Genomic DNA, 144,179 nt, shown 5'->3' on the forward strand with positions numbered 1-144,179 from the left:
CTCACAAGACTAAATATAATATTTCACTCTGTTCTGCTTAAAAGGGACCACTCACCAGGTCAAACGTATTCAGTTTTTGCTGATTTTCTTTCCATTCCCAGAGAATACTGCGAGCAATGCCCCCTTAGTATAGATCATAAAAATTAAGACATAAATATGAAGAACAGTATGACAAAAATTTAAAAAATAAATAATGGAATACTGAGGGGAGCAAAGGAAATAAAAGAAGAGCAAAAACAGACCACTTTTCACCTGGACACAGGTCCTCTTCAATCAGGAAAAGAGATCCTGAATAGAACGATGTATCACTTTAGTTTACTGGGAGCTGTATAAGGCCGGGGACACACACAACGTATAAAAAAACGGTCCGTTTTTGACGGACGAGAATCGCACAAATTTTTACAAAACAGTCATCCGAGTGCAGTGCGAGGATGCGATTTTCTCGCATCAAATGATCCGTTTGACATCCGTGTGACATCCGTATGGCTTCCGTATGGCGAGAATTTCTCGCAGGCTTGCAAAATGGACATATAACGGTTTTTCCACCTGAAAAAATTTAAATCATCACCAAGAACATTATTTAATGGCCCTAAACACAGGTGCCACCCACCAATCTATGCAGTAGAGTCCCTGCTTGTGTTGATGCACTTCGGATTGATGAGCAACATGTCTGATCGACTGACTTTCAACACCACAGAGCGTGTGCTTTTCAACTGGGTACTTTCCCAACGTTTTGGCCAGCCATACCCAGTTATTGTAGATCCGAGGAGGCGGAGACGGATGTGGGTACATCCACTTATCAAACAATGTATCAATAAAGGCCATTTCAGCCGTCTGTATGCTGCTCTGAGGACTAATCCGGACAAGTTCTTCAACTATTGTCGGATGAAGATTCAAACCTTTGACATTTTGTTGGAGATTTTGCGTCCAGGGATCACGAAGAAGGACACCAGGATGCGCAAATCTATTTCAGCTGAGGAGCGCCTTATCCTTACCTTGCGGTATGCCTTAATACTAATTGACCCAATATGTTACTCATTTTTTTGTCGATACCCCTTATTCAAATTATATACTTAAATGGTTAATTAACTTCAACATAATTTTTACTTATTTTCTTAATGTAATTTTTTTAAAAGATCAAAGCCATAGCTTTTTTTTTTTTTTAAATTTAAAAAAGTGTTTGATTGCCCCATATCACCCTGTATTGTGTTAATTTTATCTTTGATAAAAATATTATTTTGTCTTTTAGCTTCCTTGCCACTGGCCTATCATATGCGGCCCTGCATTTAGAGTTTTTATTGGGCAAATCTACAATTTCTGGGATTGTGCGGGATACATGCACGGAAATCTGGAGAAGACTCCATCAAGAGGTGATGCCTGAACCAAAAATTGCAGACTGGTTACGTATTGCTCAAGGATTTCAGGACACATGCCAGTTTCCGCACTGTATTGGGGCTCTTGACGGAAAGCACATCCGTGTGCGTAAGCCGCCAGGTTCAGGGACCCAATTCTATAATTATAAACAGTTTTTCTCTGTAGTGCTGTTGGCCCTAGTCGACAGCAACTACAGGTTTATAATTGTAGATATTGGGGCCTATGGGAGAACTGGAGACTCTAGAGTCTTCAGTTCTTCCATTATGGGTCGGCGGCTGCGCAACAATGAATTGGATCTCCCACCCCCAAGTCACATACCAGGTGCTAATTTGGATGCGGTGCCTTACATGATGGTAGCAGATGAGGCCTTTCAATTATCAAGGAACGTCATGAGACCCTATCCACGGAGAGGCCTGGACTACCGGCGCAGAATCTTTAATTTGCGTCTTTCCCGTGCCCGCCGTCTGGTCGAGTGTTCATTTGGCATTCTCAGTGCAAAATGGCGGGTCCTTCAGTCTGCAATCCAACTGAGTGAAGGCAATGTAAATGGTGTGATAAAAGCATGTCTTGTTCTTCACAACTTTACAAGAGACCATGATTGCCCATCATCTGCTGCAGATGACATTGATTATGCAAATACTGTCTTGACAACTACACGTGTTCGTCCTTCACGTCGTCAGCCCTCTGGCCTAAAAGTTCGTGATGTTTTAACCAATTTTTTTGTGTCACCAGAGGGATCTACGGTTTGGCAAGACAATGCTGTTTTGCCTTAATTTTTGATTAGATTCTAAGTTAATAAATCACATAATTTCCTTCAGAAATTGGTGTAATATGTATCTGATGATGAAAAGATGTAAGTGTGTAAAGCTGACAAATCATGTATGTAGCTGGACCAAGACATAAGACTCTGTTTTCAGAACAAATTTTTACTGCTCTGCGCATATATATATGCATTCCCAAAACATATTTCAATTTTCATATGTAATTTAAACAAAACAAACAACACAGCTTTACATGCCATGGTCACAAAAAACTAAGGCCAACAAAAGGCCAAAATGACAGGCAAAATCTAACATCCAAAACATTACAGGTTATGGTAGGTTGGGGGTGGTGATGGTGATGGCGGGTGTCCAGCATGTGCGGAACTTGGCCTGGGTGGTTGACCAACCACTCTGTCTACCTGTGTTATTGCAGATAGAAATTGCGGGTGTTGCTGCAAGCTGCGATCATGTGTATGACCTAACACTTGATGTGGAGGGTAGAAGGGCATCAAGTCCTGGCTACTGGCTTGACCCATTTGTTCCGAACCCCCAATATGACCATGTCGAGCAGACACATATTGGGACCAGCCTCCAAACATGTGTCTGTTCAAGTGGTCAAATTGGGGATGTGCTGCAAAATCATAAATACCCCTGTTTTGGCCTTGTTGTGTGGTTTGTGCAGGCTGTGGAGCTATAGGTTGCGGGGGTGGTGCTGACACAGTTTGTGATTGGTCCTGTGGAAGGTCTTGCACCGCCAGAAGGTTGGTAGATGACATTTGACACCGTTCAAGATAATTAAAGATATTAGTCGGGTTGTTTGGGGGTGTTGCCGCATCTAGCAAAATTTGGATGCAACCTCTGGTCCGCAGCCTGAGCGAGCGGGGAATGGGACGTAAATAGCGGGCAAGACTGCGGAAGTAAGCTTCCTCCCCATCATCATTGGCAGCTCGGGACAAATAGTCCAACACCCCGGTATCAACTTGCCTCCTGGTGCCAATGTTCAAAGCCACCCTTCTGCGACGACCACGGTTTGGTCTGGTAGTAGGCTGTGGTGATGTATCCAGAGCCAATGTTGGACTGCTGCTCTGGCCTCCTTCATCAACCTCAGGATTTGCCTCCTGTGGAGCGGTAGACGCTGCTGCTGGTTGTGGTGGTGGGGGAGGGTGGTTGCTGCCTGTTGCTTGCCCAGATGGTCCAGCCAATTCTGCATCTTCAGCAACAGGGTCAATCAGCAACTCAGAGTCAGATCCAGTCTCTCTTTCAGTCAGATTTGACTCTGTTCTGTATTTCACAAAACATTATTTATATTAAAAAATACATACATATTCACATCATAAAATGTGTTAAATATTTGTACACATGCATGCACTTACGGTCGTAGCTCCATCACCGGGGCAAGAAAATTTAGGCGGTCATAATAAAGGTATTTCCTTTTTTGGGGGGCTGCATCACCACTCCGCCCATGAACTTGACGCTCACGCCGGTATTGGTCCCGGCAACTCCGCCAGCGTCTATTTACATCATTGACTGCAAATATACAAAACATTTGAGATAAATATCACACACAGTTACAGGCTTTGCAAAAACACATGGGCTAGGGGGACATAAAATTCCTTTGGCCCTATATTAACGGACTATAGCTAAATTAATTTAAAGCCATATTTGTGTCTCTTGGGAATGTTTTGGCATCTTCAACCAAGAGCATGGATGATTTACTAACATCATAAGCAAAACACATATGATGCTTTCAGGCTTGCATGAAAAAAAAAAACATTTGAAGAATGGTACTTCCATATTTCTTGCTGAACCTCTTGAGGTCGCTCATCAAAATCGGGGAACATGTGGCGACATATTGCCCTCCATGCTGCGTCTTTACGTGCACGGTCTGCATAATGTGCGTCGCGTTGGTCCCATAATTCGGGCCTATCATGGACCAGAGCAATGAGCATCTCCACATTAATATGCCTGGCCATGCTGCTACTACAGAACACTCCGTGGAGGCGTGCTTCCTGGTTTGCAATCCAGCGTGGGCCTGAAATTAGCATTCCAAAGCTTCCTGATAATGGATGATTCAATTTCCTGTCACCTGGAGAAGTCTTCCGTATTTCTCGCAATGCACACGCATGGTCCGTATGTAATCCGATGTTTTCTCGCACCCATAGACTTTCATTGGCGAGTCTCGCCCGAGATACGCTGACAATCGCAGCATGCTGCGATTTCACTCGGATCCTGAATACGGCCGAGAAAATATCGGATGATGGGAGCTGCCCCATAGATTAACATTGGGGCGAGTGCTATGCGATTTTTTATCACATTGCACTCGTCCGTATTACGGTCTAGTGTGACCCCGGCCTTATGCAGGGCCTGAGACTCGGATTCCAGCGATGTGTCACTTATTAGGCTGTTTGCTGCTCTTGCAATTAAATCAATGTTTTATCAGCAGGAGATTAACACTACAGAACTAGGTCTTGTTCCCCCTAGCCAACTGTTGTGTGTGACCCACCCCCACCACAAACTAGCAGCTTCTTGCTAATATACAATGTATACAGAAAGCAGCCAATCGATGGTATAAGCAGGGCTATACAGGGATCAGCATTCAGAGATCTGCTACGTCTGTAACAGAGAAAACATTGTATGAAAATAACAGCATGCTCTCAGATTACATAGCAAAGACCTAGTGACAGATTCTTTTTTAGAACTTTGCAGAATATGATTGTTTACATACCGTTTCCCTCTTGCAAGAGACCACCCATAAGGAACCAAATATACAGAATCTTAGGGTATGTGCCCACGATCAGAAAGAGCAGCTCGCCTGCGCTGCGTTCTACATTAGAAGCACAGTGGATGGGATTTATAGAAACCCCATGCTCACTATGCTTCTATGTACCGCTGGGCAAAATCTCCCACGGCGTGGGTTTACTAACCTCAGTATGTCAATTATCTAGCGTCTCCGCTGCGTAGTCTCACCCATAGCCAGTCATTAGATGCGTTAAATCTGTACGGCTCACTGAACACATGCCGATTTAACTCTGCGATTAAAAAGCAGCAAAAATACGCTATTTCCTGATCAGGGGTGCACATAGCCTTAATGTGCAGGATGAGAAAGCAGCTTATTCTGGGACTATTGTCTTATATGTAGGAAGTGGCTACACTGGGAAAATATTTGGTGCACAAATCTGCAGCAATTTCTTTGATACTACAGCAAAAGTTGATACATTCAAGGCAAGATGTGGAAATATTCAACCTTGTTAACTGTTACTTATGTGACCCGGCTCAAAAGTGGTAGATGGGGCTTTTTTATAGTGGGGATTTAGTGGTGACAGAAAGCCCCTTTATACATGGCACAGTCATATCCAGGAACGTATGATTCTGTAGGTCTGATAATACCCTTCATTTCAGATCCAGATGAACCTGTGTGTAAATGAAATTGGCGACATGTGGAAGCACTGTAAACCCACAGAAGATTGTAGAGACCCCATCACTGCTTTGTACAACAAAGGTTGTGCACAACCTTAAAGGGAAGGTGTCAGCATGGTTTTGCTTTGTAGTATAAGAGCAGCATGATATAGGGGAAGAGACCCTTATTCCAGGAACGTATCACTGCTTCAATAAAATCAGTGTTTTACCAGCAGATGATCAACACAGGACTAGGCATCTTTGTGCTGCATAATGAGCTGCTCTGTGTAACCCCGCCCACACCACCGATAGGCAGCTCTCTGTCAATGTGTAGTGTACATAGAAAGCTGTCAATCATGGGCGCGGGTGTGTTATACGGAGTTCAGATACGCAGCAAAGAAAAAGTGATTGCATCACAATGACAACATGAAGACCCACAAGTGACACATTGCTGGAATCAGGGTATCTGTCCCTACACCATACTGTTCTCAGATTGTATAGCAAATACCTGATGACAGATTACCTTGAATAGGAATCCTTGTGTTCTTCAACCCACTCTTAGGTTAGGTGCACGCTGTGTCCGGCATTTATGCTACAGAATACTTTTACCGGCATAAACTGTAACCTTCCCATAGGACCCCGTTTACTTCCATCTGGCAGGTATTCATCTGCACACATTTTTTTACAGTATAGAAAGGTGCAGCAGACTGCATTCCTATACAGAGGGACACTGTAAAGAAAGACGTACCATTCGGTATGTGTGGGGTTTTTTCCACAACAGATCCCTATGGTGCCTACTGGGTGCATTCTTGAGTGTATGTGCCTGATAAGGATGGCTTGGTGCTGAGTGTGTATAGATCTCCCAAGGCTACTCAGAACGGGTCAGGGACTGAAACTGTCTGGTATCCACATTCCTTTACACTTCAGGAGTCAGTATGAAAAATGCTTCACACGGAGACGGGATCATCTGTACAGTTTATTAGATATTAATTCACAAGATAGAAAATAGGTCATGCGTTATGGTTTTGCACCTGCTAAAAAAAAATAATACCTAAAGTAGGAGGAATGTGTTACTACATAACTTACTATATAACAAGTCAAGTCTTGCCAGGTTTAACCCTTTCGCTTCTGCTAAGACAATGGCAGGAAGAGAGCGTAACCTTTTAAGAGGAATTAAATAATGTGCAAACGAGAGGCCTAAAGAGTAACCGACTTTTACATTTAAGGAGTCCCAGATCGTGCTCTGTAAGGCAAAAAGAAAACCCATCAGGATATTGCCTGTTCCTAAGAAAGCTAATCTAGTACAATCCAGCGGAAAAGTAAGGACCTGAATGTCTCGTATCTGGAATCACAGCCTCGGAGCCGGAATAGGATTTCTAGTTCTCTCCAGGTCCAATTGAAGGAGCACAATACACAGATGTTTCAGCACAGAAGAGTGGGACAAGCCACCAGTGAGCTCTGCCTGTGGCAGCTCTGAGATTTATCCCCATTTTCACCCAGATTGTTATTAATGCTCCCTCATAAGGGGGGGACACGTTGCTTGAGATAGATATGTCAGGAGATTTCTCACAAGAGTTCAGACTTTGCTCAGAGCATTGTTTAAGTGCCTGTGGCAAAAACCACCATTGTACTAAAACAGGATAAGGCCGAGCCATACATTGTTTAATGGCGTTAAACTGAGACAATCAAATATAATTAAAGGCACTGGTTGGTTAACAGCAATTACCTGACAATGGCATGTGTACATCCTTGTCGGGGGTGACAAACAGAACTGACTTTACTGAAGGCACTTGAGAGCAGGTACCATTAATCCTTGAGCCTCTGCTTCAGTCTGCCTGGAAAGAAAACCAGTATCGTACCTTACATACAACAAGGTGGTCTAGGAAACCCCCGTCAGCGATCAGCGAGCACATCATAATACGCAGAATTAGAAGACGAAAATGCTGTGAGCGCAACACTGAGGGTTAGCAATAATGATGCAGTCAGTGCAAGTACAACCAGCGGAGAGAAAAGTGAAAGTTCCTGCCAGAAAAACCTTTCTCAGGAGCACAGGCCCTTTTGCACTTATGTTATGTGCTGAATGCGATTACCAAACACGCGAGTATAAAAAACACTTAAACAAGGTAAATGGCTACAAATAAGCAAAGATAGAAAAGGAGACGGAAGCCAACGATGGCCGGACATGTTTCATTGCGTTCGGAGCCCAGCTGTCAAAACTTCATCTGGGGTGGGATCCGCTTCATGGTGCTCCGAGACCCTGTTTAGAGACAAGGGGAAAAACAGCAATTACAGCAGGAACTAGTAAAATCTGTTTGAGACTTAAAGGGAACCTGTCGGCAGGATTCTGCACAGTAACCTACAGACACTGTCAGGTCGGCGCCGTTATACTGATTAAAATGATACCTTGGTTGATGAAAACCATCTTGTGGTTGTTTTTAATCTTTAGTTTCAGTTTTTAGTTAATGATCTGCTCGTGCTGTGGGGCGGCCTGTGGGGGGTCTTCATGTGGTGCTCTGATTATATATTCATAATGCAATTGAAGTGTAGACTTCCAAATATATTGAGCGAGGTTGTGCCCACTAGAAGGGCTCTGGCCATGAGTATGCATATCGCATATTTGACCGATGTTTCTGGCGCAGACACTGACGAATCCTCACAGCATACAGTGCAAACACATTCCACCTCCTGATATGCGTCACTTCCGGTGGCGCAGGCTGTATGGTGAAGAGCATTTGCGTTCCACTGATAACTATATTTCACCTCCAGTGACGCGACTAGGGGTAGCAGGAGTCTCCCACCTGGGATCATTTCTGGTAAGAAACCTTCCTCCACCATCAGGAAGTGTGACTAAGGCTAAGACACTATATATTGCCTTATAATTTTCCTTGTATTTTTGATGTATTACCTCATGATTCTCACCTGAATTTTTATATCTGTATGACACTCGGATGTCCTGATTATTATTATTGGGTTCTTAGAGATATTTTGATAATACAAATAAAAGTTATTTTTAACCCCTTTACCCCCAAGGGTGGTTTGCATGTTAATGACCAATGGGCCAATTTTTACAATTCTGACCACTGTCCCTTTATGAGGTTATAACTCTGGAACGCTTCAACGGATCCCGGTGATTCTGACATTGTTTTCTCGTGACATATTGTACTTCATGTTAGTGGTAAAATTTTCTTGACATTACTTGCGTTTATTTGGGAGAAAAAAAAACCTAAAATTTGGCGAAAATTTCGCAATTTTCCAACTTTGACTTTTCATGCCCTTAAATCACAGAGATAGGTCACACAAAATACTTAATAAATAACATTTCCCACATGTCTACTTTACATCAGCACAATTTTGGAACCAAAATTTTTTTTTTGTTAGGGAGTTATAAGGGTTAAAATTTGACCAGCAATCTCTCATTTTTACACCATTTTTTTTTTTTTAGGGACCACATCACATTTGAGGTCACTTTTAGGGGTTTATGATATTAAATACCTAAGTGTGACACCATTCTAAAAACTACACCCCTCAAGGTGCTCAAAATCACATTCAAGAAGTTTATTTACCCTTCTGGTGTTTCACAGGAATTTTTGGAATGTTTAAAAAAAAAATAAAAAAAATGAACATTAACTTTTTCACAAAAATTTAATTCAGCTCCAATTTGTTTTATTTTACCAAGGGTAACAGGAGAAATTGGACCCCAAAAGTTGTGCAATTTGTCCTGAGTACGCCAATACCCCATATGTGGGGGTAAACCACTGTTTGGGCACATAGCAGAGCTCAGAAGGGAAGGAGCACCGTTTGACTACTTTTCAATACAAAATTGACTGGAATTGAGATAGGAAGCCATGTCGCGTTTGGAGAGCCCCTGATGTGCCTAAACAGTGAAACCCCCCACAAGTGACCATTTTGGAAAGTAGACCCCCTAAGGAACTTATCTAGATGTGTTGTGAGAACTTTGAACCCCCAAGTGTTTCATTACAGTTTATAATACAGAGCCGTGAAAATAAAAAATCCTTTTTTTCCACAAAAATGATTTTTTTAGACCCCAGTTTTTTTTATTTTCCCAAGGGTAACAGGAGAAATTGGACCCCAAAAGTTGTTGTCCAATTTGTCCCGAGTACGCTGATACCCCAATATGTGGGGGGGAAACCACCGTTTGGGTGCATGGCAGAGCTCGGAAGGGAAGGAGTGCTGTTTGGAATGCAGACTTAGAATGGTCAGCGGGTGTCACGTTGCGTTTGCAGAGCCCCTGATGTACCTAAACTAGACCCCCCAAGGAACTTAACTAGATGTGTTGTGAGAAGTCCTAGTGGGTGGCCCTCTTTTGGCAGGTTTGTTGTGGTACCATGTTCTTTCCACTTGATTATAATGGTGCCCAGGCGGGGATCATCAGTGATTTGGATACATTTTTTTTTAAATAAATCGATCTCTGACTTGTACTTCTCAACAACTTTGTCCTTAACTTGTTTGGAGATCTCCTTGGTCTTCAAGGTGTTGTTTAGTTAGTGGTGCCTCTTGCTTAATGGTGTTGCAGGTTCTGTGGCCTTTCAGAAAAGGATGTGTATATACTGACAGACATGTGACTCTTAGATTGCACACATGTGCACTTCCTTTCACCAAGCATGTGAATTATGAAGGTAATTGTTTGCACCAGAAATTTTTAGGGTCTTCATAGCAAAAGGTGAATACATATGCACATGCTAATTTTTAGTTATAGGCATAAATTAAGTTTATAGGACCAAATATTTTTCTCACTTCACCAACTTAGACTATTTAGTGCTGGTGCCTCACACAAATCGGCTTACAAAAATATTTAAAAACACACTGACAAAATGTGGAAAAAGCCAAGGGAAGTGAATACTTTCACAAGCCACTGTACTCTCATGAAGTCTTATCATTATGGTAGAATTCGATACTGAAACACCTACTTCCTGGAGAATGTTCTTCAGTTTGGTAAATGCTGTGAAGGGGTTTTTCTACAAAAAATTCATCCACCCCAGTTGTCTTCCATGGAAGTCCTGGCCCTTTTGAGTGCCCAAGCTCACCAATGTACTTTTTTTTTCTCCCTAGAATGCACCAAACTTGATTTAGCCACTCCTAACATTTCTGCTTTCTGATGGATTTCTACTTTTTTCAGCCTAATATGATGGTCTGTTTCTCTTCCATTGAGAGCTCCTTTGACCGCATGTTGTGGGTTCACATCAACAACCTACCAAATGCCACACCTGTAATCAACTTCAAGCCTTTTTTCGGCTTAATTGATGGATTAATGAGGGAATAGGCCATTAAAAAGCTTTTGAAATTACTGTCCAATTACTTTTGGTTCCCATAAAAAGAGGCACCTACATATTAAAAGCTCTTAAACCTTTACTCCAATTAAGACGTGAATAACCTCAGAGTAAAGCCAAGAGTCTGCACTTTAAGCCCACATTGATTATATAACCATCTTGAATATGTTTTGGTAAACAACTAAATTGCCAAAACTTGTGTCACTGCCCAAATATTTCTGGACCCAAGATATAATATATTTACAGTGTATTAATATACTTCCCTATCACAGTCTTCTCTTGCATCCAGCGTTGTTCTGCTCGTCTACTGAGTGACGTGATGGCAATGCAGACTATCCAGATCACCCTCTGCTCTATGTGAGCCAGAAGTCCCTTCAGGCTACATTCACACAACCGTGTTTAAACACATTCCTGTGTCATCAGTGTTTTTCACGGATGGCTGAATAAATTAGAGTTCCTCCTGTCCTCTGCAATGTTAAATTCGGACAGTAACTGGATACCATCTGTACATGTTTTTCAAAGACCCAGACTTGTAATGGCACTTTTCATCTGTGATACTGGGAAAAAATGTGCAAGGACAGTCAGTGACAAAACATAGACATGTGAATGGCACCATAGATTATAATGGGTACATGCTGTGTCCGTGAAAAAAAGTATGGATGCAACACAGACATGTGAATGAGACATTGCAATCGAAGGCTCTGAAGGTTTGTTCTGATGCCACTTCTGGGTCACACAGAGCGCAGTCTGAAGAGCAGTAACTTCAGTCAAAAGAGGAGCGGCATGGTGCTAGATACCGAAGATGGCGATAAGTGAGAATATTAACACCCTGAATCTACAGTACATACATACAGGTCCTTCTCAAAAAATTAGCATATAGTGTTAAATTTCATTATTTACCATAATGTAATGATTACAATTAAACTTTCATATATTATAGATTCATTATCCACCAACTGAAATTTGTCAGGTCTTTTATTGTTTTAATACTGATGATTTTGGCATACAACTCCTGATAACCCAAAAAACCTGTCTCAATAAATTAGCATATTTCACCCATCCAATCAAATAAAAGTGTTTTTTAATAACAAACAAAAAAACCATCAAATAATAATGTTCAGTTATGCACTCAATACTTGGTCGGGAATCCTTTTGCAGAAATGACTGCTTCAATGCGGCGTGGCATGGAGGCAATCAGCCTGTGACACTGCTGAGATGTTATGGAGGCCCAGGATGCTTCAATAGCGGCCTTAAGCTCATCCAGAGTGTTGGGTCTTGCGTCTCTCAACTTTCTCTTCACAATATCCCACAGATTCTCTATGGGGTTCAGGTCAGGAGAGTTGGCAGGCCAATTGAGCACAGTAATACCATGGTCAGTAAACCATTTACCAGTGGTTTTGGCACTGTGAGCAGGTGCCAGGTCGTGCTGAAAAATGAAATCTTCATCTCCATAAAGCATTTCAGCCGATGGAAGCATGAAGTGCTCCACAATCTCCTGATAGCTAGCTGCATTGACCCTGCCCTTGATGAAACACAGTGGACCAACACCAGCAGCTGACATGGCACCCCACACCATCACTGACTGTGGGTACTTGACACTGGACTTCAGGCATTTTGGCATTTCCTTCTCCCCAGTCTTCCTCCAGACTCTGGCACCTTGATTTCCGAATGACATGCAAAATTTGCTTTCATCAGAAAAAAGTACTTGGGACCACTTAGCAACAGTCCAGTGCTGCTTCTCTGTAGCCCAGGTCAGGCGCCTCTGCCGCTGTTTATGGTTCAAAAGTGGCTTTACCTGGGGAATGCGGCACCTGTAGCCCATTTCCTGCACACGCCTGTGCACGGTGGCTCTGGATGTTTCCACACCAGACTCAGTCCACTGCTTCCTCAGGTTCCCCAAGGTCTGGAATCGGTCCTTCTCCACAATCTTCCTCAGGGTCCGGTATCCTCTTCTCGTTGTACAGCGTCTTCTGCCACATTGTTTCCTTCCAACAGACTTACCATTGAGGTGCCTTGATACAGCACTCTGGGAACAGCCTATTTGTTGAGAAATTTCTTTCTGGGTCTTACCCTCTTGCTTGAGGGTGTCAATGATGGCCTTCATGTGTTTAGAGTTAATTAGTTGATTCAGAAGATTAGGGTAATAGGTCGTTTAGAGAACTTTTTCTTGATATGCTAATTTATTGAGACAGGTTTTTTGGGTTATCAGGAGTTGTATGCCAAAATCATCAGTATTAAAACAATAAAAGACCTGACAAATTTCAGTTGGTGGATAATGAATCTATAATATATGAAAGTTTAATTGTAATCATTACATTATGGTAAATAATGAAATTTAACACTATATGCTAATTTTTTGAGAAGGACCTGTATACACACAGGTTGGGGGGGGTGGGGGTGGGGTTATGGTTGGGCGTCTTTAAAGGGACTCTGTCATCCCTTCCAGCCATTAGAAACTAAAAGAGCCACCTTGTGCAGCAGTAATGCAGCATTCTGACATGGTGGCTCTTTTAGTTATTGGTGCAGTCAAAGCTGAAATAAAGCGTTTTATAATTTCGCAAAAATACCTGTCTTTAGTCGTGGAGGCAGGTCTTAACCCCCCTGCTGCAAACGCCACACTTCCGTCACTCAAAGCTTATTCGGCGCCGGGCGCCGCCCCCTCCGTGCTGTTTTCCAATCAAATCCGGCGCCTGCGCTGTTTAGTTCTGCCAGGGGCAGGTGCAGTGAGCACTGCCCGTCTGACCTCAGATGCAGTCTCGCAGACTGCGCCTGTGCGGCCACCCTGCTTGTGAATCCCAACCCCGCACTGTGCATAATGCATAACACACTGCGGGGCTGAAATTCACAAGCTGGGTGGCCGCACAGGCGCAGTCTGCGAGACTGCATCTGAGGTCAGACGGGCAGCGCTCACTGCCCCGGGCAGAACAAAACAGCGCAGGCGCCGGATTAGATTGGAAAACAGCGCAGAGGGGGGGGGGTCGCCCGGGGCCGAAGAAGCTTTGAGTGACTGAAGTGTGGCGTTTGCAGCAAGGGGGTTAAGACCTGCCTCCAGGGCTAAAGACGGGTATTTTTGCGAAATTATAAAACACTTTATTTTGGCTTTGACTGCACCAATAACTAAAAGAGCCACCATGTCAGAATGCAGCATTACTACCGCACAAGGTGGCTCTTTTAGTTTCTAACGGTTGGAGGGGGTGACAGAGTCCCTTTAAGTATCACTATATAAGACAAAAGAAATTAACTTTCCATGATGAGTTTTTGACACTGCATTTTCTGCCCAGTGAAAATTCCCAACATTCTACAATTCCACCAAGGTGGATGGGATTTATAGAAGTTTCATGGTTACTGTGCTCCATTTACTCATTTTTACACAGAGAGAACTGACCTGCAGTGCGTGTTTGAAAGCTGCAACATGCAAATCTCCCTTGTGGGTATGCTAAAACTTATATGCAAATTTTCCCCATAGAATTGTTTTAGATGTGGAAAATGCACAGGTAAAAGATATATACGTGTTTACTGTTACTGCATTCCGAAGAGACAATTTGCATATTTAAATTTCCCAGCGGATAATTGCATGGCCTATAAGCCTCCTTATCCTGGCATGTCACTCTCCATAAGGAGAAACGTTACTCTCATAGACACCAGTCAGAGGCCTCTCATAGAGCCAAATAAGATCCTATGCTTTGCACTGAGGAGGGGGTAACATCCCGAAACAAGTCTGCTAGTTGAGATTCTGGTCCGACTTTTATCCTAACTCATATGGCAAGGTTCGTTGAAGGGTCGACGTTGACTTCTAGAATTGCTACTTCCAATAGGTGGCACTAGCGTTCTAGTCCTCTTGCTCACGGAAGAGGCAATTTGCAGCGAAAACAAACTTAAAATATATGTAATCTGAACATGACTGTTCTGAACACGGCATATCAAAAAGACAAAAAATACGCAGCGTCAAAACCGCAATAAAATAAATGTAAAAAAAAAAGCAATGAAAAAACAGAAAATCTAATTTACCTACTAAGTGCAGACATGCTGCCAAAAATCTGCAAAATAAAAAAAAAAATTAAAATCACCAAATACTCATTGTGGGCACATCGCTTAATGTGTTTAGAAGAGAAAAACTCACAGTCTGGAATCTGACTCCTGACTCATCCCGGACAGCTGTGTGCTCTCCCCAGACTAATCTACCTTCTGCAGCACAAACAGCTGTCTGTAGACCAATGCAGGGTTAAAATCTGGTGAGGGGCTGATGAACTAACCTGTTATGTCTATATTCACTTACCACAGCAGGGTCACTTATTCGTCTGAGAGCAGCAGGGGGTACAGCTGTGCACACTGTCAGTGCAGTGGCGGTGTGCGATCACACAAGTACTCAGCACTACACCAGGTCTCAAGGAATGCACATACTTCAGATACTCCGCGTAATCCATGCAGGGCTTTGTGATTAAATGAGAAGACTGATCCATGTCTTTGTAATGGTTAAGTCAATATTTGGGTTACATTTGTAACACAAATCAGGCAGTAAAAAAAACGTGCACATGTTCATGGGAGTCTTGTATTAGGTAGTTAATTGGACAACCCGTACTACGAAGATGGATCAGGATGGAACCAAATTTAAATCTTTGAAAGTTTGGCAAACTTCTAAATGTTCCACTTCCATTTTCAGTTAAAAAAGCAAACAAATTATTGGAATGTATGCGGTATATTGCAAAGGGTGGAGAACCTCAGGACTGCGGGCCATTTACGGCCCCTGGGCAGCATCCTGGGGACCGCAGTGCTTGGGCCGGCTGCTGTATTGGCCCCTTAAATTTCTTCTTGCTCTGTGTGCGCACACGGTGGTCATTACTGAGCGCCAAGGCACGTGCAGTGAAAGTTACGTCCGTACACCGGTGCCAGGGTCAGGATGTACTTTGTGGGTGGAGTTAGCGCACAACTTGTACGTCCACCGAAGGAGGGTACAAATAGCCAAATGGCTCTTAGCAGAAAGAAAAGATTCCTCATCTCTGGTTTACATGGAACTGACCGGCGGCATGATACGACCGTTGGTCAGTAAACTTTTACAGATCAGCAGTCGTTTAATAGCCTGATTCTACAGGCAGACGATGTGCACGGAGCATTCTGTAATGGCATTTGTAAGAACGCTTGTTCACAATTATCTTTCAGTGTAAACGCGGCTTTCGTCTTCCCTCTCCCATCTATGCTGACTGCAGTAGTCCTGCTCATATTTCTGATTGCTACACTAATGCCTCCACCCTGTGCCAGTCATTGCACTGGTTGCCCAACTACTACAGAATACAAGAAACTTATCGCACTCCCCAGCAAAACTCTCCACAGTTCTGTGCCACCCTACATCATTTCTGTCTATCACGCTACCAGTGTTCTCTGCTCTGCTAAGACTAACACCCTCTATAATCCCAATCTCACACTTCTGGACTGAAGACTTCTTTTGTGCTGCACCAGTTTTCTAGAATGCACACCAGTCTAATTCCCAGAATCCACAGTTTGAAGCGTGTCCCCAAACACATCTTTGCAGGCAGGCTCACCCCATCACCTCACTAATCTAGCTGTTCTCAGTTCTCCCTTCCCATATCTTCCTCTGTTTCCAAACACACCATGCACTCAGTAGCACTTCGTATCAGAACAGATACAGGTACTGGCTGGTGACAGGCTCAAGCAGGTTTATACGTATAGAATACGTTTATATGGAGCTTTTTTCATCAGTGTCTTGTTTGTGTTTCTAAAAAACTAGAACAATTTATTTTTACATATTTAGATGTGCAGATCCTTCTCGGTTTTCACCAGCCGTTTTCCCATCACACCCAAAAATGTCAGCGCTCCCTAGTCCACTGAGTAAACACCAAAGCGTCCAACTTCACTGCCACACACCACATCAGCGTGCTCAGTAATGGTGTTGCAGGCTAGTAACCGGCAGATCTGCTCCTTATTACAGCTTGGTGGTAAAGGACATAGAACGGTTTGTATTTGGCTGCAGGAAGAGATCTCTTAATGGTGGAAAATAAAAAAAAAGGAGGGAACAGTGAAAGCTGCTGAAGGACAATCGGGGACTTGTACGTCCATTTATTCAAGCCAAGGTTCTACTTTCATATAAATCCTATTTATAACTTTGTTTTCATTTACTAAATTTAAGGCCCCGGGAGCTGCCAAGTGATGGTTTGCAGACAGGATCTACAAAACTAGGAAGTTACAGGATTTTCCATGTACGAAAGGAAAAACTTGAAAAACACAGAAAAAAAAGTATTTATGCACATTTTATTGAAACTGCCCGATTTTATAGTTAATGAACATGCTTTTAAAGGAATTGTCAAGTTTCACGGTAAAACGGCGCAAAAACATGACCTGCTTTAAAAAAATAAATAAATCTGACTTAATGCACACTTTGGAACCATTAACCCTTTGCCTTAGTTTTCCTTTTATCTTACACAATTTTGCTGCATTTACTATGTAACACAGTAACATAGTTAGTAAGGCCGAAAAAAGACATTTGTCCATCCAGTTCAGCCTATATTCCATCATAATAAATCCCCAGATCTACGTCCTTCTACAGAACCTAATAATTGTATGATACAATATTGTTCTGCTCCACGAAGACATCCAGGCCTCTCTTGAACCCCTTGACTGAGTTCGCCATCACCACCTCCTCAGGCATAGTAAACATAGTAAAGCATAGTAAAATGTGAAACTAATAAGAACAATGTATAAATAAAGAAAGCAGCATTATGTACCTACTGCCACTCCAGTACAGCATCTCCACTGCTCTCTGATGGTCCAGGTTGACATGAGAGAAACGGTCACCCCAATCATGGTGTCAAGTGGGACGCGGAAGTGGCAGTAGGTACGTAATGCCGACTGTTATTCTCAAGATCAAGCCATTTTTTTTCTTTATTGAAAGATTCCACAAAATAAGATAAACATATGGCAACATAGCATAGTCAAAATAAGGCTACTTTCACACTAGCGTCGGGCTCGACCTGTCGCAGTGCGTCAGGCTGAGGTTACCGACGCTAGCATTGTTTGCGCCGCACAACGGGTGCAGCGGATGCAGATTTTCATCGCATCCGCTGCCCCATTGTGAGGTGCGGGGCGGAGGGGGAGGAGTACCGGCCGCGCATGCGCGGTCAGAAAAAAACGTTACATGTAGCGTTTTTTGCTCCCGACGGTCCGCCACAACACGGCGCAACCATCGCACGACGATTGCGACGTGTGGCAATGCGTCGCTAATGTTAATCTATGGGGCAAAAACGACGCATTGCGACGTATTGCAAAAAACGCTAGTGTGAAAGTAGCCTAATCCGTATATATCAACGTTCACATTGACATAGATATCACATCATACCTTCAATAATAAAGTATAGAAACAAACAAATAAAACATAACCTTCAGTGTAATATATTCTACCAGGCATTGCACTTCTTAATCAACAGTCTTTCTAAAGTTTTTAAACACGTACCAGGTCAGGTTATAGTAGACATATGTTATTAATCCTACACAAAACATCACTTTCATGGTCTAGAATGGATATACACATCAGGGATTATACCGCAAGACTGAAGAGACCATAGAGCCAGGTGCGTCAATGGCCAATTGCTCCACCTTTCCCAAACCTTCTGAAATTTCTGGGGACATCGTCTGTTTCTGTATAATATGTTTTCATAAGGAATTATGTCATTCACTAGTTTCTTCCAATGGCTAATCGAAGGAGATTCCCCCCCCCCCCCCCCCCCATCCACCTCAACGCTACCGCTTTCCTAGCCATAAATAGAACTTCCCGAAGAAATAGTCCATCATGGTGGACCCACATCTCCTCATCCACAGCACCCAGGATGCACAGCTCCGTATTAAGATCAAACCATTTTTAATGGACAAGCCCTTTAACAATTCTTGTTCACATTTTGCAATCTGTCCTGTATCTTGCTAATTAGGAGAAGCCTGGGTGGCTTGCAATGTCACCATCATGCACACTCATGAGCTGAAAGGGCGGCTCTATGGTATCTTCTGAAGTCATTAATAGACAGCTGTCTACCATATGTGCAGTCTTCAGATGAACTAAACCTCACATGACCCCAAGACAGATGCTCGGCTGCTCGATGAGTAGAGTTCTTCTTCATGAATAAATGAGAATTTGGGGGTAATACGCTTTCACCTTTCGTGGACTGGTAAGCAGTTATTTGTTTGTGACGGTAATTTTCCCAAAATCACAAACCGCAACCTAGATCCCAAAAATCCAACAGTGGAACTTTTTCATACAATTCCAACATCTTTGTTGGCCACAAAAGGTGTCCAGATGTTGAATTCTAGATGGCAAGTGTACAAAGAATGGAGATGCTCTGCAATACACCCAACTCATTTCTATTACAAACAAGGCATACAGAAAATATTTTTGACAATCCAAGACCGATCTGTCAGTGTTGGATTCAGCAGTGTCGGGGTGATTGGGCCTCACACATGCTTAGGATGAAACCAGCAGTGCCAAACACCGGCATGGAAACGTCTGATGTCTGGTAGATGTCATTTATGGGTCATTGATGAAACACAAACTAGTCAAATTATTTTCTTGATATATTGTTCTAGGCATATGAGTGATTTGATACAGAGCTCCATTCCTTCTTCACGGCTTGATTTAAAAAAATCCCGGTTTGTATTTGCCGATACAGCAGCACCCCAAAAAGGTATGCATCTGCCTCCTAGTAACTTCACTTGGCTGTCTCCAGGGGCCGCCACAGAATCCATTAGACGTGACAGAGAAAGGGGTGGGGGGCATTTTTCTTGATCTCTGGCCCATAACCTCTTCCCAACCAGGCCCATTTCTATTTGTGTGCTTTGGGTATTTTTTTCCTACCTTTGTTCCAAGAGTCATAACTTAGCTTAGTTTTTAGTGGAAGGAGTTGTACTTTTAACCAACCCCCATTCATCTTGCCATATAATATACTGAAAATGGGGGAAAAATTGCAAGAAGTGTGAAATGGCGGGAAAAAAAAAGAGAAAAAAAAAATGCAATTCTGTCCTGTATTCAGCGTATTACTTTTACAACATTTGTGTTGCAAGAACAACCAGGCAAAATTATTCTCTAAGTCAGTACAATTACAGCTTGTATAGTTTTTTTTTTTTTAATTTAACAGGGAATCTATCAGCTAAATTTCACAAATCAGAATTGACATGTAAAAGACTAGATCTGAGGCTTCTGTCACTCCAGCTCTATTCCCCACCCAATGCCGCTGCCTCCTCCTGCTTGAAAGCTTCTCAAGCCGATAGCTGCTACTACGCAGGAGCCGCCAGTGCCATCTTGGAAGAGGACATTTTTTTTTCTCTAGCAAGATGGCGTCGCCGGCTCCTGCGCAGTAGCTGCTATCGGATCACCTCCATATACACCAATAGCTGCTGATGCACAGGTACGGCCGGCATCATTTTTGAAATGGAGTTTTGTTTTTGTTTTTTAAGATAAATATTCATTATGTAAAATAGGGTCAGGTCACGGAGGAATCAATGAACGGTCAGAAGCCATGGTGAGTACCTAATCCGAGCACCACATGAAGACCCTCCACAGGCCATCCCAGGGCACGGGCATATCATTAACTGAAAACTGAAAATAATGATTAAACAACAACCACAAGACGGATTTCATCAACCCAGGTGTCATTTTAAATCAGTATAACGGCGCCAACCTGACACTGTCTGATGGTTCACTGTGCACAATCCTCCTACAGGTTCGCTTTAACTGTGCTAAATCATTTTACATTTTGATGTATCGAACTTTTGCAGCTATGGTGGTACTCATTTTTTGCCAATTTCAATTTTTTATTTTTTTTATTTTAGAGACCAGTCTAGTCTCCATTCCAGGTCAGTAGGTCCCCAGCAGCCATGGTAACCCATCGTCACACTGCAATCGCGTCAGAGGAGGGAGTGGTGGGAGAGGAGATGAGCATCGGAATCGCGCCACTTATATACCTCTGTAAATCTCTGTCAGGGGTATTAACTAGCAGCGATTGGAGCCAGATTTGATCGATGCTTTTGGAAGCAGGTGCTGTATCTTGATTAGTGTAGAGGTAACATAGGCGCTCTGCTACTGAAATTTAGGTGCATGCAAGTTCTATCAAGTGGTGAGGGTCACAGTGGTCAGACGTGTATCAGCTATTATGCAGATATGCGATAAATGTTCTTTCTGGAACAACCCCTTTAATGGTCTGCAATGCACTATTGATGCATGACATTATGTTATATGCTGCAAATAAGATCCAGTAAAATAGAAATATTCATAAAAGATGAGAGGTGATGTGATAAGGATTCAGTCAATAATAATGATGAGCGAGTATGCTAGGATAAGGTGTTATGTGAGCATGCTCGCTTATCACTAGTAGATAATCTGAAAAACGTAATCTGAAAACTAGTGGGGTTGTCCACTAGCCAGACAGCCCCTTTTTAGACGAAATAGACCCTCTTCTAAAAATAAATAAAACAACAGATACTCATCTCCTGAATCAGCGCCATTCCAGTGATGTCAGAACCGTGCCTCCACAACTTTGGATGTAGGGGCTCATGTGGCACTTTTTTGCTGTTGCGCTCTCACTTTAGTTTGCCTGACATTTGTCCTAGAGAAGAGACTCCTCAGGAGCCCAATGGTGACCACGGATTAGCTGCAGGGCTAACATGGTGTAACAATGTTACTGAACCCCCGGCAGACTCAGACAAAGTTGGAACGGCATCGTTGCTGAAGCCGAATATGATATTTGCTTCATAGGGGTGGTCTACCTCATTTTAAAAGGGGCTGTCCAGGCAGTGGTTAACCCTGTTAAGATGCATTAACATGCAGACCGTTTTACTCCAGCTGACTAGAATTTTATTACACAGGGTCAGAGACACACATGTTGTTCTACTGCGCTACATATGGAAAGATGGGGGTGTAGCGGATTATTTCCGCCATGGAATGTGCGCTCCAGAAACAAGGTCACGGAGGAGAAAATCAAAACAACAACATGGCAAAATCCAACAAATCAGAAGGAGAGGTTTACGCTTTCACTACGAGAAAAGTTATAGCACAAGCGCACGAAGCAGGGCCCTTGTACTGGTGTAGAACTGCGGAATGAAAGCCAGACATCTCTACTGGAATAGGAGGTCTGTCTGGAATGGAGAAACTGGGAACGTTACAAGAAAACAGCCCTAGATCCAGTCAGCGGAAGGTATACGGAGACTGTTCGTCTTTAGAGGAGGCTTCATGCATACATATATAGTAAGGCTTACCTAAAAGGGGCAGCTCACTCATCTCCGGGACCTTTCATCCTCATCTGAGCCTGCATTTGTGCGATCATCTCTTGCATTCTCCGCAGCTAGAAAATAAAGACAAAAGAAGAATCTAGTGAGCAATATTAAAAGAACTTCAATAAGTCAAGTACCAATGAAATGTGGATTCAGTAACCCAGGAAATGAGTGCATTCAGTGTCATGGGGAATGGAGCACTATAACACTTCGTGGAAAGACCATAAAATAAAGCATTAATATAGGACATCAAATAGTAATATAGTCACGGCTGTTTTACCTACAAAATGCTCACATTTTTAATGAAGAAATGAAAAATCTAAACTGTCTCATGGAGTTTTCCTGCTCTTTTTTTTTTTTTAAAGTGTTTATTTTAATCGCAGTCTGGCGGCCAATTCCCTTGCCCTAGTTACCAAGTGAATTTCCATTAGCTGGGTACAGTCAGGAAACGTGCCCACCACCACTCCTCCCCCATAAAGGTTCTGCTTGCAATGGACAAACGCCAACAAAGCTGAGACTAGAGTGCTAAGATCCAAGTTCTTAAGGAGGGAGGAGATCTGCCATGTACACATTAATATAGTTAGTAGAAAAGTCAACCATTTACCATGAAAGTAATAAAATAAAAGATCCGACATCCACGTTACAGAATATTAAAAAGCGAAACACAATAAAACTCCAATTAATGATATTCTGGAGATTCCATTGGTATTAGATTTACAAAATACTGATTTCACTACTTAAACCATGAGTTCACTTATTTTACAACGTATTAATATGTATGTGCACAGTATGTAAAATCACTGACAAACAATATTTAGGGGTAATGACAAAATTGCAATGTTGTCTTGAATAAACATATGGGTACATTATTATGTTGTGCCAATGTAACCATCTTTTAATTTGCCACTTCTTGTACATATCACCCCCTAAGGATGACCCTCCAATTGTTAATTACCCTCCAGGAGCCATTGGAACTGGCTTCTAGTTTCAGTGGCCCTGGTTAACTCTGCGTACTGCCGTCCGTCTCTCTCGGCCGTTCTCCTGCCAGAATAGCTGTGCCGTGTCTAGAACAGAGCTTCTAGTGTAAGACAGTATGTTATGGAAAGGGGTTCAGCCTCCTTAAATATAGTGCAGAGCTCATACCAGGAAGCAGCAGTGTACATGTGTGCTGGGGACGAAGAAGAACGATGACAGGAGGGGGCTGGGATTAGTTTAGCTTTGTTTGTTACCTGCTGCTGAGTTCAATGATATAAAACTGCCAATTCTGCTCTATTGATACATACTGCAGAAGATTATCTTTTATCATATGCATCAGTGGAGCAGTATTTCTAATTTCACAAATCTTACGCGTGTCCAGTAGGTGAAACACACAGCTCTACATTGCTGTGGAGGAGTGCAGGACAGATGAACTCTGCTAGAAGCATCTAATGATGTCAGCATACACTGCAGCTATATTGATGTAGATGGCAGAAGATAAATTGGGGCAGGCAGGGTACTGTACTGGAGCGTACAGTGTGCAGAAGCATAATGTGAACTCTACACTTTGATTAGCTGGATGATATCTCCGAAATGGGGCTAGTCAGGAGTGCACGAGATAAGGAGGGGGCTGCAGCACTTAAAGAGAGTGTTGCAGGAAAATGTGGTTTTAACAAATAAGAATAGGATGGTCCATTCAGCCATGTGAAGCTAAATGCACAAAGGGGCAGAAAGAGATGCAAAAAGGAGACAAAAAAGTACAAAGAAGACACTTTATGTTGAACTTAGTTTGTATATTAAGAATAAGTATACATTTACTGTGCTTTGTGAAAAATATTGTGACGCTGGGAAGAACCCTTCAATGTAAGTCTTTTCTTATGATGCAGTATTCAGGGATCTGCATTAATATTTACAGCAGATCTACCATTTGTAGTCATTTGCATCCCACCAAGGACAACATCTGCAAGGAGTTTGTATGTTCTCCCCGTGTTTGCGTGGGTTTCCTCCGCGTTCTCCGGTTTCCTCCCACATTCCAAAGACATACTGATAGGGATTCTAGATTGTGAGCCAAACTGTAAAGCGCTGCGGAATAGGTTAGCGCGATATAAAAATAAAGATTATTATTACTATTATTTGCAGGAACATTTTGCTGTCTGCACTTTTACACAGAAACGAAGCTGGAGGTTACACTGTACAGATATAAAGCCACTTCAGTCAGTCTGGACCAGGATAGAAAGGGAAAGGATGAATCTGAGAAATAAGGAGGAGCCCTCGTCTGACAGGATGTTCCCACGATGTTTGCTGCTGCACTGGTTTAAAAATATCTTCTGCCTGGACAATGACATGGGGAGAAGGACGGGGCAGAACTGCTGGCCAACAATAACATGTAGTGGATTCCAGTCTGAGTGCGGACCAGTGAGCAGTCACTGACGCGACTATGTGAGCTCAACCACAACTACTAAGCCAGTCAGTGCAAAGCAACCGCAGCCATTGTGTGCACTGGAATCCTAGCTCAATACACACGGCTGGACATGCACATGACCCAACAAAAGCACAATCTGCCAGCAAGAGTAAAAGGTTTGCTATTGTCTGACGGGAGAAAGCACTACACAAACAAAGCCTAAAGTTCAATACCGTGCACAAAAATAATGTCATACCATCTAACTACAACCAAAAGGGCTGAAGCAATGGGACCAACAGAGTTCTGATTAGAGTAGGTGAAAATCTAACTCAGCAGCGCAAGATCCCTGTCCACTAGGCAGCAGCAGACCACTTCTACAAGTTGCAGCCCACCTTACTACGCATATCTGATGATTTTTTACAGAAATAACCACCCCCTACCACGAAAAAAAAAAGGTCACGCAACAGTACAAATTCAAGGAACTTTGTAACATTTTATCAGATATCGGCTTCTTTCTCCACTTATATGACACCACTTCTCCTCCCCCTACTGAACTAGTCGCTCTAAAAACAAACAAAAAACCCTCAAATCCATTTTGCACAAGACAATACGAAGACAGAGTGAGGTGTCAGGACACATTGCACACTGAAAACTATTAACTGGGAAAGTGGCGAGAAGAATGAGAAATAGAGTGAGAAAACAAGCAGTGAAACAGAGATTGTACTTCAGTTTCTTTTCGCTTATCCCAGAGAAGGATTCACAGATACGCTTCTCAGTTCGTATGAATAATTTCACCCATACTACAGCTGATTCTTTCTGTTTGTTACACAGAAAGGAGAGCAGGAATGCTTCTACTTGTGCTGTTTATAGGAGACATCATAGCAGCTAGTGTCCTCTCACCAGCTCAGAGAAAAATGCAGATTAGAGACCGAGGTTGCAAAGGAAAAACTGGTTTTGGCTATGTATCTCTAGCTGAAAATTGCTTTGTATTCATCTTTAACTTTACCCCTTTTAGAGATCATTTAACCTCCAACTGCTTTGAACAGTTGACCCCTGGTCAGAATTACTGTTATTGTGAACAGTCAATAACAGTAATGCTGAGCAGAGGAGCCCAGGCTTTTACATGCCATTGTATCTCATGAAGACAACACTTGCACATTTGCTCACTCAGGACACTCTTTAAAAAACAGAGGCAATGTAATACAGTGTTACTCAAACTGCAGCTGTCCAGCTGTTGCAAAACTATAACTCCCATCTACATACATCTGTCCAATGCATACTGTGAGTTGTAAATTTGCAACATTTGGTGAACATTGCAATTCCCGAAAGGGGAGAAGCCTTGCCAAGCTCAGCTGGCTGGGGGCACAATGAGCAAGAGCTGCGACTTGCAGCAACTGACCAGCCTCACTCCATTTAGAGAGGGGAGGGGGCGGTTTACTTACAAACAACAACCCCTTTTACGCGTACAATTAAGTAATGGAGACCTACACAAATCCTAAAGCCATCTGTCTGCGCAACTTGTACAAGGATCAATCATGAAACAGCAGAGATACTGCTTTACTATCGACTCTGCACTGCATACCTTTCAGTGTGTTTTATGCCCAACAGTGAAAGATAGGGCACAGTTACGGATTTGTTGTAAGACACTGCTGTCATCAATATTATCCATTCTCATCCTAATTCCAGACTGGTATCACAGCACCCCCTTGTGGGCAAATGCCATAATAAAAGGATCAATTGATCACACAATAACAAAACTAGCAATTATGCTAAATGCTTTGGGGGGCTTTAATCAGTAAGCAGGTTCTGCCCCCTCCATTACAATGAGAAATAAGGGGGAGACAAACGAACATAGGGTGATATAGAAAGGTACAGATGAGAAAGGAGCTATGGAGTTGCTCACCTGAAAAGGGTCATGACTGTTACAACTCCAAAATTTACCTATGAATATTACATCTGCTCCAGTTCTCTTGCGCTATGAAGTTTGCTTTTGAAAAAGCGCTCTAAGCGAGTATGAAACATAAAAATAATAACTAAGACATTACTCTTCCATTCTGGAACTGCATCGTTTCTACAGCGGGGTGGTCTAATCAAACATCAATCTCCTTTTTCTACCTCTCCATTAGGCTGTGTGCGTCTTTGGTGCATTTTTTCCGTGCGGAAATGGGCCAGAAACGCTAGAGAATCCTTATGACAGCTAATTCAATGAGAATCGTGAAGCCTTGTGCACATTATCAGTAATTTTTCCTTGAGTATTTGCAGTGCGTTTTTTTCTGCAGCATATCAAATCTTTGTGCGGATTTTTAGCGTTTTTCACCCACTGACTTCAATTGAGTCAGACAAATCTGCAGCAAAAAACGCAGTTATAAAAATGCTTGTGGATTTGCACGAGTAACACCGGCAGCTCTGATGGGGGGGAATGTTACCGCCGGTAAGATTGTTACTGTCGGTCAGAGTGCTGCGGGTACACGCTGTGAGATGTCAGCGTGGCCCCGCAGAGGAACTCTTGACTAGCGGTAAAAAGTTTACCACTGGTCACAGGCGTCGGATGATAAGAGACTACTACTCCCATCAGGCTATGTCTGCTGTCACTTATAACAGTGATAGCAGGTGCCGCTGATGGGAGAAGTAGAAAAAAAAAACTTGTAAAATTATTAAATACATCTGCAAATAAACACAATTTACTCCCCTAACATCCAATCCTCGATGCCCATGTCTCCTGTAAACAATCAAAAATAATAAACAACCATAAACTATCCAGTCTGCCTTTGTCCACATAATTTTGAGTGTCCCAAGGCGATCTCACTTGTAGAACATTTACATCGGGAGATGTGACTGCTTTAACCGGCCGCCGACTACAGACTGACAGGAGCGTCATCGCTCCCACAGTGTATAGCGCTGAGCTAGTGAGAGTTCACATGAGTTCATCAGCTGATGAGCTCCGGTGTCTGTGTATAGCCAGATGTCATTGAGAGCAGTAACTGATGTGACGGCTCTCTAAGTCATCAGGATCATAGTGGGACATTATGGATTATCTTATTGGCGGACATGTGAGGAATATTGTTTATTATTTTAATTCTGTTACAGGAGACCATGGCTTCAGTGGATTGAGTGAGGATGCAAGTATCGTTTAATTTAGATTCAATAAAGGAGTCTCATCATTTCACATAAAGGACTTTATTCTGGGTGTGTGGTTTGTTTATAATATTACTATGAGGTTAGTATTGGGGACGACTCTCCATTACGAACCTCTGTGCTTGATGTCACCTGACAATACAAAGGTGACATCAACCCCAATACTATCACCCCACTTGTCACTGCACCAGGGCAAGTGGGCAGAGCGAAGCTAAGTGCCAGAATTGGTGCATCTTATGTATGTGCTTTTTCTGGGGTTGAGATTATGTTTTTAGTCTGGGAGGGGACCAGTATCCATGGCCCCTTCCTAAGCTATTAATATCAGACCGCAGCTGTCTGACTAGCTGTTTTTTTTCTGGGGCCCCCGTGTAAGCTAGCCAGTAAAGGCTAAGCAAACAGCTGTGATCTGATATTAATAGCCTGGGAACCTTTATGGCAATTGGCTCCTTCCCAGATTATTAACATCAGCCCTGAGCGTTTCCTTTGCTGGTTATGAAAATTACACGGAAGCCCAAGGATTTTATTATTTTTTTTTTTTACAAAAAATGGAAAAAACAAAAACAAAACCGGTATCGCAGCGAATGCTGATTTTTGCCAGTTGCCGTTTGGCTATAGTCTATGTAGCATCATTCTGTTAATCCTCCTACAGAGGCTCTTCACAATGTGTGCGTGTTTATTTAACTCTTTACTTACCGGTATAGTAATGAGGGTGTTTGGCTAATACCTCTTCATTACTAAACCTAGGGCTTGGTGTCATGGACAACTGCTGACACTAAGCCTTAATACCATTACCCTAATGCCACTGCATCAGAATGAAAAAGAAGGTGTTGAACCAGGAAATTACATCACAATACTTTCTTAATATCTTTACTTAGCGCTAAAAACAATACATTGCTGTACGTACAAAAACAGGATTTTTGGTTGCTTACCGTAAAATCTGTTTCTTGGAGCCTCCATTGGGGGACACAGGAACCATGGGTGTATGCTGCTGCCACAAGGAGGCTGACACTATGCACAAAAAAAAGTTAGCTCCTCCTCTGCAGTGTACACCCCACCGACTGGCATTATACTCTTCAGTTAGTGAGAAAGCAGTAGGAGATAAATAACAAGGTTGAAAACCATAACCACAAACTTGAGAACTGTAAACGTGAGAACAGTCAGAGAACATAAAACAACAGGAACTGAGAAACATTGGGAGGGAGCTGTGTCCCCCAATGGAGGCTCCAAGAAACAGATTTTACGGTAAGCAACCAAAAATCCCGTTTTCTTTATCGCCTCTCATTGGGGGACACAGGAACCATGGGACGTCCCAAAGCAGTCCCAAGGGCGGGAAAAACAGACTTCCATCAGGTCAAAGGACTCACCACTGCCGCCTGTAAGATCCTTCTGCCTAGGCTGGCGTCCGCCAAAGCGTAGGTATGGACCTTGTAAAATTTGGCGAACGTGTGGATGGAAGACCAAGTTGCCGCTTTGTAAAGCTGTAGGGTGGAAGCCCTGTGGCGCACCGCCCAGGTGGCGCCGACTGCCCGGGTAGAGTGAGCCTTGATCCCAGGAGGGGGCACTCTGTTCTTAACCCGGTAAGCCTCCAGAATTGCCGTTCTGATCCAGCGAGCCAATAGTCGCCTTAGAAGCCGGTTGGCCTCTGCGCGGGCCATCAGTAATGACGAAAAAAGAATCAGTCTTCCGGAAAGTGGACGTTCTATCCAGGTAGATCCTCACTGCCCTGACGAGGTCCAGCTTATTCAACGATCGCTCCAAAGGATGAGTCGGAGCTGGACAAAAGGAAGGTAGAACGATGTCCTCGTTGAGGTGGAAACCACCTTAGGAAGAAAGGAAGGCGGAGGACTGAGGACCACCTTGTCCTGGTGGATGACCAAGAACGGAGGACGGCAAGATAGAGCCGGCAACTCGGAAATGCGGCGGATAGAAGTGATGGCCACAAGAAAGGCCACATTCCAAGATAGGACTGACAGGGGAATCTCCCTGAGGGGCTCATAGGGGGAACCCTCAGAACGTCCAGTACCAGGTTTAAATCCCATGAATCCACAGGGGCCCTGTACGGAGGAACAGCGTGGGCCACTCCTTGAAGAAAGGTCTTAACCTGTGGTCGGGAAGCTAAAGTGTTCTGAAAAAGGATGGAAAGCGCAGAGACCTGGCCCTTCAGGGAACTAAGAGTCAGGCCTGAATCCAGTCCTGCCTGAAGGAAGGCCAAAATGGAAGGCAAGGAAAAGGACATAGGTGAAACGCGGTTGGACTCGCACCAACGGAAGTAAGCCTTCCAGGTACGATAGTAGATCCTGGAAGACGAAGGCTTCCGAGCCTGAATCATGGTGTGAATCACCCGGTCCGAAAGGCCGGACGCTCTTAGAACTGTGGTCTCAACAGCCACGCCGTTAAACTGAGCGACCGAGAATTCGGGTGGCAGATCGGACCCTGGGACAGCAGATCGGGCCTGTCTGGAAGGCGCCAGGGAGCATCCGCGAGAAGATTGACGAGCTCCGCGAACCAAGCTCTTCTGGGCCAATCCGGGGCGATCAGAATGACCGGCACCCCTTTCACTTTGATCTTTTTCAACAGATTGGGAAGTAATGGAAGGGGTGGGAACAGGTAGGGCAGCATGAACTGTGACCAAGGAATGGCCAGAGCGTCGACGCCCACTGCAAGAGGATCGCGAGACCTGGAGACGAACTGCGGAACCTTCCTGTTCATTCGAGACGCCGTGAGATCCACATCCGGAGTCCCCCATCGAAGACAAATCTGATGGAAGACCTCCGGATGCAAGGACCATTCCCCTGCCGCGAGGCCCTCGCGGCTGAGGAAATCGGCGGCCCAATTGTCCACGCCGGGGATATGCACCGCGGATATCACCGGAACCGTTGCCTCTGCCCAAAGGAGGATCTTGGATACCTCGGCAAGGGCCAAGGAGCTCCGAGTCCCCCCCTGATGGTTGACGTATGCCACAGCCGTGGCGTTGTCCGTCTGGATCCGGATAGGTAGGCCCCTGAGAATCCTTTCCCAGTGGCGGAGGGACAGAAAGATGGCCCGAATCTCTAGGACATTGATCGGCAGAGTTGACTCCTGAACAGTAAGGTGGCGAAAAACCGCACCCCAGCCGAGCAGGCTGGCGTCCGTCGTCACCACTTGCCAGTGAACTGGAAGGAAAGACCTGCCCTGGGAGATGAGAGGTGACGTCACCCACCAGTTGAGAGACCGTTTGACCCGAGAAGAGAGTCGGATCGGACGATCCAGGGAGAAGACAGACCTGTCCCACTGAGACAAAATGGCTTGCTGAAGGGGTCGCGAATGAAATTGGGTGATTGGAATCGCTTCTAAGGTTGCTACCATCCTCCCCAGAACCTTCATGGCCGATCGGAGGGAGGCCAAGGACCCTGCAGCAAGCGTATGTCCCGACAAAGAGTGGACCTCTTGTGTTTGGGAAGGAAGACTTTGGTCTGACGAGTGTCGAAGAGCATGCCGAGAAAGATGATGCGCTGAGAAGGGATAAGGCAGGACTTCTTCCGGTTGACCAGCCACCCGAAACGGGCTAGGGTGTCGAGAACAATGGACAGACTTTCGTGAGAATGAGAAAAGGAAGGAGCGACGGTCTGAAAATGTTCCTGGAGCACCGCAAAGCGCAGGAATCGATGATGTCCGGGGAATATCGGGACATGAAGGTAGGCGTCCTGAATATCTATGGAACACAGAAATTCTTGAAGCTCCATGGAAGCAATTACTGAACGAAGGGATTCCATCCTGAAGTGTCTCAGACGAACTCTCCTGTTCAGCAATTTGAGGTCCAGAATGGGGCGAACCTTGCAGTCTTTTTTCGGTACCACAAAAAGGTTTGAGTAGAAACCTGTGAAGCGTTCTTTTTCTGGGACGGGGACGAATACCCCGGCTTTGAGAAGAGAAGCGATGGCTGCGAAGAAACCCGGAAGTAGAGCAGGATCTCTTGGAGGTCGGGATTCAAAAAAACGATCCCGGGGTCGTGAAACAAACCATCTTGTATCCCCAGGATACAACTTCCCTGACCCATGCGTCCTCTACTGAGGAGATCCAGACATCCCTGAAGAAGAGAAGACGGCCGCCCAACCTGGGAGGTGGACTGGGGTCTTGCCGAGAGTCATGCCGAGGTGGAGTTTGACGCAGCGAAGTGGCCGAAATGGCCGTCTAGGAGGAGGGCGACGAGGTTTAGCCTGGGGAAGAAGAGAACTTGTACCCCCGGTGGCGTCCTTAATGATTTGGTCCAGCTTGGAACCAAAGAGGCGTGAGCCTTGAAAGGGCAGACTGGTAAGGGACCTCTTGGAGGATAAGTCCGCCTGCCAGGCCTTGAGCCAAACGGTCCGGTGGATGGCAACAGCATTGCTTGACGCCTGAGCCGCACAAGACGCGGCATCCAGAGAGGCGGAGACCAAGTATTCCCCTGCGTGGGAAATCTGGTTGGCAAGCTCCACCAGCTGTGCGGGCGGCGCCCAGTCCAGGATACCTCGACGGAGTTCTTTGGCCCATTTGGAAATGGATTTCGAAACCCAAGTGGAAGCAAAGGCTGGGCATAGAGCGGCTGCAGCTGCTTCAAAAGCTGACTTCGCAAAGGATTCTATAACTCGATCGTTAGAATCATTCAGAGATGCTCCGCCAGACAGCGGAAGCACCATGTTAGTGGACAGCCTGGAAACAGGGGGATCCACAGAGGGAGAAGCTGTCCAATTGGCGGTAAGTTCTGGAGAAAAGGGATATAACACACCAAGGCGTTTTCCCCTCTGAAAACGTCTGGTCGGGTTCTCTCTTTCTCTGGTCATGATTTCCTCGAATTCAGGATGAGGAGCGAAAAACTTGGAAAGAGGCTTAGCCCGTCTAAACGAAACCGCCTGATCTGCGGGTTCCGTAGAGGGATCCTTGATACCGCAGGTTTGATTTATAGCCCCAATGAGATTCTGGACCATATCCCTCATGGTGGCGATTTGGTTAGAATCCAGCTTCGAAATATCCTCCGAGGGCGCATCGGAGAATGCCTCGCCAGACTCAGGGGAGGAGGATCGGGAGGACGCCGACCGCAGAGGAGGGCCGTGTGGCGAGATGGAGCGGGAAGAGGACTCAGACCGTCGTTCCTGTCTGGACCTTTTGCGGCTTAGCATGGAGGGCTCGGACGGGGGGTTCCTGCGACCCGCTGGCTACTGCGGGAGTCTACAGGGGTAATCGGTCCAGCACGGACACCAGAGTTTGAGACACCTGTGTTAGATCGGCCACTGATTGTGACAGAGAGGAAGCCCAGCCTGGGATGGGGGTATCACTCTCTGGCGGATTGGCCGGGGGATCCTGGGCGGTGGGAACAATCGGGCTGCTGCAGGCCTGACAGAGCAGAGAGGACTGGCCTGAGGGAAGTTTGCTGTTACAGGACGAACATGCAAAGTACTTGACTAAGGCAGAAGAGGAAGAAGTAGGGGGACGAGAGAAGCCCCCTTTAGAGGTAGACATAATGAAAAAGGGGTCCCTGAAGAAAATGCCAGAGGGATAGGGGACAGGGGCGCAGAGGGGGGTGTCAGTCTGCAGTGCAGCTACTCACGGCCGATGAGAAGGCGGACCGGCTTGCGGTGTGGATCTCTGGAGAGAGAGGAAGCCCAGCCTGTAAAACTCCTGCTGCAATCTGCAGATGGTGACCGGCGAACGGATCCCAGGTGAAGGAGGCGCAGAACCGCGGGACCTTCGATAGAACTGTGCCCTCTGAAGTGTGGAGCGCGACTGTGGCGCCGAGCAGCGGCGCAGAGGAAGGGGCGGAGTCAGACTAGATGGCGCCGGTACAAATTGTTGGGCGGGAGAAAGCCCACCCGATGAAGTCGGAAGTGGGCGGAGCGAGGCAAGGGAAGTAGGCCCGGGCTGAAGCCGGGGCCTAAATTAGAGGCCAGCGACCGCCGGAAGAAAAGGGCCACGGCACGCCGCAGTAGAAAAAAACGGCGCGGCAGCATGCCCAGGCTGCCCCGCTGGAAAAGACAGAGCGGCCGCGAGTGAAAAACCCCCCGGCGCCGCAGGGAGAGGCGGAGCAGTAGCTTACAGGGCTGCCGCACCGGAGTAGTGCGGCCCCATTAACCCCGCGGCATCGGAGCACTGCGCCGCAGGGAGAAGCGGCGCGGCAGCCTGTCAGGGCTGTCACGCTGGAGAATGAAGAGCGCATTAAAAGCGCGGCGCTGGGTAGTGCGCCGCAGGCAGAAGCGGCACCATAGCCTGTCAGGGCTGGAACCGCGGCGTCGCATGGGATAGGAAGCGGCTATGTAGCCTGTAAAGGCCCCGCGCCGGATAGAAGACAGAGGGCCGCAGTGCCGCATGGAGCCACTGCGCGACGCAGCAATCCCAGGCCGAGCCGTTGCATCAGGATGCCAACAACGAACAGGTATTCTAGGAGCCCCTAGCAAGGCCCCCCCTATGAAAGATCTGGGATGGGATGGAATACTCACCTTAAACATCCCACGCCGATACTAACCTGAAAGAGGTATGAGAGGTCCAGGGGGCTGGTGATGGATGTCCTCGTCTCCGCAACCGACAGGCTCTGGTGGGCGAGTGGGTGGGGGACGGAGCCAGGACCGGACTTCTGAGCACGCTTGTGTGCCAGAATCATGGTCCTGCTGAGGGATCTATGAGGATACGGGGTGACAGTACACACCGTACTCATAGTTCGCCTTGTGGGACTACAGGTGTGACTGTTCATTCACCCTGTATCCCTCCGGAAAAACCTGAAAGAAAGCGACGCACGTTGAGGTAGATAAGGGTCTAATGAAAGACCCGTGTCCACCTCCTATTGACACTAAGCTAAAACTGAAGAGTATAATGCCAGTCGGTGGGGTGTACACTGCAGAGGAGGAGCTAACTTTTTTGTGCATAGTGTCAGCCTCCTAGTGGCAGCAGCATACACCATGGTTCCTGTGTTCCCCAATGAGAGGCGATAAAGAAAACACATTAAAAAATGCATACAAAAACACGGCAAAAATTAGCGATTTTGCTACCAAGAGACACAGAAACTTTGCAGAAATTTCTGCAAGCAAATACTCAACGTGTGCACATAGACTAAAAGGAGCTGCAAAGCATGAACACAAATTGCCTCCGGGTGTCATACTGATGTAAAAAAAATAAAATGGACAGGAAAAAAAAAATCATTCATTTTTTCTGGATGGCAAAAAGTAGTGATTTGACATACACTGGTCTGAACTCTTAGGCTATGTGCACACGTCCGGAATTGCGGCGGAAATTTCCACGGCAATTCCACAACTGTGCTGCAGGTAAAACGCATGCGGAATTGGCATGCGTTTTCCCGCTAAACTAGCGTTTTACAAGCGTAATTAGCTTGCAGAATGCTAGCGTTTTCCAAGCGATCTGTAGCATCACTTGGAAAACTGATTGACAGGTTGGTCACACTTGTCAAACATAGTATTTGACAAGTGTGACCAACTTTTTACTATTGATGCTACAAAAGATATAGTGTTAAAAATAATTAAAAAAAAAAATTGTGATATTCTCACCTTCCGGCGTCCCTTACAGCCTTCCCGCTCCTCGCGATGCTTCCGTTCCCAATATTGCCTAGCGGCAATGACCTCAGATGACGTAGCGGTCTCGCGAGACCACTACGTCATAACAGGTCTTTGCGGTAAAGCATCACTGGGAACGGGAGCATCGCGAGGAGCGGGAACGCTGCGATTGACGCCGGAAGGTGAGAATATCATGATTTATTCTTTTAATTCTTTTTTTTTTTTGTTAACAATTATATGGTTCCCAGCGCCTAGAGGAGAGTCTCCTCTCCTCCACCCTGGGTATCAACCGAACATGATCTGGTTAATTCCCGCATGGTGGGCATAGCCACATGCGGAAAGTAAGCGGATCAATGCATTCCTATGTGTGCGGAATCCCCGCGATTTCGCCAAAGGACTGAACATGCTGAATTTTTTTCCAGAATGCGATTCTGCTGCAGAAAAAAGGCAACATGTGCACAAAAATTGCGTATTGCAGTCTAATAATAGGATGCTTAATGTATGCGTTTTTTCGCTTTTTTATAGCGAAAAGCCGCTAAAAAAACCACAAAAAATCCTGAACGTGTGCACACAGCCTTAAGGTTAGGAAGCGAGACAAGACCCAATATGATAACACTTCTGTGTATTTGTTTTTATATAGTGAAACGGAAAATAAAAAAATAAAAAAAATCAAATATAATTTTAAATAAAATAAATTGAAATCAATATAAAAAAAACCCGATTTAGACAATAGGCAATTTTCTGATAGACACATCCAGTTAAAGCACCTGTCAAGAGGTGAACTAGGGGGAATGGTTACATGGCAGTATGATGTCCGTTTTTAAAACTAACCGCACAAGGACCCATATAATTTGGTGGAAATATTTCCACGTTCATTTTTGCTGATCTATGTCTCCCTTCTGAGTGCATGTCCAAATCTTCTCGGGTTTTGTGGATTAAATGTGGTCATTTAATGTGTGAGGCTTCATTAAGAAAGGGCGGTACAAGGCGGCCATCTGTTTTTTAAAGGATCTATTTTTTTGCCGAGACGTTGATGTGGATGAGCCCTAAACCGCACAATCGCAAATGATAATCTGAAGTAATCGGTCACACCTTCTCCGGGGTTCACTCACCTCCGCCTCCTTCTGCTGCAGAATCATGTCTTTATCCAACACCTCCTCTTCCACAGGCCTACAATGACAATAGTGGTGATATGATTTCTGATATTGACAGTATGTTCTCAGCGTGACTTGTTGGAACTGGACAAATGTACACTCACTTTCCAGTGCGTTTTAATCTCTCGGAGCGGAAGTTTTCATAGTGCAGATCCTGAGTGACCTCTTGTAGGTCCTGCATGTGTGTCCTGTGGAGATAAAAACACCGGAGCCTTCAAACCGTGAAGTCGGACCATGAAAACAGAAAGATGATCTATGAATAACGTGTCTGAGCCCACTCAATCTCAATGAAAAAAAACTTCCTACTGAGGGGAACAATTAGACGGTAGGGCCGGGGCCCGGTTCTCAGACGGTGTGAGTTCCTTTGTCAGAACAATATCCTTTTCATGGTAAACATGTAATAAAAGGATGAAGGGAGCACTGTACGTAGGCTGCAGACCACCAGTGTGTATATATGCCCAAGATGTGTTTCTAAGGAAAAATACAATTCCTTTATATTCATTTTTAACACTAGCACAGTGCCAATGTAGCACAGAAATATGAATCCCTGTCCAATCTGCCTCCATATTGGTCAACAACAAAAAGCCACATTCAGCCACTTCTTTCACGTTTGATGACTTTAGGTTTGAGTACAAGGTCAAGAGACTAAAGAACTGGAGGTCATTGATTCCTTCCCCAGAAGACACCACTTATAGTTACAGATAAATCCATCGGGGTTAAAACCGATGATTAGGCCAAAGATCAGGCATAGTCATCTGCTCTGACCCAGAACACCTGGTTAGAAAATCCACTAATACACCCCCTTTAAAGAATTCTACGTAAAAACAAGGAGCCCTTTTTTCCCCCAAAACTTCTCATCTCTTGGCCAGAATGGCTACAAAGAAGAACTCTTGCTCTGTAGGATCTGCTATTCTTCCTTGAATTAGACAACCCACCGATTTGATGTGACTGGGTACTGGTACTGTGCAATTCTTCATTTAACCTGTAGGGGTGCTGCAGGGAAACTGAACACAAATTACACTGATCCCTGATGGGAGACTCTAGTTGTGATCCGCTTATGGTCAAGGAAAGAAATAGTTGTTGATTGTATAGAATCTCTTTAATATAAGATTTCTCGCAACAGATTATATGTACAAAGGACAATATGAATGCTTGGAACAATAAAGCTCTTAAAGGGCCTGCCCTGAATTGTAATACCTATGAGCTAATCTTAAGGTAGGGTATCAATATTAGATAAACGTCAATGTGCTGCAACAAATTTAATATAGATTTAAAGCAGTTGTCTTTAATTTTAATAACAGAGTGATTATTGTTTATAAGATCACATTAACATTTTACGACTGTTTTATTATTCTCCGCACACTTTATAGTGCACAATAGGATTTTTTGGAATCTACGGTTTTCAGTTATTTATGGATCAGACCCCCACAGATGCTGAACTACTGAATTTATGCAATGAACAATAAATCTAAGTACACTTTATTTAACACTTCAATAATTTGATCACTCTATTCACTGAAAAAACAGTGAATGCTCGTACTAAAGTATAAACAACATGCAACAGTAATTCCTACTGGAAATTAACCAGAATAATTGTTGTCACCATACCAGCACATATTGTTTCAAAGGAGAAGAGCAAAGAAAAGAAAACGTCACATAAATATGTTCAATGATCACTGATGTAAGCATCTATATACCGTATTTACCGACAAGCTGAACAGTACTCACGATAACCAGCAGGTGTCACTGTGGTGGAAGCATTTCAATTAATGTTCAAAATCTAGAACTGATGGTTGAGCTTCCATTTAATTAAGAGATTTTCCCACTCAAAAAAGTGATGGCATATCCCACTATTGCAAAATGTTAATGCAAACAGTACTAATTAATAACACCTATCCTTAATGCTGGTTTTACACAGACACCATGGTGCGCACTCAGACTTTAAATGTTGGACGTGTGACACCAACAGATCCCATCCTGTTTAGTCTCCACCAGTTTCCATCACCCAACAAAGCGCACCATGTCGTCAGCATTCTCAAAAACCAGGCTCCTTTATTGCAACGTCCATTCAGAGTGTGGTGAAATTGAGGGGGAAAAACACTAATTCGGACATTGCATTTCGGGAATTGGTTTTACGGCGTACAAAGTGTGGTACATATGACCAGGCAATATGATTCTGCTCATCAGTATGATTGCGGCGATGCCACCTGTCCAGGCTTTTATTATTTAGCGGTGGAAAAAAAAACCCTGAACTGTGCGTCACCGTGTTCCAAGACCCACAACATTTCTCAGTTGTTGGAGCTGTGGGGAGGCTTATTTTCTGCGGGGCAAGATAACGTTTTTAGTCAATACCATTTTGGGATAGATATGACATTTTGACTGTTTCTTGCAGGAATACTGAAAAAAAAAAAATGCTGTAACAATTTTCCCATTTACCAAATGTGTGTATTTTTTTTACATCTTTGTTTTTTAATGTGGGAAAAAAGGGGTGATTTGACCATGTTTTTTAATTTCTTTATTATAATATTCTTTAAAAAGTTTTATTTTTTTGATTTTTTTTTTTAGACTTTTCACTGTATTTATTGGTCTCTTCATGGCGACTTAAACCAGCGATTGTGTGATCGCTTCTACTATGTACAGCTGCATGATGACAGGACAGAGGTCTTCAACAGACTCCTGGCTGAGGTAGCAACACATCAGTGCCGATATGCACACAGAACGATGCTCCTCCATGCCGATGCGCTGTTAATGCCACTGTCAGAGCTTGACAGCAGTATGTAGCAGATTGTCAATCGTGGGTAGAAGGGAGCACAACCCATAGCTGTTAGAGGCAAGTCCTGGCAGCCATTACCTGCCGGGTGAGTGGCGGGCTCACCCCATGAGCCTGCTCCCAAGTTGCACCATACAGGTATGGCCGTTATCGGCAAGCAGTAGTGATGAGCGAGTGTACTCGGGTTTTCCTGAGCACGCTCGGGTGATCTCCGAGTATTTGTTATTGCTCGGAGATTTAGTTTTCATCGCCTCAGTTGCATGATTTACGACTTCCAGATACGCTGAATACATGTGAGGAATGCCTGTTTGTTAGGGAATCCCCACATGTATTCAGCGTATCTGGAAGCCGTAAATTATGCAAGTGAGGCGATGAAAACTATATCTCCGAGCAATAAATACTCGGAGACCACCCGAGCGTGCTCGGGAAAACCCAAGCAACAAGTATACTCGCTCATCACTAGTAAGCAGTTAATAGACTGACCCACCGCCATTTTCTCTGGCATCCAGGGCCATTCTGCTCCTCGAGTCACATAATGGCAATTCTGACTCTCAACATCACACTGCGCTACGTGTGGGACAGAAGTCTCTTTTACCATGTAAGCCTATGGAGGCTCATTCTGACCAGGTGTAGTGGGGAGGGGTCCTCTTTGGGACTCTCTAAAATATCTTTCATTTGAGGAACCAGGAAATGCAACCAGGATTTTAGATCTACCCATATTTCAGAATTTTTCCACCACAGAATCTCTCACCGATCCAGTGAGTAAAAGTTTTTTTATCATTTTGTTTTGTACAGTTTTGCATTTAGTGCATGTCATTTTCTCTCATATTTTTGTCTTTTCTAATTACTATACCTTTTGGATATTAAATGTAAAATGTAATCATTTTCTCCTTGCTCCTCTAAACGTACACACAACATTAACATTAAGAAAGAATATCCTGGCTGTGTTACCCTTTTAGTGCGATAAGTGTAGATATTTGGTGCTAGGAAGCTAGGTGTGCCTGTGTACTAGTGTGTAATCTAGGGTAGGCATCTCGTTGGTCCAAGAAAATGGTGCATCGCGGCAGCAAGAAGTGTGGTGTGCATGCATGGCTGGCTTTGTGGCACGCATGGCTTTAAGCCAACTGTGATACGCAAGTGGACGTGCGAGTGTGAGCAGCAAAGTACCCTTTTACAGTCGCATCCGACTCACATGCGCAGCGAGTGGGCGAGTTTTTGACAAATACATTAACAAAGTCAGCAAATAACATTTAAATGGAATAAGATAGAGACAGGCGCCTTTCTTGTACAGAGCTCTTGTTTACTTTGAAATACAAGGATGTTTTGGAGAAAAACGGTTTAAAAACAAGACGTAATGGGGGTAAAGAATCAAAAACATGGCTCCTGCCGCGATTGATGGGTTTTTCCCCAATACAAAAAATAGGGAGAGACTAGTCAATCAAGCTGAACTGGGAGTGGAGAATCCAAAGCAGAGCCGCACCCTTGACCCTACTCATTCCTGGAAAGGACGAATGACTTTGGGGAAAAAAAAGTGCAGATCGTGTAACTAGCAAAGTAGCAATGCTTGTCGTGCACCAGCTGGCGACTGAATACTTACACCAACATTGTACGGAGCTTCAAGAAGTCATTGTGTTCAGGGTTCTCCACCTCCACAACACCCCACGGGTACAACCGGCCACGGATTTTCTTTCCCTTTACCTCAATTAGTTGATTAGAGCCAATGACAGCAAACGGGATACTGGCCTGTGGGACAGCAAAAAGAGGACAGCAATCAGATGACCAACTATTTTTATGATGGGCAGGGGACAGAGTATGAGAGCTCAATCAGACCAGATGCAAATATTTCCAATGTGTGCCGACATTTAATACATTTTTAGGAAACAAAACTATAAGACAAGTTGAGTGAAATGGTGAATGAGGCCATAAAGTGTACATATGGGACCTCTTCTAGGAATATATTGACCTTTACCCCCAGTTTATTGTATTCCAAGTAGTGAAAGTAATGCTGCCCATGGCGTCAGAGCAAATAACGCTGGATACCGGCGACTGCCCCCAAATCTCTGCCGAGAGATTTATTCTGTGTTTACGCTGGATGTACGGCTTAGCCTTGAGACCATCAAATGCCACGCACCAGTGAAAGCCAAGGCAGCATAATCCTCCCCCGCCCCCATCACTCGAGATTTGATCCTGCTGGTTAGGGCTTATTAAGTGGAGTGATTAGGAATTTCATCCCGCTTTGTGTAGTACAGACCTGGAGCTAGAGTATTACATATTACCCTATGGATAGAAATTCTTCTACTATATGGAATGCACATACGTTTCATTTCTAGGAGATGGAAACAAGACACACAACTGATGGAGCGGATATTCACCCAAAATTATTTTCTTTTAGAGATGAAAGAATAAATCAGTATTGCGCCACAATTTTCCATCACAGTGGTGTATGCATTTTCTAACAAAATACCTTTAACACTCTAGTCTGCTCTTTGAACTCCTCATCCTCATCGGAGTCCGCGTCAGGGAGCTGGTAGATCCGAATTCCATGTTCAGCAATCTCATCTAGGACCTATGATAGGAAATACATTATCAGCTCCTCGGTAACTAAACTAGCAGCAGAAAAGTCGCTCTCAGAAGACTCTCGTCACCCTTTACGGGTGGCATGCTGTCCTTGGCGGGCATAGTAGTGCTGGCACAGGAGGGAGAATTCAGACTGGGAACAGCTGTATAATAGATTATCTTTCCCCAGAATTTGGGAAAAATAATAAGCCATAGTGTGAACTTAATATTTTGCCAAAACTTCAAAAGAGCGTGGGCGTAAGCATTTATTAAAATGGACTCTGTCCCTTCCTCTCTGGGGATGAGGCCTTATGATTATTTTTCTTTGAATATTCTTACAATGAGCATTGCCATGCACATTACATTGATGTAGAAATGTAATAGGAAGAGATCCACTTTCCTCTTCCTGGAGTTCAAAGCTATCATTACTAGCCCCAAACATCTGGCACAAGGAATCCACAGAACCCTGTGGGGGAATAAAAGCATACCAAGCAAAAAGATATATGGTCATCAGGGTTCCATACAGTGGGACAGAACAGAAACAAGGACCCAAAGACTAAAATGATCTTTGGAAGTGGCGAGTAGTATAGAACCATACAGACGAGATACCGGTCAGTAGAAGACCGCCATCTCTCTCGGCTCCCCCATACACATGAGTGCTCAGTGGGGAGATAGGAGAGTAGATTATTTTCCATGAAAAACAGAAGGTATTTTATTATAGGAGGCTGCCATATACATCAAATTGTAATCTAAACCCACCAAAATTGGTGACTTTTGTCAAACCTTCAGTTAGTTCACTATAATCATGGAAAGTCAAGTTTAGGGACACTGGTATGCAATAGAAACATCTCAAGGGGGGCTATCAAGAAATGCCTTGGGTATATGCAAATGATTCTCTAAAAAGTGAAAAAAATGCAGAAGAAAATGTCATAGACGTCTAATATATCTGCAGCCTGTAATGAACAGAATTTATCGACATACCTGTACCCCGTAGTCTTTCTGCATATACATTCTGAGGCCAGACTATGGCACCTGCTTACAGGCGTCTGCCACTGTATGCTCCTGGCATTCTTGGCTTGATCAGCGGTTGACCCCTAGGCCAGCGCCGAGGGCCTGCTGGATGTCCCGCTGGCCTATTAACTATTGCTTATCACCTGCTGTTAGGCTGTATTAAGCACACTTACACATTGTTGTAGTTACTGTTACTTTCTTCAACAACAATAAAAAGGATCAGACTGGTTGAGATCCAGTACAGATCAGATGAGGTCACAAAATCTCTTGAGACTGAAAGTCTTACAAGAAAATAAATTCTGCTTTATTAAAGGAGTTGTGTCATGACTAGAGAATAGAAGCTGGCCTGGTCTGGCTTCTGTAACTTCTAATGATCAGCCTTAAAGGGAACCTGTCACCCCCAAAATCGAAGGTGAGCTAAGCACACCGGCATAAGGGGCTTATCTACAGCATTCTGGAATGCATTCTGTAATGCTGTAGATAAGCCCCAGATGTATCCTGAAAGATGAGAAAAAGAGGTTAGATTATACTCACTCAGGGGCGGTCCGGTCCGATGGGCGTCGCGGTCCGGGGCCTCCCATCTTCATAGGATGACATACTCTTCTTGTCTTCACGCTGCGGCTCCGGCGCAGGCGTACTTTGTTTGCCCTGTTGAGGGCAGAGCAAAGTACTGCAGTGCGCAGGCAACGGGAAAGGTCAGAGACCCGATGCCTGCGCACTGCAGTACTTTGCTCTGCCCTCAACAGGAGCCGCAGCATGAAGACAAAAAGAGGACGTCATTGTAAGAATATAGGAGGCCCCGGACCGGACCGCGACGCCCATCGGACCGCCCCCCCCAGTAGAGTATAATCTAACCTCTTTTTCTCATCTTTCAGGATACATCGGGGGCTTATCAACAACATTACAGAATGCTGTAGATAAGCCCCTGATGCCGGTGGGCTTAGCTCATCTTCGATTTTGGAGGTGCAGGTTCCCTTTAATCGCATGATTAGACCACATCTGGTTACATTTCTGGAGAAAGCTACAATAATTGTGAAATATGGCAGGTTGGCAATGTAAGCCTTGAAGGGCTGGTTATGATAGTGGGACTCAACCTTTCTTACCTTGAGGGACAGATTCAGCTCTGACAGAAGGTCAAGAGCCACATCCAGAACCCCCCTCATAGTGACAGCCTGAGCCACAGGCTGAGGACCCCCTGCTCTATGATTTTGACATTATGATTGGATGAACATATTAAGATGAATTAGGTTTGCGCTATACTGTGATATATGTGACAAATTAAATTAAAGCTGTATTGCGACAACAGTAATACAGTACCAGAACCCCACAGCAGTGCTGAAATTCTGAGCTAAAATCTGACCAAGGATGGCATCAGTATGAAGCTTACAGGTCCTCCCTATGTTTGTGTGGATTTCCTTTTAATTAAGATTGAGAGCCCAGTGGGGACAGGGAGTGATGACAATTCAGCACTGCAGAATATATTGGATCTAAATAAATGAATAGAACAACTAAAAAATATTGAAAGTATGATGCACATTAGACAAAAAAAAAAATCAAGGGGACCTTTCACCTAATTTTTCATGTTGAACTGCACACACGATGTAAAAGGCACTGCAGCAGAATAAAAAGTTGTCTTTTTTTATCTCGCCTCTCCATTGCGAAGATATTAGCATTCAATGTATTTTGCACTTTAAAAAAATCTAAGTCCACATGGGCATTGCCAGAGTAATTTTACTGGGGGTGTGTATTTCTTCCCCTTACTGACGCTGACCAATCATAAGCAGGCAGCAACACACTGGGGAAAGAAGAACACGCCCCCAATAGCATTGACAAACAATCTGCTCTCCTCACTGCAGAGTGATGACGTGCTGGAGCACAACAGCCAGATGCCAACCGGGTATACAGAAGACCAGCATGGCTCGATCAAACGGTTTAGTGGCTGCTGCAGGGTACTGCAGATCAGCTCCAATTCTCTTCTACCTGGTTTACATGTGGCTGCAGCCAAAGCTGATAACAGCCAATCAAGGGAGTGGCTGGTATCCAAACCCACATATCTGATACAAATGACCTATCCTAAGGATAGATCATTGTAAAAGAAAATATTATTAAACGCCCTGTTAATCATAAAAAGGCAGCTTTGCCTCCATCAGTATCAGAGTAAAGCGATAAACTTATTCCATCTGAATTCTGTGCCCAGATGAGGCGCAGATTGGACATAACAGAGCAGGAAGCGATGGCTGCAATGCAAGAAAGCATTAAAGGGAACCGGTCTCCCCCCACCCCCCGGCGTTTATAACTAAAAGAGCCAACTTGTGCAGCACTAATGCTGCATTCTGCCAAGGTGGCTCTTTTAGTTCTTGTTCCTGCCAACACAGAAATAATCTACTATATAATTGTCTAAGGGTCACTTCCGTCTGTCCTTCTGCCTGTCTGTCACGGATATTCATTGGTCGCGGCCTCTGTCTGTCATGGAAATCCAAGTCGCTGATTGGTCACGACAAAACAGCCACGACCAATCAGCGACGGGCACTGTCCGGAAGAAAATGGCAGCTCCTTACTCCCCGCAGTCAGTGCCCGGCGCCCGCATACTCCCCTCCACTCACCGCTCACACAGGGTTAATGCCGGCGGTAACAGACCGCGTTAAGCCGCGGGTAACGCACTCCGTAACCGCTGCTATTAACCCTGTGTCCCCCCAACTTTTTACTATTGATGCTGGGTATGCGGCATCACTAGTAAAAAAAATGTAATGTTAAAAATACCGTATATACTCGAGTATAAGCCGAGATTTTCAGCCCAAAATTTTGGGCTGAAAGTGCCCCTCTCGGCTTATACTCGAGTCACGGTGGGCGTCAGGGTCGGCGGGTGAGGGGGAGAGGGCACTGAGGCATACTCACCTAGTCCCGGCGGTCCTGACGCTCCCTCTGCCCGTCACACGGTCTTCGGTGCTGCAGCTCTTCCCCTGTTCAGCGGTCACGTGGGACCGCTGATTAGAGAAATGAATATGCGGCTCCACCTCCCATAGGGGTGGAGCCGCATATTCATTTCTCTAATCAGCGGTGCCGGTGACCGCTGATAGAGGAAGAGGCTGCGGCACCGAAGACCGTGTGACAGGCAGAGGGATCGGGATGCCGGGAGCAGGTAAGTATGTAATATTCACCTGTCCGCGCTCCACCGTCTTCGCGTCCTCTTCTCTGACTGTTCAGGTCAGAGGGTGCGATGACGCATATAGTGTGCGCCGCCCTCTGCCTGATCAGTCAGTGCAGAGAGACGTCGAGACGGGACGCTGAGGAGCTGCAAGCAGCGAGGTGAGTATGGCATTTTTTTTTTTATTGCAGCAGCAATGGCACAGCTTTATATGGCACAGCTATGGGGCAATAATGAACGGCGCAGAGCACTATATGGCACAGCTATGGGGCAATAATGAACGGTGCAGAGCACTATATGGCACAGCTATGGGGCAATAATGAACGGTGCAGAGCACTATATGGCACAGCTATGGGGCAATAATGAACGGCGCAGAGCACTATATGGCACAGCTATGGGGCAACAATGAACGGTGCAGAGCACTATATGGCACAGCTATGGGGCAATAATGAACGGCGCAGAGCACTATATGGCACATCTATGGGGCAATAATGAACGGTGCAGAGCACTATATGGCACAGCTATGGGGCAACAATGAACGGTGCAGAGCACTATATGGCACAGCTATGGGGCAGTAATGAACGGTGCAGAGCACTATGGCACAGCTATGGGGCAATAATGAACGGTGCAGAGCACTATATGGCACAGCTATGGGGCAATAATGAACGGTGCAGAGCACTATATGGCACAGCTTTCTATGGTACATCTATGGGAAATAATGAACGGTGCAGAGCACTATATGGCACAGCTATGGGGCCATAATGAACAGTATGGAGCATCTATTTTTATTTTTGAAATTCACCGGTAGCTGCTGCATTTTCCACCCTAGGCTTATACACGAGTCAATAAGTTTTCCCAGTTTTTTGTGGCAAAATTAGGGGGGTCGGCTTATACTCGAGTATATACGGTAATTAAAAAACAAAAAACCTGCTATACTCACCCTCCGTAGCCCGCCGAGCCGCATGCGCCTGCCGCCATCTTCCGTTCCTGGCGATGCATTGCGAAATTACCCAGAAGACTTAGCGGTCTCGCGAGACCGCCAAGTCATCTGGGTAATTTCGCAATGCATCCTGTGAACGGAAGATGGCGGTAGCTGTGCGTGTATCGCCGGACCTTCGCTGGATCCCAGGGGTGAGTATATACAGTGGGGCAAAAAAGTATTTAGTCAGTCAGCAATAGTGCAAGTTCCACCACTTAAAAAGATGAGAGGCGTCTGTAATTTACATCGTAGGTAGACCTCAACTATGGGAGACAAACTGAGAAAAAAAAATCCAGAAAATCACATTGTCTGTTTTTTTAACATTTTATTTGCATATTATGGTGGAAAATAAGTATTTGGTCAGAAACAAAATTTCATCTCAATACTTTGTAATATATCCTTTGTTGGCAATGACAGAGGTCAAACGTTTTCTGTAAGTCTTCACAAGGTTGCCACACACTGTTGTTGGTATGTTGGCCCATTCCTCCATGCAGATCTCCTCTAGAGCAGTGATGTTTTTGGCTTTTCGCTTGGCAACACGGACTTTCAACTCCCTCCAAAGGTTTTCTATAGGGTTGAGATCTGGAGACTGGCTAGGCCACTCCAGGACCTTGAAATGCTTCTTACGAAGCCACTCCTTCGTTGCCCTGGCGGTGTGCTTTGGATCATTGTCATGTTGAAAGACCCAGCCACGTTTCATCTTCAATGCCCTTGCTGATGGAAGGAGGTTTGCACTCAAAATCTCACGATACATGGCCCCATTCATTCTTTCATGTACCCGGATCAGTCGTCCTGGCCCCTTTGCAGAGAAACAGCCCCAAAGCATGATGTTTCCACCACCATGCTTTACAGTAGGTATGGTGTTTGATGGATGCAACTCAGTATTCTTTTTCCTCCAAACACAAGTTGTGTTTCTACCAAACAGTTCCAGTTTGGTTTCATCAGACCATAGGACATTCTCCCAAAACTCCTCTGGATCATCCAAATGCTCTCTAGCAAACTTCAGACAGGCCCGGACATGTACTGGCTTAAGCAGTGGGACACGTCTGGCACTGCAGGATCTGAGTCCATGGTGGCGTAGTGTGTTACTTATGGTAGGCCTTGTTACATTGGTCCCAGCTCTCTGCAGTTCATTCACTAGGTCCCCCCGCGTGGCTCTGGGATTTTTGCTCACCGTTCTTGTGATCATTCTGAACCCACGGGGTGGGATTTTGCGTGGAGCCCCAGATCGAGGGAGATTATCAGTGGTCTTGTATGTCTTCCATTTTCTAAATATTGCTCCCACTGTTGATTTCTTCACTCCAAGCTGGTTGGCTATTGCAGATTCAGTCTTCCCAGCCTGGTGCAGGGCTACAATTTTGTTTCTGGTGTCCTTTGACAGCTCTTTGGTCTTCACCATAGTGGAGTTTGGAGTCAGACTGTTTGAGGGTGTGCACAGGTGTCTTTTTATACTGATAACAAGTTTAAACAGGAGCCATTACTACAGGTAATGAGTGGAGGAAAGAGGAGACTCTTTAAGAAGAAGTTACAGGTCTGTGAGAGCCAGAAATCTTGATTGTTTGTTTCTGACCAAATACTTATTTTCCACCATAATATGCAAAAAAAATGATAAAAAAACAGACAATGTGATTTTCTGGATTTTTTTTTCTCAGTTTGTCTCCCATAGTTGAGGTCTACCTATGATGTAAATTACAGACGCCTCTCATCTTTTTAAGTGGTGGAACTTGCACTATTGCTCACTGACTAAATACTTTTTTGCCCCACTGTAACTCTTTTTTATTTTAATTATTTTTTTTAACAGGGATATGGTGCCCACACTGCTGTATACTACGTGGGCTGTGTTAGATACCGCGTGGCTGCTATATACTACATAGGCAGTGTTATATACTACGTGGGCAGTGTTATATACTACGTGGCTGTGCTATATATACTACGTGGGCTATGTTCTATACTGCCTGCTATATACTACGTGGCCACTTATATACTGCGTGGGCAGTGTTATATACTACGTGGCTGCTATATACTGCATGGGCTGTGCTATATATTACGTGGCCAGTGTAATATACTGCGTGGCCTGTGTTATATACCAAGCAAAAGTGTAAATAGCGCACTACCAATACCAAAATAGTACTAGATGCCAATCGGGGTGCAAACAAGCGGCCAAAGACAGAAATCTGAAAACAAAAGAAAAGGAGCCACTCAAGCGAATGCACACCACAAGGCTGATAAAAAATAATATCCAATATATAAACACGGGAATTTTATTAGCAAACCACAACTTCGAAAACATAAAACAATTAAAAACAATGGTACAGATTACACTTGGTCCACATATAGATATAGCATGTATAATACAAATATCTGTGATACAAATCTGCACACCCTTATATATAATGAACAACCAACCCTCTGGCTCATGGAGCTGAATGCATAAAGTGGGACAAAATGCAAACACCTGTGGCGTATGTGACCCAAGATGGAAGGGGACAGACGCCAAAACAGGGTAATAGCCACCTGATAAAACAATTCCAGGGGAAAACCACCAAAATGTAGTGGATAAGGAACTGTTCCACACCAAAAGGCTGAAAAAGACGATAAGGTATGAAGCCTGTGTTATATACTGCGTGGCCACTGTTATATATTGCGTGGCCTGTATTAACGCATTGGGTATTCTACAATATGTATGTATATAGCAGCCACATAGTATACAGCACAGGTCACGTATTTGTCTGCTATATACTACATGGCTCCTATATACTACGTGGCCTGTGCTATATACTATGTGGCTGCTATATGCATATATAAATACATATTCTAGAATACCCGATGCGTTAGAATCGGGCCACCATCTAGTCATTTATATAATTTGTCCCTCATACCTTGAATTTGTCAGGGGGGCAGGTCTCATTTCTCATGGGCGCCGCCTCCTCATTTTCCCGGCCCCTGCACTGTAATCTTTTTTTCTTGGGCATGCGCAGTTACCGCTGCCTGTCCATTGACATCACATGATGTCTTTCTCATTAATAATAATTTTTATAATAATAATTTTAATATATATAGCGCCAACATATTCCGCAGCACTTTACAATTAAGCTTATTGCGCCTGTGTGGACGCGCGGCCCAAGATCCCGCCCCGCAGTCTCTTCTGATTTATTCACACTGCGGGGCTGGGAATCCTGGGCATGCGCAGTACTTATCTACGGCTCCGCCTCTTTCCTACTGTGCAGCGTCATAGAAATCTGACATCTGACGCTGCACAGTAGGAAAGAGGTGGAGCCGCAGATAAGTACTGCGCATGCCCAAGATTCCCAGCCCCGCAGTGTGAATAAATCAGGAGAGACTGCTGGGCAGGATCTCGGGCCGCACGTCCACACAGGCGCAATAAGAAAGACATCATGTGATGTCAGTGGACGGGCAGCGCTAACTGCGCATGCCCAAGAAAAAAAAAAAGAAAAAAAAAAAGATTACAGTACAGGTGCTGGGAAAATGCCTAAACGCTGAGGAGGTGGCGCCCATGAGAAATGAGGAAATAACTGATGGCTGTGGTGCGTCTGTATTAGGGGGGGGGGAAAGACCTGCCCTACTGACAAATTCGAGGTATGAGGGACAAATTATATAAACGATTATTGCAGCGTTGGCAGGGACAAGAACTAAAAGAGCCACCTTGACAGAATGCAGCATTAGTGCTGCACAAGTGGCTCTTTTAGTTACAAACGCCAGGGGAAGGGGAGGGGGAGGGGGTGACCGGTTCCCTTTAAGTGACTCAGAGAAGGAGAACAGATAATTAACAGATATTACCAAAGTGATTGGTATGATGAGTTACGATATATGAAATGGGGTCAAATAGTAGTGAAACCCCCTTTAAGGCTGCCATCAGTAATAAATAAAGATATAAAGAGTAGTAGGAGTATGCCATGGAGCCTTCACAGAGTACATTTAGTCCCAAGTACTGTCAGGGTGAATGGACAGAAAATAATACATGAAAGACAGCTAGCATGAGAACCTTTGCGAATATTCACAGTTGAACACCATGTACCAAAATCCTTCATGTACAATGCCCTGTGATTATATGCTAGATGTCTTCTTTTCTAAACTCCCACACTTTCTGTTAAAACTTCAACCTTGACTCAAAGTGAACATATTCCCACAGAAAGGGGCCTGCAACTTTGTGGCAAGGCTGCTGTTGGGTGATGAGTGTTAAATCAGGAATGCTAAGCATAAGGGTAGATTCACAAGACAAATTTCTCCAAATACGTGAAAAACAGACCAATTATTCGGAGCTCGAATGTGTTCAGTGATATTAGTTTTTCTCATACGTGTGAAAAAGAGTGTTTCTCCATTTTGTTCTGTAAGGGTGCTTTCACATTACGTTCGATGGCCGCGTGGGGGCTTACATCTGAATCCCATGCAAAACAGGATTCGTATGCGTTGACGGAGCCATAGACCATAATGGTGCCTTCAGAATAAATGTGCATCATTTTCAGGTGTACGTCTGAGTGTCCGCCTGCAGTCAGCATACACACTCAAACATAATGCTTGGCAAAGCGCATGTTCACTATGTTGTCACCATTATAGTCTATGGTTCTGTCGGCACATATGTCCGAATCCCATTTATCAGGGGCTTCAGACGCAAGCCCTGACGGGGCCATCAAATGGGTGCCGAAACGCAATATGAAAGCACCCCAAGTCCTTTTAAATTGGACCGCACGCTGATGTTGAGTGAGATCGCACAGATTTTTTTTTCATGTACCTATAGGCCTGCATTGCCAATTTTGATCCAACCCCTCGAATTGTCTATGATTTTTCTCGTGGGCTACTCTGTTGAGGGCCCCAAAAAACAAAAAAAGCACATGTGCACAACCCCATAGAATCATAGGTACAAGTGATATCTGCACAAAAGCTGTTCTACTCTGTATGCACACATGAATTTTTCCTCTCTGAACCCTGTTCACACAGGTTATATACAGATGATCAGGTTTTTAAATACATCAGATAGGGATTGCATACATTAGTTAGGACTGCTCTGATAAGGGTATACCGTGAAGATTGGTAGAGCAGCTTAGTATACATTTTTTGCAAAAAACGTATCAACCAAATACCCTGTTTTTTACATCTTTTACTAGCACTTGCGGATTACTGCGATTTTTTTCCAACTGAGTGTTTTTGGTTTTACTATTCTCTTTTGTGTCTTCAGTTGTCACCATTATAGTCTATGGTTCTGTCAGCACATATGTCCGAATCCCATTTATCAGGGGCTTCAGACGCAAGCCCTGACGGGGCCACCAAATGGGTGCCGAAACGCAATATGAAAGCACCCCAAGTCCTTTTAAATTGGACCGCACGCTGATGTTGAGCGAGTTCGCTCAGATTTTTTTTTCATGTACCTATAGGCCTGCATTGCCAATTTTGATCCAACCCCTCGAATTGTCTATGATTTTTCTCGTGGGCTACTCTGTTGAGGGCCCCAAAAAACAAAAAAAGCACACGTGCACAACCCCATAGAATCATAGGTACAAGTGATACCTGTGAAAACCACTGTTACCACTCCAATGAGAACAGCGGTCGTGTGCACGAGGCCCATCAGTGTAAAGCAGCTCCGATATAGTAGAATGCCCCTATGTATGTAAAGCGTTGTGGCATAATGGTGCTTATTTCAGTGAGGGCATTTTTTTTTTTTAACTGCTTAGCTTCCAGAAAGCAATGCTATTTTCACTGAAAAAACTGCAGCCATAAGCTATGTTCATACACTGCATTTTTCCCAATGGTTTTCCGCTTGTTTTTGCTGCGAAAATCACAGCATTTTTATGACCCTGGACAGCGAATTAGATTTTTGAAGCCCCATGCTGCTTATTTTTTCGTTGCAGATTTGAAGGAGTTTCAAATCTTCAGCAATTCTTTCAGCGGTTTTCACCCATTTTAATGCATTTGAAAAACAAAAAACAAAAACACAATAAATGCATCAAAAACCAGGCAAAAATGTGCATATTTTACGTAGCAAATTTTCCTGCCAATACATGCACATACATGACCCATAGAGTTGCATTGATCTATAAAAATGGACACATAGCTCTGGTTCTTAAGACTCAGAGCATGTCCGTTTTGTGGATCCGACTCGGCCATTAAAGTCTATCAGGATCTGTATAAAATGGAAGGAACTCACTCAGAAGGCAGACTTTATACTTTAGTATAGTATCAAGTATAGTATAGTATAGTGTTGTATCAAAAACATTAAGGAAAAGGACAGATGCAACTAGGATGACACCAAACAAGAAAAAAAAAAAACAACAACAAAAACCCATTTCTCTCAGATATTAACACTCACAAGGACGTATAAATGCAGTCTAAGGTTACTTTCACACTAGCGTTTTTTTAAATCCGTCACAATGCGTCGTTTTGCAGAAAAAACGCATCCTGCAAAAGTGCTTGCAGGATGCGTTTTTTCCCCATACACTTCTATTGACGACGCATTTGCGACGGATTTGCACACTTCGCATCCGTCTTGCGACGAATGCGTCGTGCTTTGGCGGACCGTCGGGAGAAAAAAACCCTACATGTAACGTTTTTTTCTCCCGACGGACCGCTTTTTCCGACCGCGCATGCGCGGCCGGAACTCCGCCCCCACCTCCCCGCACCTTACAATGGGGCAGCGGATGTGCCGGAAAAATGCATCCGCTGCCTCCATTGTGCAATGCAGCAAACACTAGCGTCGGAATCTCTCCCCGACGCATTGCGACGGGGAGATTCCGACGCTAGTGTGAAAGAAGCCTAACCCATTCATAAGAGTACTACAAGGTACACAGTGCCCTCCACGTCATAGATGATCATACACTAACTACAAAGTCCGGCTCAGGAGTCAAAACAAAAAAAGGGAACAAGAGAAATCTGTCGGACGGGTGATTTCCTAGATAACATCCTTGTGCTCAAACAATGGCGGGAAAAATGATTTTTTACAGCAAGCGCCTCTAAAGTTTACAATACAGCTGCACATTAAAAAAAAAACCTGCTGCCAGAGAAAATAAAGTCCGCTTTACTCCGACACCCAAAAACAACATGCTAAGGAACATCGGAAGAGAAGGGGGGATGGGTGCAAAAGGGATGCTACGCTTTCATATGGGAAAGTCGAGAGTAAACTGCGAAGAATAATTACAGAAAAGCCATTTGGACAGGCTCGATACATTTGTAGGACTTGCTGGCCAAACAACGCATTTCCAGCTGTAGTGCCTAAACTTTCAAAAGAAGTATCGCAATATTACCTATTTTTATTTTCCTTTTCTTTTCAAAGTTGCTAATATAATGCTGAACAAGCGAAGATATCAAACTGTAAAACAGCCCCAAGAAAAGGGGAACACAAGGAACTTTAACTGTAGAGTGATCTACATGGGTAACATTACATTAGAGAATGACAGCTTGCACGATGCCCATAGATCAGATTGAAATAGGGTTTTTTTTCTCCATTTGCAGAACTTTGTATCACCGGAGAGTCTCCGGTCCACACAGTCTCTCTGCTATATAATCTTTTTCAAAGGGGTCAAACACCAAAAACATAATTTCCAATATTTTTCTCAAAATGGGAGAATGATCTGGGGATCGTGTTATTTACATTTAGGACCTCGTTGTGTTCTGTGTCGCAGGAGAGGAGCTATAAGATCTTATCAAGGTGGTATAGATGCCCTTCCTTGGCACATGTCATCTTCCTGGCGATTCCAGACACATGTTGGACATGCATAGAAGAAAAAGGAACATATGTCCACATCTGGTGGGATTGCCCGCCTATAAAGAAATTATGGATGTCAATCTTTGATCTCTATAATAAATTATCCATCCGTAGGGTCCAGCACACAGTAAAATTAGCCCTTTTGTCCTTATGTGACTGGTCGATATCCAGGTTTAAGAAGGATCTTCTCAGACACTTCCTCATGGCTGCTAGGAATTTGATTCCTCGGTACTGGAAACAAGAGAAATTTCCCTCACGTTCTGAATTTGTTGCGGAACTTAATGATATTTACAGAATGGAACAGTTGATAAACCAGACCACTGGGGATTCTGAAAAAAATTTACAACACTTGGGCTCCCTGAATAGCATTTAGGGAAACCCCAGAATTACACTCCTGGTTATCTAGATCCTGACCTACCTTTGAAGTGACCTCAGATGCCTGTATATTTTGAACACTGTTCATCTGATCGAACTAACCTCCATGGTCTGGATCCGATTTAAATAATTTACTATTCTTTCCCATTGATAGGTCGTTAACCTTATGCCAGAAATGTAGGTATGATTCTATTAATTAGATTGTTTATGTTGTTATTCTACTTTGCCTATGTATTGGTTATTCACTTTAATAAACACAATTTACAGAAATATTTTTTTTCATATTATAATTTAAATTCATGTATTTGGGACTAGTTTTTGCAATTGATTTCAGTAAACGTTTTGCAGAGTTTAGCTCTTGCAGGCACTTTGTTTGCCTATAAATTAATTAACTTTGATGTTGTTTTAGCTCAAATCAGCAGAGATCAGAAAAAAAAAAAAACATAAGAGCTACAAACTCTCCCATCCGAACAAGGTCACTCCTGGATTCTCAGCTAACTCATTCTGCAGCCAGCAATAAACAACACAGAGGAGACAGCAGACAAACTGTGATATACATTTTCAATGGAACACATTGCAAAATTGATTTTTATCCCCAAAATACATGCATTTACTAAAATATTCTAAAGTCCCTTTAAAGGGCCACTGTCACCCCCCTCCAGCCGTTATAAACTAAAAGAGCCACCTTGTGCAGCAGTAATGCTACATTCTAACAAGGTGGCTCTTTTAGTTTTAGGTTCAAGTATACCCCAAATAAAGCGTTTTTATACTTAGCCACAATTCCTGTCTCTAGCCAGGGAGGCGGGTCCTCACATCCCAGCTCTAACCGCTCCCCTGCCGTCACTCCAATCTTCCTGCGCTTTCGGCGCCGCCCCCTCAGCGCTGTGTACGTTTCAAAACCGGCGCCTGCGCAGTGTACTGCTGTGCTGCGCAGACGCAGTGAGCTCTGGCCGTCTGACATCCCAGCCAGGCTTGCAGACTGCGCGGGCATTGCGGCCAGCCACCTTTGGAATCCCCGCCCCGCATTGTGCATAATGCATAACACAGTGCGGGGCGGGGATTCCAAAGGTGGCTGGCCACAATGCCCGCGCAGTCTGCAAGCCTGGCTGGGATGTCAGACGGCCAGAGCTCACTGCGTCTGCGCAGCACAGCAGTACACTGCGCAGGCGCCGGTTTTGAAACGTACACAGCGCTGAGGGGGCGGCGCCGAAAGCGCAGGAAGATTGGAGTGACGGCAGAGGAGGGGTTAGAGCTGGGATGTGAGGACCCGCCTCCCTGGCTAGAGACAGGAATTGTGGCTAAGTATAAAAACGCTTTATTTGGGGTATACTTGAACCTAAAACTAAAAGAGCCACCTTGTTAGAATGCAGCATTACTGCTGCACAAGGTGGCTCTTTTAGTTTATAACGGCTGGAGGGGGGTGACAGTGGCCCTTTAAAAAGGTGGACAACAACAAAGTCCAGAAATATCTCAGCTTCTATGATTACTATCTCACATCTCCAGTTTACAAACATACACAATTGTATGTTAGCTGCAAATTTATGTTTTAGAAACATTTTTATTTTTCATGAACCTATATACCATTCCAGTTATATAATCAATATGGGCTAAAAAGTGCAGATCAACTTTAATTTGAGGATATTCACATCATAATTAGGCAGCTTTCACACATCAGTTTTTTGCCATCAGTCACAATCAGTCAAACTTTGGAGAGGAAAAAAACAGATCCGTCGCAGATTGTTAAAAACTGATGTTTTTCCGCCGGATCCGACTAGCTGATCCAGCTAATTGGATCCTAAAAAAAAAATAAAAATCCGTCGCCAGATTCCATCAATTGATGGATCCAGGGCCATAGGCTTCCATTCTAGCAAACAGACAGATTCATCAACGGACACAAAAAAAATTACTATGTCCGTTTTCTCCGGCCGCCGGATAAACAATTTTCGTCGGATCCAGCGAAAAACGGATGAACCGTGAGGCCATCCGTCACAATCCGTCCCTAATACAAGTCTATGGAAAAAAAAAAACAGATCCTGCGGCAACTTTGCTGGATCCGTTTTTTTCAAAATTCGCTAGATTGTGACTGATGGCAAAAAACTGATGTATGAAAGCAGCCTTAGAGAAAGGTTTTTGGAATTACAGCTCTTTAATATGTAGGTGCTTCTTTTTAATGGGACTAAAAGTAATTAGTCAATTATCTCAAAGCTCTTTTAATGAGCTGCATGGGCTATTCCCTATAATCCATCACCAATTAGGTAGGTAAACTGTCTGGAGCAGATTCTAGGTGTGGCATTTGCATTTGGAAGCCATTATTGTGAACCCACAACATACTGTCAAAGGAGCTCTCAATGGAAGAAAAACAGACCATCATAAGGCAGAAAAAAAGAAGAAATCTATCAACGTTGTAGCAGAAATGTTAGGAGTGGCCAAATCAGCAGTTTCGTACATTCTAAAAAAAAAAAAAACAGCACTAGTGAGCTGGAGAACTTAAAAAGCCCTGGAAGTCAACAGTGATGGTTGATTGCAGAATCCTTTCCATGATAAAGAAAAACCCATTCATAACATATACCCAAGCAAAAAACACTACACTACAGGGAGTAGGTATTTCAGTATCTAAGTCTCCCATAAACAGAAGACTTTTTGAGAGCAAATACAGAGGGGTTCACCATAAGGTGTAAACCATTAATCAGCCTTAAAAGTAGAAAGGCCAGATTAGACTTTGTCAAACACATCTAAAGAAACTAGCCCAGTTCTGGAAAAGCATTCTTTGGACAGATGAAACGAAGATCGACCTGTATCAGAATAATGGGAGGAAGAAAGTATGGAGAAGGCTTGAAATGGCAAATGCTCCAAAGTACACCACATCCTCTGTAAAACATGGTGGAGGCAGTGTGATGGCATGGGCATGTATGGCTGCCAGTGGCACTGGGTCAATAGTATTTATTGATTATGTGACTAAAGTCAGAAGCAAACGGATGAATTCTGATGTGTAGAGGGCTATAGTCTGCCAGATTCCACCTAATGTAGCAAGGTTGATTGGACGGCGCTTCACAAAACATATGGACTATGACCCAAAACATACTGGCAATTACGTTTGAGCTCCAGAAATGAGGAGGCTTTGTAAAAAAATAGTTGCAATTTCTTAACGTTTCACAGGATAATTTTGTTGTCTGGTCTAGAATGACAAGCCTGCAGTCATACTATGTGACATACTGTATATAAATATATATCGCATACATAATTTGTATTTATTTTTGGAGGATACCCATGTAAAAGAAAAAAAGAAAGTAGTAATCTTGAATTTTCCATTTCTACGCAGAAAAAAAAAAATGGTATGCCAATGTATATCAGGAGCAGACTCCTTTGGCCACTACTGGGTGAAGGGACATGTATGGCGTACCTAACAGGAGCCTGGTTTCTTGACATATACGTCAAATGTGGCACACTAATGTGATGAGAACAGCCTTGGTGTAAGGAGGTCCACCGTTCTGAATTCCCAAGGAACAGGGAGAAAGAATTGCTTTTGTTTTGTGCGGAGAGAGCGCCTGCCAAGCACGAATCGCATGCAGCCCAGTGTCTGGCATACACAGTATTGTGATAAAGATTTTATAGTTTCCTTTCAGATCAGGAAAGAAAAAAGGGTACAGGAAAGCAAGGTTTAAGGGAGTTCCTGTATCAAAAAATGCCAAAAACCAAAAATACCAGGTACACCTCTAGGTAGTGAATATGTAAGGTTGTTTTTGTGGAAAAAACATCACAAATCCAATAAAATGAAATGCATAATGTCATATGGATAAAAATGAAAAAGGGGAGATGTATTAACAGTGATGGTGCAGTTGGTATGCTCTTAAAAACGCTGTACCAAGCAAAATCAAGCAAGCCAACGCGCAACAGACTTTTTCCGCAAACCTGCAGAATCAGCAGGCTGAAGATTGGAAAACATACGGCATGCAGCTTATCCACATTTTTTCTGCACAAATCTGCAAGCAAAATCTGAAACAAAGCTGCCATATGTGAATTCACCCTACCACTAACACTGGCTTTACTCCAGATCTGCTACATGCCCCCCCAACGAAGGACAACATCTACTATATAAAGCTGAATGTGTGTGTGTGTGTATATATATATATGTGTGCGTGTGTGTGTGTGTGTGTGTGTGTATGTCCGGGATTGGCATCTGCACCGTCGCAGCTACAGCCACAAAATTTTGCACAGTCACACGTCTGGACCCTGAGAGCGTCATAGGCTATATTGTGAGGTGAAATTTTAACCCCGCGTGTTCCAATTCACCAAACAATTTTGCCCCTATCTACATAATGGGGAAAAAAGTGAAAGGAAAAGTGTTGGAGGCGTCGCAGCTACAGAAACAAAATTTTGCACAGTCACACGTCTGGACCCTGAGAGCGTCATAGGCTACGTTGTAAGGTGAAATTTTAACCCCGCGCTTTCCAATTCACCAAACAATTTTGCCCCTATCTACATAATGGGGAAAAAGTGAAAGGAAAAGTGTTGGAGGCAAATTGACAGCTGCCAGATGTGAACAAGGGGGACTTAAAGAATGAGAGCGATGGCGCCAAAGAGTATATACCGATCAGTTGCTAAGGTGGGGCCCCGACATGAGATACTCACCACACATGGGGATATGAACACACACACACAAAATGCGCCACACACTACCACGTGCTTGAACACATATACCACCCTCAGCACACATTTCACCACACATACACCAACCTCGCCACATAAAAGTCGAAACACAAAAGTCGCTGCTCAAAACTCACCACGCGCAAAACTCGCCACATGCAAAAACTAGGCTCACGCAAAACTCGCCACAAGTGCAAAACTCACCTCATGGAAAACTCGCCACACGCAAAACTTGCACACGCGGAAAAATTGCCACATGCACAAAATTTGCAACACATGCAAAAGTTGCCTCACACAAAACTTGCACATACTCAAAAGGCACCAGACATAAAACTCGCCATGCGCAAAACTTGCTGCACACAACTTGCTACACTAACCTGTCACATGCAACTCGACACACAAAAAGTTGCTACACGCATGTTGCCACACAAAACTCATCTCACAAAAGTCGCTACATGCATGTCACCACACACAACTCAACACACACAACTTGACAGACGAAACTCGCCCTAAAACACACACAAGTCTGGTATTAGCCTTCAAAAATAAAAATCTGATTAATAAGCAGACAAACTACAAGAGCAACAAATGTACCATATAGGAAATACAGCAGCTGTCAGTCACATGACCTGTCTATTATGTGTATGTGTGAGCTAATATATACTGCCAGGGGGATGGCTTCCTGTTGGCTGGGGATTTATCAGGCTGCCAATTTATCTTACAAATACTGAGGTAAAAATACTGAGTAAATAACGTGTTAACGAGGTCTAATACAGGAGATCACACAGGTATATACTATATACAGGAGGAGATGACATACAGGTATATACTATATACAGGAGGAGATGACACACAGGTATATACTATATACAGGAGCAGATTACCTACAGGTATATACTACATACAGGAGGAGATTACATACAGGTATATGCTATATATAGAAGATGACATACAGGTATATACTATATACAGGAGGAGATGACACACAGATATATACTATATACAGGGGAGATGACACACAGATATATACTATATACAGGGGAGATGACACACAGGTATATACTATATACAGGAGGAGATGACATACAGGTATATACTATATATAGAAGGAGATGACATACAGGTATATACTATATATAGGAGGAGATGACATACAGGTATATACTATATATAGGAGGAGATGACATACAGGTATATACTATATATAGGAGATGACATACAGGTATATACTATATACAGGGGAGATGACACACAGCAGGTATATACTATATACAGGGGAGATGACATACAGGTATATACTATATACAGGAGATGACATACAGGTGTATACTATATATAAGGGAGATGACAAACATGTATATACTGAGGTGAAAATGAGAGGTGTGAGGTGAAAATGAAAAGGTGTGAGTGCAAAATGAGAGGAGTGAGGGAAAATAGTGTAGTGATCGGAAAATGAGAGATGTGAGGTCGAAATGACAAGTGTTAGGCGGGAATGAGAGGAGTGAGGGAGAAAATGAGAGGTGTGAGGGAGAAAATGAGAGATGTGAGGGGGAAAATTAAAGATGTGATTGGGAAAATGAGAGGCGTGATGGGAAAATAAGAGAAGTGACGTGCTATAACTAACCACAGATATTTACTATGCCCAGGCAACGCCGGGCTCTTCGGCTAGTCCTGAATAAAGCTATATGTATTCCACACCAGACCACCTCTGTCCAAAGGCAGGCTGACCAGGAATTCAGATTGTGAGCCCCAGTGGGGACAGTGAGGAGGTCTGTAAAGCGCTGTGGAATATGATAGCGCTATATAACCATGTAATATATAGAAGTCGGGTCTGTATCGGTCATGCCTCATGTCAGTTGTAAAGCAGTTTATGCTGCATGTTTCATAGATTCGTATCACACCTGCAACTTAGAAGCATCGCAAGAGAATACAAAGTATTAAGTGACCACAAGTCAAAGGTTTTTGCAACATCCTTTATAAACTGACCCCCACGCTTAAAAGGGTAGTCAACTACTAGGACAAACCCTTCTCGATTTAAATGTTTGGCCCTGGGAAAATAAAAAAATCTTTTACTCACCTCCAGCCATGTCGGCCCTCGTGTTCTCAAGACTCACGTGCCGTTGCCCAATCATTGCTAGTGTCTCTGTCCCTGCCTTTGGACAAACTGAATATCGAAAAAAAAGATAGAGAGCAGCCGCAGCCCTGACTTCCTCTTGATGTTTGATTTGACCGAAGGGGGGGGGCAGTGACGCCAGCGCTGATTGGGCGTCATAACAACCATATGACCACCCCGGGACCACGAGTGCCGACACCGCTGGAACAGCGCGGGCACAGGAGGAGAGTATAGGCTTTTTTATTTTAATCGGGGCCAAACATGTGGCATGAGAAGGAGTTGTCCGAGTAGTGAACAACTTCTTTAATCTTCCCATCTCACTTACCCTCCTCTTCAGCCTCTCCCTTTCCTTTAGAGTCAAGGTGTCCGCTTTAGCAATGACGGGGACGATGTTGACCTTCCCATGAAGCGCTTTCATGAATTCCACATCCAATGGCTTCAACCTAAGAAAGATGGTGATGTGAGTAGGCGGTTCTCTGTTCAAGGATCATGCAACATTTTTTCTGAAGTTACCTAAAATTCAAGACACCTAATGCAAATATAGACATTAAAATTATTTCCCTGTTCCTTTCAGTCATTTATGAACCAAGGGCCAAGGTGATGACTGCAGTTTATAAATGGCCTTATTTCCCACTACTTTACTGTTGGGGCATACTGTAGATTAAATACACTTTCTGTAATGAGGAGTTAACCTACAAAACCAGTCAATGACGGCTCCAAGCATTATCTGCATACCCTCTAACACAAAGTATAGAAAGATTACCCTGCTGCTAAGCCGCTTGTTAGAAAGAAGATGCAGCAGACAGCCTTATCACAACGGCCAATCCACTTCATCATTATTAAAAACACAGCACAAAGGTTAACAGTCCCACATCAACACGTTTTTCCTTGAAAAACTGCAAAAACGCTGAAAGAATTGCTTTCAGCGTTTGATTGTTCAATTCTTTCAAGGGGTTGTCCGACCTTAGGCTACAAGTCTGCAGTCGCTTTTACGTGACTGCAGACTTGTAAACCCTCACATTGTGCATAGTATGCGCTGTAAGGATCCTACGGTGCTGGCGAACGCCAGACTGCAAGTACGCTTTTTGCATACATGCGGTCACGTGCCGACTAGACGCGTGTGGCCTCACTCAATGCAAGTGTATTGAGCGAGGCCGACAAGTCCAGTCAGGATGTGGCCGAAACTATTCAAATTGCATACTTGAGGCTACAGGACCGCCCGTTCACAGCGCTGATGCTGGTACTGTTAAGGGCAGCATTTTTTACCCGTGGAAAAATTGAAGTGTGCAAACAGGTCCACAAGTTTGTAGAGTTTTGCCTTTTTACTACAAGAAAAGTTCTGTTTCTGATAAAGGGCTATGAAACCTGAAGTGTGAACATAGCCTTATGTGCCTCAGCATATCAATTCATACAAACAATATACAGCGTAGAAATTCATACAGAAATCTAGTTTATGAGGAACATATATTATAATGATTGAGGAAAGCTTCTCCACCACAAAGACTTGTACATTACCCGTGTCCAAACGGTGAAATAAAGTAGAAGCAGCAGTGCACACGGTTATCAATGATATGGCGTCTGTTCAGACCACTCTCGTCATGAAGGTAGCGCTCAAACTGGTTATCTATGTAGTGAATGATGGTTTTAAAGCTGAAAGAAAGAATGAGGGAAAATATTAGTTGGGTAAGATGCCTGTACTCAGACTGTGCTAGAACGTTACACTCCAGTTCTCATTGTTCTCGGTTGCCGTATGTGGTGTGATGAATCTGGAGCCAGCTGTTCTGACAGATGCTCATCCAACTGCTGCAGGAATATCACACGCATGAAATCCGCGGAAATGAGCAGGGCTTCCTGAAGAAACACATACATTGTGTAATCCCAAGGACCAGGTTATGGCGCATTTAAAAACAGGTGACTTTACTATGTAGCCCTAGGGAGGAAAGAAACACCAGCAGCTAAACAACCAGCAACTGGAAATCTGGATAGACAGAACGTTACTTTTTTTTTTTTTCTTCCATTCTCCTTATTTTTTTCTCCATCTTTTTGGTTATATATTCACATTAATATACAAGATCTGCCAGAGAAATTTATTTCTCAGTGCAGTCAACCACTTTGATTGATTTAGGATTGTAGCAGCCAGCATTTTTCTGAAGACATGTTGTGTCAGAGACCAGAACAGTTGGGGGAAATTTTGAAGCGGATGAGTCAGACTAAATATGAGCTGCATGTCATGGCGAACGGTCCACTTGACACAGCGTTTAGGCATTTTCAGTGGGGAGACAGAAGAGATGATAGAAGGGACTTATCTCTCGGAGGACAAAAGGGTTGGATGACTAGAAAATTTTCATTCAAACTGCCCTACATCATCTGCTGAATGAAAAATGGGCCACCCGGTCTACTACGTCTGGGTGTCCGCCTCTACGCCTGAAAATGATGCACGGCAATGCGCATGTTCACTCTGCTGGCACCATTATAGTCTATGGCCCTGTTGACGCATAAGTCGTAATTCGTTTTGAGGGGAATCGGATGTAAGCCCCATCAGGTGCCTGTATACAATGTGAAAGCACGTCTGAACACAAAAGATGATAGGCCAATCCTGCCAATATCAGTGGGTCAGAAAATTTTTCATGTGTACGGGGCCATAAAGGGAGTTTGTTCAACATTTGAACACATTTTCATTTTTTTATCCTTGAATTCTATTAACTGAGGCGTACTCCCCTTTCAGTACCCACACAGCGTAGGTGCTCTGCATGTCCGCTCTGTTCAGAAATCACCAGGACCGCTGCAGTCAATCACAATCGGATATTTCCCTGATGACACACTCTTCCAGCCACCTGGGATTGGATGCAGCAGTCCTTGTGCCTTCCGAATGGAGCAGAGATCACTAGATCCGCTGCGATGCTGAAAGGTGAGCATGCCATAAAGATTATTAACCTCACAGAAGTAACTGATAAATAATTCCTGTGTATACACTGCAGCGTGTCATTTATTGTGAAACATTAGCACGTAGAAGCGAAGAGGTTTTATAGGTTTTCATTCACTTTGAATAACAACAGTGACTCAGGGACATTTGCGGCTCAGCTTGCAATGTAATTGCGTCTAGATCTTCTAGAATACTCTTAATAACCAGGCTTTCGTCTTCCCTCTGGTGTGTGAGGCACTCCGCTGTTCTCACAGGATGTGCCCTCAGAGGCCAGGTGCTTCCCATCGCATGATACAATGGCCAGCGTTAGTGAAACAAGAAGCCAAGAAAACACACAACCGGAAGTGACCGCATGCAGCAGGAGATGACTTCACTCATGTTCTTGTTATTTCATTTTATGGGCCTTAAACGCTGAGGTTTCAGCAAAATCATAGCCGAACCATAAAAGAGTTATTTCATGTATAGTTTTAATACAGTTCGTCCCCACACAGGACAAATCAAATCAGGACCCCAACTAAAATAAAAGCAATCGATACTCACCCCCCAACAGCAGCGCCGCTGTTCCTGCAGGGTGACGCGACGTAGTGCCATATGCCCGCTGTAGCCAATGAGTGGCTGTAGCTTCTCAATATTGTTAGTGGGATGCCGGCTGTGACAAAATCGTAAAGGCAGCAGCGAAACAGTGTCCGCTCATTGGCGAGATACAACAATGTCACATCACCCTGAGGTAAAAACTGTGCCGACATTGCTGGAGCAGCGCCGCTACGGGAGGGAAATTCCATGCATGAGCTGCAGAGATTGACATAAATGCATGAAGTGACCTGTGCTGCGGATGTGAATTGCAAAGAGTGACATTTGTGTCTTCGTTGAGCCACGTTCACCAGATGAACTTAACAGTTGCAGATTTGTGATGTCACGACCAAGGCACAAAATCACCAAACTCAGAGGCTGCGTTGATGGCACCTGTGGCCGAGCTCATAGTCATGATGTCTGCACTGCAGCTAGTAAACAGAGGCAGAAAGCTGTAAGCGGAACACCCCGGTAAGGTTGGCATACATTTATAGATGCTGGAGATTTGGTCCACACAGGTCCACTGTAAGGGGTCAGATTATATAAGGCGGCACTTAGGTCCAGGCCATTAGACAGTGCGAGAGCGAGGGTACTGAGCAGAGCGTCACCCAGCACTGTCATTTTTTGAATTTCATGAAGAGTACAAGAATAATGTTCATAGATACAGAACTGAAACCTGAGACTAGAAATCTTAACCCCTTCCCGACCCATGACGCCACGTAGGCGTCATGAAAGTCGGTGCCATTCCGACCCATGACGCCTATGCGGCGTCATGGAAAGATCGCGTCCCTGCAGATCGGGTGAAAGGGTTAACTCCCATTTCACCCGATCTGCAGGGACAGGGGGAGTGGTAGTTTAGCCCAGGGGGGGTGGCTTCACCCCCTCGTGGCTACGATCGCTCTGATTGGCTGTTGAAAGTGAAACTGCCAATCAGAGCGATTTGTAATATTTCACCCATTATAACGGGTGAAATATTACAATCCAGCCATGGCCGATGCTGCAATATCATCGGCCATGGCTGGAAATACTAGTGTGCCCCCACCCCACCCCACCGATTGCCCCCCCAGCCCCCGATCTGGCCGGTACACTGCTCCGGCTCCCCTCCGTCCAGTGCTCCGCTCCCCCCGTGCTCTTGTCCGCTCCCCCCGTGCTCCAATCACCCCCCCGTGCTCCAATCACCCCCCCTGCACTCCGATCCACCCCCCCCCGGTGCTCCGTTCCACCCCCCGTGCTCCATTCCAGCCCCCCCGTGCTCCGTTCCACGCCCCCCGTGCTCCGTTCCACCCCTCCCGCACTCCGATTCCCCCCCCGTGCTCCGATCCCCCCCCCGTGGTCCCCCCCCACCCCATCATACTTACCGATCCAGCCGGGGTCCCGTCCGTCTTCTCCCTGGGCGCCACCATCTTCCAAAATGGCGGGCGCATGCGCAGTGCGCCCGCCGAATCTGCCGGCCGGCAGATTCGTTCCAAAGTGCATTTTGATCACTGAGATAGATTATATCTCAGTGATCAAAATAAAAAAAATAATAAATGACCCCCCCCCCCTTTGTCACCCCCATAGGTAGGGACAATAAAAAAATAAAGATATTTTTTTTTTTTCCACTAATGTTAGAATAGGGTTAGGGTTAGGGTTAGGGGTAGGGTTAGGGGTAGGGTTAGGGTTAGGGCTAGGGGTAAGGGTAGGGTTAGGGGTAGGGTTAGGGTTAGGGTTAGGGCTAGGGGTAGGGTTAGGGTTAGGGCTAGGGTTAGGGTTTCGGTATGTGCACACGTATTCTGGTCCTCTGCGGATTTTTCCGCTGCGGATTTGATAAATCCGCAGTGCTAAACCGCTGCGGATTTATGGCGGATTTACCGCGGTTTTTCTGCGCATTTCACTGCGGTTTTACAACTGCGATTTTCTATTTGAGCAGTTGTAAAACCGCTGCGGAATCCGCACAAAGAAGTGACATGCTGCGGAATGTAAACCGCTGCGTTTCCGTGCAGTTTTTCCGCAGCATGGGCACAGCGATTTTTGTTTCCCGTAGGTTTACATTGAACTGTAAACTCATGGGAAACTGCTGCGGATCCGCAGCGTTTTCCGCAGCGTGTGCACATACCTTTAGAATTAGGCTATGTGCACACGGTGCGGATTTGGCTGCGGATCCGCAGCAGTGTTCAATCAGGTTTACAGTACCATGTAAACATATGAAAAACCAAATCCGCTGTGCCCATGGTGCGGAAAATACCGCGCGGAAACGCTGCGTTGTATTTTCCGCAGCATGTCAATTCTTTGTGCGGATTCCGCAGCGTTTTACACCTGTTCCTCAATAGGAATCCGCAGGTGAAATCCGCACAAAAAACACTGGAAATCCGCGGAAAATCCGCAGGTAAAACGCAGTGCCTTTTACCCGCGGATTTTTCAAAAATGGTGCGAAAATATCTCACACGAATCCGCAACGTGGGCACATAGCCTTAGGGTTAGGGTTGGAATTAGGGTTGTGGTTATGGTTAGGGGTGTGTTGGGGTTAGGGTTGTGGTTAGGGGTGTGTTGCGGTTAGGGTTGTGTTTAGGGTTATGGCTACAGTTGGGATTAGGGTTAGGGGTGTGTTGGGGTTAGTGTTGGAGGTAGAATTGAGGGGTTACCACTGTTTAGGCACATCAGGGGTCTCCAAACGCAACATGGCGCCACCATTGATTCCAGCCAATCTCGTATTCAAAAAGTCAAATGGTGCTCCCTCACTTCCGAGCCCTGACGTGTGCCCAAACAGTGGTTTACCCCCACATATGGGGTACCAGCATACTCAGGACAAACTGCGCAACAATTACTGGGGTCCAATTTCTCCTGTTACCCTTGCGAATCAAAAAAAATGCTTGCTAAAACATAATTTTTGAGGAAAGAAAAATGATTTTTTATTTTCACGGCTCTGCGTTGTAAACGTCTGTGAAGCACTTGGGGGTTCAAAGTGCTCACCACATATCTAGATAAGTTCCTTGGGGGGTCTAATTTCTAAAATGGGGTCACTTGTGGGGGTTTCTACTGTTTAGGCACACCAGGGGCTCTGCAAACGCAACGTGACACCCGCAGACCATTCCATCAAAGTCTGCATTTCAAAAGTCACTACTTCCCTTCTGAGCCCCGACGTGTGCCCAAACAGTGGTTTACCCCCACTCATGGGGTATCAGCGTACTCAGGAGAAACTGGACAACAACTTTTGGGGTCCAATTTCTCCTGTAACCCTTGGGAAAATAAATAATTCTGGGCTAAATAATTATTTTTGAGGAAAGAAAACGTATTTATTATTTTCACGGCTCTGCATTATAAACTTCTATGAAGCACTTGGGGGTTGAAAGTGCTCACCACACATCTAGATAAGTTCCTTTCGGGGTCTAGTTTCCAAAATGGGGTCACTTGTGGGGGGTTTCTACTGTTTAGGCACATCAGGGGCTCTGCAAACGCAACGTGACGCCCGCAGAGCATTCCATCAAAGTCTGCATTTCAAAACGTCACTACTTCAATTCCAAGCCCCGGCATGTGCCCAAACAGTAGTTTACCCCCACATATGGGGTATCACCGTACTCAGGAGAAACTGGACAACAAATATTGGGGTCAAATTTCTCCTGTTACCCTTGGGAAAATTAAAAAATTCTGGGCTAAATAATTATTTTTGAGGAAAGAAAACGTATTTATTATTTTCACGGCTCTGCATTATAAACTTCTATGAAGCACTTGGGGGTTCAAAGTGCTCACCACACATCTAGATAAGTTCCTTTCGGGGTCTAGTTTCCAAAATGGGGTCACTTGTGGGGGGTTTCTACTGTTAAGCCACATCAGGGGCTCTGCAAACGCAACGTGACGCCCACAGAGCATTCCATCAAAGTCTGCATTTCAAAACGTCACTACTTCACTTCCGAGCCCCGGCATGTGCCCAAACAGTGATTTACCCCCACATATGGGGTATCATCGTACTCAGGAGAAACTGGACAACAACTTTTGGGGTCAAATTTCTCCTGTTACCCTTGGGAAAATAAAAAATTGCAGGCTAAAATATCATTTTTGAGAAAATATATATATATTTTTTTCATGGCTCTGCGTTATAAACTTCTGTGAAGCACTTGGGGGTTCAAAGTCCTCACCACACATCTAGATTAGTTCCTTTGGGGGTCTAGTTTCCAAAATGGTGTCATTTCTGGGGGATCTCCAATGTTTAGGCACACAGGGGCTCCCTTCCATCCCTTCCGAGCTCTGCCGTGCGCCCAAACAGTGGTTTACCCCCACATATTGGGTATCTGCGTACTCAGGACAAACAGGACAACAATATTTGGGGTCCAATTTCTCCTATTATCCTTGGCAAAATAGGAAATTCCAGGCTAAAAAATCATTTTTGAGGAAAGAAAAATTATTTTTTATTTTCATGGCTCTGCGTTATAAACTTCTGTGAAGCACCTGGGGGTTTAAAGTGCTCAATATGCATCTAGATAAGTTCCTTGGGGGGTCTAGTTTCCAAAATGGGGTCACTTGTGGGGGAGCTCCAATGTTTAGGCACACAGGGGCTCTCCAAACGCGACATGGTGTCCGCTAACAATTGGAGCTAATTTTCCATTCAAAAAGTCAAATGGCGCGCCTTCCCTTCCGAGCCCTGCCGAGTGCCCAAACAGTGGTTTACCCCCACATATGAGGTATCGACGTACTCGGGAGAAATTGCCCAACAAATTTTATGATCCATTTTACCCTACTGCCCATGTGAAAATGAAAAAATTGAGGCGAAAAGAATTTTTTTGTGAAAAAAAAGTACTTTTTCATTTTTACAGATCAATTTGTGAAGCACCTGAGGGTTTAAAGTGCTCACTAGGCATCTAAATAAGTTCCTTGGGGGGTCTAGTTTCCAAAATGGGGTCACTTGTGGGGGAGCGCCAATGTTTAGGCACACAGGAGCTCTCCAAACGCGACATGGTGTCCGCTAACGATGGAAATAATTTTTCATTCAAAAAGTCAAATGGCGCTCCTTCCCTTCCGAGCCTTACCATGTGCCCAAACAGTGGTTTACCCCCACATGTGAGGTATTGGTGTACTCAGGAGAAATTGCCCAACACATTTTAGGATCCATTTTATCCTTTTGCCCATGTGAAAATGAAAAAATTGAGGCTAAAAGAATTTTTTTGTGAAAAAAAAGTACTTTTTCATTTTTACGGATTAATTTGTGAAGCACCTGGGGGTTCAAAGTGCTCACTATGCATCTAGATAAGTTCCTTGGGGCGTCTAGTTTCCAAAATGGGGTCACTTGTGGGGGAGCTCCAATTTTTAGGCACACGGGGGCTCTCCAAACGTGACATGGTGTCCGCTAAAGAGTGGAGCCAATTTTTGATTCAAAAAGTCAAATGGCGCTCCTTCCCTTCCAAGCCCTGCCGTGCGCCCAAACAGTGGTTTACCCCCACATATGAGGTATCAGCGTACTCAGGACAAATTGGACAACAACTTTCGTGGTTCAGTTTCTCCTTTTACCATTGGGAAAATAAAAAAATTGTTGCTAAAAGATAATTTTTGTGACTAAAAAGTTAAATGTTCATTTTTTCCTTCCATGTTGCTTCTGCTGCTGTGAAGCACCTGAAGGGTTAATAAACTTCTTGAATGTGGTTTTGAGTACCTTGAGGGGTGCAGTTTTTAGAATGGTGTCACTTTTGGGTATTTTCAGCCATATAGACCCCTCAAACTGACTTCAAATGTGAGGTGGTCCCTAAAAAAAATGGTTTTGTAAATTTCGTTGTAAAAATGACAAATCGCTGGTCAAATTTTAACCCTTATAACTTCCTAACAAAAAAAAATTTTGTTTCCAAAATTGTGCTGATGTAAAGTAAACATGTGGGAAATGTTATTTATTAACTATTTTGTGTCACATATCTCTCTGGTTTAACAGAATAAAAATTCAAAATGTGAAAATTGCGAAATTTTCAAAATTTTCACCAAATTTCCGTTTTTATCACAAATAAACGCAGAATTTATTGACCTAAATTTACCACTAACATGAAGCCCAATATGTCACGAAAAAACAGTCTCAGAACCGCTAGGATCCGTTGAAGCGTTCCTGAGTTATTACCTCATAAAGGGACACTGGTCAGAATTGCAAAAAACGGCAAGGTCTTTAAGGTCAAAATAGGCTGGGTCATGAAGGGGTTAAGGAAAAAAAATACAAACAGTCTGTCATTCACAATATAAGAGGGATTTAGAAAACTCTTTAGGAGAGACAGGAGATCACACATTCGCAAGCGCTGCCTCCAATCGATCACCGCCCTGATTTGGTAACGAACACGCACCATGCAATGCTTATCCTCAATGCTGATAGAGGTGGAGGTTTTTATTGAATAACTAGAGGAGGTTTGATATCACTACCAAAAGAAGACGAGACCGAATAAAAATAGGAAAATTACTTAAATAGAAATAATTTCTGCCTATGTGGCTGTTCTAAGCCTTGACACAGTTTACTATAAGTCAATACCAATTCTTACTGCTTAGGTTTCACAAAACTTGGGAAATCTCAGGAAAAGGTTATATCTAATTTGGATTAATGAAAATACATGATAGTCTTGTCATATAACACGACTGTCAGAATCAGCAAACGTACATCTTGTTTTATTATATTAAAACCAGAACTTAAGGTGGGCATACAAAATATTAAGGATGGATATATACAGTTAAGTCCAGAAATATTTGGAGAGTGACACAAGTTTGGTCATTTTAGCCGTTTACCAAAACATATTGAAGATACAGTTATATAATCAAAATGGGCTTAAAGTGCAGACTCTCCGTTTTAATTTGAGGGTATTCACATCCTGGAGTAGGGAGTTTGGGAATTACAACTCTAATATGCAGCTGCCTCTTTCTAAAGAGACCAAAATTAATTGGACAAAAAAACTTTATTGGGCTCCATAGGCTATTCCCTCTGTAATACATAATCAATTAAGCAGGTAAAAGGTTTGGAACTGATTCCAGGTGTAGCATTTGCATTTGTTAGCTATTGCTGTGAACCCACAACATGCTGTCAAAGGAGCTCTCAATGAAAGAGAAACAGACCACCATTAGGCTGAAATAAAGAAGAAATTCATCAAAGAGGCAGCTGAAAAGTTAGGAGCAGACAAATCAACAGTTTGCTACTGTCTGCAAAAAAAAAAAAAAAATGTCCACACAATCCTTTCCATGGAGAACAGAAAAACACTTCACAACAACCACCCAAGTGAGGAACATTTTTCAGGAAGTAGGTGTTTCAGTACCTAAGTCTACCATAAATTGAAGACGTCATGAGAGCAAGTACAGAAAGTTCTCCACGAGGTGCAAACCAAAAATCAGCCTTAAAAATAGAAAGGCCAAATTAGACTGTCAAAAAAACATCTAAAGAAGCCAATCCAGTTCTGGAAAAGCATTATTTGGACAGATGAAACAGATCAACATGTACCAGAACGATGGGAAGAAGAAAGCTTGAAAATACTTATGATCCAAAGCACATCCTCTGTAAAACACGGTGGAGGCAGTGTGATGTCCTGGGCATGTAAGGCTTTCAAAGGCACTGAGTCATTAGTGTTTATTGATGATGTGACTGAAGACAGAATAAGCCAAATGAATTCTGATGTGTACAGGGTTATAACTTTCTGCTTAGATTCAACAAAATGCAGCAAGATTGATTGAACTGCTTCACAGGACAGATGGACAATGACCCAAAACATGCTGTGAAAACAACCCAGGAGTTTTTTGTTTTGTTTATTTAAGAGAAAAGAACTGGAATATTCTGCAATGGGCAAGTCAATCACAATATCTCAACCCCACTGAGCATGGATTTCACATGATAGAGATAACACATGCGGCAGAAAGACGCACAAACAACCAGCAACTGAAGTCAGCTGCAGTCAAGGCCTGGCACACATCACAAAGGTGGAAACCCAGCGTTCGGTGACGTCCATGGCTATCAGACTTCAAGTAGCAATTGCCTGCAAAGGACTCTACAAATTATTAAAAATTAACATTTTATTCATGGTAACGTTAATTTGTCCAATTACTTCTGACCCCGTGAAATGAGGAGGTTTTGCAGAAAAATGGTTGCAATTCCTAAATGATTTACAGGATAGTTTTATTCAACCTCTTTAACTAAAGCTGAAAGCCTACACTTCAATTGCACCTCCGTTGTTTCATTTTAAATCAGAAATGGTGGCATGCAGGGCACAAATCACGACACGTCGGCCACCGTCCAAATATTTCTGGACCTAACTGTAGATATAAATGGTTTAAACGATATCAAAGCCAGCTAGAAAACATCAACCGTAACACAGGTTTGAAAGTATGCATGTCAAAAAAAAAAGCTCAGAAAAAGTCCGATAGAAAGCAAAAAGGCCAAACACCGGTTGTCCTATAAAAGTAAAAATTCAGTTCTTACACCCAGAACTGCCTTCACTATTATTCTCCCTGTCGTCACTAATGCCATAGATAAAGCTATATAATCCACCATCTTGGCCACAGGATGATCAGGAATCCTACTTCCCAAATACCAGTGGACCTAAGCCTAAATCCCACGCCCTGAAATCAGATTACATTTAATGAATTTAACTTTGTTTAAAAGCAACAAGTGTTCCGGCAGAAAACTGGCGATAAGAGATCCACGTAGCGGCTCCAGATTTTATACTACAGTCCATGTCTGTGACCTGCGCATTGTCACAAGGATCCAAGGAAGGCAGCCAGAAACATTTCAATGGAATAAACAAGATGAATTAGCGCACAATCAACAGGAAGAACTGCTTAAAACACAATAATCTGGCTGGAGCTCTTGTAGGGGCAAGACGACAACGGAAGGAAAGGGGGGACTCCTGCACATCGCTACCCACCGCAAGCCACAGTTATCACATTTAACCCTTACTCCAATTGAGACACATACAGCTTTGTGCTGTTTCCAGCGTAATGTTGTAGGACAGATGAAATAAAAAGCTCTTTGCGTCCGGCCAGGTCCCAGAGAGGACTCTCCCTTCTACCAATGGCATTGATTGTGTAGAAAATAGGTAAAAAGATTTCATATGAAGACTGAATATTTGATATATGCTGATTGCATAGTTAAACATTCAGAATGTGCCACGCATGCTGGGAAGAATCCTTAAAGGGGGTTGTTCAGGGTAAGAAAGTTTTTTGCTTTTCATTCCAGAAATAGTGCCACTTTTGGCCAGAAAGTATTTGGCACTACAGCTCAGCTTCAATCACTTGAATAAGACCCCAGATACCACATTTATAGACCAGTTGATGGCCCTTCTATGACAATTGCAAGCCTTAAATTGGCATTTTGATAGTGGTTGACCTTAAAAAAACATTATGCAGCATACAATAAATGTATATTCAACCTTAACTTAAAGCCTACAACCTGCAGTAACCACCGATCGACCAAACTGCTGTATGACCAGCTATGCCCTCACCTACTGTATTCTCACCCATCCCTTGTAGATTGTGAGCCTTCGCGGGCAGGGTCCTCACTCCTCCTGTACCAGTTATGACTTGTTTAAGATTATTGTACTTGTTTTTATTATGTATACCCCTCATCACATGTAAAGCGCCATGGAATAAATGGCGCTATAACAATAAATAATAATAATAATAATAAGACAATCTCCTGATTGAGATGGAAGGATGAGACAACTTAATAATAATATAATATATAATAATATATAATATATAAATATAATAATATAATATATAATAATAATAATAATAACTTACCAATCTTGGCTGTTAATAGCATCCCCGTAGCCCGGAGTATCTACTACAGTTAGGCGAAGTTTCACTCCACGCTCCTCAATCTCAACGGTGGAAGCTTCAATCTGAACTGTTCTTTCAATTTTCTCTGGCGAATAAATAAAGGGGTAAAATTTTACTGTTATATGCTGTATCTGCAACTAACTATACTGCACTGCGAGCAGTGTAACACATATTACAAAAGGGAACTATACAGATCCAGAAATGTACAAATGGCCTCAAGCAGAAACAAGAGTAAAGTAGCAAAACTTGGAAGCACTTTTACTTGAAATGGGTTGTCCGCCAGCTCTTTTCATTTGATCTAACATCTGGAGTGGATGGACACTGCTGACCATAACTGATGCCATCCAGAATTCACAGACTCAGTTTTGTATTGGTAGTTTTCATTCGTGATGCCAGTAAAAAAAAACGACATGTCTGTGATATCCGCACAAAGACATGGTCTGCATAAAACACTTACATGTGAACAGCCCCACAGATTCTATTGGATGCGTGTTCTATCCGTGAAAAAGACGGACAGAACACATAAGTGCAACTCTAATGTCTGAATGAGGCCCAAGAATACCTGGAAATAAAGACAGCTTACAGATTCCTGAATAGGGGGGTGGGTAAGGTCTCAAGCCAGAACGAGACCCTATAGCCTGGGACTGTGGCTCTATGGGGCGGCCCGATATAGCTGGGCGCTGTCCCTCTTCTAATTTCTCATTCATTTGGGTCTGCAGGGTCCATATAAATCACACGGGGTGGGGAAGGGGGAATTATTAAGTGTAAAACTACCAGCCATGGAAAGAATTTCAAAATTTAACAAAATGTTTAAGTTTTATTTGTGTACTAAACTAAATAATTACATAAAAGGAACATTTCCCAACTTCATTGGGAGGCCATTGTAGTTCATGCTTATCCAGCAAAACAGGGTAAAGTTTTTACACTACTAATAAAATAAATATTAGTACAAGGAATCATACAGGATGTGCACATATATGGAAAACTTAGTAACAGAAAGACACAGGCGAAACTAGTAAGAAGCACAACTGTAAGAGTATAGAGGAGCGGTGCATGCAGTAACCAGGATGACAAATGTCAGCAAGTACCTGCGGCTCCGGGTATATATCGCTCAGGATACAGATCAGTAAGGAACAAACTATTGATCAACGTAGATTTCCCCAATCCGGACTCTCCTGCAAGCAAAGATGGGTTATCCACGTAAACATGTGTTACCATATATTATATCAACATGAAACAATATGAACACTTAAAAAGAATCTGCTATGTGTTACATGCACCCTTATCTGCGGTGCATAGCATCAGATTAATATATATCCGTGTAGGGAAATATTTAGTATTGTTCACACGACCATATTGGCCAGATCGCTGTCAGATCAAGGTTATTCAATGGGACAGTGCAGAAGAGTTAATTCTTTTCACTGACCGAATCTGCATGGGGGAAAAAAAAAGGTCACAGCAAGTACCAATTTCTAACGTAAACCGGATGAGACTCACCCATTCAAGTCTGCGAATGTGTAAAAAATAGAATACAATCAGATGCTATACGTAGCCACTGTATAGAATCTCATTACATTGCAATTCTGTAGATAATAGATGCTGTAAATAATGGATTGTATACAGACTGCACACGGATGACGAATCCAACGATTATTTATACACTCGTGTGAACCTACCCTAACGTGTATTTTACCCATGGAAACCTATGCTCATCCTATAGTTAGGAGTCCAGTGGGTGGTCCTAATCAGTGATTGCTAGCCTTCCTTGTATGAGTGTGCAAACAGATAGCTGTGAGTCACCAAGTAGGACCGCCCACTGGACTTCTAGTCAGAAGTCCAGAGGGCAGTCCTGTAGGATACGTAGAGATGTAAATGAATAAAGTCAAAGATATCCTGATTATCTACCCAGAAACGTACATAGCAATCTGCTCAGCATCTCCTTTAATAAACAATGCTGCCCATACATTACACAGCATATCTAAACCTTAGGCTACTTTCACACATGAGGTTTTTGCCGTCAGGCACAATCTGGCGAATTTTGGAAAAAAACGGATCTGTTTTTTCTTCCACCAGATCCGTTTTTTTTCTCATAGAGTTGTATTAGCGCCAGATGGCCTAACGTTTCATCCGTTTTTTGCCAGATCCATCCAAAATTAAGTTTTCTGGCGGCCACAGAAAACATACAGAGGAACGTTTTTTCTGTCCGACGAAAAGGCACACAGCGACGGTTCCGGCGATAAACGGATGGAACCTGAGGTGAAATGAGTGAATCCAGCTACCGATTCCATTTTTTTTTTTTTCACCGAGCATGCCCCGTAGCTGCATTTTCCATTCTGGAGCTCGCTGTCACTCTCTCTCTCTCTCTTTTCATCCCTGGATTAAATTAAAAAAAAATTAAAAAAAAATAAAAAATTTTGCCGGCTCCGTTTTTGTAAAATTCGCTTGATAGTTTTTTAACGTCGTGCACAGACGTGTGAGTGTAGCCTTACTCGTAGATCAATAAAACTAACACAAAACGAACAAGGAATAACGACAGATTTGATGTCAAAACTTATTGTCGAACGGAAAAAAGTCAAATAAAATTAACCCCCCCCTAATTTTCAACTACTAAAATAGCTACAATTATACACGAAAGATGCTAAAATTGGACAGGGTAGGTACAAAGCAGCCTAAAAGGTCAAGGATTAGGTCAGAATTACAGCAAATGAAGGAAAAAGTCACAATAGGAGAAAAGTTATAAAAATGTTATACAACTTACCAACCACCATAAGGGTAAACTCAAAACCTTTCTTTACAGATTTCCTATGAACCTGGTTGGGCAAGTTTGCAAATCCCACATAGCCGGCAGAGTCTGAAAACTAGGAAAATAACAAGAGAATTGTGAGAAGATCTGCATATTTGTAACCTATAAAGTGCTCCACTGTTAAATTCTGACAAAAGACAATTGAATGTCAGGGCCATTCCTTTCCACTGAAACTTGTGGTAATAGACTATTACAACTGCCACAGGTTAAATAAGGTGTAATAGAAAATACTTCCCCGATTTCCTGCCACTTATGTTCCGATCATGCCCAGGTTGCCCGCTAGTTTCTACATCCTAGTTGAGGCTCAACATACCGAAAATGGCAGAGCTGGAACTCCTTAGTAATCATTGACCACACAGCGATTGGCTGAGGGCCATTTCCTGTGCTGAGACAGGAAGAGGAAGTAGGAGACAATATAGAAGGGGGTGATGGTCTAAGTGAGGGGAGTAACCCGGGCTATGAACTAGATAGGTTCTGTAGGTTTGTTCTTGTGTTAAATTTGTGTGCACGTTGAAACAGGGATAGAGACGGCAAGTGGAGGGAAAAAAATGAATAAATTAAAAAAAGCCCACCTCTAGGCCACCCAGCTGCCTCGTCCTCCAAATTCCACGCCACACCGCTGGCATCTTCACTATAGGCCAGGCCTTCTGCTCGCATCCAGGCCTCAGAGGTGATTGTAAAAGAAGAACATCTTGGCACACCAACCTACAACACAGTGACTACTGACCCATGGATGTCTCTAAAGGCCCCTTCACATTAAGCGACGCTGCAGCGATACAGACAACGATCCGGATCGCTGCAGCGTCGCTGTTTGGTCGCTGGAGAGCTGTCACACAGACCGCTCTCCAGCGACCAACGATGCCGGTAACCAGGGTAAACATCGGGTAACTAAGCGCAGGGCCGCGCTTAGTAACCCGATGTTTACCCTGGTTACCATGCTAAAAGTAAAAAAAAACAAACACTACATACTTACCTACCGCTGTCTGTCCTCCAGCGCTGCACTCTGCTTCTCTGCTCTCCTCCTGTACTGTCTGTGAGCCGGAAAGCAGAGCGGTGACGTCACCGCTCTGCTTTCCGGCTCACAGACAGTACAGGAGGAGTGCAGAGCACAGCGCTGGAGGACAGACAGCGGTAGGTAAGTATGTAGTGTTTGTTTTTTTACTTTTAGCATGGTAACCAGGGTAAACATCGGGTTACTAAGCACGGCCCTGCGCTTAGTTACCCGATGTTTACCCTGGTTACCAGTGAAGACATCGCTGGATCGGTGTCACACACGCCGATCCAGCGATGTCAGCAGGGAGTCCAGCGACGAAATAAAGTTCTGGACTTTATTCAGCGACCAACGATCTCCCAGCAGGGGCCTGATCGTTGGTCGCTGTCACACATAACGATTTCATTAACGATATCGTTGCTACGTCACAAATAGCAACGATATCGTTAACAATATCGTTATGTGTGAAGGTACCTTAAGTCCTGGCCTATAGTCAAGAGGCTGTAGATGCAGCACGTGACAGTGGGGGGGGGGGAAAGAGGACTACCGAAGAGGGAAGCAATGAGGTATTGTTTTTTTTTGTTCCTAACTAGGAGCCATAAATAATTGTATGGGTGCTTTTATTTAGTCAAAATATTCTGAGCTACTGGTTAAAAATTGGACCTTCCACAAAACCTCTTTAGGGTGCATGGGTCTATTACAACAGCACATACCTTAACCTTCTCTCCAGTTTGAGACATGCTGTATTACTTTGAAGCAGGGGACCTAGAAACAAACATCGACACCAAGTTGTCAGAGTATGATCAAGACACATGAATGTATACAAACATGCCTAAAAATGCCTCAGTAGAAGAGGAAACTCTAAAGATGTGCAAGTACAGATCAGTAAAGATGGATATACATATGTTGACTCCGAAACATTCAAATAACATCGAAGAACCTCATTTAGCATATAAGCTCATGGGCGTCTTAAGAATTCTTGTTAATCCAGTTCATTGCCTGGATGTCTTCAATCTGACCTCCGGCTCCATGCCTTCTCTAGTCCCAGATTACACAGCAAGAAACCTTCATTCTGCTATGCCTCGTCTTCAGCCCTATTCTACTACGGTAGAGTGAAGGGTACTGTATTTACAATGTGTGTGCTCTGACCCTGCCCCTTCACTCTAATCGGACCCTGTATGCCTGAATTTGGGTGATCCTGTACCCCATATGAATATTTGCTCCCCTTCTTCAGCCAAAACAGAGAAAAGACAAGTGAATTACGTTTTAATGAACAGAATCTTTAAAACATCAGACATAATGAATAAAAATGTGTCAATTTACATTTAGATTACAATTTTGTAAAAGGTTTCTATAGGAAAAACAACAACCATTTCTACAAGTGCTCCAGGCATATTTCCTAAAACCATTGCTTTAAGAAAAATACCACCACAATGGTCCATCATTACAAAATGTACATAAAATATTATTTTACTCTCCTGAAGTCTGGCCTTCTAATCTTCTAATGGGTTTCAGAACCTCGATACATTCCAAATCCCCCCAAAGAGATCTGAAGATATAAACATCTAGTTCAGCAACAGATTATAATAATATTGTGCTCCTGTGGGGTTTCTCACATTGTGGGGTCGGCAGTATGTCAGAGATAAAGGATAAGAAAAGCCACCTCCCCACTAAAGAAATAAAAATATACATCAATATAAATCAGACCTCTGTCCAACAAGGGACGGGTTTGCACTGATGTTACATGACTATACGTATTGTTTTATTATATTTCTGTAATGCTGTAGCTAAGCCCCCGATGTAACCTGAAAGATGAGAAAAAGAGGTTAGATTATACTCACGTGGGGGGGGCGGTCTGATTCGAGGGGTGTCGCGGTCCGGCGCCTCCCATCTTCTTACGATGACACCCTCTTCTGGTCTTCACACTGCGGCGCAGGCGCACTTTGTCTGCCCTGTTGAGGCAAAGTACTGCAGTGCGCAGATGCTGGGCCTCTGACCTTTCCCGGCACCTGCGCACTGCAGTACTTTGCTCTGCCCTCTACAGGGCCAGACAAAGTACGCCTGCGCCGGAGCGTGAATGCAAGAAGAGGACGTCATCTGATGAAGATGGGAGGCCCCGGACCGGACCGCGACACCCATCGGACCGGACCGCAGCGGGACCGCCCCTGGGTGAGTATAATCTAACCTCTTTTTCTCATCTTTCAGGATACATCGGGGGCCTATCTACAGCATTCCAGAATTCTGTAGATAAGCCCCTGATGCTGGTGGGCTTAGCTCCTCTTCGATTTTGGGGGTGACAGGTTCCCTTTAAAGCCCATTACACCATTATAAACCAACATGAATAGTTTTCTAGAATGTGAAATTGTAACAATGCTGATAAAAGGCACCAACACAATAGTATTTATTATACTTGTATCTGACTATAAGAAACCAAAGACAAACATAATGATTGTATACTCTGCAGTAAACAAATAAATAGCAATAGTGTATGAAAATAATAGACGGTACTTAGTTAACATGTTTTTTTATCAAAAAAATGCGGAAGCCATCCCATCACTCCAGGGTGACCCTAATTGGGATGGTCCTAACGAATACTAAAAACCTTACTGTTTGTCAAGTGACATGTATGTGGATAAGGGCTGAGAAGGACTCGGCCCAGCTAGTGGGCACACAGCTATGGGAGACAACATCAATAATGCTCAGCTTAAACAGAATGAAAAAACCCATGCATGAAGCTCTTTTTAGGCTTCGAAATCTGCCTGAAAAAGCGCCCAGAAAACGGTCAAAAGAATGAACAATGTAAAAACAAATTGGTATTCATATGTTCCGGTGTCTTTTAAACGGTTAAGGTTTCTAACGATGCCAAGCAGTAAAGGCGTGACCTGACCATTCTTCAGGAGTCTTCTGCTCTGAAGACTATGAATAGTTTACAATAAAAGCTAATGGGAAGGCTCAAAAGCATCCTTCTTAGCACATTGACAGCGTTTTTGCTTGAAAAACTGCTAGCATTTTTTTCATTGTACAAATTAAAAAAAAAAAAAGAAAAAGGGGGAGTCCAGGAAAACACCAGCGTTCAAAAATCAGTCAGTGAAAAACAGGAAACAAAAAAAGCTAAAAAAGATGCTTCAAGAAAATACACAAAAAAAAACAACATTTCCTGAAGTGTCTTCCTCTTGAAAAACTCAGCGGGTTCACCTGCCAGAGAAAGATGTTGTGTGCACTGTACATACCCCTAGTGAAAATTCAGATGAATCTGATTACAGCATACCAGTACTTCACTGCAAGATGTTTTAGAGTAATTCTCTGCTAGGCATATTGATACCAAGGGAGAAGACCACACCTGAAAAACTTGTTTTGAAGTACCACATGATGGCACCTCCAACATGGTCTAATAATGCAATGCAGCCTAAAGACACGCTCCAAGAGAAACCTTAGGTCATGCCCCTTTGTAAAGACCATAACAATAGCAGCAAATTTAAAAAAAGTCCATCTCTGTCGCATATTTACTTAATCAGTCATCTCCATGCAATGTACACTAGCACTTTATATACAGCTGTGGCCAAAAGTATTGACACCCCTACAATTCTGTCAGATAATACTCAGTTTCTTCCTGAAAATGATTGCAAACACAAATTCTTTGTTATTATTATCTTCATTTAATTTGTCGAGAAATGCATTGAGGCAGATGCAATCTCTAGTGATAAGTGATTTATGCTTTATATGATAACGTGTTGTCCTGTTTGGAAAAACTCCCCTCAGAAGATATAGATGACTATCAGGATTCGGTTCCCTCAGTATCATTTGTCTAACCATGCACATACAGTAAAAGTGAGGGACAGCCATTGTGGAGCGGAAGCACCAAAACCTCGTTACCTACGGTGCCAACCTCCGCTGCCAGGTAGGGAGAATATATCTCAGGGCTTGAGAGGCCACATATGGTATGACCTGGGATTTTATATTGTTCCATAACCTGATTATGAATAGCTCCTTCACGTTATGATTAATTGACTTATTCCGACAAGTCATGAAACGAGGAGACATTAAGTGTCAGTTTATTGGATTTATGGATTAGTATGGTTTGATTCTCTCAGACCTCTGATAGTTTGGTCTGGTTATCCTAGACCTTCTGTGTTTTTTTTGTATTATTGTGATGTATTATTATTGTTGTGCACCAAATGTTTTTTTCTTTAGTGCACTGTTTTTTTTCTTGGTGTTTTTAATATAAACTAATAAATATGAATTTTAAGGGTTATATGTGAAGGTCCCTTATAATAACTATTTATGATGCCTACAAAATAATCTGCTCTCTGCAGCAATTTTATTTCCACGCAGACCATCAGTCCATATAAAAGATCGCTCATGTGAGTCAATATGTCAACTTACATTGGTCCTTGTGTGCAATGTGCATACGCACGCATACACCTCGAATTTCTCGGAGAAAGGGGCTCTGATAGATACAATAAATGACATGACATAAAACATAAAATGGGCTGGAGTATTCTCTAGGGTACATATTTTACCTACACTTAATGCCTCGTTATGTACAACATCAATAAGCATTCCAGTCTCAGCAGGAGACCCTTCTGGCTAATGTAATTTCCTGTCCTACATCACAAAGAAAAATAATGCAACAAACCTATGGGAGGTTAAAGGAAGAGGTACAATAGTGATACTTGGCGGAGAATAGAGCTCTACATGAGGCGATTGTAAATAGGTTTCCAGCTCAAAAGAACCGTCAGGCCACACAGGACCGTGCTGCACCCCATAGTGCATAAATTAGTAAAGAACCAGTGCTCCATCCGGGTGTAGTATTCCAAAAACAAACTTTATTGAGCCATGTTACAGCAACGTTTCGACCCGAAGGTCTTTTTCAAGCATGTCTAATCATGTCAGGGGTCAGCCTTAAATAGCATGGATGCCACACAGTGCTGCACACCAGTCAGAGAGCTGGATCCACACAAAGCTGCTCTAGATCCGCCACCATGCCTAAATATAATGGATCCACACACGACTGCTCTAGATCCGCCACCATCCCTAAATGTAATGGATCCACACACGGCCGCTCTAGATCCGCCACCATGCCTAAATGTAATGGATCCACACACAACTGCCCTAGATCCGCCAATTCCCTAAATGTAATGGACCCACACATGGCTGCTCTAGATCCGCCACCATCCCTAAATGTAATGGATCCACACACGGCTGCTCTAGATCCGCCACCATCCCTAAATGTAATGGATCCACACACGGCTGCTCTAGATCCGCCACCATCCCTAAATGTAATGGATCCACACACGGCTGCTCTAGATCCGCCACCATGCCTAAATGTAATGGATCTAAACACGGCTGCTCTAGATCCGCCAATTCCCTAAATGTAATGGATCCACACACGGCTGCTCTAGATCTGCCAATTCCCTAAATGTGATGGATCCACACACGGCTGCTCTAGATCTGCCAATTCCCTAAATGTGATGGATCCACACACGGCTGCTCTAGATCAGCCACCATCCCTAAATGTAATGGATCCACACACGGCTGCTCTAGATCCGCCACCATGCCTAAATGTAATGGATCTAAACACGGCTGCTCTAGATCCGCCAATTCCCTAAATGTAATGGATCCACACACGGCTGCTCTAGATCTGCCAATTCCCTAAATGTGATGGATCCACACACAGCTGCTCTAGATCTGCCAATTCCCTAAATGTAATGGATCCACACACGGCTGCTCTAGATCTGCCAATTCCCTAAATGTAATGGATCCACACACGGCTGCTCTAGATCCGCCACCATCCCAAAATGTAATTGTTCTAGGCAAGCAAAAAATATTATGTGATGGTCAAAATACACAACATGGGAAAGTTCACATGTAGGTTAAGAATTAGGTTTTCAGTTCTGTAATAAAAGCAGAAAAATGGAATTCCCTGCTGCGATGGAGACAGTGTAAGACGGACCTGACTATCGTGGGCTCCTATAGCAGCGTCCAATGCAGATCCAAAACATACAGCAATATTTATTTTTTTATCTATGACATTGCGGCATGTGAGATGATCGCTCACATTAGCCACTTGCTTTGCATCCATATGTCCATGGTCCGCTTACATTCTCACATCACTTGGGCTTTAGTGTATCGGTTTAGTAAAGTGGTTGTCAGCTGATGACTTCCTGATCTGTGGGGTCCGACCGCTGGGACCCGCATCAAGCAGCAGAATGGGGACCTATTACCCCATCATTATGGAGCAGCAATGTGACCACCACTCCTCATTTCCTATGGGGCAACGCTCTGGCTTTTCTGATGTCCCCATAAAGAATTCACCACCCCTTTAAGCACGCTTTGTAGGGTTCTTATGTGGTCATCTAGGTTGTCCTCTTCCTGTTCTGACACCATCTGTAATAATTAGCGCCTCCATGACATGTGTACAATCATCTCATTTTACGCAGAAACTTACAAAAGCCACATCTACGCACATGCAGGAAAGCACGAGGACAGGGAGAAAAAACGAAAAGGAATTGGTCTCATTTCCTGCACTCGTTCCAGGAAACCAGAAGTAAACTTTCTCATCATTGCCCGAGTACGATTTTCCTGGGATGGATAGCCATTAATAACATGGAAAACTTCAAGAATTCTGCGCCCTCTCAGCACTGTATAGACTGCCTCACTCAATGCTGAGCAGATTTTATCACAAACAGTTAAAAGGCCAACCGTCTGTTACCCCCAGCAACCAATAACAGCACAGCTTCCATTTTCCCAGAAGAGTTAAAGAATTAAAGCCAAGCTCTGATTAGTTGATATGAGCAACATACACAAATTTTCGAAGAGGCCAGTGAAGGGAATCCGTATTCTGTTTGTTTGTTTTTTGACATCAGGAAGAAATTGGTTGTCACTTTTCAATTACAGTACTTGCTGAAATACTGTCAATCGGTCAAGCTGGTCAATGAATGGGATTGCTGTGCCATCAGTTTCTGGGAAGTGAGCTCAAAATTGACACCCAATATAACTAGAATGAGAAAACACTGTTTTCATTTTTCCTTTCATAATCAATAGTGCATGTGAAAATAAAAAAAGGGTGCAATATATCGTTTCTGCACCTTTTTTTGAAGAATCCGCAGGTAAAAAACACTGCGTTTTACTTGCGGATTTACCACGGATTTCACCTGCGGTTTTACACCTGCCGATTCCTATTGAGGAGCAGGTGTATAACGCTGCGGAATCCGCACAAAGAATTGACATGCTGTGGAAAAAACACCCCAGTGTTTCCGCACGGTATTTTCCGCAGCATGTGCACTGCGGATTCGGTTTTCCATAAGTTTACATGGTACTGTACAACACATGGAAAACTGCTGACAATCCGCTGTGGATCCGCAGCAAAATCCGCAACGTGTGCACATACCCTCATTAGGGAAATCTTTCTCCTCCTGAACTGATCAATCATCCTCAAAATTCTAAATTCCCAAGTAAAAATCTGTCTTCAGTGAGAAATATGTTTTCCGTTACTGAGAAAGAAGATGGCAGTAGGAGCCAATAAAAGTCTATACAGAACTGTAACTGTCAGTGAAACATAGATAACAGATGGTGCTTTTAAAATGCCATGTAAAAAAGGGAGGCGTTAGCCACAGACAGACATTCTGCTGCAAGTTCTCCTGACATGACACTTACAGTTCTGCCGTCTCCTATCTCAGTAACGGGAAAAACTATCATCACTGAATACAGATTTTACCCATGAATTCAGAATGAATGATCAGTCCAGGAGGTGAAAGAAGCAGATTTCTCTAATAAGATATATTGCAAACTTGCTAATTTTCAAGTCTACTAATTATAAAATAGAAATTAAAATGACGGTTGCTTTAAAAAAAGAAAATAGCCAAAACAAAGGAAAAAATAATTAGCAATAGATGATTGGTTGCCACTTGTAATTAACTGTTGTATGGCCATTTTGTAGTGGAGTCCTCGTTAGAAGTTAGATAGGGTAGGATGGTAACTGGCATTCTATTATTGATGTTATTCATTGCGACTGCCCATTACCATTACTATTCATTTTGTATTGACGGCATTAATACTTGCAAACCATTCCAATCACAACAGAAATGATGTTTGCTGCATACATCGGGGGCAATATGTTTCACAAATTGCTTTTTTCTCTGCTTCACAACCTTGATTCCCCCTCTAAAACCTGCCCCAGAAAAGCAAAGAAAGGAAAGGTTTTCATTGATCTCGAGACTGAGTGATGGGAGTGATGGGATCGCCTTTGATATCACTAAGGAACGTGGACAATGTGCAGCACAGGATGTCCGGTTATCTAACTAGGCTGAATCACACCGTGACTAACATCTTCATACAGAATCACCTAAGAGTCAGAATAACAATGATGTCACCATCACAAAGAGGAAGTGATTGAGGATCCGAAAATAAAAGTATTTTATACCTTTAAAATCAGACCGTAAATGGAATTATTAACCATAAATGGTGAAAAGTCTCAATGACACTCTACTGCTCTTAGGCCTCATTCACACTTTGTTTAAACAGATGCTGAAAAAAAAATGGTACCAGCATGTCATCAACGTTTGGTCCGTATGTGTCCGTTTTTACCATCAGTAAATTAGACAGCTTCTCCTATCCTTTGCAGTATTACATACAGACAGCACACGGACTGTACGCGGACGCCATCCGTGTGCTGTATTTGTTTTCCTCTGACCATAGACGTGTATTGGACCTTTTAATCCGTGATACCAGACGAAAACAGGCATGTCTCTCAGATCTGCACAGACACTCAGTCAGTGGAAAAGGACATGTGAATTGTAACATATTATAATATGCAGAACACGCATGGATGTCTGGATAAGGCCATAAGTAGCTGTAACCATGAGCCTGGTGACCCCACCATGTGTTATGTGAAAACTAAAAGACAGATTATGAAATATTCCATAAGGATATACGTATTCATCACTTATGTTATTCCTGATCCCTGAGGGAGTGGAGAATAAACTGCCCCCTCCAACAAAAAAATAAAAAACTAACAATTAACAAATCAAAGAGAACATAATGTCGGGATCTCACATGTGAGAAATACGGCCGAGTCTCGCATGTTAATACCCGGCACTGCCAATGTCTCTCAGGAGCGGAGCGTGCAGCCGCATAGCAATACATGGAGCCGCACAGTGCCGGGTATTGAGGCGAGACTTGGTCATGTTTCTCGCATGTGTGATCCCAGCCAGGTGAGGGGCCTATCAAAATCGCTTCAGATGCCCAAACTGATTAACCCTTCTCCTGCCAATATATAAATCATGTAAGCACAGGAGGGGAGGGGGACAAAACAAAAACACATTACAACCATGAACTGACATTTTCATTAATTTTCTTAAACACGAAAACCTTCGACCTGTTTGGCCTCTTTCACACTTACGTCTTTCAGCTACCGTCACAATCCGTCAATTTTTGAGAATGAAATTTGCAGGATCCTGCATTTTCCCATAGACTTGTATTAGCGACGGATTGTGACGGATGGCCATCGGCTTCATCCGTCGTGCACTGGATCCTGCATTAAAAAACCCTTTTTCACACTTGCGTCGGTACGCGGCCGTCGCTAAGCGTCGGCGTGAGGGACATTGTGATAATTCGGCACAACGTGGGCAGCGGATGCAGTTTATCAACGCATTCGCTTCCCATTGTAAAATCCCAGGGAGGAGGGGGCGGAGTTCCGGCCGCGCATGCGCGGTAGGAAATGGCGGATGCGACGTACGAAAAAAAGTTCCCTTGAACATTTTTTCGCGACGACGGTCTGCCAAAACACGACGTATCCAGTGCACGACATATGTATGGCCATACGTCGCGATCCGCCGGCAATACAAGTATATGGGAAAAAACGCATCCTGCGGGCACATTTGCAGGATGCGTTTTTTCCCCAAAACGACGCATTGCGACGGAGGCCAAACGACGCACGTGTGAAAGTAGCCTTAGCTAACACAGGATTTTGCAGGAACAGTATTTGCACACACAGAACATGGATTTGCATGCCAACAGTGCAGTCACATAGCATTGACAGGGGTTTTGTACAGTTAGTTCACAGTTTGCCATGAAGAAAGTGTTCACTATGAGCAGATAGGAAGATATTAATTCCGGTTCACTTAATACGATTTTGGCTTGTTTTAAAGAGAACCCATCACCAGCTGCCTTCAAACAGATAGTGACCGCCACCATCATAGTCGTGTTACTTAATAACCCTTGATGAAGCGTCAGCGAAACGTGCGTTGAATGTAGTTATGTTGTCTGCTTGATTATGCCCTTTTATGAATGCTCATAAACGGTAGGATTTATTTACACTTTATATCGTGATATGTTTAATTATAATTCACACAATTTGTCATCAATTTATTAACAATACTGCTATAAAGTCTCTGACTTTTGAGCACACATATGAATTAAGGTGTATTATACCTGTAGAAAACCACACACACCTATACCAGTACTGACAATTGTATGGTCTTCTATGCTTTTGATTTACCATTTTTTTGTGTTTTATTTATATGATGTAACTAATAAAGATATAGAACTATCTCTATGATACTAGTGACATATGTATCATTGCAGGTTTAACACTTACTGCCTTTCCTGCAGTAGTTTTTATAAAATCACAAGCTGAGCAGGGAGTCCTTCCATTCATGAGCGTCTAGTTCGCAACTTGAAGCAGGTGGGCAAAGGGCCACAGCTCATGAGAATCGAGGACGCCACAGTTCATGTACATAATGGAAGTACAGAGCTTAGGCTACTTTCACACTAGCGTCGGAATCTCCCCGTCGCAATGCGTCGGGCAGAGATTCCGACGCTAGAGTTTGACGCACTGCACAACGGGTGCAGCGGATGCATTTCTCCGGCGCATCCGCTGCCCCATTGTGAGTTGCGGGGAGGTGGGGGCGGAGTTCCGTCCGCGCATGCGCGGTCGGAAAAAGCGGTCCGTCAGGAGCAAAAAACGTTACATGTAACGTTTTTTGCTCCCAGCGGTCCGCCACAACACGGCACAACCATCGCACGACGGTTGTGACGTGTGGCAAAGCGTCGCAATGCGTTGCTAAAAAACGCCAGTGTGAAAGTAGCCTAAGATAACACTGTACCTCAATGTTATTTAATAGATATTACTGCCAGAAAACCTGACAGTGACAATGTAAAAATAAACACTACCTACTATACGTATGCTATGAGTGAGCACACATATGAAATGCCATTTCTCAAAAGAGACAAGAACATAATCCACATTATAAACAAAAGATTTCCTTTTTGATGTGATGGGGATTGTAGTTCCTGACTTCACATTATGCTCCCTATAGCTCAACCTACCTATCAGCAATGCCTCAAACAAAAACAGACATCCCAACCACTGGAAGCTTGTGGGGCGTTTCGATTTTGGAGGCTTAATTAGAGAAAAAGCTTTGCACAACAAAAAAAGAAAAAAATGCAGCCTCAGCAACTCAAACATAGTATTTGAGCATGCCGAAGGTACTCTATTAGCACACGAGCATGCTTAGATAACACCTTACTGAGCATGTTCACTCATCACTACTGTCCGCCTAACGCAGGTGATGATCGTGGTTTGTGATTGTGATATCTGCACCTTCTTCATTGGGTGCTCGTATATTACAGTTGCCATTAAAAGGCATCAACCACTGAGGTCTCTCAATTCTAAATAATTTTCATATATTACAGTGACATCGATGTATTACGGGGTACTCATGTTTCTATGTTAATCATCAGAAAAACTATTCTGCTGTTTACTATGTTATATGTAGGATTTGTAGTGGCCTTTCAAAAAAAGAAGAAGAAAAAAAGGAAATGTTCTTAACACCTATTCTATTGAAATAAGTCCCATAATGGGTGCCATACCTCACATCACAAAAGGTGGAGGAGTGATAATGCCTCATTTAATGAGACCTGAGGCCAAATTCACACATCCCTCTATGGGCCACAATGCCTGGACAAGCAAATACAGATTACAGAATGACAGTGGGATGCATTTGTTTCTTTACAGGAAAGATATATATCTTGGTACCTTGTTAGCCAGTGGTTTCTTTAGAATTTTGACTTTTTTTTTCTTTTTTTACAGCCCCTAAAACTGTCCCCATCCCTCCCTACTGAATGGCTCTCACAAGTTGAGTGGTCTTTACAGCTATACAAGCATCTGTGGAATGTCAGAGACCCTTCTTCCTGCTGTACAGTTCTTGGGAACACATTTTACTTCCCTCCATAAACTAAATGTAGACAATGGGCAGAGGTGCCATTCCCATGTATATTCAGTAGAACATTTGGGCATTCTGATACGATACGGAACATTAAGAAACCTAGAAGCCGTTCTTTGCATGCTACCATGATACGTACAGCAGTCTTAGGATAAGAACAGATTGTGCACAATTATGGGAACTGGCATCTCAGGAATTTCTAAGAAGTGCTGCTGATTAAAATCGGGGTGCAAAAGGAAGTAGACTATGGAGCCTTGTGGGGCCCAACTCCTGAAAGGTCTCAGAACAGCAGAGTCCCTAATTATATTTCCTGCCTGCTTTACAGATGAAGGATCTGCTCATCACAATGAATAATGATTGTTACAATAAAACAAATATGTTTGTAAATAGCACGTCTACATGATACCATCAGAACAGGTCCCCACTAATGACGCCATATGGTTCTGTTCGCACTAGGAAACAGGTTTCCATTTATAGGAGCCATGAGCATTGTTACAGATCTGGTTTTTGATAAATCATAACAAATCTTTCTTAGTTTACAGCAGTGTTCCCCAAGTCCGGTCCTCACGAGCCACCAACAGGTCATGTTTTCAGGATTTCCTTAGTATTGCACAGGTGATTGAATGCTTGCCTGTCCAGGTGATGCAATTATCACCTGTGCAATACTAAGGAAATCCTGAAAACATGACCTGTTGGTGGCTCTTGAGGACCGGACTTGGGGAACACTGGTTTACAGGAACAATTCATAGCCAGAAAGGCTCAGCTTACCAGCTGATGGAAATTGAAGAAGAGGGACTTGATTGATTATTAGGAGCTCCTTCAGGTTTCCATTTAGTGTCAGGTATTTTTAAGAACGGAAGAAATTGTTCTGCATGAACATTTAATTCCGCAATAAAAAAAAAAAAGAGCATGAAATAAGTTTGTCTGTTCCTAAAAGGAGGAGGTAAACGGACGGGGAGCTGTACATAGAGTCACTCCTGGTGGGGACTGCAGCTGTATACTCCATACACTAAGAGTCACTCCTGGTGGGGACTGCAGCTGTATACTCCATACACTAAGAGTCACTCCTGGTGGAGACTGCAGCTGTATACTCCATACACTAAGAGTCACTCCTGGTGGAGACTGCAGCTGTATACTCCATACACTAAGAGTCACTCCTGGTGGAGACTGCAGCTGTATACTCCATACACTAAGAGTCACTCCTGGGGGGACTGCAGCTGTATACCCCATACACTAAGAGTCACTCCTGGTGGGGACTGCAGCTGTATACCCCATACACTAAGAGTCACTCCTGGTGGGGACTGCAGCTGTATACCCCATACACTAAGGGTCACTCCTGGTGGGGACTGCAGCTGTATACCCCATACACTAAGAGTCACTCCTGGTGGGGACTGCAGCTGTATACCCCATACACTAAGGGTCACTCCTGGTGGGGACTGCAGCTGTATACCCCATACACTAAGGGTCACTCCTGGTGGGGACTGCAGCTGTATACCCCATACACTAAGGGTCACTCCTGGTGGGGACTGCAGCTGTATACCCCATACACTAAGAGTCACTCCTGGTGGAGACTGCAGCTGTATACCCCATACACTAAGAGTCACTCCTGGTGGGGACTGCAGCTGTATACCCCATACACTAAGGGTCACTCCTGGTGGAGACTGCAGCTGTATACCCCATACACTAAGAGTCACTCCTGGTGGAGACTGCAGCTGTATACCCCATACACTAAGAGTCGCTCCTGGTGGGGACTGCAGCTGTATACCCCATACACTAAGAGTCACTCCTGGTGGGGACTGCAGCTGTATACCCCATACACTAAGGGTCACTCCTGGTGGAGACTGCAGCTGTATACCCCATACACTAAGGGTCACTCCTGGTGGGGACTGCAGCTGTATACCCCATACACTAAGAGTCACTCCTGGTGGGGACTGCAGCTGTATACCCCATACACTAAGAGTCACTCCTGGTGGAGACTGCAGCTGTATACCCCATACACGAAGAGTCGCTCCTGGTGGGGACTGCAGCTGTATACCCCATACACTAAGGGTCACTCCTGGTGGAGACTGCAGCTGTATACCCCATACACTAAGGGTCACTCCTGGTGGGGACTGCAGCTGTATACTCCATACACTAAGAGTCACTCCTGGTGGGGACTGCAGCTGTATACCCCATACACTAAGAGTCACTCCTGGTGGGGACTGCAGCTGTATACCCCATACACTAAGGGTCACTCCTGGTGGAGACTGCAGCTGTATACCCCATACACTAAGGGTCACTCCTGGTGGGGACTGCAGCTGTATACCCCATACACTAAGAGTCACTCCTGGTGGGGACTGCAGCTGTATACCCCATACACTAAGAGTCACTCCTGGTGGGGACTGCAGCTGTATACCCCATACACTAAGAGTCACTCCTGGTGGAGACTGCAGCTGTATACCCCATACACGAAGAGTCGCTCCTGGTGGGGACTGCAGCTGTATACCCCATACACGAAGGGTCACTCCTGGTGGAGACTGCAGCTGTATACCCCATACACTAAGGGTCACTCCTGGTGGAGACTGCAGCTGTATACCCCATACACTAAGGGTCACTCCTGGTGGAGACTGCAGCTGTATACCCCATACACTAAGAGTCACTCCTGGTGGAGACTGCAGCTGTATACCCCATACACTAAGGGTCACTCCTGGTGGGGACTGCAGCTGTATACCCCATACACTAAGGGTCACTCCTGGTGGAGACTGCAGCTGTATACCCCATACACTAAGAGTCACTCCTGGTGGGGACTGCAGCTGTATACCCCATACACTAAGGGTCACTCCTGGTGGGGACTGCAGCTGTATACCCCATACACTAAGGGTCACTCCTGGTGGAGACTGCAGCTGTATACCCCATACACTAAGGGTCACTCCTGGTGGAGACTGCAGCTGTATACCCCATACACTAAGGGTCACTCCTGGTGGGGACTGCAGCTGTATACCCCATACACTAAGGGTCACTCCTGGTGGAGACTGCAGCTGTATACCCCATACACTAAGGGTCACTCCTGGTGGAGACTGCAGCTGTATACCCCATACACGAAGAGTCGCTCCTGGTGGAGACTGCAGCTGTATACCCCATACACTAAGAGTCACTCCTGGTGGGGACTGCAGCTGTATACCCCATACACGAAGAGTCACTCCTGGTGGAGACTGCAGCTGTATACCCCATACACTAAGAGTCACTCCTGGTGGAGACTGCAGCTGTATACCCCATACACTAAGAGTCACTCCTGGTGGAGACTGCAGCTGTATACCCCATACACGAAGAGTCACTCCTGGTGGAGACTGCAGCTGTATACCCCATACACGAAGAGTCACTCCTGGTGGAGACTGCAGCTGTATACCCCATACACTAAGAGTCACTCCTGGTGGGGACTGCAGCTGTATACCCCATACACTAAGGGTCACTCCTGGTGGGGACTGCAGCTGTATACCCCATACACTAAGGGTCACTCCTGGTGGAGACTGCAGCTGTATACCCCATACACTAAGGGTCACTCCTGGTGGAGACTGCAGCTGTATACCCCATACACTAAGGGTCACTCCTGGTGGGGACTGCAGCTGTATACCCCATACACTAAGGGTCACTCCTGGTGGAGACTGCAGCTGTATACCCCATACACTAAGGGTCACTCCTGGTGGAGACTGCAGCTGTATACCCCATACACTAAGAGTCACTCCTGGTGGGGACTGCAGCTGTATACCCCATACACTAAGGGTCACTCCTGGTGGAGACTGCAGCTGTATACCCCATACACTAAGGGTCACTCCTGGTGGGGACTGCAGCTGTATACCCCATACACTAAGGGTCACTCCTGGTGGAGACTGCAGCTGTATACCCCATACACTAAGGGTCACTCCTGGTGGGGACTGCAGCTGTATACTCCATACACTAAGAGTCACTCCTGGTGGGGACTGCAGCTGTATACCCCATACACTAAGAGTCACTCCTGGTGGGGACTGCAGCTGTATACCCCATACACTAAGGGTCACTCCTGGTGGGGACTGCAGCTGTATACCCCATACACTAAGGGTCACTCCTGGTGGGGACTGCAGCTGTATACCCCATACACTAAGGGTCACTCCTGGTGGAGACTGCAGCTGTATACCCCATACACTAAGGGTCACTCCTGGTGGAGACTGCAGCTGTATACCCCATACACTAAGGGTCACTCCTGGTGGAGACTGCAGCTGTATACCCCATACACTAAGGGTCACTCCTGGTGGAGACTGCAGCTGTATACCCCATACACTAAGGGTCACTCCTGGTGGAGACTGCAGCTGTATACCCCATACACGAAGAGTCGCTCCTGGTGGAGACTGCAGCTGTATACCCCATACACTAAGAGTCACTCCTGGTGGGGACTGCAGCTGTATACCCCATACACGAAGAGTCACTCCTGGTGGAGACTGCAGCTGTATACCCCATACACTAAGAGTCACTCCTGGTGGAGACTGCAGCTGTATACCCCATACACTAAGAGTCACTCCTGGTGGAGACCTCAGGATATTAGCGAGAATGAGAATGTTTATCACCACTAGGTAACTGCCCGATAATCAAATGCCAGCAGCAAATATTCTAAGGATGAGGATTGTCAATGGCAGAATCATTACGGAGGGAGGTTTGGTGAGAAGGTGCCGTGTGTTCGCTCTCATGTATGATAATAATGAGAAATGGCTAACTGCACATTCATTCCTACACACCCACACAGCAGACGGATACTGCACACCCATACCAACAGACACAATAAACACATGCAACACACACATTACCTATGGCAGACGCGCATCACACAGCAGACGCGCATCACACCGCACACACACAGCAGACGTACATCACACCGCACACACACAGCAGACGTACATCACACTGCACACACACAGCAGACGTACATCACACCGCACACACAGCAGACGTACATCACACTGCACACACAGCAGACGTACATCACACTGCACACACAGCAGACGTACATCACACTGCACACACAGCAGACGTACATCACACCTCGCACACACAGCAGACGTACATCACACCGCACACACAGCAGACGTACATCACACCGCACACACACAGCAGACGTACATCACACCGCACACACACAGCAGACGTACATCACACCGCATACACACAGCAGACGTACATCACACCGCACACACACAGCAGACGTACATCACACCGCACACACAGCAGACGTACATCACACCGCACACACACAGCAGACGTACATCACACCGCACACACACAGCAGACGTACATCACACCGCATACACACAGCAGACGTACATCACACTGCACACACACAGCAGACGTACATCACACCGCACACACAGCAGACGTACATCACACTGCACACACAGCAGACGTACATCACACTGCACACACAGCAGACGTACATCACACTGCACACACAGCAGACGTACATCACACCTCGCACACACAGCAGACGTACATCACACCGCACACACAGCAGACGTACATCACACCGCACACACACAGCAGACGTACATCACACCGCACACACACAGCAGACGTACATCACACCGCATACACACAGCAGACGTACATCACACCGCACACACACAGCAGACGTACATCACACCGCACACACAGCAGACGTACATCACACCGCACACACACAGCAGACGTACATCACACCGCACACACACAGCAGACGTACATCACACCGCATACACACAGCAGACGTACATCACACCGCATACACACAGCAGACGTACATCACACCGCACACACAGCAGACGTACATCACACCGCACACACACAGCAGACCTACATCACACCGCACACACAGCAGACGTACATCACACCGCACACACACAGCAGACGTACATCACACCGCACACACACAGCAGACGTACATCACACCGCACACACACAGCAGACGTACATCACACCGCACACACAGCAGACGTACATCACACCGCACACACAGCAGACGTACATCACACCGCACACACACAGCAGACGTACATCACACCGCACACACACAGCAGACGTACATCACACCGCACACACACAGCAGACGTACATCACACCGCACACACAGCAGACGTACATCACACCGCACACACACAGCAGACGTACATCACACCGCACACACACAGCAGACGTACATCACACCGCACACACAGCAGACGTACATCACACCGCACACACACAGCAGACCTACATCACACCGCACACACAGCAGACGTACATCACACCGCACACACACAGCAGACGTACATCACACCGCACACACACAGCAGACGTACATCACACCGCATACACACAGCAGACGTACATCACACCGCACACACACAGCAGACGTACATCACACCGCATACACACAGCAGACGTACATCACACCGCACACACAGCAGACGTACATCACACCGCACACACACAGCAGACGTACATCACACCGCACACACACAGCAGACGTACATCACACCGCACACACAGCAGACGTACATCACACCGCACACACACAGCAGACGTACATCACACCGCACACACAGTTAGATGCGTACACTACATGAACACAATATACACTACACACTGCAAACACAATCTAATGCACACATCAGACTCTACATCAGACACCGCCACATCTCATACATACAATACGCTACACATGAGACACTGTACACACAGGACAGCTGGTAATAACAGGCGCTGGTCACCGGCCATTTCCCCGCACTCAGCAGATGGGCAGAAGCGCGGCGGCCGCTGATAACACCGGGCTGCGCTCACCTGACCGGGAGGCTCGGAGCTTCCGCTTGTGCACACCGGGCGCTGCTATCACGGTGCCGCTCTACTTTGGAATCCGAGCCCCTCCCAACCGCAGACCTCCACAATCCCAGAGTGCACTGCGGCGGTAGCGACTCGATGGTACCTCTCCATTCAGAATAATGGTGGCGTTCCAGAGCGTCACATGAGCCGGGCGGCTGGAGGCTGTGGGAATGTGATGGGAGGAGGGAACGTGTCCTGTCACTTGTATCCTTGTAATGTGCAGCAGCCATTCAATAATGTGGATAGCTGGAGTTTTTCAGTGTCACGTGTCTTGGCTCTCAGCATTGCCGGTGTCTCCGGTGCACCGGTTTGGCATCTATATTTTATTCAGTACTCTGCCTTAAAGGGGGTTTCTATAATGTTAAAGGAACCCTTGTTCTAGACTAGAGAATGTTCTTACCTACATACTTAGCCCTTGTGTACCCCCAGGGCCGCTGCAGCGGTGCCCCCCACTGGTATGGGGAGTGATGATTCCTAGTTGCACGGGGTGTAAGGTTGATGGTAGCATTAAGACCATCGGGGACAACCTATAACCTAGTACTGTAAATAAATGCAGAAACCCCATGAGCTACATAGTAATTGTCCCATATTGGGGGGAAAATGATCAGTGTGTTAAGAGTGGGAGAAGAAGGTTGCATTGACAATCCAACACAATGGGCAGCACTTTGAACACATTTTATAAGTGGTCATAAACTTGTAAATAACTCATGAAAGAATAAAGTTACGTTAAAACCAAGCAGACCATTGTTTTTCTTGTGAAATTCTCAATAAGTTTGATGTGTCACATGACCCTCTTCCCATTGAAAAAAATAAAGTTGGATCCAAAATGGCCGACTTCAAAATGGCCACCATGGTCACCACCCATCTGGAAAAGATTTCCCTCTCCCATATACTAATGTGCCACAAACAGGAAGCTGATATCACCAACCATTCCCATTTTGTTTAGGTGTATCCATATACATGGAATAAAATTAAACACACCAGTAGCGCTTCAGAAACTCTGAATCCTGCAGCGGATACAAATACAGTGCCACCCCTCTGTATTAGTAGCTATACACAGATATATATAAACAATCCGCGCTGGGTTCTCTAGTTTTATGGCCACTAAGTACCTCCAGAATAACTATGAGTATTTACACCTTTTGTATGGCTTTAAAAACTATTTAAAAATAGATTTGTGTTTGTTTAAAATAGCTCCGCCATGGAGCACAGCATTGTCCAAATAACAAAAAAAGCTCTGAGCAATATTAACTGTCCGTAAAAAAGAACTTTAGATTTTTACCTGGTGCAGTATAAACGTTAAAGTCCTCAGTTCCCTTTGGTTTGGATTGGATTGCAACAACCTTTTTTCTGATAGAAATAAAAGGATACATACGATACAGAAGTTTTTTCATCAGTCCCACACGGAAACCCCCAATAAACATAATAGGGAGGCTGCTACTAAAGCAATTGAATCCCTGAAAGAGCTGGAACACCATTTAATTAAGGAAATGAGGGACCTTCGGGAAATTGCTACACTGGAAAAATATTTGTCTTTTAACTGTATCCCAAAAGGTCTAACAGTGTATAAACCAATATCGGGGGGCATTGGAGATCCAACAACAGCAAAAGAATTGGACATTAGGTTTCATGACTTTTCGGTCAGAACAGTCTCCTTCATAATTGAGAAACGAAGGCAACATCTAACTACACTTAAAAACAATATCTCCAAATTATTTGATGATATTAGACCATTCGAACAACATCCTGACATTTTAAAATTATCAAGTATCAGGATGAGGATTCTATCAAAAGAAAAAGAAATTTTGGAGAAAAAACGCACCAAGTTTAATAGAGACCTAATTCCGAATTGGCCTAACCTAGTTCCATCTAGATCACCCATACAGAATTACACTAGCTACAATTGCAGCTCTGAGACGGAACATGGGAATCAACAACAACAACAAAATAACAACAATATTAATCAATTTGTAACGCTGGATGAAACGACAAACAGCTTTACATATGAAAACAGATTTTCAGTACATCCCACTAAGGAATCGGAAAATCTGGAACAACAGATTATCCCTAATACTAGTACCATGTCAGCAGACTCTTGTCCATCAATTCATGATATATCCATATACACACCCATATCATCACAAGCATTCCAAAATAGATTTCAAATTTTGGATAATGGGGTAGAGTTTCCATCCACTAGTGGGCAAGAGACCCTACATCAAAATAACAAAATCAATTCTCCCATGACAACTCCCTTTAGGAAAAATTCGAAAAAACCTTAAAAAAACAATAACAAAATCAAACATACACACCCGCTCTTCTGATCAAACTTTACTGTTGTGAATTCTGTGGCTGAATTCACTCCTGTGGTCACAAGTGGTACTGCAGCTTCTGAGCTTCCTCCCTCAGGTGTTCTGGTGAGCTCATTAGCTGCTTCGTTACTTAACTCCGCCTGATGCTGCTATCCTTGCTCCTAGTCAATGTTCCAGTGTTGGATCTGAGCTTCTCCTGATTGTTCCTGTGACCTGCTGCTCTGTATAGCTAAGTGCTTTTTTGCTATTTTGTTGCCTTTTTTCTGTCCAGCTTGTCCTTTGTTTTGCTGGAAGCTCTGAGACGCAAAGGGTGTACCGCCGTGCCGTTAGTCCGGCACGGTGGGTCTTTTTTGCCCCCTTTGCGTGGGTTTCGCTTTAGGGTTTTTTGTAGACTGCAAAGTTCGCTTTACTGTCCTCGCTCTGTCTAAGAATATCGGGCCCCACTTTGCTGAATCTATTTCATCCCTACGTTTTGTCTTTTCATCTTACTCACAGTCATTATATGTGGGGGGCTGCCTTTTCCTTTGGGGTATTTCTCTGGGGGCAAGTCAGGCCTATTTTTCTATCTTCAGGCTAGCTAGTTTCTTAGGCTGTGCCGAGTTGCATAGGTAGTGGTTAGGCGCAATCCACAGCCACTTTTAGTTGTGTTTAGGATAGGATCAGGTGTGCAGTCTACAGAGTTTCCACGTCTCAGAGCTCGTTCTTGTATTTTTGGGTATTTGTCAGATCACTGTGTGCGCTCTGATCGCTAGGCACACAGTGTCTCTGGATTGCCTTCATTACACCTTTCATTAGCAGACATAACAGTACTAGGAGCCACTAATGATTCTCAATAGAGGGAAAGAAAAAGTTCTGACATCATTTTTTTTTTTTTTCTCTGCTCTGTGTTCATTTTTTTTTTTTTTTCCCCTAGACATTTGGGTGTTTCTGGACACAGGTGTGGACATGGATTTTCAGGGTCTGTGCTCTTCAATGGATAATCTCGTTATAAATGTACAAAAGATTCAAGATACTATTGATCAGAAATCTATGTTAGAACCAAGAATTCCTATTCCTGATTTGTTTTTTGGAGATAGAACTAAGTTTCCAAGTTTCAAAAATAATTGTAAGCTATTTCTGGCCTTGAAACCTCATTCTTCTGGTAATCCTATTCAACAGGTTTTGATTATTATTTCTTTTTTGCGCGGCGACCCTCAAGACTGGGCATTTTCTCTTGCGCCAGGAGACCCTGCATTGAGTAGTGTCGATGCGTTTTTCCTGGTACTCGGATTACTGTACGATGAGCCTAATTCAGTGGATCAGGCTGAGAAAAATTTGCTGGCTTTGTGCCAGGGTCAGGATGATATAGAAGTATATTGTCAGAAATTTAGGAAATGGTCAGTACTCACTCAGTGGAATGAATCTGCGCTGGCAGCTTGTTCAGAAAGGGTCTCTCTGAGGCTCTTAAGGATGTCATGGTGGGATTTCCTATGCCTGCTGGTTTGAATGAGTCTTTGTCTTTAGCCATTCAGATCGGTAGATGCTTGCACGAGCGTAAATCTGTGCACCATTTGGCGGTATTGCCTGAGGTTAAACCTGAGCCTATGCAGTGCGATAGGACTATGACCAGAGTGGAACGGCAGGAATACAGACGTCTGAATGGGCTATGTTTCTACTGTGGTGATTCCACTCATGCTATTTCTGATTGTCCTAAGCGCACTAAGCGGTCCGCTAGGTCTGCCGTCATTGGTACTGTACAGTCCAAATTCCTTCTGTCCATTACCTTGATATGCTCTTTGTCGTCGTTTTCTGTCATGGCGTTTGTGGATTCAGGCGCTGCCCTAAATCTGATGGATTTGGATTATGCTAAACGTTGTGGGTTTTTCTTGGAGCCTTTGCGGTGTCCTATTCCATTGAGAGGAATTGATGCTACACCTTTGGCCAAGAATAAACCTCAGTACTGGGCCCAGCTGACCATGTGCATGGCTCCTGCACATCAGGAAGTTATTCGCTTTCTGGTGTTGCATAATCTGCATGATGTGGTCGTGTTGGGGTTGCCATGGCTACAAACCCATAATCCAGTATTGGATTGGAATTCCATGTCGGTATCCAGCTGGGGTTGTCAGGGGGTACATGGTGATGTTCCATTTTTGTCGATTTCGTCATCCACCCCTTCTGAGGTCCCAGAGTTCTTGTCTGATTATCAGGATGTATTTGAAGAGCCCAAGTCCGATGCCCTACCTCCGCATAGGGATTGTGATTGTGCTATCAATTTGATTCCTGGTAGTAAATTCCCTAAAGGTCGATTATTTAATTTATCCGTGCCCGAACACGCCGCTATGCGCAGTTATGTGAAGGAATCCCTAGAGAAGGGACATATTCGCCCATCGTCATCACCACTGGGAGCAGGGTTCTTCTTTGTAGCTAAGAAGGATGGTTCGCTGAGACCGTGTATTGATTACCGCCTTCTTAATAAGATCACTGTTAAATTTCAGTATCCCTTGCCATTGTTTTCTGACTTGTTTGCTCAGATTAAGGGGGCTAGTTGGTTCACTAAGATAGATCTTCGTGGTGCGTATAATCTGGTGAGAATCAGGCAAGGAGATGAATGGAAAACTGCATTCAATACGCCCGAGGGTCATTTTGAGTATCTAGTGATGCCGTTCGGACTTGCCAATGCTCCATCTGTGTTTCAGTCTTTTATGCATGACATCTTCCGTGAGTACCTGGATAAATTCCTGATTGTTTACTTGGATGACATTTTGATCTTCTCAGATGATTGGGAGTCTCATGTGAAGCAGGTCAGAATGGTTTTTCAGGTCCTGCGTGCTAACTCTTTGTTTGTGAAGGGATCAAAGTGTCTCTTCGGTGTGCAGAAAGTTTCATTTTTGGGATTCATCTTTACCCCTTCTACTATCGAGATGGATCCAGTTAAGGTCCAAGCCATCCAGGATTGGATTCAGCCGACATCTCTGAAAAGTCTGCAAAAGTTCCTGGGCTTTGCTAATTTTTATCGTCGCTTCATCTGTAATTTTTCTAGCATTGCCAAACCATTGACCGATTTGACCAAGAAGGGTGCTGATTTGGTCAATTGGTCTTCTGCTGCTGTGGAAGCTTTTCAGGAGTTGAAGCGTCGTTTTTGTTCTGCCCCTGTGTTGTGTCAGCCAGATGTTTCTCTTCCGTTCCAGGTTGAGGTTGATGCTTCTGAGATTGGAGCAGGGGCGGTTTTGTCACAGAGAGGTTCTGATTGCTCAGTGATGAAACCATGTGCTTTCTTTTCCAGGAAGTTTTCGCCCGCTGAGCGTAATTATGATGTGGGCAACCGAGAGTTGCTGGCCATGAAGTGGGCATTCGAGGAGTGGCGTCATTGGCTTGAAGGAGCTAAGCATCGCGTGGTGGTATTGACTGATCATAAGAACTTGACTTATCTCGAGTCTGCCAAGCGCTTGAATCCTAGACAGGCCCGTTGGTCGTTATTTTTTGCCCGCTTCGACTTTGTGATTTCGTGCCTTCCGGGCTCTAAAAATGTGAAGGCGGATGCTCTGTCTAGGAGTTTTGTGCCCGACTCTCCGGGTTTATCTGAGCCAGCGGGTATCCTCAAGGAAGGAGTCATTGTGTCTGCCATCTCCCCTGATTTGCGGCGGGTGCTGCAAAAATTTCAGGCGAATAAACCTGATCGTTGTCCAGCGGAGAAACTGTTCGTCCCTGATAGGTGGACTAATAAACTTATCTCTGAACTTCATTGTTCGGTGTTGGCTGGTCATCCTGGAATCTTTGGTACCAGAGAGTTAGTGGCTAGATCCTTCTGGTGGCCATCTCTGTCACGGGATGTACGTACTTTTGTGCAGTCCTGTGGGATTTGTGCTAGGGCTAAGCCCTCCTGTTCTCGTGCCAGTGGGTTGCTTTTGCCCTTGCCGGTCCCAAAGAGGCCTTGGACACATATTTCGATGGATTTCATTTCTGACCTTCCCGTTTCTCAAAAGATGTCAGTCATTTGGGTGGTCTGTGATCGCTTTTCTAAAATGGTCCATCTGGTGCCCTTGGCTAAATTGCCTTCCTCCTCTGATTTGGTACCTTTGTTCTTTCAGCATGTGGTTCGGTTGCATGGCATTCCTGAGAATATTGTTTCTGACAGAGGTTCCCAGTTTGTTTCAAGGTTCTGGCGAGCCTTTTGTGGTAGGATGGGCATTGACCTGTCCTTTTCCTCGGCTTTCCATCCTCAGACTAATGGCCAGACCGAACGAACCAATCAGACCTTGGAAACATATCTGAGATGTTTTGTTTCTGCAGACCAGGATGATTGGGTGTCCTTTTTGCCGTTGGCTGAGTTCGCCCTTAATAATCGGGCCAGCTCGGCTACCTTGGTTTCTCCATTTTTCTGCAATTCTGGGTTCCATCCTCGTTTCTCTTCAGGACAGGTTGAGTCTTCGGACTGTCCTGGTGTGGATTCTGTGGTGGACAGGTTGCAGCAGATCTGGACTCAGGTGGTGGACAATTTTCCTTGTCCCAGGAGAGGGCTCAACTTTTCGCTAATCGCAGACGCCGTGTGGGTCCCCGACTTCGTGTTGGGGATCTGGTTTGGTTATCTTCTCGTCATATTCCTATGAAGGTTTCCTCTCCTAAATTTAAACCTCGTTTTATTGGTCCATATAGGATTTCTGAGGTTCTCAATCCTGTGTCTTTTCGTCTGACCCTCCCAGACTCCTTTTCCATACATAATGTATTCCATAGGTCATTGTTGCGGAGATACGTGGCACCTATGGTTCCATCTGTTGAGCCTCCTGCCCCGGTTTTGGTGGAGGGGGAATTGGAGTATATTGTGGAGAAGATTTTGGATTCTCGTGTTTCTAGACGGAAACTCCAGTATCTGGTTAAATGGAAGGGTTATGCTCAGGAAGATAATTCCTGGGTTTTTGCCTCTGATGTTCATGCTCCCAATCTTGTTCGTGCCTTTCATGCGGCTCATCCTGGTAGGCCTGGGGGCTCTGATGAGGGTTCGGTGACCCCTCCTCAAGGGGGGGGTACTGTTGTGAATTCTGTGGCTGAATTCACTCCTGTGGTCACAAGTGGTACTGCAGCTTCTGAGCTTCCTTCCTCAGGTGTTCTGGTGAGCTCATTAGCTGCTTCGTTACTTAACTCCACCTGATGCTGCTATCCTTGCTCCTAGTCAATGTTCCAGTGTTGGATCTGAGCTTCTCCTGATTGTTCCTGTGACCTGCTGCTCTGTATAGCTAAGTGCTTTTTTGCTATTTTGTTGCCTTTTTTCTGTCCAGCTTGTCCTTTGTTTTGCTGGAAGCTCTGAGACGCAAAGGGTGTACCGCCGTGCCGTTAGTCCGGCACGGTGGGTCTTTTTTGCCCCCTTTGCGTGGGTTTCGCTTTAGGGTTTTTTGTAGACTGCAAAGTTCGCTTTACTGTCCTCGCTCTGTCTAAGAATATCGGGCCCCACTTTGCTGAATCTATTTCATCCCTACGTTTTGTCTTTTCATCTTACTCACAGTCATTATATGTGGGGGGCTGCCTTTTCCTTTGGGGTATTTCTCTGGGGGCAAGTCAGGCCTATTTTTCTATCTTCAGGCTAGCTAGTTTCTTAGGCTGTGCCGAGTTGCATAGGTAGTGGTTAGGCGCAATCCACAGCCACTTTTAGTTGTGTTTAGGATAGGATCAGGTGTGCAGTCTACAGAGTTTCCACGTCTCAGAGCTCGTTCTTGTATTTTTGGGTATTTGTCAGATCACTGTGTGCGCTCTGATTGCTAGGCACACTGTGTCTCTGGATTGCCTTCATTACACCTTTCATTAGCAGACATAACACTTTACCTAAATTTACCGAAGTTTGACAAATTCCAGGCCTTCATTGGCATTAAATTATTTATGAGGCAACTAGCCATTAAAAAACACTTCCTAAAAACTAAAGATACAACTAATAGTGTTACCAGTCCTCCTTCTTTTCAGGCGGACCCCTTTGTACATACTTCATTAAGGGTTAAATCTAATTTTAATCCAGTTCATGAGTACTCTGAATCTTTCGAGGCATTCCAAAAGAACGTCATACGAGACATTAGAAAAATTTCCAATAAGAGGTGCTCAAATTTTAGGAATAACCTGACAAATAATGAATGTAAGGCTTTAAAACAAATTCAAGGCAATAACAATTAGACCAGCCGATAAAGGGGGAAGCATAGTCGTTCTAAACTCGGAAGACTATGCCAGAGAATCCCTACGCTTACTTGGTGATCAACAGACCTATAGCCTCTTACCAAGAGACCCGACAAATAAATATATCCAAGAATTGAAGGATTTGACTAGAAGAGGTCTGGAACAAGGTATCCTTAATAAACAAGAGTTCACTTTTATCAATACGGAACATCCAAGGATACCATACTTCTATTATCTCCTCAAAATTCATAAAAATCAAACTAACCCCCCCGGGAGACTTATCATATCAGGTATAGGTTGTTTGACAGCAAATATGTCAAAATATGTAGACTGTCATCTACAAAAATTGGTTCAGAGACTTCAATCTTACCTGAAAGATAGTACACACATTTTAAGAATTATGGATGAGATAGAATGGAAAGAGCATTATATCATGGGTACATTGGACATTACCTCTTTGTATACCGTCATTCAACATGAGAAAGGGTGTGAGGCGGCAACATTTTTTATGGAACAACAGGGAATTCTTCCAAAAGAACAGGTCTCTTTTATCTTAGAATGTATGCATTTTATATTGACTCATAATTATTTTAAATAGGAAGCGAACTACTACTCCCAGGAGTGGGGTACTGCTATGGGTACCAGGTTCGCGCCAAGTTATGCTAATTTGTACGTGGGTAGATGGGAACATCATACCATCTATGATGGGGGGCATCTTGATGCGAACCTGGTACTCTGGCAAAGATTTATTGATGATATTGTTTTTATCTGGACTGGTGGCCCAAATTATCAGATTTTATTACTAATTTAAATAAAAATTCATATTTTTAAAATTTTTCTGGAACCACCAGTACCAAATCTATTAATTTTCTAGATCTCAACATTTTTATTAGTAATGGGAAAAATCATACCAAAACTTTCCACAAACCCACGGACACGAATAATTACATCTCGCTAGACAGTTGCCATCTTCCTAGCTGGCTATTGAATGTGCCCAAGAGTCAGCTAATTAGGGCACATAGAAACTGCTCTCAAGCCCATGACTTTAATCAAGAAGCAGAATTTCTCACCAACAAATTTATTAAAAAAGGCTATTCTCCGTGCTCCCTATCTTTGGCAAAAAACGCAGTGGAAGAGATACCCAGATCGGAATTACTTCAAATAAAAGAAAAAAGTGAGAAACAGTCACCTTTAGAAACAGTCCCCATTATTACACAATATAATGCGAATACTTATCTTCTTAGGAAGATAGTAAAAAGACACTGGGACATTCTCAAAGAAGACAAAATTATGGGGGATAAACTTCCTGAGCACCCTCTGTTTATTTACAGAAAGGCCAATAATTTGGGAAATACAATAGCCCCTACGGTTCCACACATCCATGGTGCAAATAAATAGCCCCATATGTCCAGAGGTCATGGGTTCTATCCCTGTATGAAGTGCAAATAGTGTAAATTACTAAAAACAAAAAAACAACTTTCGCTCATTAACGGAAGCACGGAATGGCAAATAAAAGATTGTATATCTTGCAATACGACAGGGGTTATTTATTCTATAAAATGCCCCTGCAACAAGTTATACATGACCGTTGCAAGTAAGGATTAATGAGCATTTGAGGAATATTAATAAAAAATTCCAAGGCCATCCGCTGTCAAAACACTTTTGCACTCATCACAACGGCGCAATTGGTGGTACTTTAATTACAGGCCTCAAAATCGTTAGTAAAAGCTGGCGGAGAGGAAATTATGTCCAGCAGATGTCCAGGGAGGAAACAAAAATGATATTTCAATTGGACACTTTAGCACCGAAGGGCTTGAATAGTGAGATTGAGCTATTTGCTTTCAATATATGATGTGGACACATGACTAATGCGGGCTATATAGGTCGAGAACATCCAGAACGGACCATCCCTGATGAAGGACTACGTCCTATTCCGAAACGCGTAGGAAATTGGTCCACGACGCTATCCATAGCAAGTCACGTGAGTAATCACGTGACCGTGACGTCACGCAAGGTCCTGCAGAGGCAGAGAACCGAGAGCTATACAACAGCGCTCAGTCGCTGTTCGTAGTGGGCGAGCACATGGCTGATTGCCGCCGGCCGGGGCACTGACTAGAGCCCGCTCACGGGAAAGCGGAAGAAGAAATAAACTCCACTGAAGCCGCATTCTTCCACATTTGGACCTGTATAAAGATCGACCAAAGGGAACTGAGGACCTTACCGTTTATACTGCACCAGGTAAAAATCTAACCACTCACCTGACCGCTCATGTGACCGCGACGTCGTTGAAGGTCCTTCACTCACCGCATTTTAAGGAACAAAGGGAGACGCTTGCAGCGTTGTGATCCAGGGCCCGTCCGAGGGTGAGTATATCCATGTTTTTTATTTTTATTCTTTATTTTTTACATGAATACGGATCCCAGGTGTTGTGAATTCTGCTCTTGGGCTCCCTCCGGTGGTTATGAGTGGTAGTGCTGCTGTGGTTGGATCGCAGCATTTATCAGGTGTATCCATTTTTTGCAATTTGGGCTGGGCTACTTAAGTCCTGCTTTATCCTTTAGTCAGTGCCAGTTGTCCATTGTTTTTGGAGGATTCACATCCATTCCTGGTCTCTCCTGGTCTGCTGTTCATTTCTTCAAAGATAAGTTCTGGCCTTGTTTTTGCTGTCCACCTGCTGTGGACCTTATAGTTCTGTGCATTTTCTTGTTTTGTTTTGTCCAGCTTTGTCTGTGAAGGATTTTTTGCAGCCTAGCTGTGTCTCTGGAGATGCAGATATACCCTCCATGTCTTTAGTCAGATGTGGTGTTTTGTATTTTCTGTGGTGGATATTTTCTAGTGTTTTAATACTGACCGCATAGTACTCTGTCCTATTCTTCCTTTTTAGCTAGTATGGCCTCCTATGCTAAATCCTGATTTCATGTCTGCGTATGTTATTTCCCTCTCCTTTCACAGTCAATATTTGTGGGGGGGTAGGCTGTCTATCCTTTGGGATTTTCTCTGAGGCAAGATAGTTTTTCCGTTTCTGTCTTTAGGGGTAGTTAGATCTTAGGCTGTGTCGAGGGGTCTAGGGAGTGTTAGGTACATCCCACGGCTACTTCTAGTTGCGGTGCTAAGTTCAGGGTTTGTGGTCAGTACAGGTACCACCTTCTCCAGAGTACGTTTCATGCTGCTCCTAGGCCACCAGATCATAGCAGTACAACTGGCCAACAATGAGTTAAATGCATCTCAGAAGAAGGGAAGGAAGCTCTTGAGCCATTTTTTTTTCTCCAGTCTATTTTGTGTTCTCTTCCCTCTTAATCTCTGGGTGGCTACAGAACTTAGTAATAACATGAATGTTCAGGAGTTAGTTTCTCGGGTGGATCAGCTTGCTGCTAGGGTACAGGGTATTTCAGATTTTATTATTCAGACTTCTGCCTTAGAACCTAAGATTCCCACTCCTGATTTATTTTTTGGTGACAGATCCAAATTTTTGAGTTTCAAAAATAATTGTAAACTGTTTTTTGCATTGAGACCCCGTTCTTCTGGTGATCCCATTCAGCAGGTTAAAATCATATCCTTGCTGCGTGGTGACCCACAGGATTGGGCATTTTCCCTGGAATCTGGCAATCCTGCTTTGCGTAATGTTGATTCTTTCTTTCAAGCATTGGGGTTATTGTATGATGAGCCTAATTCTGTGGATCAAGCTGAGAAGATCTTGTTGGCCCTGTGTCAGGGTCAAGAAGCGGAAGAATCATATTGCCAGAAATTTAGAAAATGGTCTGTACTGACTAAATGGAATGAGGATGCCTTGGCGGCAATTTTCAGAAAGGGTCTTTCTGAATCCGTTAAAGATGTTATGGTGGGGTTCCCCACGCCTGCTGGTCTGAGTGATTCTATGTCTCTGGCCATTCAGATTGATCGGCACTTGCGCGAGCGCAGAGTTGTGCACACTGTGGCGTTGTCCTCCGAGAGGAGCCCTGAGCCTATGCAGTGTGATAGGATTTTGTCTAGAGCTGAACGACAAGGATTTAGGCATCATAATAGGTTGTGTTTTTTCTGCGGCTATTCTGCTCATGTTATTTCTGATTGCCCTAAGCGTACAAAGAGAATCGCTAGTTCTGTTACCATCAGTACTGTACAACCAAAATTTCTGTTATCTGTGACCTTGATCTGCTCATTATCGTCATTTTCTGTCATGGCATTTGTGGATTCAGGCGCCGCTCTGAATTTAATGGACTTAGAATTTGCCAGACGTTGTGGTTTCCCCTTGCAGCCTTTGCAGAACTGTTATGAAAGGTAATTCAGTACCACAATGGACATAGAGGTCAGCACACATACAGTGACCTGGCAATAACCCAAAAAACAAGAACGAGCTCTGAGACGTGGGAACTCTGTTGACCGCAATCCCTAATCCTCTCCAACACACTAAAGGAAGCCGTGGATTGTGCCTAACGCTCCCTATGCAACTCGGCACGGCCTGAGAAACTAGCTAGCCTGAAGATAGAAAATAAGCCTACCTTGCCTCAGAGAAATATCCCCAAAGGAAAAGGCAGCCCCCACATATAATGACTGTGAGTTAAGATGAAAAGACAAACGTAGAGATGAAATAGATTTAGCAAAGCGAGGCCCAACTTTCTGAACAGAGCGAGGATAGGAAAGGTAACTTTGCGGTCAACACAAAACCCTACAAAAACCACGCAAAGGGGGCAAAAAGACCCTCTGCGTCCCAGAGCTTCCAGCAAGCAGGAAAAAACAAATAGACAAGCTGGACAGAAAAAAACAGCAAACAAATAGCAAAGAATAACTTAGCTATGCAGAGCAGCAGGCCACAGGAACGATCCAGGAGGAGACAGGTCCAATACTAGAACATTGACTGGAGGCCAGGATCAAAGCACTAGGTGGAGTTAAATAGAGCAGCACCTAACGACTTCACCATATCACCTGAGGAAGCAAACTCAGAAGCCGCAGTACCACTTTCCTCCACCAACGGAAGCTCACAGAGGGAATCAGCCGAAGTACCACTTGTGACCACAAGAGGGAGCTCTGCCACAGAATTCACAACAGTACCCCCCCCTTGAGGAGGGGTCACCGAACCCTCACCAGAGCTCCCAGGACGACCAGGATGAGCCATATGAAAGGCACGAACAAGATCGGGAGCATGGACATCAGAGGCAAAGACCCAGGAATTATCTTCCTGAGCATAACCCTTCCACTTAACCAGATACTGGAGTTTCCGTCTAGAAACACGAGAATCCAAAATCTTCTCCACAATATACTCCAACTCCCCCTCCACCAAAACCGGGGCAGGAGGATCAACAGATGGAACCATAGGTGCCACGTATCTCCGCAACAATGACCTATGGAATACGTTATGTATGGAAAAAGAATCTGGAAGGGTCAGACGAAAAGACACAGGATTAAGAACCTCAGAAATCCTATACGGACCAATAAAACGAGGTTTAAACTTAGGAGAGGAAACCTTCATAGGAATATGACGAGAAGATAACCAAACCAAGTCCCCAACCCGAAGTCGGGGACCCACACAGCGTCTGCGATTAGCGAAACGTTGAGCCTTCTCCTGGCACAAGGTCAAATTGTCCACTACATGAGTCCAAATCTGCTGCAACCTGTCCACCACAGTATCCACACCAGGACAGTCCGAAGACTCAACCTGCCCTGAAGAGAAACGAGGATGGAACCCAGAGTTGCAGAAAAACGGTGAAACCAAGGTAGCCGAGCTGGCCCGATTATTAAGGGCGAACTCAGCCAAAGGCAAAAAGGACACCCAGTCATCCTGATCAGCAGAAACAAAGCATCTCAGATATGTTTCCAAGGTCTGATTGGTTCGTTCGGTCTGGCCATTAGTCTGAGGATGGAAAGCCGAGGAAAAAGACAAGTCAATGCCCATCCTACCACAAAAGGCTCGCCAAAACCTCGAAACAAACTGGGAACCTCTGTCAGAAACGATATTCTCTGGAATGCCATGTAAACGAACCACATGCTGGAAAAACAATGGCACCAAATCAGAAGAGGAAGGCAATTTAGACAAGGGTACCAAATGGACCATCTTAGAGAAGCGATCACAGACCACCCAAATGACTGACATCTTTTGAGAGACGGGAAGATCTGAAATAAAATCCATAGAGATATGTGTCCAAGGTCTCTTCGGGACCGGCAAGGGCAAAAGCAACCCACTGGCACGAGAACAGCAGGGCTTAGCCCGAGCACAAATCCCACAGGACTGCACAAAAGTACGCACATCCCGCGACAGAGATGGCCACCAAAATGATCTAGCCACTAACTCTCTGGTACCAAAGATTCCAGGATGACCAGCCAACACCGAACAATGAACCTCAGAGATAACTTTATTCGTCCACCTATCAGGGACAAACAGTTTCTCCGCTGGGCAACGATCAGGTTTATCAGCCTGAAATTTTTGCAGCACCCGCCGCAAATCAGGGGAGATGGCAGACACAATTACTCCCTCTTTGAGGATACCCGCCGGCTCAGATACACCCGGAGAGTCGGGCACAAAACTCCTAGACAGAGCATCTGCCTTCACATTTTTAGAGCCCGGAAGATATGAAATCACAAAGTCAAAACGGGCAAAAAACAACGACCAACGAGCTTGTCTAGGATTCAACCGCTTGGCAGACTCACTTCATGGCCAGCAACTCTCGATTGCCCACATCATAATTTCGCTCAGCAGGCGAAAACTTCCTGGAAAAGAAGGCGCATGGTTTCATCACCGAGCAATCAGAACTTCTCTGCGATAAAACAGCCCCTGCTCCAATCTCAGAAGCATCAACCTCGACCTGGAACGGAAGCGAAACATCTGGTTGACACAACACAGGGGCAGAAGAAAAACGACGCTTCAACTCTTGAAAAGCTTCCACAGCAGCAGAAGACCAATTGACCACATCAGCACCTTTCTTGGTCAAATCGGTCAATGGTTTAGCAATACTAGAAAAATTGCAGATGAAGCGACGATAAAAATGAGCAAAGCCCAGGAACTTTTGCAGACTTTTCAGAGATGTCAAGTATCAAATATTAATAGTAAAGCCGCACCCTATAATGGCAATGTCTCTATGGACAGCAGAGTGCATGTCCTCACCAGGGGATCCATCCCAGTAGGTAAATCCAGAAGCGCATGAAGAGAAGGACAGCACCACAGCAATTGTGAAAAAACAGCTCCCATATTTATTCTGCCATCTGCAACGTTTCGGTCCGTGGACCTTTTTCAAGCATAGTGAAAAGACAATACAGCCACCATTATATACCCTTAGGCCAAACCCATTAATTAACTAACAACCAATGGTATGGCTCCATACACCTGGAAAAAATACATCCTAGTGCAACATACATATACACATATAAAAACAGTCCCACATTGCCAGCCCCCTATATATACTAGCCGCTAGCATAGTCCAACTACCTCTGATCGCTCGCCGCTATTGTATCGCACTCATAAATCCCCAATAAGTCCCCTAAGTCCACAATGTAAACAAATATCACTCGCACCAATCCGGGTACTGCATCCACGATCGTCATGGCTTTGTGGGCGTGTTCAGAACAGGAGCAGTCCAATCAGCTCCTAAATCTTAGATCATGTGATCGACATATGCCCAGCATGCAGCGCTCCTCACCGCGCTAGTTCATAGGCTGCTGGTCCACATGTCAGTAGTAAACAAACACCGCCCACTCTTGTCCAATGGTGCACATTGTACTGCGCATGTCCGTGACATTATCCCTGTCCGTAGCTCATATGCGCATGTCGCAGTCCCGGACTCCAGCACAAAGTCCATATAGTCGGCAACTGCGCATGACAGAGGAATTCTCCATAGATCTCTTCATGACAGATGGCTCCAGTGAGCGGTCACATAGCGCTACAATCAGCGCGCAAAAGTACATCCAGGCTCATAGCTAGGTATAGTATTTTTTCCACTCCAGGTCCATAGTATACAACGGTATACAATATGACATTTCTCCACTGGACGCCTTATATATTTATCCCCAATATCGACTATTCCTATATTATGTGATCCATCATTTCAAATATTTACATCTTTTCATATGGGCCTGTAATGAGAGATGACATATACAGAAAAAAACAACCATCATGATAACCTAAACTCAGTCCGTATCAAACTCCTTGCAAGGACATACATAGATCACAAACACCTTTGGTACCAGGGATTCCCAGCCAGTCTCCCATGCTGGTACTTGCCTAGCCTCAAGCTGCTTAGCATTTGCGATCTGACGAGAGCAGGCACATTAACTCCATAGACGTATATATTTTTTTATCCTGGAAAAAATACATCCAAGCATAAAAAGGGGAAAAGAAGGGGAAAAAAAAAAAAACACAATTTATAAAAAACGGATTAAGGTAGATATCAGGCGAACAGCCACATTCTATTCAGATCAAATTGATCAACAGGCTACATTTGTATATATAGGACAGATCTAAAAGGCAACTGTTAATGAGACCACCCCTAACAAAAATAAACAGTATATAATAGAATTAAAAACAATAATACACCGATAAGGTACCACAGAGGCCCAAAAGGACCTTACAGGAGACAACTTTGTTGATAATCAATATTTAAACCTTTTGGAGAAAGAGTATCAAGCTCATAGATCCATTTCAATTCTTTTCTCTTCAGAAGGGAAACCCGATCGACACCCCGTCTTGGCATAGGTACATCATCTATGACTCGGTATCTTAGCTGATTAACCGAGTGCCCGAACTCATGGAAGTGCCTAGGTACTGGAAGGTCAATCAAATTTGTTCTAATAGTACTTTTATGCTTTGAAATTCTCGCTTTGACCTCCATTGTGGTCTCCCCTACATAGTAGAGACCACACGGGCAGCTAAGGATGTAGACCACAAAACTACTTCTGCATGTATACCGTTTCCGTATCATATACTTTTTTCCAGTGTGGGGATGATAAAAACATGCCCCTTTAATTAAATTATTGCAGTTTGCACATCCGAGACAGGGAAAATTACCCAGGCTCGGACGGCTTAAAGTAGTCTGCGGATCCCTCCTTGAGCTGCCCACATCAGACACCACCAGCTCGTCCTTCAGATTTCTATTTCTCCTATATGAGAATCATGGGGGCGACTGAAACTCACTCACATTGTCATGTCCCCTCCCCAGAAGTGACCAGTGCCTTCGAATCACATCCGAGATCTGGCCACTCAAACCATTAAATGCTGTCACAAATGGTATCCTCTTATTAGATTCTATAGCAACCTTGGGAGTAAGGAGCTCATTTCTTCCTTTAGACCAGTGTTTTTCAACCAGTGTGCCGCGGCACACTAGTGTGCCGCGACACATGGTCGGGTGTGCCGCGGGGGAACGGGAGTCAGCTGTTCTCTGTGCCGACTGTCAAGCTGACAGCCGGCACAGAGAAGCTGCAGCGCGCCGGCTCCCGGAGATCAATTGTACTCGCAGACATCTAACAGCTGCGAGTACAATTGAGGCTCTGACCGCTGGGTCAGAGCGACGCCAGCAGCGTGATCAAGTCATGTGATCACGCTGCTGGCGTCACTATCCGGCGCGCAGGAGAAAGAAGAGACTTGGTGGTAAGTGCTCCTGTGCTGTGGAGCTGAAGACACCGAAGATTCAGCGTGGGGTGGGTTTATGGGGAGTATGTGGGGGGGTTTATTAAGTGTGTGGGGGGATTTATTAAGTGTGTGGGGGGATTTATTAAGTGTGTGGGGGGATTTATTAAGTGTGTGGGGGGATTTATTCAGTGTGGGGGGGGATTTATTAAGTGTGGGGGGATTTATTCAGTGTGTGGGGGGGAATTATTCAGTGTGGGGGGGGATTTATTCAGTGTGTGGGGGGATTTATTCAGTGTGTGGGGGGGATTTATTCAGTGTGTGGGGGGATTTATTCAGTGTGTGGGGGGATTTATTCAGTGTGTGGGGGGATTTATTCAGTGCGTGGGGGGGGATTTATTCAGTGAGTGGGGGGATTTATTCAGTGTGTGGGGGGGATTTATTCAGTGTGTGGGGGGGATTTATTCAGTGTGTGGGGGGATTTATTCAGTGTGTGGGGGGATTTATTCAGTGTGTGGGGGGGATTTATTCAGTGAGTGGGGGGATTTATTCAGTGTGTGGGGGGGATTTATTCAGTGTGTGGGGGGGATTTATTCAGTGTGTACGTGGGGGGGGCTGGAATTTATTTAGCATGTGTGGGGCAGGGTGCATTTATTCTGTGGAAGGGGATGGATTTATTCTATCGGAAGGGCAGTGGATATATTCTGTGGGGGTGAGTGGGGAGATGGGGGTGGACACAGTAGCGAGGGGAAAAATGTGTGCTGACAGTACTGGGAGCAACGGTGATGGGATGTGTGAGGACAGTATGGGGAGTCGGGGGAATGTGTGAGGGGGGAATGTGTGAGGAGGAAATATGGAGAGAGCAAAGGGGTATGTTAGCAGGGGGGGGATGTACAGGAAGAGGCTATTAGAAATGTGTGCAGACAGTATGGGGGGATGAAAGTGTGAGTGGATACATAATAGATACTGAGTAGTGTGAGGGTAACAGCCAGGAGGAGACAGTATGCCAAGTAGGAGGAGTGTAATGAAGGGGCACAGTAGAGAGACTGGGCTCTCTATGAGGGACACCGTATGAGAAGGCAGTGTGAAGTATGGAAAAGAGAGAGAGGGTAGTGTGGATGGCATGTACCATAAGAGGGACAGTGAGGGTCATATTATGTGCTGGGAATAAAGTGAGGGGCAATTCTTTACTCAGGGGCTAAGCCTAGGGCAGATATTGTTATTCCGGAGCATTATAATAACACTGCTATCTTTAAGGGTGTTGTGTCGGGATGTGCTGCAGAAGACAGGAGAAGATGGAAGTCTGCAGAAACGAGCTCTGCCGGTGGATGAGAAGAGTCATCATGGCATCTGGACAAGGTGAAGATGAAAAGAAAGAGGCGACTCCACAAACAACGTCATCTATCAGGTACCTGGATGTAAATGTGTTTTTTTTGTGATACTAATTCTCATTTTTATTTGTTAGGAACATTAAAGGGGATGTCCAAGGTTGTGATGAGTCTGCAGTCATACTATGTGACTGCAGACTTCTGAATTCTCACAGTGCGCACTGCTATCATAATTCTCTGATGTTGGTGATTTACATACATGCGGTCACGTGCTGACTAGACATGTGTGGCCTCATTCAATGAAAATGAATTGACTGAGGCCGGACACGTCTAGTTAGAATGTGGCCAGAAGTATCCAAATCACATACTTGTGCTGTCATGACCGTCCACTCTGGCCACCGGCAAGGGAGAATCCTGAAAGTGTGCAGTGCTTTCGCTGTGAGAATTCAGAAGCCTGCAGTCACATAGAATGACTGCAGACTTTCATCTCAAACCTGGACGCACCATTTTGTGCCATTTTGGTTGGTGGTGTGCCTCGGGATTTTTTAAGTATAAAAAGTGTGCCGCGGCTCAAAAAAGGTTGAAAATCACTGCTTTAGACAATGCTTTAATTTTGAATGTATCCAGGTCCTCCTTAGGATATCCTCTCGCCAGAAATTTTTGGCACATCTCATTAAGCCTCAAATCTATAAGAGAGTCACTCGAGACAATCCTCCTGACTCTTAGGAGTTGGCTCCATGGGAGGGACTCCACCATTCTCCGTGGATGTTCACTGGAAAAATGTAAAACATTATTCCTGTCTCCCCTACATAGTAGAGACCACAATGGAGGTCAAAGCGAGAATTTCAAAGCATAAAAGTACTATTAGAACAAATTTGATTGACCTTCCAGTACCTAGGCACTTCCATGAGTTCGGGCACTCGGTTAATCAGCTAAGATACCGAGTCATAGATGATGTACCTATGCCAAGACGGGGTGTCGATCGGGTTTCCCTTCTGAAGAGAAAAGAATTGAAATGGATCTATGAGCTTGATACTCTTTCTCCAAAAGGTTTAAATATTGATTATCAACAAAGTTGTCTCCTGTAAGGTCCTTTTGGGCCTCTGTGGTACCTTATCGGTGTATTATTGTTTTTAATTCTATTATATACTGTTTATTTTTGTTAGGGGTGGTCTCATTAACAGTTGCCTTTTAGATCTGTCCTATATATACAAATGTAGCCTCTTGATCAATTTGATCTGAATAGAATGTGGCTGTTCGCCTGATATCTACCTTAATCCGTTTTTTATAAATTGTGATTTTTTTTTTTTGATTTTTTTTTCCCCTTCTTTTCCCCTTTTTATGCTTGGATGTATTTTTTCCAGGATAAAAAAATATATACGTCTATGGAGTTAATGTGCCTGCTCTTGTCAGATCGCAAATGCTAAGCAGCTTGAGGCTAGGCAAGTACCAGCATGGGAGACTGGCTGGGAATCCCTGGTACCAAAGGTGTTTGTGATCTATGTATGTCCTTGCAAGGAGTTTGATACGGACTGAGTTTAGGTTATCATGATGGTTGTTTTTTTCTGTATATGTCATCTCTCATTACAGGCCCATATGAAAAGATGTAAATATTTGAAATGATGGATCACATAATATAGGAATAGTCGATATTGGGGATAAATATATAAGGCGTCCAGTGGAGAAATGTCATATTGTATACCGTTGTATACTATGGACCTGGAGTGGAAAAAATACTATACCTAGCTATGAGCCTGGATGTACTTTTGCACGCTGATTGTAGCGCTATGTGACCGCTCACTGGAGCCATCTGTCATGAAGAGATCTATGGAGAATTCCTCTGTCATGCGCAGTTGCCGACTATATGGACTTTGTGCTGGAGTCCGGGACTGCGACATGCGCATATGAGCTACGGACAGGGATAATGTCACGGACATGCGCAGTACAATGTGCACCATTGGACAAGAGTGGGCGGTGTTTGTTTACTACTGACATGTGGACCAGCAGCCTATGAACTAGCGCGGTGAGGAGCACTGCATGCTGGGCATATGTCGATCACATGATCTAAGATTTAGGAGCTGATTGGACTGCTCCTGTTCTGAACACACCCACAAAGCCATGACGATCGTGGATGCAGTACCCGGATTGGTGCGAGTGATATTTGTTTACATTGTGGACTTAGGGGACTTATTGGGGATTTATGAGTGTGATACAATAGCAGCGAGCGATCAGAGGTAGTTGGACTATGTTAGCGGCTAGTATATATAGGGGGCTGGCAATGTGGGACTGTTTTTATATGTGTATATGTATGTTGCACTAGGATGTATTTTTTCCAGGTGTATGGAGCCATACCATTGGTTGTTTGTTAATTAATGGGTTTGGCCTAAGGGTATATAATGGTGGTTGTATTGTCTTTTCACTATGCTTGAAAAAGGTCCACGGACCGAAACGTTGCAGATGGCAGAATAAATATGGGAGCTGTTTTTTCACAATTGCTGTGGTGCTGTCCTTCTCTTCATGCGCTTCTGGATTTTCAGAGATGTCGGCTGAGTCCAATTATGGATGGCTTGGACCTTAACAGGGTCCATCTCAATAGTAGAAGGGAAAAAGATGAACCCCAAAAATGAAACCTTCTGGACACCAAAGAGACACTTTGATCCCTTCACAAACAAAGAATTAGCACGCAGGACCTGAAACACCGTTCTGACCTGCTTCACATGAGACTCCCAATCATCCGAGAAGATCAAAATGTCATCTAAGTACACAATCAGGAATTTATCCAGGTACTCTCGGAAGATGTCATGCATAAAGGACTGAAACACTGATGGAGCATTGGCAAGTCCGAATGGCATTACTAGATACTCAAAATGGCCCTCGGGCGTATTTAATGCAGTTTTCCACTCATCGCCTCGCTTAATACGCACAAGATTATACGCACCACGAAGATCTATCTTGGTGAACCAACTAGCCCCCTTAATGCGAGCAAACAAATCAGATAATAATGGCAAAGGGTACTGAAATGTAACCGTGATCTTATTTAGAAGGCGGTAATCTATACAAGGTCTCAGTGAACCATCCTTCTTGGCTACAAAAAAGAACCCTGCTCCTAATGGCGACGATGACGGGCGAATATGCCCCTTCTCCAAAGACTCCTTCACATAACTCCGCATAGCGGCGTGCTCAGGCACAGATAAATTAAACAGTCGACCTTTTGGGAATTTACTACCAGGAATCAAATCGATAGCACAATCACAATCCCTATGCGGAGGTAGGGTATCGGACTTGGGCTTATCAAATAAATCCCGGTAATCAGACAAGAACTCAGGAACCTCAGAAGGGGTGGATGACAAAATAGTCAGAAATGGGACATCACCATGTACCCCCTGACAACCACAGCTGGACACAGACATGGATTTCCAATCTAATACTGGATTATGGACTTGTAGCCATGGCAACCCCAACACGACCACATCATGCAGATTATGCAACACCAGAAAGCGAATAACCTCCTGATGTGCAGGAGCCATGCACATGGTCAGCTGGGTCCAGTACTGAGGCTTATTCTTGGCCAAAGGCGTAGCATCAATTCCTCTCAATGGAACAGGACACTGCAAGGGCTCCAAGAAAAACCCACAACGCCTAGCATACTCCAAGTCCATCAAATTCAGAGCAGCGCCTGAGTCCACAAATGCCATGACAGAATACGACGACAAAGAGCAGATCAAGGTAACGGACAGAAGAAATTTTGACTGTACAGTACCAATGGTGGCAAACCTAGCGAACCGCTTAGTGCGCTTAGGACAATCAGAGATAGCATGAGTGGAATCACCACAGTAGAAACACAGCCCATTCAGACGTCTGTGTTCTTGCCGTTCAACTCTGGTCAAAGTCCTATCGCACTGCATAGGCTCAGGTTTAAGCTCAGGTAATACCGCCAAATGGTGCACAGATTTACGCTCGCGCAAGCGTCGACCGATCTGAATGGCCAAAGACATAGACTCATTCAGACCAGCAGGCATAGGAAATCCCACCATGACATCCTTAAGGGCTTCAGAGAGACCTCTTCTGAAAATAGCCGCGAGCGCACCTTCATTCCACTGAGTGAGTACAGACCACTTTCTACATTTCTGACAATATACCTCTATCTCATCCTGACCCTGACACAGAGCCAGCAAATTCTTCTCTGCCTGATCCACTGAATTAGGCTCATCGTACAGCAATCCGAGCGCCAGGAAAAACGCATCAATATTACTTAATGCAGGATCCCCCGGCGCAAGGGAAAATGCCCAGTCCTGAGGATCGCCACGCAAAAAAGAAATAACAATTCTCACTTGTTGAACTGGATCACCAGAAGAGCGAGGTTTCAAGGCCAGAAACAGTTTGCAATTATTTTTGAAATTCACAAACTTGGCTCTATCACCATAAAACAAATCAGGAATAGGAATTCTTGGTTCTAACATAGGCTTCTGAACCACCAAATCTTGAATCTTTTGTACATTTATAACGAGATTATCCAATGAAGAGCACAGACCCTGAATATCCATGTCCACACCTGTGTCCTGAACTACCCAAATGTCTAGGGGGAAAAAAAGGCAAAACACAGTGCAAAGAAAAAAAAAATGGTCTCAGAACTTCTTTTTTCCCTCTATTGAGAATCATTAGTACTTTTGGCCTCCAGTACTGTTATGAAAGGTAATTCAGTACCACAATGGACATAGAGGTCAGCGCACATACAGTGACCTGGCAATAACCCAAAAAACAAGAACGAGCTCTGAGACGTGGGAACTCTGTTGACCGCAATCCCTAATCCTCTCCAACACACTAAAGGCAGCCGTGGATTGCGCCTAACGCTCCCTATGCAACTCGGCACGGCCTGAGAAACTAGCTAGCCTGAAGTTAGAAAATAAGCCTACCTTGCCTCAGAGAAATATCCCCAAAGGAAAAGGCAGCCCCCACATATAATGACTGTGAGTTAAGATGAAAAGACAAACGTAGAGATGAAATAGATTTAGCAAAGCGAGGCCCAACTTTCTGAACAGAGCGAGGATAGGAAAGATAACTTTGCGGTCAACACAAAACCCTACAAAAACCACGCAAAGGGGGCAAAAAGACCCTCTGCGTCCCAGAGCTTCCAGCAAGCAGGAAAAAACAAATAGACAAGCTGGACAGAAAAAAACAGCAAACAAATAGCAAAGAATAACTTAGCTATGCAGAGCAGCAGGCCACAGGAACGATCCAGGAGGAGACAGGTCCAATACTAGAACATTGACTGGAGGCCAGGATCAAAGCACTAGGTGGAGTTAAACAGAGCAGCACCTAACGACTTCACCATATCACCTGAGGAAGCAAACTCAGAAGCCGCAGTACCACTTTCCTCCACCAACGGAAGCTCACAGAGAGAATCAGCCGAAGTACCACTTGTGACCACAAGAGGGAGCTCTGCCACAGAATTCACAACACAGAACCCTATTCCTTTAAGGGGGATTGATGCTACACCTTTGGCTAAAAAATAAACCTCAGTTTTGGACACAGCTGACCATGCGCATGGCGCCAGCCCATCAGGAAGAGTGTCGTTTTCTGGTGTTGCATAATTTGCATGATGATATTGTGCTGGGTTTTCCATGGTTACAGCTACATAATCCGGTGTTAGATTGGAAATCCATGTCTGTGACTAGTTGGGGTTGTCAGGGGGTTCATGATCACGTTCCTTTGATGTCAATTTCCTCTTCCCCCTCTTCTGAAATTCCTGAGTTTTTGTCAGATTTCCAGGATGTATTCTATGAGCCTAAATCCAGTTCCCTTCCACCACATAGGGACTATGATTGTGCTATTGACTTGATTCCAGGTTGTAAGTTCCCTAAGGGTTGACTTTTCAACCTGTCTGTGCCAGAACATGCCGCCATGCGGAGCTATATTAAGGAGTCTTTGGAAAAGGGGCATATTCGGCCATCTTCTTCACCATTGGGAGCAGGTTTTTTTTTTTGTTGCCAAGAAGGATGGCTCCTTGAGACCGTGTATTGATTATCGCCTCTTAAATAAGATCACGGTCAAATTTCAATACCCTTTGCCTTTGCTTACTGATTTGTTTGCTAGGATTAAGGGGGCTAGCTGGTTTACTAAGATTGACCTTCGAGGGGCATATAATCTTATTCGTATTAAACAGAGTGACGAATGGAAAACTGCATTTAATACGCCCGAAGGCCATTTTGAATACCTAGTGATGCCATTCGGACTCTCTAATGCCCCATCTGTGTTCCAGTCCATCATGCATGATTTCTTTCGGAGTTATCTTGATAAATTCATGGTTGTATATTTGGATGATATTTTGATTTTTTTCTGATGATTGGGAGTCTCATGTGAAACAGGTCAGGATGGTATTTCAGATCCTTCGTGATAATGCTTTATTTGTGAAGGGGTCGAAGTGCCTCTTTGGAGTGCAGAAGGTTTCTTTTTTGGGCTTAATTTTTTCTCCCTCATCTATAGAAATGGATCAGGTTAAGGTACAGGCCATTCATGATTGGATTCAGCCCACATCTGTGAAGAGCCTTCAGAAATTCTTGGGCTTTGCTAATTTTTATCGTCGTGTCATTGCCAACTTCTCCAGTGTGGTTAAACCTCTGACCGATTTGACGAAGAAAGGCGCTGATGTGATGAATTGATTCTCTGTGGCTGTTTCTGCCTTTCAGGAGCTTAAACGCCGATTTACTTCTGCCCCTGTGTTGCGTCAGCCGGATGTTTCTCTTCCATTTCAGGTTGAGGTTGACGCGTCTGAGATTGGGGCAGGGGCCGTTTTGTCTCAGAGGAATTCTGATGGTTCCTTGATGAAACCGTGTGCCTTCTTTTCTCAGAAGTTTTTGCCTGCGGAACACAATTATGATGTCGGCAATCGGGAGTTGTTGGCTATGAAGTGGGCATTTGAGGAGTGGCGTCATTGGCTTGAGGGGGCCAAGCACCGTATTGTGGTCTTGACCGATCATAAGAATCTGATTTACCTCGAGTCTGCCAAACGACTGAATCCTAGACAGGCTCGATGGTCCCTGTTTTTCTCCCGTTTTGATTTTGTGGTCTCATACCTTCCTGGTACTAAGAATGTTAAGGCGGATGCCCTCTCTAGGAGTTTTTTCCTAATTCCCCTGGGGTTCTTGAGCCGGTCGGCTTTTGTGCAAGGCTGGGCATTGATTTGTCTTTTTCTTCCGCATTTCATCCTCAGACAAATGGCCAGACCGAGCGAACTAATCAGACTTTGAAAACTTATTTTAGATGCTTGTGTCTGCTGATCAGGATGATTGGGTGGCGTTCTTGCCATTGGCCGAGTTTGCCCTTAATAATCGGGCTAGTTCTGCTACCTTGGTTTCGCCTTTTTTTTTGTAATTTTGGTTTTCATCCTCGTTTTTCTTCAAGGCAGGTTGAGCCTTCTGATTGTCCTGGTGTGGATTCTGTGGTTGACAGGCTGCAGCGGATTTGGGCTCATGTGGTGGACAATTTGGTGTTGTCTCAGGAGGAGGCTCAGCGTTTTGCTAACCGTCGTCGGTGTGTTGGTTCCCGGCTTCGGGTTGGGGATTTGGTCTGGTTGTCTTCCCGTCATGTTCCTATGAAGGTTTCTTCCCCTAAGTTCAAGCCTCGGTTTATTGGTCCTTATAGGAGTTCTGAGATTATCAATCCGGTGTCTTTTCGTTTGGCCCTTCCAGCCTCTTTTTCCATCCATAATGTGTTTTATGGATCTTTGTTGCGGAAGTATGTGGTGCCCGTTGTTCCCTCTGTTGATCTTCCAGCCCCGGTGTTGATTGATGGGGAGCTGGAGTATGTGGTTGAGAAGATTTTGGATTCTCGTTTTTCGAGGCAGAAGCTTCAGTATCTGGTCAAATGGAAGGGTTATGGCCAGGAGGATAATTCTTCGGTTGTTGCCTCCGATGTTCATGCTGACGATTTGGTTCGTGCCTTTCATTTGGCTCGTCCTGATCGGCCTGGGGGCTCTGGTGAGGGTTCGGTGACCCCTCCTCAAGGGGGGTACTGTTGTGAATTCTGCTCTTGGGCTCCCTCCGGTGGTTATGAGTGGTAGTGCTGCGATAGTTGGATCGCAGCATTTATCAGGTGTATCCATGTTTTGCAATTTGGGCTGGGTTATTTAAGTCCTGCTTTATCCTTTAGTCAGTGCCAGTTGTCCATTGTTTTTGGAGGATTCACATCCATTCCTGGTCTCTTCTGGTCTGCTGTTCATTTCTTCAAAGATAAGTTCTGGCCTTGTTTTTGCTGTCCACCTGCTGTGGACCTTATAGTTCTGTGCATTTTCTTGTTTTGTTTTGTCCAGCTTTGTCTGTGAAGGATTTTTTGCAGCCTAGCTGTGTCTCTGGAGATGCAGATATACCCTCCATGTCTTTAGTCAGATGTGGTGTTTTGTATTTTCTGTGGTGGATATTTTCTAGTGTTTTAATACTGACCGCATAGTACTCTGTCCTATTCTTCCTTTTTAGCTAGTATGGCCTCCTATGCTAAATCCTGATTTCATGTCTGCGTATGTTATTTCCCTCTCCTTTCACAGTCAATATTTGTGGGGGGGGGGGGGCTGTCTATCCTTTGGGATTTTCTCTGAGGCAAAATAGTTTTCCCGTTTATGTCTTTAGGGGTAGTTAGTTCTTAGGCTGTGTCGAGGGGTCTAGGGAGTGTTAGGTACCCCCCACGGCTACTTCTAGTTGCGCTGCTAAGTTCAGGGTTTGCGGTCAGTGCAGGTACCACCTTCTCCAGAGTACATCTCATGCTGCTCCTAGGCCACCAGATCATAACACCCAGGGCCTGAAGGAGAGTCTCCTCTCCTCCAGACCCTGGGAACCACACGCCGAAATGCAGGATCGCTCCCTGCACACGCCGTACCCGGTGTATAAGAAGACCCCCGACTTTTGGAACAATTTTTAGGGGTCAAAAAGTCATCTTATACGCCGGGAAATACGGTCTTTGTAAATTGTATAAGATGAACTCTTATCCAAACTGAGTAACTCCAACTTTGATTACCTGTCTTGGTATTGCCGTCCACCTAGTCCCTAAATAATTTGGTTGCTCTTCTCTGCACCCTCACTCGTTCAGCCATGCCCTTTTTGATCCCAAAATTGTATACAGTATTCTGAGTGTGATCGCACTAGTGACTTGTATAGCAGCAAAACTATGTTCTTGTCATGAGCATCTATGCCTCTTTTAATGCATCCCATTAGTTTATTTGCCTTGGCAGCCACTGTCTGACACTGGTCACTAAAATTGAGTTTGTGGTCCACACATATGCCCATGTCTTTTTTTAGTGAGAGTTTCGCTTGGTGTTTTACCATCTAGTACATAATTATAATTTTTTTTCCTCTGCCAAGTGCATGACCTTACAGTTATCTGCTTTATGTTTCCATTTTCAACCCAAGCCTCCAGCTTATACAGATCCCTCTGTAATGTTAAATTATTTTCCTCGTGTTACTTACCTTGCAGACTTTTTAGTATAATAGGGAAATATTAAAATTCTACTCTGTATGCCATCTACAAGATGATTAATTAATATGTTAAAAAGAAGAGGGCCCAATACTGACTCTTTTGATAATCCACGGTTTAATGTGACCCAATCAGAGTATGTTCCATTTTATTCACCTTATATTTCCAATCACTGAGACAGTTGTTACCCCAAAAGGAAAAAGACACCCAGCCAAAGTTGCCAAAAATGTTCTAAATTTTACTCAAGCAGATAAAATTATTTAGCTAATATTCTGTCCAGCACTATATTACACTTATGAAACAAGATCAACGCATTTCGAATTGCGTTTTATTCATGATCTTATTCATGAACAGATCATGAATAAAACGCAAGTCGAAAGGCATTGATCTTGTTTCATAAGTGTAATACACTGCTGGACAAATTATGTTAGCTAAATTATTTTATCTGCTTGAAATAAACTTTTTATAAAATTTAGCAACCTTCGAACTTTGCTGGATTTCCTTTTCCTTTTGGATTTTCTGTTGTGGCTGCCTCACCCTTATCCCTGCGAGGCTTTGGATTGCAACTGGGAGTATACACACTTGTGCTGGTAAGCTGACTTTTTCTATATTTTTCCTGCATTGAGTTGTTACCCCAGTGTAGCGTTTCCCCTACTTCGTGTCTTGGGAGACACTTACTTGGCACGGGAATAACGCATACAGGCACGGTTTTCTAACAAAACACCATCTCTTAGGTTTATTTCACAACACTATAAACCACATCCTCAGAAACTTGATAACAGCTTGAACACCGTCTGCACATATTCAGCTTTACCACAATTCCTCACTGACTCCGGTCAGCATGACACACGGACCTCGTTCGTTACCTGTTGGCGACCTTCACAGGTCCCTGGAAACCTCTTAGCCTCAGAGGTGCCCCATACACAATGTCTCTCTCTTCTGACCCCATAACACGGATCCCTTTCCGTTACCTGTTGGTGCCGCACAGGTTCTCGGATACCTTTCCCACACAGAGGTATCCTTCAGACGTACTCACTGACCCCGGTCAGTATTACCTACGGTTATCAGACCGTTCCGCACACTGGCATGTGCCATGTCCAGAGCCCTGCCATGTGATCTTCAGGGTGACGACATTCCCAACACATGGGCTCTTCAGGACCTTCCAGCACAGACCATTCAGGTCCACACTCAGAGACCATGTGACCAGACCTCAGTCACATTATATGGTTGTAACCACTCCCCTAGATGGGAGTGTGTGTGGCTAGTTTGACCCTCCCATCTCTCAGAACTAGCCCTGCCAGCCCCCCTAGTTAAACAACACAATTTACTTGTAGGACTACAGGTCCCAGAACATCCTTACTTCAGGCTGACAGTGCAGAGTGTCTTCCTCTGCGGCACACATAGTTGCCATTCACAACAATGCCGGACTTTGACTCATCAGCACAGTTATATCTGCGATTGCCATGCATTCCTATGGCCTCAATACGCCTCCATGTGCACTCCGGAAAGCCCATAGAGTTCCCCCTACCTGTAACAGGTCACTACACCACATATTCCCCCGCTCTGTTCAAACCTGTGGGGTTGAACACTTGACACTACACCACACCAGTTACAAATATTTTCCCCTAGTCCCATTGCTTTTGTTTAATGTTCCAACCTTTTATGTGGCACTGTATCAAACGCCTTTCGAAAATCCAGATAGAGGATATTGGCATTACCCTGGTCCAGTTTACCCTCGTAAACTCATGTTGTTGCTGGGTCATGAGATTATTCTTTTTTAGATACAACGGTACACTGTGTGCAGAATTATTAGGCAAGTTGTATTTTGATCACATGATACTTTTTAGACATGTTGTCCTACTCCAAGCTGTTCAGGCTTGAGAGCCAACTACCAATTAAGTAAATCAGGTGATGTGCATCTCTGTAATGAGGAGGGGTGTTGTCTAATTACATCAAAACCCTATATAAGGTGTGCTTAATTATTAGGCAACTTCCTTTCCTTTGGCAAAATGGGTCAGAAGAGAGATTTGACAGGCTCTGAAAAGTCCAAAATTGTGAGATGTCTTGCAGAGGGATGCAGCAGTCTTGAAATTGCCAAACTTTTGAAGCGTGATCACCGAACAATCAAGCGTTTCGTGGCAAATAGCCAACAGGGTCGCAAGAAGCGTGTTGGCAAAAGAGGCACAAAATAACTGCCCATGAATTGAGGAAAATAAAGCGTGAAGCTGCCAAGATGCCATTTGCCACAAGTTTTGCCATATTTCAGAGCTGCAACGTTACTGGAGTAACAAAAAGGACAAGGTGTGCGATACTCAGGGTCATGGCCAAGGTAAGGAAGGCTGAAAAACGACCACCTTTGAACAAAAAACATAAGATAAAACGTCAAGACTGGACCAAGAAATATCTTAAGACTGACTTTTCAAAGGTTTCATGTACTGATGAAATGAGAGGGACTCTTGATGGGCCAGAGGCTGGATCAGTAAAGGGCAGAGAGCTCCACTCCGACGCCAGCAAGGTAGAGGTGGGGTACTGGTATGGGCTGGTATCAAAAATGAACTTGTGGGACCTTTTCGGGTTGAGGATGGAGTGAAGCTCAACTCCCAGACCAACTGCCAGTTTCTGGAAGACTTCTTCAAGCAGTGGTACAGGAAGAAGTTGGTATCGTTCAAGAAAAATATGATTTTCATACAGGACAATGCTCCATCACATGCCTCCAACTACTCCACAGCGTGGCTGGCCAGTAAAGGTCTCAAAGAAGAAAAAATAATGACATGGCCCCCTTGTTCACCTGATCTGAACCCCATAGAGAACCTGTGGTCCCTCATAAAATGTGAGATCTACAGGGAGGGAAAACAGTCCACCTCTCGGAACAGTGTCTGGGAGGCTGTGGTGGCTGCTGCACGCAATATTGATCGTAAACAGATCAAGCAACTGACCAACCAATGGATGGAAGGCTGCTGAGTGTCATCATAAAGAAAGATGGCTATATTGGTCACTAATTTTTGGGGGGTTGGTTTTTGCATGTCAGAAATGTTTATTTCTAAATTTTGTGCAGTTATATTGGTTTACCTGGTGAAAATAAACAAGTGAGATGGGAATATATTTGGTTTTTATTAAGTTGCCTACTAATTCTGCACAGTAATAGTTACCTGCAGGGCCGCCATCAGGGCATGACAGCCATGACTGGTGTATGGGGCCCGGTGGGCAGAGGGGGCCCGCATCGGGCCCCGTCTCATCTGCTCACCGGGCCCCCCCTGCCGGCGCTGCGGCACCAGTGGCGTAGGAAGGGGGAGGGGTGCCGGGGGTGGCGGGCCGCCCCGGGCGGCACAATGCGGGGGGTGGGTCACAGAATGACAGACTGCAGGGCATCAGGAAGAAGCCGGGTGTAAGTGCTGTGCAGCCCTCCACCAGTCATCCGGGTCTCCAACAAAATGGCCACAGCTCTGGGAGGCGGAAGTGATGACATTGCCAGCTGCCACCTCTAGCGGAAGCATAGGGCGCGCCTGTGAATACTGTCCCCCATCTTCCTGCACATGTGCTGCCTGAATTCCGGGCTGTACAGCGCCATCACTGCACGCTATGGAGGCGGCCCAGAAGTGGCTCACACTGCCCAGCCAGCCCAGTCTGAAGAAGCTGACTGACCCCAGCTATGGAAAGCCTGGACGTCAGCAGCACCCGCCGCTGCAGGACCTGACCAGGGCTCACACCGAGAGCTTCAATCAGGCCATGACTTACGGGCTGTACCGGGCGATCCAGGTGAGGAGCCGGCCCGGCGCTGCATGTGACTTGTTGCACTAGGGGTTATGCAGGATCTTTAAGGACAGAGGCTAGTTTTGCTCTTGCAGTTGTCCTTTTCTTCCAAAACAATGCAGACTTTTGTTTTTGAGGGATAATTTGTATTTTTTTTCCTTGCACTTTCCCGTATAATATGCATAAAATTCCCAAGTGCGAGCGATGAATTGGTGAAAAAGCAATGTCTCCTCCCTTGTTTCGTTACGTTCCTCTTTGTGCTGTAGAAATAAGCCGATAACCCGATTCCCGGGGCGGATCGATGGCGGCGACACCAAACTTATGAGGTTTTATGTTAGTGGCTCTGCTGAAATGTGGATTGTCGCCAATGTCCGCGACCGCGCCCCGCGGGCTTGTGTTATATCTGGCGAGGTGCGGCTTTTATGAAGCACAGCAGTATTCCGCACACAATGGACAGTACAAGGTAGATAGAATTGTACTAATCTCTTTGCTGTGATTACCATTACACCGGGAAGGCTCCAGGTCACTGACAGCAAACAGAGATCATAAACATTACAGAGTAATTCCAGAACAAATAATAATACAAGTTTCAGAATGATCTTCTATTACACACGTCACCAGCTCTGTACTCACACTGTGCCACACATAAAATACAGGGCGCCAAACTCGGGAACAGCCCCGGGTGGCAAAAGCTCTAGCTACGCCCGTGTGCGGCACACTATTGACATGCGGGCCCGTGCCTGCACGTCAATAGTTAACAGTCGCCGCCAGCCAGTCGGAGGCTGGCAGCTGACTTGAGCGGCCGCAGTGCGCAGTCACACGTCGCCGGCGTCTGACATCATCGTCAGCCGCCGGTGAGTGCGTCCTTCATCTGCGTGGAGGAGCTTCGCCCGCCGCAGGAGCACACGGCCAGGTAAGAAGTATTTTTTTTTTTTTTTGGTAGCGGCGATCCAGGTGAGGGGGCCTGGGGAACTATGCTGGACACGGGGGCAGAATGCTGGGCACGGGGGCAGAATGCTGGGCACGCTGGGGCAGAGGAGATGCTGGACACAGGGGCAAAATGCTGGACAAAGGGGCAGAAAGCTGGACACAGGGGCAGAGGAGATGCTGGACACGGGGGCAGAATGCTGGACAAAGGGGCAGAAAGCTGGACACAGACAGGGGCATTATGCTGGACACAGGGGCATTATGCTGGACACGGGCAGAATGCTGGACAAAGGGGCAGTATTCTGGACACAGGGGCATTATGCTGGACAAAGGGGCAGAAAGCTGGACACAGAGGCATTATGCTGGACACAGGGGCAGAATGCTGGACAAAGGGGCAGTATTCTGGACACGGGCATTATGCTGGACACAGGGGCATTATGCTGGACACAGGGGCATTATGCTGGACACAGGGGCATTATGTTGGACACAGGGGTAGTATGCTGGACACAGGGGCAGTATGCTGGACACGGGCATTATGCTGGACACAGGGGCAGAGGAGATGCTGGACACGGGGGCAGAATGCTGGACAAAGGGGCAGAAAGCTGGACACAGACAGGGGCATTATGCTGGACACAGACAGGGGCATTATGCTGGACACAGACAGGGGCATTATGCTGGACACAGACAGGGGCATTATGCTGGACACAGGGGCAGTATTCTGGACACAGGGGCAGTATTCTGGACACAGGGGCATTATGCTGGACACAGGGGCATTATGCTGGACACAGGGGCATTATGCTGGACACGGGCAGAATGCTGGACACGCTGGGGCAGAATGCTGGACACGCTGGGGCAGAATGCTGGACACGCTGGGGCAGAATGCTGGACACGCTGGGGCAGAATGCTGGACACACTGGGGCAGAATGCTGGACACGCTGGGGCAGAATGCTGGACACGCTGGGGCAGAATGCTGGACACAGGGGCAGAATGCTGGACACAGGGGCAGAATGCTGGACACGGGCAGAATGGAGATACGGGGTATGATGAAAGAAATGGGGGCATGACTGGAGACAGATGGGGAAGGATTGGAGACAGATGGGGCAGAATGGAGACACAGGAGGCATGATTGGAGACAAGTGGCAGGATTGCAGACATGGGGGCATGATTGGAGACACTGGGGGCAGAATTGGAGACAGATCTTGCGGGATCATGGGGCAGGATGGATATGATGGAGATAAATTGGTCAGGATGGGGAGATCATATGGGGCAGAATGTATTTTCATGAGGGCAGGATGGGAGAACATATGGCTGACGCCAGGAATGAGACACACATTGGCCAGGATGGGGAATATTATTATCATAGGGACTAATTTAGGGATGATATTACTGCAGTGATGTATTTATTTTATTTTTTGAGGATACTGTTTTAAATGAGGGGGCGGTCCTGTTACTGTGTAGAGTGATACTATGTTGCCTCTTTTTCTTCATGTGGTGTAATGTAGAAGTTGGAAAAATTAAGTAATGTGTTCTACAAGCAGAGCTCGAGTGTTGTGAGTTCTGTTTTTGGGCTCCCTCTGGTGGTTACTGATGGTACTGGGTGACTTGTCTTTCCTGGGTTTCTGGGTTCCACCTGTTCCATCAGCATATGGGAGTTTCCTATTTAACCTGGCTTTGCTGGCATTTCCTCGCCGGTTATCAATGTATCCAGTGTGTCTTGTTACCTCTGCTCCCTGCTCCTAGAACCTTCTGGACAAGCTAAGTTTGGATTTTCCTGTTTTGTGTTTTGCTTAATTTGGTTTTTAGTCCAGCCTGCAGATATGTGATTCTCTGCTGCTGGTTGCTCTAGTGGGCTGAAATTGCTTTTCATGTACCATGAGTTGGCACATGAGTTCAAGTAATTTCAGGATGGGTTTTTGAAGGGTTTTTCGCTGACCGCGCAGTTCACTTTTGTATCCTCTGCTATCTAGCTTTAGCGGGCCTCATTTTGCTGAAACTGTTTTCATACTACGTATGTGCTTTCCTCTCATTTCACCGTCATTATATGTGGGGGGCTGCTATTTGCTGTGGGGTATTTCTCTGGAGGCAAGAGAGGTCTGTGTTTCTTCTGATAGGGGAAGTGAGATCTTCGGCTGGAGCGAGACGTCTAGGATCATCGTAGGCACGTTCCCCGGCTACTTTTATTTGTGTGTTAGGTTCAGGGTCGCGGTCAGCTCAGGTTCCATCGCCCTAGAGCTTGTTTGTATCTGTGCTTGTCCTTTTTGTGATCCCCTGCCATTGGGATCATGACAGTATAACCGGCCCACAAAGTGTTAATTGTATTGGCTGAAGTAGGAGGATAAGTAGTCTGAGGAAGTTTTTTTTTTTTTTCCCCTCAGAGTTTGCTGCCTAGCCTTATTGCAGCCTGGCTACTTCCTCCTCCTCTTAATCTTTGAATGGCTCTGATCTCAGCTGTTTATCATGGACGTCCAGAGTTTGGCTTCCAGCCTGAATAATCTTGCCACTAAGGTTCAAAATATACAGGATTTTGTTGTACATGCTCCTATGTCTGAACCTAGAATTCCTGTCCCAGAGTTTTTTTCTGGAGATAGATCTCGTTTTCTGAATTTTAGGAACAATTGCAAGTTGTTTCTTTCTTTGAAATCTCGCTCCTCTGGAGACCCTGCTCAGCAAGTCAAGATAATTATATCTTTCCTGCGGGGTGACCCTCAGGATTGGGCATTTGCATTGGCACCAGGGGACCCTGCGTTGCTTAATGCAGATGCGTTTTTTCTGGCATTGGGTTTGCTCTATGAGGAACCTAACCAAGAGATTCAGGCTGAAAAAGCTTTGTTGGCCCTCTCTCAGGGGCAAGATGAAGCAGAAATTTATTGTCAAAAATTTCGGAAGTGGTCGGTACTTACTCAGTGGAATGAGTGCGCTCTGGCTGCAAAGTTTAGAGATGGCCTTTCTGAGGCCATTAAAGATGTTATGGTGGGGTTCCCTGCGCCTGCTGGTCTGAATGAGTCTATGACTATGGCTGTTCAGATTGATCGGCGTTTACGGGAGCGCAAACCTGTGCATCATTTGGCGGTGTCGTCTGAACCGTCACCTGAGATAATGCAATGTGATAGAATTCAGTCCAGAAGTGAACGGCAAAAGTATAGGCGGAAAAAAGGGTTGTGCTTTTATTGTGGTGATTCAGCTCATGTTATATCAGCATGCTCTAAACGCACAAAAAAGGTTGATAAGTCTGTTGCCATTAGTACTTTACAGTCTAAGTTCATTCTGTCTGTGACTCTGATTTGTTCATTATCATCCATTTCCGTCGATGCCTATGTGGATTCAGGCGCTGCCCTGAGTCTTATGGATTGGTCATTTGCCAATCGCTGTGGGTTTAGTCTGGAGCCTCTGGAAGTCCCTATTCCTTTGAAGGGAATTGACTCTACACCTTTGGCTATGAATAAACCTCAGTACTGGACACAAGTGACCATGCGTATGACTCCCGTTCATCAGGAGGTGATTCGCTTCCTGGTACTGTATAATTTGCATGATGTTCTAGTACTTGGTCTGCCATGGTTACAAACTCATAATCCAGTCCTTGACTGGAAATCAGTGTCTGTGTTAAGCTGGGGTTGTCAGGGGGTTCATGATAATGCACCTCCGATTTCTATCGCTTCATCTACTCCTTCTGAGATTCCTGTGTTTTTGTCTGACTATCGGGATGTTTTTGAGGAGCCTAAGCTCAGTTCGCTTCCTCCTCACAGGGATTGCGATTGTGCTATAAATTTAATTCCGGGCAGTAAATTTCCTAAAGGTCGTTTGTTCAATCTGTCAGTGCCAGAGCATACTGCTATGCGGGATTATGTTAAGGAGTCCTTGGAAAAGGGACATATCCGTCCATCTTTGTCCCCTTTGGGAGCAGGTTTTTTTTTCGTGGCCAAGAAAGATGGTTCCTTGAGGCCTTGTATAGATTATCGTCTTTTGAATAAGATTACCGTAAAATATCAGTATCCTTTGCCATTGTTGACTGATTTGTTTGCTCGCATTAAGGGGGCTAAATGGTTCACTAAGATTGATCTTCGGGGTGCGTATAATCTTATACGAATAAAGCAAGGTGATGAGTGGAAAACCGCATTTAATACGCCTGAGGGCCATTTTGAGTATTTGGTAATGCCTTTTGGACTTTCTAATGCTCCTTCAGTCTTCCAGTCCTTTATGCACGATATTTTCCGTGAATATCTGGATAAATTTATGATTGTGTATTTGGATGATATTTTGTTTTTTTCTGATGACTGGGAGTCTCATGTTCAGCAGGTCAGGAAGGTGTTTCAGGTCCTGCGGGCCAATTCCTTGTTTGTAAAAGGCTCAAAGTGTCTCTTTGGAGTCCAGAAGATTTCTTTCTTGGGGTATATTTTTTCCCCTTCTACTATTGAGATGGATCCCGTCAAGGTTCAGGCTATTTGTGACTGGACGCAGCCTACATCTCTTAAGAGTCTACAGAAGTTCTTGGGCTTTGCTAATTTCTATCGTCGTTTTATAACTAATTTTTCTAGTGTTGTTAAGCCTTTGACGGATTTGACTAAGAAGGGTGCTGATGTTGCTAATTGGTCTCCTGCGGCTGTGGAGGCCTTTCAGGAACTTAAGCGCCGGTTTTCTTCTGCTCCTGTGTTGCGTCAGCCAGATGTTTCGCTCCCTTTTCAGGTTGAGGTTGATGCTTCCGAGATTGGAGCGGGGGCGGTTTTGTCACAGAGAAGCTCCGATGGCTCAGTGATGAAGCCATGCGCGTTTTTTTCTAGAAAGTTTTCGCCGGCTGAGCGGAATTATGATGTTGGTAATCGGGAACTTTTGGCCATGAAGTGGGCATTTGAGGAGTGGCGTCATTGGCTAGAGGGTGCTAGACATCGTGTGGTGGTCTTGACTGATCACAAAAATTTGATTTACCTTGAGTCTGCCAGGCGTCTGAATCCTAGACAGGCTCGTTGGTCACTGTTTTTCTCTCGTTTCAATTTTGTGGTTTCATACCTGCCAGGTTCAAAGAATGTGAAGGCGGATGCTCTTTCTAGGAGTTTTGTGCCTGACTCCCTTGGAAATTCTGAGCCCACTGGTATCCTTAGGAATGGGGTGATTTTGTCTGCTGTCTCCCCAGACTTGCGACGTGCTTTGCAGGAGTTTCAGGTGGCTAAACCTGATCGTTGTCCGCCTGAGAGACTGTTTGTTCCGGATAATTGGACCAGTAGAGTCATCTCCGAGGTCCATTCTTCTGCGTTGGCAGGTCATCCTGGAATATTTGGTACTAGAGACTTGGTGGCCAGGTCTTTTTGGTGGCCTTCCTTGTCGAGGGATGTGCGTTCTTTTGTGCAGTCTTGTGAGGTTTGTGCTCGGGCTAAGCCTTGCTGTTCTCGGGCCAGTGGATTGTTGTCACCTTTGCCTATCCCGAAGAGGCCTTGGACGCACATTTCCATGGACTTTATTTCGGATCTCCCTGTCTCTCAAAAAATGTCCGTCATCTGGGTTGTGTGTGATCGCTTTTCTAAAATGGTTCATCTGGTACCCTTGCCTAAGTTGCCTTCCTCCTCTGAGTTGGTCCCTCTGTTTTTTCAGAATGTGGTTCGTTTGCATGGGATTCCTGAGAACATCGTTTCTGACAGGGGATCCCAGTTTGTGTCTAGATTTTGGCGGACTTTCTGTGCTAAGATGGGCATTGATTTGTCCTTTTCGTCTGCATTCCATCCTCAGACGAATGGCCAGACTGAACGAACTAATCAGACCTTGGAAACTTATTTAAGGTGTTTTGTTTCTGCTGATCAGGATGACTGGGTTACCTTTTTGCCGCTGGCCGAGTTTGCACTTAATAATCGGGCTAGTTCTGCTACCTTGGTTTCTCCTTTCTTTTGTAATTCGGGGTTTCATCCTCGTTTTTCCTCTGGTCAGGTGGAACCTTCTGATTGTCCTGGAGTGGACATGGTGGTGGATAGGTTGCATCGGATTTGGAGTCATGTGGTGGACAATTTGAAGTTGTCCCAGGAGAAGGCTCAGCAGTTTGCTAATCGCCGTCGCCGCGTGGGTCCTCGACTTCTTGTTGGTGACTTGGTGTGGTTGTCTTCTCGTTTTGTTCCTATGAAGGTCTCTTCTCCTAAGTTCAAGCCTCGGTTCATCGGTCCCTATAGGATCTTGGAAATTCTTAACCCTGTGTCGTTTCGTTTGGATCTCCCGGCATCGTTTGCTATTCATAATGTGTTTCATCGGTCGTTGTTGCGGAAGTATGAGGTACCTGTTGTTCCTTCTCTTGAGCCTCCTGCTCCAGTGCTGGTGGAGGGAGAATTGGAGTATGTTGTGGAGAAGATCTTGGATTCTCGTGTTTCCAGACGGAAACTCCAGTATTTGGTCAAGTGGAAGGGTTATGGTCAGGAGGATAATTCTTGGGTGGTTGCCTCGGATGTCCATGCTGATGATTTGGTTCGCGCTTTTCATAGGGCTCATCCTGGTCGCCCTGGTGGTTCTCGTGAGGGTTCGGTGACCCCTCCTCAAGGGGGGGGGTACTGTTGTGAGTTCTGTTTTTGGGCTCCCTCTGGTGGTTACTGATGGTACTGGGTGACTTGTCTTTCCTGGGTTTCTGGGTTCCACCTGTTCCATCAGCATATGGGAGTTTCCTATTTAACCTGGCTTTGCTGGCATTTCCTCGCCGGTTATCAATGTATCCAGTGTGTCTTGTTACCTCTGCTCCCTGCTCCTAGAACCTTCTGGACAAGCTAAGTTTGGATTTTCCTGTTTTGTGTTTTGCTTAATTTGGTTTTTAGTCCAGCCTGCAGATATGTGATTCTCTGCTGCTGGTTGCTCTAGTGGGCTGAAATTGCTTTTCATGTACCATGAGTTGGCACATGAGTTCAAGTAATTTCAGGATGGTTTTTTGAAGGGTTTTTCGCTGACCGCGCAGTTCACTTTTGTATCCTCTGCTATCTAGCTTTAGCGGGCCTCATTTTGCTGAAACTGTTTTCATACTACGTATGTGCTTTCCTCTCATTTCACCGTCATTATATGTGGGGGGCTGCTATTTGCTGTGGGGTATTTCTCTGGAGGCAAGAGAGGTCTGTGTTTCTTCTGATAGGGGAAGTGAGATCTTCGGCTGGAGCGAGACGTCTAGGATCATCGTAGGCACGTTCCCCGGCTACTTTTATTTGTGTGTTAGGTTCAGGGTCGCGGTCAGCTCAGGTTCCATCGCCCTAGAGCTTGTTTGTATCTGTGCTTGTCCTTTTTGTGATCCCCTGCCATTGGGATCATGACACTCGAGATAACTGTTATTTCCTGCAGAAACGAGTCCTGGCTGGATGAAATGATGGCGGTCTGTGCTGGATGAAAGATGAAGGACTTCACCTAGAGACGTCACTGGTGAGTCAGTGTGTTACCTATACACTGACACTATACACTGTATACTATATACAGAGCTCCTGTGTATAATTTCACTAGTGATCACTGTATTATCTGTACACAGACACTGCATACTAAGTACAGTTCTCCTGTGTATAATGGCACTTATGGTGATAGTATGGTCCTTTTTTCTTATTACTGATGAGAATTGTAGTATTCAGTCACTATATGGTGGTAATATGCGGTCTGGTCATGGTGTAGCGGTATTTGTTCTTTGTATGTGATATTATTCGATCACTGTGGTGGTAATATGTCATCTGGTCATGGTGTAGCGGTATTTGTTCTTTGTATGTGATATTCGATCACTTTGGTGGTAATATGTCATCTGGTCATAGTGCTGTGGTATTTGTTCTTTGTATGTGATATTATTGGTCATTTAAAAAATTGAAAAATAAATTAAAATATACCTAAATTGTATTGCATATTTTAACAAATATTTAATAGGTTACAGTAGAGTAGGGCCCGGCCAAAAGTGTCTACCGTGTTATGGTGGCGGCTTAAAAAATCTTTTGGCCAAAACAAAAGCTGCCCGCTATGTATGTGATCTGGTGATGGGAACTGATAGGCTACGTTCACATTAGCGTTGCGCGCCGCTGCGTCGGCGACGCAACGCACGACGCACAAAAAAACGTGCGCAAACGCACGCAAAAACGCTGCGTTTTGCGACGCGTGCGTCGTTTTTTGACGAAAATCGGACGCACGAAAAATGCAACTTGTTGCATTTTCTTGCGTCCGACCCTAGCGTCGGAAACGACGCACGTGTCGGAAAACGCAACAAAAAAAACGCACGCGTCCCCCATGTTAAACATAGGGGCGCGTCGCCGCTGCGTCGCCGCTGTGTCGCCAACGCAACAGCGACGCACATTAGCGGAACGCTAATGTGAACGTAGCCTTAATGTGTGATAGGTGAGAAGTGTAGTTTTTCCAAGAGAGAGCGGTGGGATTGTGGACAGTTCGAGGGGTGGAGCGTGGAGGCGGGGCTGGGGTGGAGGCGGGGCTGGGGTGGAGCCTGGGCAGAGTCTCAAGGGGGCCCCAAAAATTTTGCCAGTATGGGGCCCCGACATTTCTAGTGGCAGCCCTGGTTACCTGCACAAACATATATCCTCCTAAGATAGCCACATCTAAAAAAAAAAACCACTCCAGCTTCCAAAAATATTAAGCTTTGATATTTATGAGTCTTTTGGGTTGATTGAGAACATAGTTGTTGATCAATAATAAAAATAATCCTCTAAAATACAACTTGCCTAATAATTCTGCACACAGTGTATTACACCGCTTAGAAAACTCTAAAGGATTTTGCCCATAGTAGAAGTTAAAATTATTGGTCTATAATTTACAAGCTCAGATTCTGTCTCCTTTTTGAATATTGGCACCACATTTGCTATATTTGTGGTGCTATATTTTTACTTTTCTTGGCAATCTTTGCTGCGTTCGTATGGTTTTTACACATTTTATTTCTATAATTATTTAGAGGGAATCTGTCAGTAAGATCAATCCTCTTAAGGCTTCTCTATGGACATGTAGGTCATAGGAAGCTGAATAAGATGATACCTGCTATCTGTTTTCTTACTCCATGGAAATACACATTTTTCATATAAGTAAATGACCTCTTACAGGCGATGGGGAAGATGCTGCCTGGAAGATAACTCTTCATCCAGAGGTTATTTTAAATAAAAAGGGGAGTTACCAGGATGAGACATGTAACTAACACCGAACAGGAGAAAATAACTTTGTCCTCTTGCAAACACAAGCTTTGCTGTATTGTAACAATATTGCAGCCCTGTCTGTGAGCTGGAAGCTGAGAGGAACCTGCAGATGTGTCAGGTATAATCACACACAGCTCTGCAGTGAGATCAGGAGAGCAGGGAGTGGCAATTGCACGTCACACTGGTGACTCCCCTTCATGTATAATTATGGAGTCAGAGGTATCTTCCAGGCAGCGTCTCCCCAGAGCCTGGTAGAGGTCATTTATATAAAGTGATAAAAGATGATTTATCCACAACAAGGCATCTGATATGAGACAGGGAGGACTGTTTTCAGCAGCCTATAACTTGTATGTCCATATTAATAGTTTAGATCAAATGTGGTGACAGATTCCCTATAATGCATTGTCACTACTCTCTTGCTTTAAATGGGTTATCCACTAATAGAACAACCCTTTCTCATATGCCATGCCTGGCACCGATAAAATGAAAAATTCTATACTCACCTCCTGTGCCGACGTCGTTCCCATGTTGTCAGCACTCGCTTTCCCCAGGACTCTCATGCAGTTGTTATGACACGTGCGCTCGGCTTCTAATCAGTGCTGGCGTCGCTCTCTCCAGTGGGCTGCATCTGATTTCTGACTACCTCTTCATGTTCAAATCGCCAGCACTGATTGAGCGATGGGGTCACATGTCATAACAACTGCACAGGAGCCCCGGGGAGAGCGAATGGCGAAGCAACGGGAACCGCGCCGACACAGGAGGTGAATATAAGCTTTTTCTCAGTCTCCCATGACAGCACCATGGAGAGAGGGGATCCGTCCTTCAGGGACAGGAAACCTACAGATAAAAGGGCGGTACCTCGGTTGGTTTCCTGTCCCTGACGGGGAACCTTCAATGCGGTACCTGCACGAAGATGTCGTCTGGATGAAGAGGACCAGGGCCGGGCAGTCGGGTTCCGGCAGCTAGGAGGCTCCTGCCACGATTGCTTCGGTACTTGGAGCTGCCACCGCTGGGACTGATGGGTCCTTCAGGGTGCGCGTGAGGGGAGCACCGCCGCCACTCCAGAGTGGAGATGGGGCACCCGGGTTCCCGGGAGTACACACGCCGGCAGCGTGTACATGAGGGGCACCAAGATGGCCGCCGCTCCGGAAATGGAGCGCAGCTTCTGGGTCCCGGGGCGGGCGTATGCGCAGTAGCGCTCTACTCACTGAACACAGGTGGAGGGGGGGGGGCGGAACCATAGAGGACGCTGCAGAGCGGCAGATTTAAAAAGGAGACCAATGCAGACAGCTCCTGCTGAATGCAGTCTCCACAATCATGGAAGGCAGCGACGAGCAGCTCCAGGAGGAGCAGCAACCGCATCAGCTTAAACAGCAGCAACAGAAGCGCCATCATAAACAGCAGGATGGACCAAAAGACAAGCGGAGCAGCTGTTCCAGTAGCCGCTCCACACAACGCAGCATATCAGCTGCAGCAAACAAGTCACCACCTACGGATCCCAGGAATAGTAAAGAGGAGGAATTCCACACTATAGATGTCAAAAGATGCCTAGTCCAGTACCTAGAATCCACTAAGAACTGTAGGAAGGAAGGATCTCTCTTTGTCTGTTTTCAGGGACCAAGAAAGGGTCTTAAAGCATCCAAAGGTACTCTAGCAAGGATGGATTCAGGAAGCAATAACCCTGGCTTACTCATCCACAGGGAACACAATTCCGGATGGTCTAAGAGCTCATTCTACAAGAGCTATAGTGACCTCATGGGCGGAAGTCAGAGGTATCTATAGAACAAATCTGCAAGGCGGCCACCTGGTCATCACCTTTGAACTTCTTTAGGCACTACAGAATAGATTTTAACTCTACATCTCATGTGACCTTTGGTAGAAGAGTTCTTCAGGCTATGGTCCCTCCCTAGACTTCCATTCTCTGAAATTCTCTCCGTGGTGCGGTCATGGGAGACTGCGAAAGTCATAGTTACTCACCGATAACGGTGTTTCTCAGAGCCCATGACAGCACCTACTTACTCCCTCCCATCATATGTGCGGTGAGCACATTTTTATGTACATAATATAATCCAATATAGGCACGGTGTTCCTTCACTGATAAGCAATACTATAATGTGTATATATTTTTTGTTGTCACTAACCTGGAGGACCTCCGATGCTCTGTAAACCAACTGATGTGTGGGAGAGGTACCGCCTTTTTATCTGTAGGTTTCCTGTCCCTGAAGGGCGGATCCCCTCTCTCCGTGGTGCTGTCATGGGCTATGAGAAACACAGTTATCGGTCAGTAACTATGCCTTTTTATTGTATCGGGGCCCAGCGTGGGGTATTACAAGATGTCCAAGTAATATTTTTGGGGGGGAATTTTTTGTGCTACTAACAGCTGTATTTAGCCATAGTGGTTTCCTCCTATTTTCAAGCTCGTTTATTCCCACAAGGTATACACTGGGCGTAGGTCCTATTCAGGATGCTTATAAAAGTTTCCTATTTGCTTTGTGTACTCTTTTCAAAGACATTGTGCCAGGTTATGGCACCAAGATAATTTCTTAGGCCATGCAAATTGACCTTTCTGAAGTTTAGTATCCTTGTAGCCCCTCTACTGTACATCTTATTAACCCCTTCACAACATTGGACATACATATATGCCATCGAAGGGAAGGACTTCCCGACCTTGAACGTATGGATACATTTTGGGGAAAATGCATCACTGTGATAGAGCATACAGTGATGGCGTTTAGGTGCCTGCTGATTCTTACAGCATAGCACTGGGTCTCATTGAAACACTGAGGTCCAGCTTTAATCAGTGCTATAACAGCACTGATCATAGGCTGGTGCTAGGCAATGTCAGCGTGAGCAGCCCTAGCGTTGATTGGAGTGATCAGACGATGACATCCGATCGCACCAATCAGTGAGCAGAGACGCAGTTTGACCTCACAGTGACCACCCTGCACTTCTTCATTTCAGCTTGAGATGTTGCAGAATGGTCACTGAGCTATTTTGCTTCCACATCTGCTGGGATTTGTGGTGCCACATACTATTTTAGCCTGTGCCATCACTGCTGGTGTTGAACCAGTAAAAAGAAAGATGATATTTCTGACCTGTTGCTGTCCCCTTGTGACTGATCTGAGTTGGAGTAGTGATATTGCAACCACTAGAGGCAGCATCGTCAGGAAGCGTCATCAGGCTATAATCACAGGTTGGTACACGGAGCAGCAGTGTAGTTGGAAGGATAGGCAGGTAACATAGTCAGGATATAGCCAGAGGTCGGTACGTGGAGCAGCAGTGTAGTTGAAAGGATAGGCAGGTAACTTAGTCAGGATATATCTAGAGGTCGGCACATGGAGCAGCAGTAGGGTCTTGAGGATAAGCAGATAACGTAGTCAGGATATATCCAGAGGTCGGTACGTGGAGCAGCAGTGTAGTTGAAAGGATAGGCAGGTAACTTAGTCAGGATATATCTAGAGGTTGGTACATGGAGCAGCAGTAGGGTCTTGAGGATAAGCAGGTAACGTAGTCAGGATATAGCCAGAGGTCGGTACATGGAGCAGCAGTAGGGTCTTGAGGATAAGCAGCAGGTGGGAAGAAGCTAGACTAACGCCTGGGAGCTCAATAATCTCATAAGGGGGTGCAGTGCCAGGTTTAAGTAGGGTGCTCAATCAGGAATTCACAGGGCAAGCCAATCAGGAACTTGTGGTGGAGACATCAGGAACAACACAGGTACTAGTATCTGATTTAGCAAGGAACCATCAGTGAGCTAAATAACTCAGTGGGAAGAGTTGCCATCTGCTGGGTTCAAATCCTGACAGTACTCCCCTACTTCCAGGATGGCCTCTGGACATCTCAGGCACTGACTTCTGGAGATGTCAAAAAGGCTCTGGGTGCAGAATTATCTTCTGGTCAGTAACCCCTACATTGCACTAAATATTGCACTCTTCCTCTAAA

The 144,179-nt window shown here is 44.6% G+C and overlaps 2 protein-coding genes across 2 annotated transcripts; both read right to left on the bottom strand.

The window, feature by feature from the left end:
• Positions 1-2,288: 2,288 nt before the first annotated feature.
• Positions 2,289-3,727, bottom strand: LOC138669742 (uncharacterized). The gene is made up of 2 exons (XM_069756468.1): positions 3,509-3,727; positions 2,289-3,416 (listed from the first exon to the last, which is right to left on the bottom strand). The coding sequence occupies exons 1-2, from the start codon at positions 3,679-3,681 to the stop codon at positions 2,459-2,461; spliced, it is 1,131 nt and encodes a 376-aa protein (XP_069612569.1). The 5' UTR covers positions 3,682-3,727; the 3' UTR covers positions 2,289-2,458.
• A 2,767-nt stretch (positions 3,728-6,494) lies between these two features.
• On the bottom strand, positions 6,495-97,773 carry LOC138669751 (septin-2A). Its single transcript, XM_069756479.1, has 13 exons — positions 97,634-97,773; positions 79,325-79,376; positions 77,576-77,675; positions 75,906-75,992; positions 74,779-74,902; positions 63,084-63,218; positions 61,894-62,011; positions 41,496-41,597; positions 40,629-40,774; positions 36,366-36,449; positions 36,220-36,277; positions 22,067-22,152; positions 6,495-7,788 (listed from the first exon to the last, which is right to left on the bottom strand). Exons 2-12 carry the CDS (start codon positions 79,349-79,351, stop codon positions 22,081-22,083), a joined length of 1,053 nt encoding a protein of 350 aa, XP_069612580.1. The 5' UTR covers positions 79,352-79,376; positions 97,634-97,773; the 3' UTR covers positions 6,495-7,788; positions 22,067-22,080.
• Between the last annotated feature and the right edge of the window lie 46,406 nt (positions 97,774-144,179).

Source organism: Ranitomeya imitator, chromosome 1, assembly GCF_032444005.1.
Source record: "Ranitomeya imitator isolate aRanImi1 chromosome 1, aRanImi1.pri, whole genome shotgun sequence".
NCBI lineage: Eukaryota > Metazoa > Chordata > Amphibia > Anura > Dendrobatidae > Ranitomeya > Ranitomeya imitator.

Bases quoted from the DNA above. Each gene is read 5' to 3' on its own strand.
- LOC138669751 (XM_069756479.1), bottom strand. From the start codon at position 79,351: ATGTCTCAAACTGGAGAGAAGGTTAAG. The intron at 74,903-75,905 runs GTACTTGCTGAC...TTTATTCGCCAG, and splicing joins ATATATACCCGGAGCCGCAG to AGAAAATTGAAAGAACAGTT. The intron at 41,598-61,893 runs GTAAGTGAGATG...TTCCTATCATAG, and splicing joins GGGAGAGGCTGAAGAGGAGG to GTCCTAGATGAGATTGCTGA.
- LOC138669742 (XM_069756468.1), bottom strand. From the start codon at position 3,681: ATGTTTTGTATATTTGCAGTCAATGATGTAAATAGACGCTGGCGGAGT. The intron at 3,417-3,508 runs GTAAGTGCATGC...TGTGAAATACAG, and splicing joins CCGGTGATGGAGCTACGACC to AACAGAGTCAAATCTGACTG.